The sequence below is a fragment of the Citrus sinensis genome, chromosome 4 (genome assembly GCF_022201045.2).
Source record: "Citrus sinensis cultivar Valencia sweet orange chromosome 4, DVS_A1.0, whole genome shotgun sequence".
In the NCBI taxonomy this organism is placed as follows: domain Eukaryota; kingdom Viridiplantae; phylum Streptophyta; class Magnoliopsida; order Sapindales; family Rutaceae; genus Citrus; species Citrus sinensis.
In genome coordinates, this window is record NC_068559.1 from 20,778,047 (window position 1) to 20,895,399 (window position 117,353).

A 117,353-nucleotide genomic window follows, 5' to 3' on the forward strand; every position below is an offset into this window, starting at 1 on the left:
ATGTGATATCATTTCTTTATTATTTTCTCTCAATTACCATTCATTGGAGTAACTATTTTTATTGGGTTTAATTTCTTTGTGAGACTGTCACTACTTCCAAAGAGATTTTGGGGTTTGACATGTCATTCTTGAAAGTAACTATAACAAAGTCTACTAGGCTGATTCATATGGATGGTTGATGTGGGTGTGATGTTCCTTTAGACTGGAGATAATGCTTATACTTTTATTTGATTGCTATAATTAATCTGATTGAATAAACATGAGTGTTTCTAAAATTAAAAAAAAAATCATTTTGGATTTGAATTTTGTTTTCGCTTTATTTGCTAGGGACTAGCAATAAGCTGGTTGGGGGGTGTGTTGAGTGTTAGAACATGTATATTTGTAAAGGAGAAAATCGTCATTTTACACTACAAGTTTTACTAACACCCTTACTTTTATGTATTTAACCTTCTTTTGATTTAATTCCGTGTATTTTATTTTAATTAAGTATTTTATGTATTTTAGGGACATCATAGTCATTTCACAATAAACGAGAGATCAGACGGCAAAACGGACTTCAATTTTGAACTCAGGACAGTCGAAAACCTTAGGAAGAGCATAAAAGGAAAAATGACACTGTTTACATGTACGGTACTATTCACGTGTACGGTACTGTCTACGTTACTGTTCACGACACTGTTCACATAGACAGATCGATGACGTGGCATTGACCGATGATGTGGCATTGACTGATGACTGATGAGGTGTGACAATCTTGTTGGACTAAAATTCTTATGTACTGTTGATGGTGACGTGGCAGCATATCAGTGGACCAAAAATCTTGCGTACGGTACATGCATCACACAGGATTATTTTCAACCAAACCGTGTTATTGTTCAACTCGGGTCAAATCGTGTTACTGTTCATCCGCGTGGTCAAATCGCGTACTGTTGACTGATGACGTGGCGCAATCCTAAGCGTCCAAACTGTTTTTAATCCGATGGCCATGATTTACTCCATGTATCTATAAAAAGGGGGCCTCTCCCTCCCCTAATTTGATATCTCTGAATCCATTTTTGGGATCCATTTTCTGTAATTCCTTCTCTATCTTGTATTTTCTACATATTTTAATAAATTTTTATTTTGCCCCTAGTTCAATTATGAGTAGCTAATTTTCTTTCAAGCTTGGGTTGAAGGTGAAGTCTCAACAAGTGTCATGGGCTTAATTTGGTAAATTTATTTTCTCTTCCCGTCTAGTTTTTGTGGATGTTTTAACTTCTCGTCGACAAATAATAATAATCTTGTCTAGATACCGCCTTGGTTACACCGGCTCTCTAGTATAAGGTTATTATTATTTGACACGATAAGCCCTTAGGACCATATTGATTAGAGTGTGGTTCATGAGGTGTGGATTCCCCCCTCATAATTTAATTGGTATTAATAAGGAATATTTAGCCCATAGTGCATGTTGATACGGATCTAGATACCCAAGTACGTCATTTCAATAGATTTTTCTTCAAGTTATTCTCGCCATCTCAATTCTAATTTTAGAATTTATTCTCTAAAATGTTGGAATATTTTATAGTGGCCCACGTGCCACATTATTAAATTAGTAATAATAAAATAAATTATGGGTTGAAATCCTTTTGGTAAATTGAGAAAAACTAACAGCCCACTTTGATGGAAAGTGAGAATTATGGTTTTATTAAAATTAGTTTTCTCTCCACCCAAAATATAAAATGATATCACATTAATTTTTTCTCCATCAGAAAGTAAGTCAATTGAGAAAAACTAACTGCCCACTTTAATGGAAAGTGAGAATTATGGTTTTATTAAAATTGGTTTTCTCTCCACCCAAAATATAAAATGATATCACATTAATTTTTTCTCCATCAAAAAGCGAGTCATTATAAAAGGGTCAAAAGAGATAAATCAACTTTGCTAATCTTTAACTCTTGGTAGTGAGATTTAATTAAGAAAAATTATTATGGATCAAGATATATTTTCTCTCAATTATAATGATGTGAAAATCATAATATTTTATGATTTTATGAACTAAAGTTTATTCAAATTAAGATTTATTTACTTTATGGAAATTGTAAAAATTCCAACACCATGCAGTTCTCTAATGAGTGCTGCTATTGAGACTCAGGAACGACAAAAGGAAGACAGAAACGGCAGCACATGCTGTCGTTTTCTATCCTCTCTCTTTCGAAAATGAGCATGCGTGAATTTTAAGTTAGACCCACAATCAATTTAAAAAATTAAATTAAACATAATGTGTGAGCCAATAAAGCATTAACAAGAATTTTTTTTCCTCTCTCATCTCTCTTTTAGCTGGAATAGAAACCACAAACTCACTCACGCACGCACTTTTTACTTCCCTTTTGACAAACAACAGAATCACACCCACAATCAACAATCAACCACGCACTCTTACTTTCCGTTTGACAAACCACATACGACGGACGAGCCCACAGACGACGGACCACCACCATCACGTGATCGAGGGAGTAGAACTCACGCGGTGGTGCGTTGGAGCCGCGGTTCTTTCGAGCTAAAAGGTCGGCGTTCCTGTTGGTTTTCGTCGGCGAGGATGGTAGGGAAACGACAGTCGGCTTCCAAGCTTCAGATCAATACCTTGGTCGGCCGGTGGAGTTGCCGGGATCGTGAAATCCAATCGGGTCACGTTCGTGGGTCGGGTCGAGTTCGCGGTTTTTGAGCTAAATCGACGGCGTTCTTGTTGGTTTTCGGCGGCAAGGATGGCAGGGAAACGAGGGCCGACTTCCAAGCTTCAGATCAATACCTTGATTGGCCGGAGGAGTGGCCGGGATCGTGAAATCCAACCGGGTCACGTTCGCAGGTCGGGTTCGTGGGTCAAACTAGGTCAACCTCTCTCCCTTCTCATCTCCTCATCCACTCACAAAGTGCCACACCACGGCTCCCCTTAGGCAGGTTGTTGCTGCTTGAATTTTTTTTGCTAGAAGTGTTACTGGGATTTTTTTTGCTGAAAGTGTTACTGGTGCTGGAATTGATGCTGGAGTTGTTGCAGTTGGAAATTTTTTTTTTTTTTTGTGTTTGTGTGTTTTTGTTTGTCTCTGTTTCTATTCCTGTCTCAACTACAAGCTTCTATAATAAGTGTTTGGCCTCGACACAAAATCAATGTTTGTAATAGAGATAATCAATAAAAGTCAGTTCAGTTTTCCAATTTTGTCAGTTTGGCCTAGGCACAAAATTTTTTATGTTCTGATTTATTTTCGAAACAGAGCAGAGCTCACAACGTGCTGCCCAGCTGAAATGAATTGAAGCAAAGCAGAGTGACATCGTTTGATGAAAAGGGAATGCTCACACGGTGCTAAGCTGAAATTAAGAGGAAAAAGAATTAAAATTAGTTTCTTATCCTCTCTATCTCTCTGGGGAGATTTGCTGAATAAAGTATAAGGAAAAAGATAAAATGAAAAAATTTGAGCTGCTTTTTCATTTTATTATTTTTTATTTTATTATTTATTATAGTCCCACGCATTTTTTAATTAGTATAAGACAACACGTGAAACCACGCTAATTTTTATCGTCCTTTAATTTTCCTTTAGTTTGTTTACCATTGTCCTTTAATTTTCCTTTAGTTTGTTTACCATTTTCCTTCTCTAATAATTGACAAATCAGCATAAAAAGAATACACCGAATAGAGTACAACTTGAGCGTTTGTTTTCGATATGCATTTCTTTCAATGACGAGTGCTAGCAACAGTCGCCGTTATGGGCGACTGTTTCAGTCGCTTGTTTCTTGTGTTGACACGTGTTTTTCTTTTCAGTTCATTTATAGCTATTTAATTTTACCATAATATCCTTATTAAATCTTCTTCCACGAAGCGCTTTTTTTTATTTAAACCAATCATCCATAATCCATTTATGACCATCACTCAATTCATTTTCTCTCTGCAGGCCAAACCAAACCCAACACCATAACAGAACCGCTTTCCCAAGCGTGAAAGAGAAAGAGAGAATAATGGAGGATGCGGCTCTCCATTTTATGGTGGTAGCAGAGGAATCCCATGCATCCATCCGCCTTTTTCTATGAAGCTTTAATTTAATAAGTTCTTATGAAAATTTTTCTTTTTAGAAAAAGTTAAACAAAAACCCAGCTTAAGAGATGACTATCCTGAAATTTGCAAGACTTCTGATTTTTTTTTTTTTGGTGTTATACTGAAGATTTTATTTATAAGCAGATCTAAGCCCTTTTTGAATGGTTGAAAAAATTGGAGCAACTTTTTGTTGGGTGGGTATTTTTGTTGGGGAAGAATGAAAGTGGTTCGAAGAGTTATTGATGAGTAATGGGTGAGAGTGAATTTGAGAGTGAGGATAATGGCCATTGATGATGTTGATGCAGGATTCTGGTTCTCCTCGTTCTACGACCAGGATCTCTGCTCGATCAACTTCACCGCGACCAGGAGGTCTCCTCGTAAGGCTTCTTCTCCAGAGGTTCCTGCGCACAAAGACAAGTCAGAGTGCGCCGGTTATTTTCCCGGCGCAAACCCTCCGACGCTCAAGTCAGATATGAAGGTTCGGGGAACGTTTGCCACAGATCTTATGGCTTTTTCCCGGTTTTCCCTTCTTTTGAATTTCTTTTCTAATCTCAAAAATACCAACCCCTTTACCTTCGTTGGCTACCTTTTTATAGGCTTCCTCTGAATCCCAGTTTTCCACTTTTTTCGAGACGGTATGGGACTCTGACTGCTGCGTTGTGGGAAAACGTGGGATCTTGCGTGTTACGCCACGGTTCTGGGGAAAGCGTGGCTGTCGTGGTTCCGTGAGATCTTGTTTCCGCTTTTTGGGGGACGGTATGGGGCTCCGACTGCTGCGTTATGCTGCGTTATGGGTAAACGTGGGATCTTGCGTGTTCCGCCGTGGTTCTGGGGAAAGCGTGGCTGTCGTGCCTAGATTCTCGGGCTGGAGAGCGTGTCTTGCCAACTGCCGTCGACCGGGTCTCCTCGCCTCTCGACCTATAGCCGGAATGGCCTTATGCCTCTTACAGGAAATTGGCCTCGCGGATGACGTGCTCGTGGACGAGCAGGATATTTCTGCTCCTGTTCCCCCACGCACCAGGCTTTTACGGAACACACCGGTTCGCAGAGCCCTGCCATCAGACATCTGCTCACCATGCCTGGTCTCGTTGACGTATTTCTCCCAAACACCGGTCCCCCAGTTTCTGGTGTTGGGTAATGTAGTGGACCAGCAGTAGAAACTCGTTAGTACTCGCTCGCGTGGGATTGGAAAAGGCTGCCAAAAGTCGTGTCGCATTTAATTGCGGACGAAGTGACGTGGCGGGAATCAGCCCCTCCATTTGAATTTCAGATCTGCGGTTGCAAGATTCTCGGGATATGTGTCATTAAATACTGGCAGCCCAAGAGTTTGCTTCTCAGTAAGAAAAACCCAAAATCCTCAAACACGAACTCGCCTTTTTCTCTCTTCTTGTCTCCCCGGCGAACGAAACTCGGCACTACAGCTTTCACCGATCTCTCTCTCTGACCGAGTCCCGGCTTCAGGTATTTCTTCTATTTTCTCGGTATTGGTTAGTTGTAGATAATTTCCTTTCTCTCTGCTTTGCTTGAGGTTGTAGTTGGCGGTGGTGTTTTGGTTAGAACTTAGGATATGTCGAAGGGTAAGGAGAAAGTCGTTGAGGTTGGTGACGACGAACTAGGTTTCTTGCCTAGTCTGCTCGCTGATTCTGCTTTTGACCCCGGGGCCCCCTTAGAACCCACTAGGTCTAGTGTCGGGACTAGCGCTAGGAGGATGTCCCCCCTAAACGACCTCCACGAGCGGAAGTAGTGGTGAAGAGGGACCTTCTGGCTCGGAAGACACCCTAAGTGAGGATCAAGGAGGTGATTCTGGTGAGGAATCTTCACCAAGAGCGCCGCGACCAGAGAGGCGCAGCACAGTAGGAGGTAGAGCCTCGTTGCGGGATTATGCTATTGATTACATGACCTGCACAACCACATTCAACAAGCTGGATGACCTCCGGCTCAGGTATAGCATTCCTGGTGAAATTCCTCTCAAGATCCCAGGAAAGAAGGATACACCTAGCCGGCCTCCTAGGGGATACGTTACCCTGTTTCTGGAAAGCTTTAAGTTTGGGCTAAGGTGTCCCTTACAACCCTACTTTGCCCGTATACTTAACGGGCTGAATCTGGCTCCTGGTCAGCTGAACCCCAATGGGTGGAGAGTGCTCTCTGGTCTGTTCATATTGTGGGACAGATGTTGCCAGAGCGAGCCCACGATTGATGAGGTGAAGCACCTATACCAGCTAAAGAGCAGCCCTAAAGATGCCGGTTGGTACTACTTCCAATCTAGTACCAAGAGCAGGAAACCCATAACTGATCTTCCAACTGGTGGTGGTGGGACTTGGAAGAGGAAATTCTTTTTTGCTGGGGGTCATTGGGGTCAAGTTGCACGGATTGACGGGAACGATTATCGCGTCCCACCCCGTTTCGTGGTCCCAGGTTGCCTGCTCGCTTTAGATGTCTTGTATCCATAATTGTTCTTGCTTTATTGGCTTGTCTCTAACCAAGTGTCCATTTCCAATCTGCTCGTTTGTGTTGTAGTTTCCTGGGGTGTTCATTTCCCGCTCCAACCTGGTCAGCTTAAACGGGTCGAGGCTGTACTGGCCAATTCCTGCTCGAGCCGAGAACTGCTATCTACATACAACTTCCTCGAGTCTCGGTTGATACTTCCTGGCCATAAGATGGAGGACGCAGTGATTGGAGCTCTGACCAGGAAACGCTCTCGGCCTCCAACAACCAAGAGGGACCAGAACAAAGATGCTCCTGCTGCGAAGTGAAAGAACATCGTGCAGCAGGTTCCTCCCTTGCAGGCTCTTCCTCCTGCTCCTGCTAAAGTCGGGGAATCTAGTGGAGCAGCCACTGATCATGTTTCCTCTTCTCCACCTGTTGTGCCTCGGTCTCGCTTACCCGACAGCCGACCAGAACACTTGGTTCCCTATCTCAATGAGTTGTCTAAACTCGTGAGCAAGAAGGACCTGGAGGACTTTGATGGTTGTACCCTGGGCGAGCTGGTGGGAGCCATGCAGTATAGCGCTTTCCATCTCAGCTGCATGACCACCTACTATAAGGCCAAGGTTGGCCGTTACGACAGGAAGATGAAGGAGGACATTCAATCGGCGACGACCAGAGCTGACGTTGCCGAGAAAAAAGCGGGGGAGCTAAACGTTGAGAACCTCAAGCTGATAGAGCAAGAGTCTCTTGCTCAAGCAAAAGCCATTACCCTCGAGGAGGAGTTGACCAAGGTTAAGGAGGATCTGCAAAGGCAGAGGGCTATGTATGAGGCTCAGCTCGAATCTCTCCGCGATTCTCACCGAGCTCAGGTCGAGAGCTTGGAGGGGGAGGCCGACAACCAGTACGACCAGGGACTTCGGCATTCCTATCGTTGCATCATGGCCGTCCTCGGGAAGCAACACCCTGATCTGAAGATGGATGACCTTGCAGCTGGTGTTGCTCAACATATGGACGAAGAGGCGGCCAACGAAGATGCCGAAGGGGTAGAGCCGATCGTGACTGAGGAGGAAAACTCTCCTCCTCGTGCAATCCCTGCTGATGTTGGCGAGGCGAGCACCCCCCCAAATGCAACTGGTGATACCCCTCCTGCACCTGAGGAGGTCCAGCCAACCGACGCTGCTGGGCTTACTGATCCACGATCTTCTTGATATATTTCTTGTATTGTAATGAACAATGTTTGTGAAGATTATCTGCTTTGTTAATTATTAACAAATTAATAAAAATGTTTTTGATTACTCTTTTGTGTTTTAATTACGAGAGTCTGCTCATCTTCGTCTGGTCGAGCTGGCTACGGCTTGGTATATGGTTTTGCCACCTGCCTTAGAAAATTTTCTGATGTTTGGGATTCTGCTCGCCTCCGCGCGGTCGAGCAGATCTTGCCATGTTTGGTTTTTGTTTCGCCATAAACAGGCTGTGAGACTTGACGAGCCTTTGCACGTCTTAAAAAATTTTTTTTTTTTTTTAAATGCTTCGGAGTCTGCTCGCCTTCACGTGGTCGAGCAGATCCTGGCATGCTTGGCTTCTGTCTCGCCATAAACAGGCTTTGAGACTTGGGGAGCCTTTGCATGCCTTAGTGTCTTGTTCGACGCTTGGGGATTCTGCTCGCCTTCGCGTGGTCGAGCAGATCCTGGCATGCTTGGCTTCTGTCTCGCCATAAAACAGGCTTCGAGACTTGGCGAGCCTTTGCATGCCTTAGGTAATTTCTGCAAGGATTGGGATTCTGCTCGCCTTCTCGTGGTCGAGCAGATCCTGGCACGCTTGGCTTCTGTCTCGCCATAAGACAGGCTTTGAGACTTTGGTGAGCCTTTGCATGCCTTTGATTCTTCAAGGATTGGGATTCTGCTCGCCTTTTCGTGGTCGAGCAGATCCTGGCACGCTTGGCTTCTATCTCGCCATAAGACAGGCTTTGAGACTTTGGTGAGCCTTTGCATGCCTTTGATTCTTCAAGGATTGGGATTCTGCTCGCCTTCTCGTGGTCGAGCAGATCCTGGCACGCTTGGCTTCTGTCTCGCCATAAGACAGGCTTTGAGACTTTGGTGAGCCTTTGCATGCCTTTGATTCTTCAAGGATTGAGATTCTGCTCGCCTTCTCGTGGTCGAGCAGATCCTGGCACGCTTGGCTTCTGTCTCGCCATAAGACAGGCTTTGAGACTTTGGTGAGCCTTTGCATGCCTTTGTGGATTTATCACAGTTTCAAGTGAATGACATTCCTCGACGTTCCATTAATGGCAGGATTCGACTTACATGAAATTGTTTGGACAATAAGCGTGAAAGATAAACGGTAATGAACATGAGCAAAAATAGCTTTCACATGTGAACAAATGTTACTGGAAGTATTTTCGGAGGTGTGCTGCGTTCCATGGGCGTTTCACCTCATGGCCGTCCGTGCGAACCAGCTTGTAAGCTCCGGGTCCCGCTATCTGCTTGACTCTATATGGCCCCTCCCAATTCGATCCCAGCACTCCTTGAGTCGAATCTTTGGTGCTCTGATTCACTCTTCTCAGTACCCAGTCTCCGACCCTGAATTGCCGTATGTTCACCTTCTGGTTATAATACCGAGCAACCCTCTGTTGGTAAATGACTGATCGCTCGGCTGCTTGCTCCCTCCTTTCCGTTAGCAGATCAAGATTCAAACATATCTGCTCGTCGTTCTCCTGCTCATTGAAATGATTTTTCCAGTGTGTGGTCGTTCCTATCTCAGCCGGCACGACCGCTTCATGTCCGAAAGCCAAAGCGAACGGTGTCTCCCCAGTTGCGGTTTTGTGGGTTGTTCTGTATGCCCATAGCACACCTGACAGCTCGTCAACCCACGCACCCTTTTTTGCTCCAAGCCTGGTTTTCAAAAGCCTCTTGATGGTCTTGTTGGCTGCTTCTACTTGTCCATTCGATTGAGGGTGAGCAGGCGAGCAATACTTCAGCTCTATCCCGAGGTTCTGGCAGAAATCCCTGAAGCTGTGATTATCGAACTGCCTGCCATTATCCGTTACCAAGGCATAAGGGATCCCGTATCGGCAGACCAGGTTTCTCCACACGAAGTCTGTTGTTTTCTTCTCTGTGATCCTGCTAAGGGCTTCTACCTTTATCCACTTCGTGAAGTAATCTATAGCAACTATTGCATGTGTTGCTGCTCCTCGTGCCTTTGGCAATGGGCCGATCAGATCAATTCCCCATTGAGCAAATGGCCAGGGGGAGGTCATGGAGGTGAGCTTCTCTGGTGGTTGGTTAGAGAAATTTACAAAATTCTGGCAGCTTACACAACTCCTGGTCTTCTCCTGCGCATCCTGGTGCATTGTCGGCCCGAAATATCCCTGCCTTAGAACCTTGTGGGCCAGGGACCTCCCGCCAGAATGATTTCCGTAAATTCCTTCATGTACTTCTCTCAGTACGTAATCCGCGTCGTCCTCATCCAAACACCGAAGGAACAGTAGTGTATATCCTCGCCGGTACAGTACCCCATCAATCATCGTGTATCTCGAGGCCTAGGCTCTAATCTTGCGGGCTCGCCCCTTATCTGGTGGTAATACCCCGTCTCTAAGGTATGAAACTATCGGGTCCCTCCACGAGCACTTTTGTTCTATCCGCAACACCCCCAAATTCTTATCGATACTTGGGCTGGACTTCACCTCCAGAGGAACCGACTTTGGCATTTTTGGGTCGGCTACTGCTGCCATCCTCGCCAAAATGTCTGCTCGACTATTCTGCTCCCTGGGGATTTGTATCACCTCCACTGCTTCGAACTTTCCCATCATCTCCCTGACTATCTTCAGGTACTGCTCCATCTTCTCCTCTCTTGGTTGGAATCTTTCACTGATATGACTCGCAACCAGCTGGGAATCAGTTCTGATCTTAACTCTGTCTGCTTTCACGGCCTTAGCCAATTCCAGACCTGCTATCAAGGCTTCATACTCTGCCTGGTTATTCGTGGCTGCAAATTCCAACTTTACAGCATATGAGATCTCTTCCCCCTCTGGGCCTTCCAAGACAATCCCCGCTCCTGAGCCCCGCTCACCTGATGACCCATCCACAGACATCTGCCATACTTGAGTTTCGTCATTGCCTATATCTGCATCTTGTTGATCTAAGCATACTTCGGGCTCTGTGAATTCAGCCACGAAATCGGCCATTGCCTGGGCTTTCATCGTTGCGCGGGGTTTATAGTCTATGTCGAACTCGCTCAGCTCTACAGCCCACTTGACGAGCCTACCAGAGGCATCTGGCTTGTGCAGAGTTTGACGTAGTGGCTGGTTTGTTATTACCGAGACTGGGAATGCTTGAAAATATGGCCTCAACTTCCGAACAGCAACCACAAGGGCAAGTGCCCATTTCTCCAACGGTGGGTATCTGGTCTCAGCGTCGAACAGGGCCTTGCTGGTGTAGTATATCGGATACTGAACTCCTTCTTCCTCTCTCACCAGAACAGAACTAGCGGCCCGATCCGATACCGCCAAATACAGATACAACTTGTCCCCATCCCTCGGTGTGGACAGCAGCGGAGCTTGCTGCAAGTATTGCTTCAAGTTCCGGAAGGCTTCCTCGCATTCTAGGGTCCATTCCGTTTTCTTTCCCCTCCTTATCACTTGAAAGAATGTCTGACACTTATCTGTAGCCTTGGATATGAATCTGCTCAACGCCGCCAACCTCCCCGTGAGGCTCTGCAACTCCTTCAGGTTACGAGGAGACGTCATTTGCACAATCGCCTGGATTTTCTCGGGATTCGCTTCAATCCCCCTATGGCTCACCATGAATCCAAGGAATTTCCCTGACTCGACCCCAAAAGCACACTTCTCCGGGTTGAGCTTCATCTTATACTTCATCAAAAGCTCAAACGTCTCCTCGAGGTGTCTGACATGTTCCTTCGGGATCTTGGACTTGGTGATCATGTCATCCACGTACACCTCCATGGTTTTCCCAATCAACGGCTTAAAGACTTTGTTCACCAGCCTTTGATAGGTGGCCCCAGCATTTTTGAGACCGAATGGCATCACCCTGTAACAGAACAAACCTTGGTTAGTGATGAAAGCCGTGCTCTCCTCATCCTGCTCGTACATGGGGATCTGGTTGTATCCCGAGAATGCGTCCATGAAGCTGAGCAGACCATGTCCAGCCGTTGAATCTACTAGCTGATCGATCTTTGGTAAAGGGAAGCTGTCTTTTGGGCACGCCTTATTGAGGTCTGTGAAATCCACACACATCCTCCACTTGCCGTTTGCCTTCTTTACCAACACCACATTCGATATCCACTCAGGGTAACTGACTTCCCGAATTAACCCTGCTCTCAAGAGCTTCTCCACCTCGCCATTTATAGCCTCATATCTCTTCTGGTTGAAGCACCTCCTCTTCTGCCTTACTGCCCAAGCACCTTTCTTTATTGCCAGCTTATGACATGCTACCTCAGGGTCAATCCCTGGCATGTCTTCATGTGTCCAAGCAAATACATCAGCATGAGCCTGTAAGCATTCCACCAACTCCTGCTTTTGCTCTCCCTTAAGTTTCGACCCGATTCTGATCGTCTTCCCCGGGTTCTCTGGTCCCAGGCTTATTGTTTCCAGATCCTCTACAGGTTCTTGTCTGCCCTTCTTGTTTTCCACTCGGGTATCGAGGGATGTTATTTGCATTGCTTCCCTTGCTGCCGAGGAGTAGCAGCTTCTTGTGATCCTCTGGTCTCCTCGTACCACTCCTACTACCCCATTCACCCGGTACTTCAGAGCCAGATAATGGTTGGACAACACCGCTTTGCTCATCCTTAAAAATGGCCGACCTAGGATCATCTGGTAAGGACCTTCCTCATCCACTACGACAAAGTCCAGTATCATTGTTCTTTCTGTCGAGGAGCTCCCAATTGTGATAGGCAGCTCGACTACGCCCAGAGGGACCAGCTTCCCTCCTCCGAACCCCTTCAATGAGGTATTGGTGTATTCCAACTTCCGGTCGGCTATTCCCATCTCTTCCATGGTTGACTTAAATAACACATCAACTGAGCTCCCTGTATCAATCAGTATCCGGTCAAACTTCTTGCTAGCGACAGTGGCCTTGATGACTAAAGCATCCTCGTGGGGGTATAGAATCCCTTCCTCATCCTCATCCGTCCACATGATTGGCACTTGCCTGACCCTTGCTCGTTTGGCTGTTGGGGTGTTGAGGAGTACCTCTTTACTGGTCATGGCGTACCTAGCATAATTTTTTCTTGATCTGTTGGAATCTCCGGCCAACGTCGGGCCCCCAGCTATCACCGTTACTGCGGGCTGCTCGCGCCTCACGTTTCCGCCACTCTGCTCCCCTTCACCTGTTGTGACCACCATCGGGAAAGTCCCATCCATAAACTCGTCCAGGTACCGATTTCTCACCAAATTTTCGACCTGGGTCTTGAGATCTCTACACTCTACTGTGGTATGGCCATGGGTGCCATGGAACTTACAATAACGTCCTCTATCCCTCCTGTTGGGTAGCTTTGTTATTGGTGTAGGGAGGTGCAGCAGCCCTCGATCCTTTATGGCCTCGTACACCTCATTCAAGGACATCTTCAAGGAAGTGTACCGCCCATAGTCCGGGTTCTGGTCGATCAGGTGCACTGCTCTTTCTCTGTTTGCCCCGCTCTGAGTTGGGGGCGGTGGAAGTACTTCTGGTCTGCTCGCTCTGCTACCGTGGGGATGTTGATGAAGATCACCAGATGCCGACTCATGCCTTCTCCAAGGCTCCCTAGCTGGGGAACGAGGAGGTTGCGCCCTGCTGCGCTGATACTGTGGTGGCCTTTGATGAGGCTGGTAAGCGGCTACCCGACCTCCTGCTCCACTACCGGAGGCCTGGTGGTCCCTCCTCCTGATCGGCCCATTCCCCGGTAATGCTTTCTTCTCTTTCCTCCCCAACCCTTCTAACTGGTCTGTCTTAATCCGTGCAGCCTTCTCCTCTTCAATCTCGATGTCTCTCTTAGCCTGTTCGTATGCGGCTGCATACGTTTGAATAGCTGGGCTTCTCAAATTGTACCACAGCCTTCCTATCTTCACCCCTTCTTTCAATCCCCTTAACGCCTGAGGGTGGTTGAAGGCTCCCAAGTCGAGGACAGCCCGATGAAACCTCTTGATGAATTCCCGAAGGGTTTCTTGCTCCCCCTGTTTCATGCTTTTCAGCTCCATCATGTCATCTTCCGGCGCCATTGCCCCACTAAACTGCTCCGCGAATTCCTGGCACATCTGCTCGAAGGTTTTAATGCTGCCCCGAAGAAGTTTCCTGTACCATTCTCGTGCACGTCCCTCAAGGGATAGTGGGAACACCCTGCACCTTTGAGATTGAGATAATTCTTGTACCTCAGTTATGTCATTAAAGCGCTCTATGTGCACCAACGGATCAGTTCTTCCCGAGTATCTGAGGTCTGGGAGGCGGAAATCTCTCGGAATAACTGCCCTCATGATCTCTGCTGCGACCGGTGATTCTCCGTCCAGCATTATCCTCCAACCAGGGGCTCTGTTCCTTCCTTGCATGTCGTCAATTATTTGCGCTAGTCTGCGCACTTCCTCCTCCAGCTGCACCGCACGACCAGGGTCACGTGCTGCAACTTGATCCCGCTCTTGCTCTACATCATGCAAGTGTTGCCTCTATTCTGTTTCCTCTGCATTCACCACCCCGTCGTCCTCGTCGCTAGCCTGTCTTGTCGGGGACTGCTCTCTTTCTCTATGAAATTCTCCCCGCAGAGGTACGTTACCTCTCTCACCATCAAATCTCCCGGTGGTTTGACTTCTCCCCGCATTATCGGGACCTGGTGCCACTCCACCGCCTCTCACCCTTCCCTCTTGGGTTATATTTCGCTCGCTCCGCAGCTCATGTAGGATGGTTGTCAAGGTCTCCATCTGCCTTTCCATCCGTTCCATCCGGTCGAACATGACTTTTTCCCGTGCTTCACTGACTATCTCCCTCAGCGTCACGGAATCGTTAAGCCTCCTATCACCCCCTTGTGCACTACTTCCTCCTGTCTCCATTGCTTTTCACTTGCTTCACCCCTCTTCTTGCTATCAACAGAAGCTTTTTGCTCTGGTTCCCCACAGACGGCGCCAAAATGTTGATGCAGGATTCTGGTTCTCCTCGTTCTACGACCAGGATCTCTGCTCGATCAACTTCACCGCGACCAGGAGGTCTCCTCGTAAGGCTTCTTCTCCAGAGGTTCCTGCGCACAAAGACAAGTCAGAGTGCGCCGGTTATTTTCCCGGCGCAAACCCTCCGACGCTCAAGTCAGATATGAAGGTTCGGGGAACGTTTGTCACAGATCTTATGGCTTTTTCCCAGTTTTCCCTTCTTTTGAATTTCTTTTCTAATCTCAAAAATACCAACCCCTTTACCTTCGTTGGCTACCTTTTTATAGGCTTCCTCTGAATCCCAGTTTTCTGCTTTTTTCGAGACGGTATGGGACTCTGACTGCTGCGTTGTGGGCAAATGTGGGATCTTGCGTGTTACGCCACGGTTCTGGGGAAAGCGTGGCTGTCGTGGTTCCGTGAGATCTTGTTTCCGCTTTTTGGGGGACGGTATGGGGCTCCGACTGCTGCGTTATGCTGCGTTATGGGTAAACGTGGGATCTTGCGTGTTCCGCCATGGTTCTGGGGAAAGCGTGGCTGTCGTGCCTAGATTCTCGGGCTGGAGAGCGTGTCTTGCCAACTGCCGTCGACCGGGTCTCCTCGCCTCTCGACCTATAGCCGGAATGGCCTTATGCCTCTTACAGGAAATTGGCCTCGCGGATGACGTGCTCGTGGACGAGCAGGATATTTCTGCTCCTGTTCCCCCACGCACCAGGCTTTTACGGAACACACCGGTTCGCAGAGCCCTGCCATCAGACATCTGCTCACCATGCCTGGTCTCGTCGACGTATTTCTCCCAAACAGATGAAATGGCGAAATCGAGTGAGTTTAGTGAGACAAAGAGGGAGAAGGCGTGAGGGCCCGAAACGGATGGAGGAAAAATCGAGGAAGAGAAGAATGAAAAATGGATTGAAGGATAAATCTGTAATTTAAAAATGATGTTTTTTTATAATGAATAAAAGTTTGGAGTCTTACGTAACTTAGTGGTGGTGAAACTTTTAAAATAATAAAACTGACACGTGTCTATTTATAGAGCAGCGACTGAGACACTCGCGAGTAGGGATGGCAAATTGCGGGCTTGGGCCGGACTTTTCAAAGCCCAAGCCCAAGCCCAAGCCCACATTAGTTAAACGATGTCCAGGCCCTTCAAAAGACTGTTCAAGTTGGACGGGCCGAACTCGGGCTTAGACGGGCCTGGGCCTGGGCCAGGCTCGGGCTTTTTAAATTAATTATAAAATATTTTTTAAATTAAGAAAAATATTTAAATTAACGATAATAATATAATATATAAATAGAATAATAGTCAAATACATTAAATATTAGCAATACAACCTAATAAAATAACAAATACTAATATAAAAAATTAAACTAATTTAATATTTTGATTTTTTTCTTTTTATTTAAATTAAATTTATTTTTTATTCATAAATTTAGAAAGCCTGGGCCAAGTCCGGGCTTTTTTGCTAAGCCCTTGTCCAGGCCCAACATATGCCGGCTTTATAATTTTTAGCCCCATATCCAGGCCCACCCCCTGCGGGCCGGGCTTTAGGCCCGCGGGCCTGGACTGGGCTTGGCCGGGCCTGGGCCGGCCCAGGCTTTTTTGCCACCCCTACTCGCGAGTGTCCGTAGCACTCCTCAATTTCTTAAATTTTATGGATGACAGCAATTAGGGTAATTTTTAAAAACCTCCCCTGAGGTTTGGGCTTGTTGCAAGTAGATAGAGAGAATTTATTTATTTGTAAAAAATCTCCTACCGTTAGTTAACTTTAATATTGACCGTTAGTTGACTGTGCAAAGATAATATTACCCTTAATAACGATTTGTAGACGGAAATAACTAAAAAAAATTTAAAATTGTTGGCTATTTTACCCTCTTTAAATTATTGATATTTTCTTAAAATTCCTATAAGAAAGAAAAAATTAAAAAATTATCTTTAAATTATTAATATTTTCTTAAAGTTCCTATAAAAAAGATAAAATTAAAAACTTGAAAATGAAATAGTTATAATCTTTACCTATGATATTGTAAATCTTTGGAATTGACAAGGATAAAATTGTCAAAAAATAGGGTTTATACTTTTCCCGCCAATAATTTTAATTTTTTTTTAGTTATTTTCATCTACAAACTGTTGTTAAGGGTAATATTGTCTTTGCATAGTCAACTAACGGTTAATATTAAAGTTAATTGACAGTAGGAAATTTTTTACAAATAAATAAATTTTCGCCATCTATTTACAACAAATCCAAACCTCAGGGGAGGTTTTTAAAAATTATCCCAGCAATTATTATCTGACATTTGACTGACTGACTAAGCAGGGTGACGGGGCATCAAAGCTCCCCGATGGTTGATGGAGATCCAAAATTAATGGGCAAACTTTAGTTATAATGTTTGGGGCAAAACTATCTTACCCTCGTTGTACCAAACACTATTTTGATATTTTCTTTAACAGCTCCTATAGTTTTCTGTAAATAATAAAAACTATAAGTTTTAAAAATTTTATACATAAGCCCCAATTAAAATATAATGATTTCAAAATTCTAAAAAATTTATTTGGCTTTTTCTTCAACAATCCCTATTGTTTTCTGTAAATAATAAAAACTATAAGTTTTAATAATTTTATGTAATAAACCCAATTAAAATATAGTAATTTTAAAATGCTAAAAAATTTATTCTCTCTCTCCTTCTCAACCAATTTTACATTTAAGTTTCAGTTTTTATAATTTTAAATTTAAGTAATAGAATAAATATTATGCAATTTATTTATTTTATATTAAATAAATAATTGATCAGCTTCATACGTGTGATAAAGTATAAGTAATTTTACACAATCTCAAATTTACATACAGAAATTTATTATTTTGAAAATATTATTTATAAACTCTATAATGAATTTAAATGACTATCCAAGCATTTATTTAATATTTATCTATTTTTATTTTAATATTGTCAAAATTTATATAAAACCTTGTCCAATTTTGTGTTACACTAAATACAAAATAGTATTATTAATATCTAATTGGTATTTTACGTAAATGGAAGTGGAGAGTATTTTACTAAGTTAAAATAATCCATCCATATTTTTAATATATAAATATGTTCATTTACTAAATTACCTTTGATAATAAAAGATTTTAACGAACCAATGTATCAAAATTTTGAAACTTAATCTTTTCTTATTCTTTTAGTAAACATAAGGGACCACATCATTAATAATCAAATAATATCATTCAAGCCGTTGGAGTAGCCTTTGCAACTCTTCGGTTTGATCCAATGGTTGGATCACAAAAAAAAATTTAAAAAAAAAAGATATAAAATCACAGTTACATTATAGCTGGACCCTAATATTTGTAATTCGAATCCTCTTACAGTAACATGGTTAGCCACTTTTTATATGCTTCTTGCTGTGATTAACAATACTTGAATAATTTTTTATTGAAAAAAAAAACACAGTAATAGAATAGAATTAGATACCTCTTTTGGCCTTTGGCGGATTTTGGAATTTTTGAAAATGACATGAAAAAGAAGCAAAACGTTCCCCACAGAACCACCACTTTAGGGAGAATAAAATAACAGAAAAAGGTACAACGAGAATAATTTTCTCTCTTATTTTTTCAACTTTAAAGGTTTGGGAAAAAATAAAACGGTGAAAGTTTGTTTGATCATTATATTTTAAGATTAGTAAATATTTAATTTTTATATTTTTAAAAATATTTTAAAATATTTTTATCGTTAAATTATTAATATTTTTATCGTTACTTTTATTCTTTCTAACTTATTTTTACAGTATTATTCTCTTGCAATAATGTTTATTTTTTTGGCATTAATAAAAAAATTAAATTATCAATTTAATTTCAAAAAAATAGAAACAAAAGTAATATATATTAATTTTTTTAGAATACTCTACAGATGAGTTAATCTATTAATTTTTTTATTAATATCCCCAAAAATTAGGCATTGATGTAAAAAAAAAACATTGTTGTTGGAGAATAATATTGTAAAAACATGTTAAAATGAACAAAAAGTAACAACAAGAATATCAATAATCTAACGACATAAATGTTTTGAAATATTTCAAAAAATACAAAGAGTAGACGAGCACTTATTGTAAAACATAGAAACTAAATGAGTCTTTACCTAAAAAAAATTATTTTTTTAATAATTTATTGTTTCTAAGAAAGGTTTTATTTGAATGTTCAATTTTTTAGAAGAAAGTTTGTACAAAAAAATCCTTAATTATTAAGAATTTTGAGAATTTAACCAACTAGAGACTTCCCCACCGTCTAATCAAAGGAAAAATTTAGGTGACAGAATAGACTGCACAGACAGAGAGAGAGAGAGAGAGAGAGAGAGAGAGAATCTGTTAGTGTGAGGCCCCCTTGACATAAAGTCATGAACCATCTGTTAGTTCGTTCATTTGTTTGATGTTTAGCCCGTTAGCACCAATTGCGCCGAAAATTGACAGCTAATATCAAAACTACAAGACACAGATTTGTAGCAAATTATTGTAATTGTCCCACTCCCCATTCTTTCACACAGACCATCACCGTCCAAAAATTTAAAAAAAAAATAATTGTAATATATGAAGCACAAAATCTATAAAAAAAAAAGAAGAAAAAAACACAACCATGTGCAACACACAATAAAAAAAAAATTATAATTAGATTTTCTTGGTGTTAAAAGAATTGGATTTTTATATCTTCATACGTCATCTTTTAACATGAAATTTGGGAAAGATTGAATTTGTAAGTAACTGATAATAATTTAGTAGACATGCAATCCCTAAGTTATGTTTATTTTAGTAGACAATAACAGAGGAGTTGGCATGCCTGTCTTCACCAGCAGCAAAGACATTATTATTGTTATTCTGACAAAAGACTTTATTAGTTATTTATTTATCACACTGCTTAGTGCTTACCCTCCATACACGACACAACCCTTTGATTTTTTAAAAGGAAAGAACAAGTTTATTAATAATATCTTGACTCGATTAAAGACAAACAATTGTAAGACTTTAGTTGAATTTGATGGACATAAATTCATCAAGAGTAACAGCAGCCATTCACGGGAAAAGAAAACAGACAGACAGATAAAACAGAGAGAGACGGAGAAAATACGGGGGGAAAAAACAGAGGAAAACAGAGTGAGAGTGTGTGCTTGATCAATGTTGTGTCTGTAAATCTTACTTCTTGTTGCCTTGAAAATCTCATTTGATCAATTCGATGGGGGAGGGTGGTGAAGGAGTAACGTTGGAGTACACACCAACATGGGTAGTCGCGGCTGTGTGTACGGTCATCGTCGCCATTTCTTTGGGTGCTGAAAGATTGCTTCACTATCTCGGACGCTATCTCAAAAATAAAAAACAGAAATCACTCTTTGAAGCCCTTCAAAAAGTTAAAGAAGGTCTCTCCCCTTTTAACCCCTTTTCAGTTTTTTTCTTATTATTATTCCATGATATAGTATTTGAAGTTCGAAGTATGTCACCATCTTTGTCCCGTCTGCATTTTTTGTTTTTTTACATTTCCTCAGGATGATTTATTATGGTCAATGTTGTTTGCTTCTTTGTATGTTTTTAATTTAATTTAAGTTTTTTTTTTCTTTTGGGGGGGGGGGGGGGGGGGTTATCTGGTTTTTGAGTTTAGTAGTTATTCCACTAAAAAAAAAAAGAGCAAATAAAAAACACTTCCCATCATGATACTGTGTTATGTATATAGGCAGGTATGCGTTTATGTGAATAAGAAGATGTGTAAATTAAAAAAGGGATTTGTTTTTGGTTCACAGATTTTGATGTGTATTTGTGAGTGTGAAAAAAAAAAAGAATCCGTTTTTTCTTATATTTTTTTGTGAAAATGTTTGTGTGTGGGAATTCTTTCGAAATTTGATTTATTGGAAGTTTGGAATTGTGATGGCAGAGTTGATGCTGTTGGGGTTCATTTCACTGTTGCTGACGGTATTTCAAAACACAATCTCCAAAATCTGCGTTCATCAGGATGTTCTTGATAATATGCTTCCTTGTAAACGCAATAAAACTGCAGAATCTGAAGGGCAGAACTCTCATGTTACCACGACTTCACATTTTCAAACCTTTTTTTCTTCTTCCATTTCCGGCACTGCTAAGCGTCTTCTAGCTGAAGAAGAATCTGCAGCTTCTGAGCGTGGCTATTGTGCTCAAAAGGTAAGTATAATTATCTGTTGACCCATAGGTGCTTATGACACATGTATGGAGCTTGTTATGCAGTAACCGTGTTGTTTTCCTTTATCCACACCAACTAATTTCCAGTTATTATTTATAGCTGCACATGAATTACAACTAAATGATCTGATTGGTTTTTGCTCTATCCTTTTCAGAATAAGGTGCCGTTGTTGTCAACTGAAGCCTTGCATCATCTTCATATCTTCATCTTTGTCCTAGCCATTGTCCATGTGACTTTTTGCGTTTTAACTATTCTTTTTGCTGGAGCAAGGGTGAGTCAGCAATAGATTTCTCTAACTTGTTCTTCAATTGTATAAAGTTATAGGTGTATTGAGTCTTCTTTCTTGAATAACTATCTTTTCATGATATAGATTCGTCAATGGAAAAACTGGGAGGATTCGATTGCAAAACAAGATTTCGATCCTGAGCAAGGTGGGAGCTACTACCAATTTAAGATTTGATGTCTGTCTTTTGTAATTATCTATTACTTAGTAATTGAGTGAAATATCTGCTTTATGCATGTTTGTTGAAAACTTTTTTGTTTATGACATGTAAAAGTTGTTTTATAACTACTCTAATAAAAAAAATGGTTATTCTATAGAAGTGTCAAAATGGATTACCAATGGGATATAATTGCATTGCTCTGCACATGTTTTTCTTTCACAATTTCAGCTGTAATGTCATTTAACATATGACCATATTTACAAGTCAACTTTCGGCTGCCTTATTTTATATCAGTTTCCTCATGCAAAGAAGTATTGAAGATCAATCTGTCGTTCATATTTATTACATTTGTTAATTATAAGCTGCCTTACTGCAGTTTTGAAGACAAAAGTCACCCATGTTCACCAGCATGCTTTTATCAAAGAGCACTTTCTGGGTTATGGGAAAGATTCAGCTCTGCTGGGATGGATGGTGAGTTACTTCTTCTAATAGAATCATATTTTGATTGGACACTAGAACTTGCAGAAAAATAAAATCTTGTTTGGGGTGCATGTTTGCCTGGAGCCCTGTCCCGATGGATTAATGGGTAAGCCACTGTTGGATGTAGGGTCCTTCCGGAAATTGTTTCCTTTGTTGTTTTGGTGTAGGGTTGTCCTAAAGAATCACACATATAGTTATATAAATATAGAAATGTTCACATATCACTTATTGCTCTTTTGTTGGAGAGCTACACTGTGTATTTCCACACTATTGGAAAAGTCGTGTGGCTTTGCCTTTGGTTGGATTTCGTGAACAAACTGTTTTATCTCTAAAACTAAACATACATGCATAGGCACATTATTTATTTATTTATTTTTTTCCCTGACATATATATTGGCATTCTCTGTTTAGGCAGCTGATGGTCCACTCTTACTGTACTTACCCTTTGTTTATTATGTTCTTTGACATAGTGGTAAAAAAAAGGGGAAAAAATTATATTGTTTGATTTGACACTGTCTATTATATTTCAGAAGAAGAAAAGTAATTTTTGATACATCTATATGGGACTCTGATAGTCTGATTTTCTTTTTCTTCTTCTTCTTATTCTTCTGTCCTACAGCTATCTTTTTTCAAGCAATTCTATGCTTCTATTACAAAAGCAGATTATGTGACATTGCGACTCGGTTTTATCATGGTAAGGAATCTAATGCAAGGATGTTGTTGTCTTGTATATATTCAGTATGTCCTTTAGTCAATCCTAATCCTTATTTCTATGTTAGACCCATTGCAGAGGAAGTCCGAAGTTTAATTTTCACAAATACATGATACGTGCCCTTGAAGATGATTTCAAGCGAGTTGTTGGTATTAGGCAAGTGTTTTTTTAACCATCTTTGACTATTGTTTGCAGTGCATATCTACCGGATATATTGCATTGAACATTAATACTGATTTTCTTTTGCTTACTGATCTTCTAAATTCACCTTTGCAGCTGGTATCTTTGGATCTTTGTGGTCATATTCTTGTTGCTGAATATTAATGGTATGCTACTCCTTGGACTAGCACTGGTAGCAGTTAGAATGCTGATGCCAAGTATAATTACATCAACAGAGATTTACACTTTAAGAGTAAAAAAAGTATCTTAAGTCCAAGTACAGTCGGTAATTTGAATGTTTTAATGGCTACAATAAAAGGCATTCTGAAAATTAAATATTTTCTGTTATTTGGCTAAACATAAGTCCTTTGAGAGACATTGACTGCTTGGATTTGGTCCTTCTTTTCAAGTTTGTCTACTAGTATCTGACTCTCTTAGTTCTGATGGTGTGGAGGTAGGTGGTGATCAGATTATAAGAAATGACATATCTTCATCTTATCTACCATATTCTTCATCAACGGCTTTTCATCCTATTATTTTTCGTCCTGTGTATGAATGACATTGATATTTTAAGTCAATAGGAGACACTACTCTTATTTTACGTCAAATTTTATCAGTATTTTCCAATATTTTGAATAATTAAGTTTGTACTGAGCATGTGAATAAGGAAAAACTTGATCTCTGGTGGAAATATTGTAGTCTTAATAGATGCAAGAAGACAATTATAAAAAATAAAGTTTTCTTTTATATCTGATAAAATTCAAAAAAGTTTTAGTTTCCTTAAATTTACTATAAAGAGGCACTGTCTCGGTTTGTTGGCTTTGATTGTATCAATCATTTTTGCTTATCACTTTCTTGTGGAGCCACATATTTAGCAAACCATTGGCTGAAAGGTCAAGTTGCTCTCAATGTCTGAACCTACCAGAGTTTTTCCTTCCCCTTTCTCGTGTTTGTGCCATCAGCCTATTTCTTGCTCCTTCTTATCGGTCCATTTACTGCATTTATTCACATTTCTCACAAATGATTCAACTACGTCAACATTGTTCCTTTTTCCCAATTCTTCCTGTTCCTTGTTGAAGTTATGTCCACATTTTTGCAAACACATTTAGGCGAGGCCTGATATTCTTTTTGCTTTACCACTCATATATACGAAATCATCATTAATGTAACAATTTTGCCAACATGTTTCTTTTCCAGATTGGTTACTTTTGTATGGCCATTTGATTTACTTCAAGTTGATTGAAATATGCTGGTCATGATACTATTGAAAACACATCTTGCTTGATACATACAGTTGTAACTTTGTTTAGATTTTGTATTCTTTCATAGATCACTGAATGAATGCACTAATGGAAGTTCTACATAATGTTAGAACTTTTGGTCATGAGGCGGATCCACTCATGACCAGTAGGGGTTTAAGTCCCCTCTGGAGAAAATAATTTTGAAAAAATAGAAGAGAAAATTACTTGAGTTACTAATAAGCCCCCAAATTTATAAAAATGGCCCCATAAACTCATAATCCCTAAAATTTAAAATTTAACTTTGAGAATTATAAAAGTCCATACGTTAATTGGAAAAATAAAATCTAACCCATATGGGCGGTTATACTATTATTTAATTTTGCACCCATTAAATCTATTGAAATAAACTTTATAAACGCATTAACCCATAAACATTTTGTCGTTATGTAATTCAGCCCCTGGTAAGTCATTTTTCTATATCCGCCACACTCACACTTTAATTTGCTAATAGCGTCATAGGTTGTGTTTAAAGTCCCCTTTCTTTTTCCCATCTTTAAATGGAATGTAGTAGCATCATATTGTTCATATCATGATAATTTGCCATTTTCTTGTGCAGAGTGGCATACGTACTTCTGGATAGCATTCATTCCTTTCATTGTGAGTAGTTTTAAATCTTTATATGGTTTACCTCTAGTTTTTAGCTTGTGTTGATGTGCATCAAATTGCATCTAAGTTGCTATTTTTATAAAAGCATTGTTTGATTCACCATCCAGTTTTATGCTCTTGCAACTTTACAATTTTATTGATGAGTGATTTAACTCGTTTGACTTCTTTTTAATTACATTTGTTGGATGGTTACCGGGTATGAGAAAAAGAGATGCCCAATTTGCTGTTATTAACTTGTCTCCTGACTCCCCCTCTTTTCTGTCCTCAACCACTCCATTTTTGTTTTTTAGTGCACATGATAGTGAATTGGTTATTATTATAATCTGTTGGTCCACGTACACTTTAGCCTTCTTTTTTCCTTAATTTTGGTCAATTTATTAAATGTGTGTATGTTTATTGTGTGTCTTGCGCTTTTGCAGCTTCTACTTGCTGTGGGAGCTAAGCTGGAGCATGTCATTAGTCAGTTGGCCCATGAGGTTGCTGAGAAACATATAGCCATTGAAGGGGAATTAGTAGTTCAACCATCAGATCAGCACTTCTGGTTTAACCGGCCTCAAATTGTCCTCTTCTTGATTCATTTTATCCTATTCCAAAACTCTTTTGAGATTGCATTTTTCTTTTGGATATTGGTAAGCTAAAATTTTGAAGCCCGTAATCATTTTGTATAACTGATTGGACAGATATAACTAGTGTCTTTGTATTTATGTAGATTCAATATGGCTTTGACTCCTGTATCATGGGACAAGTTTGTTATATTGTACCAAGGCTCATCATTGGGTAGAAGTCAATGACCTTTTCTGTTTCACCTTTTTATTTAATTTTGGTTCAACATTAACAAATAATTCAAGTTTCTGATACTTACTGTGCAATCTTTTTGTTCCTTGGTTCCATGTAGGGTGTTTATTCAAGTTCTCTGTAGCTACAGCACCCTTCCACTTTATGCCATTGTCACGCAGGTGAGTTGATTTGCTGTCATTTATGAATTCTTCACCTTCTTCCTTCAAAACATTTATGAACTCGTCTATTTTTCTCTTTTTTCCAATGAAATAAAGATGGGAAGCTCCTTCAAGAAGGCGATATTTGAAGAGAATGTGCAAGTAGGCATTGTTGGTTGGGCCGAAAAGGTGAGGAGAAAGAAAGATCCAAAAGCAGCTAAAGATGGGTCTACCCAATCAAGTTCCCACCAAGGAGTTCAGCTGGGAAGAGCTTTCCGCAAGTCATCTACTCCGGAGGAAATTCAGCCTTCCACACATGGATCCGAGGGTTCCAAATGAGCTGCTGTACCAACCCGACGAAAGCAGCAGGCTTAAGGCTTCTGGAAATTTTAGTTTTGTAGAAGTATATAAACTGGTTGGTTATAGCCACAGTTATACGTATATTGATGTAGGGCATATTTTAAACCCAAGAGAGCACGCAACTTAGGAATATCTTTTGGAGTTTGTAACTGACATTGTAGTTGAGCAGGCGCGCTACCTGCTGTTGATGGATATATATTTCAAAAGGAAAATACTTGGGTTTTATATCACCATTTTAAATGAAAGTTACTTTAAATTTTTATGTTGTTACTTCTTGAGTTGTACATTACAAGTGGAGATTTTTCTCCGAACTCAATTGATTTTCTTCGGTTTTTAGGTTTGCTATCGTGTGGTTTGACTTGTGAGTTCAATACTGACACCATAGATGGGTAATGGTATTTGGGTCCCTGAAGTTTGATGAACTACAAAGAAGGATATACCTAGCATTTTTTTTTTTTCCCCACATTCAACTCCTTATATTAATATATTTTGTTGAAAAATCTTTCAATGGAATCAATGGTTTTACAGTTTACAGTTATGTCACGGTTTTACTTCTGTTTTGGTGTTAAAATTTTTTTTTTAAAAAAAATTCCATTTTAAGAAATTAAAAAAAATGATAATATAATAACATTCAAATTCTCAACCAAATTGGATGCTCGTTATTTAAAAAAAAAAAAAAAAATTGGAATTGGGTATGTGCCCCCAAATGAATTCAAGACGGCGGTTTGATCCCCTTCCCTGGCCCAACCCAATTACAGGGCCTGCAAGTTTTTTTAAAAAAAATTGGTTTCATAAAATATGAAAAATATTTTCAATATATCAAAATAAGTTTTTTTACTATTTTATAAAATCTAAAATTTCAAGAAATGTACATGGTGTAGTATTTCAGAATTCAGAACAGCTTTTTTTTTAATCAAATGTTTACTATTCATTTAGATACGATAATTTTATTCCATATAAAGTTGTGGTAATGCATATTTTTAACGTGAAATATATATATATATATTAACAGTCATTAAAAAAATCCATTAACTCGCAAAAAAATTAATTTTTCAATAAGTATACGAGTATTAATAAATTAATAAAAGGGGTTTTATTTTTCCATTTCACAGTATCGTAATCCCTTTGTCAGCCACTTTTATAAATAATAAATAAGGATAAGAAAGAAAGAGAGACTTCATTTTGTAAACTCTGAAGCTCAGACTCTCATTGTCTCATTCATTCATTCTTCTCCTCATTCTTCTTCTTGAAAGTTGAGACAGTCACTCAATCAAATGCCAATCTCTTCACTTTCACCAATTGGGCACTGTCCTCCATCTCTATCTCTGAAATACAACTTCCCATTTTGCCCCACAAGAAAGGCCTCAATTCTTGCCCCGCCCAAGAAGCCTCTCATTTTTACCACCAAAAGAACCACAACCCACATAGTTTCAATGAGCTACGAGGCGGGAATTGGCGTAATGGGCACCAAGCTAGGCATGATGTCGTACTTCGAGCCCGACGGAACTGTTGTTCCGGTGACTGTAGTTGGGTTCAGAGAAGGGAACATTGTGACCCAGGTTAAGACTGAAGCCACTGACGGGTACGACGCCGTTCAGATTGGTTATAGGAGAGTGAGGGACAAGAAGCTGACGAAACCTGAGCTGGGTCACTTGCAAAAGTCTGGGTTAATACCCATGAGGCATTTGCAGGAGTTTAGGTTACAGTCTGTTGATGGGTTTGAGGCTGGCCAAAAGTTGGCTTTTGAAGAGATTTTTAATGAAGGGGATCTTGTCGATGTTTCTGGGACTACTATCGGCAAGGGTTTTCAAGGTATCTTCTTTCACGCACACTCTTTCAGCTTAGTTTGAATGCATGGTTTTGGTTTGGTTTGGGCTAAGGTATGTTTATGATTGAGGTTTGGTGTAGTCGTTAAGTAGAGCATTAGCTGTCAAGTACAAGTGAATAAAATCTCTTGGATAGTACAAGAAGTTTTGTGTTCGAATTCTCCTTACATGGGTGGGGAGGTGGTTTATTGACTTAACACGTCAGTTACCGTGCTTTCAGAGTTCAGTTGAAGCACAATTGTTTCAATCATATGCCTGAGGGGTATGTTGGGATGTGAAGGAAATATTTTGTTTTGTTTGAGGTATTGGAATCTATTGGAGAGTTGATTTTGAGAGATTCACTTTTGAATTTGGATGAGATGGTTGAATTTTAATGTATGTAACTGTTACTATATTGATGCGGGATGTTTGATGCTATTGTGGGATGGGAGTGTTTTATGTGTCAGATGGTGTGATTTGCGTGGCTTTCTTGACTGGGATCACGGTTATAACCCTGGCAGCTCTAAACGATATCAAAGAAAACCGATTCTTGGATAGGAACAAAGTTGAGAAATCATTATGTTTACTTTACCAACATTCTTAAGCTAAAAGACAGAGATGCTGATGCATGGCTTTTATATTTTTATAAGTTATGTTGAACAGCAGCCATTAGGTATCAAGTTACCATAAGATGTCTCCGCAACGTTATGAGGATTGAACTTTGGAGAAACTCTTCTTTTCCTAATTTATTGAGTGTATTATAATCAATCGTGTTGAGTCCGGCAGTAGAACGTCACTGTGTCAGTGAATCAGCATCAGTTTTAACTTACTGTTCTTTTCTAATATGAAATTTTAATCCTATTCGTGTAGAGAATGTATTTTCTGCTGTCTCAATAACTTTGAATTCCTTAATACTTGACCCTGATTTGTTCTCTCTCTTTTTCTATATCCCACAGGTGGCATTAAGCGGCACAATTTCAGAAGGGGTGCGATGACCCATGGTTCTAAGAGTCATAGACAATTGGGTTCCATTGGTGCTGGAACAACTCCAGGCCGTGTATACAAGGGGAAGAAGATGCCTGGAAGAATGGGAGGGACAACAAGGAAGATCAGAAAGCTCAAGATTGTAAAAATTGATAATGACCTTCGTGTTGTAATGATAAAGGGTGCTGTCCCTGGTAAGCCCGGAAATCTTCTGCGTGTAGCACCAGCTAAGATTGTTGGGAAGAACATACCAAAGAACTAGGTTGGTGCATTATTCTGATTACTTCGCTTTGTTCGGTTCTACATTGTCAAAGAGATTAGTCTTTGTAACCCTTCGTTTTGTGAGTGGCAATTTAGACTTTCAGTTAACATTTTGTGATGTATCATTGGCTCCTTTGCCGAGATACATTTCTATCTCTCTTTGGAATTTGTATTTAGGATTGCTTTCAGTTGAGAAAAGCCCATAGTAGATCAGTACAAAGGGCATACAACTTTGCCACAAAAACCTTTCTTGAGATGATCTTCGGTAATTGGGATATTGGTTTAATAGTAGATCATTACTGATATTGATTATGTATTATACAACGTGCACTCATTTTTCTTAACCAAGATACAAGTCTTCGAAATGGTATAAGTTTGCTTTGTACTTATGTGCTCTACCTCTACCTATGATATTAGTTCTTATAGTGTTTATAGCTGCTATCTGTTGGCAAGCGAGAGGATTGAGGTAAGCTTACACAAGATCATGCAGAACTAAATAGAGCACAACTAAGAAGTAATGTTCCCAAGCCAAGCCTTGGCATCATGGCCAATGCTTTGATCATGAATTACAGTTGACGATGATGAAAATTAAAATGCAATTGTACAAACAGTAGTACCAGAAGCAGAAGCATCACAACGAAGATGCTAGGACCAAAGATAATCAATCCAAAAACTCCCACTATAAGAGAGGGTACCAATGGTGAGGACCCTGCCCTTCTGCCCGCCATTGCCCTTGCAAGTGGGGATTTGGAGTACCATGCACAATTCACAAATCACTTGTACCGGTTCAAGAGATCAATGAACCAAGTAACTAACTAGTACCCCCTCTAGTATATATAGAAGAGATGTTTGATATAATTCTCTTCTTTGTCTGGATATAATACTATTGTTTTGTGCGGAATCCATCTAGATATTTAATTAGTTTTGATTAAATAAAACTGATAGAAGTTAGCTTGAAGGTCAATCATGACCAGCTATTATTTAAAATAGGCAAGTGAGCAAATTAAAGCAACTCGGGGGTATCTTGCATTGAACTTTATGGTGGAGGATGAAGAGACCAATTCAGGATGATTGATTTAGCTGAGAAAAATTACTAGAGATTAATTAATTTGTGATGAAGTTTGATTTCCTTTTTCTGCATGAATGGAAAGGATATAGAGAAAATAAATAAATGCACATTCGTTAGGATCGAGTTTTGTCATCTCAACTTCAAATTTAACGCTGTATAATAAGACTAGAAAATAAGCAAACAAGCTTTCATCTCCTGAAACTAGAAAAAAAGTAAAAGCAAACAAATTCACTTTTTTTTTAAAAGAAAAAATTGGACAAAGAAAACAAAATCAAACAACACACCACAACATGAAAGTATAAAACTGCAACTCTTCAAAGGGATTGTTGTTGAGCAGTGCAGCCTGCAGCATGGAAAGAAGACGCATGTAGTTCTGGCGATTGCGTTGTTCAAGGACCTACAAAAAGCATATTTAACATTTTAATACCATATAATATCGTTATTTTTACTACTATTAGTGGTCAAAATTCAATACCTGAGTAACCCAATCAAATATCAATTCTGAATTTTCCTAATAATTGATGCCATTAGCTTCGCTATGCAAAATGTAGTAAGAGTATTGAGTACTTACTGCATCCTGCTAAGCCAGAAGGTTCCCCTTGTTCCATTTGCTTTCTCCCTTTTAGCCCTGAAAACATTTTGAAGCTTGGATTACATTCACGCAACGCAGGCACGTACACACACGCACACACATATAGTCATTCAAAGGTGAGGAAGCCCTCATAGTCAATTTGCATATATAGCTATGAAGTTGTACTAACCTCCACGGCCAACCAATGGACGATACCAAGATGCTTTCTTCTTCTCGGGCATAATTGGACTTCTATTGCAAATGAAATCAATCTCCAAGTCAGGAATGTCCTTGATTTTTGGCCATTCTGGTCCTTCAGCTTCCCCATCTCGACACTGTTGCGTTAGCAAGGGACAATTTTGAATGACCAAATGTTGAAGATTTTCAGGAAGACCATCCTCTGGAAAGGACTGGAGCAAGGGGCAATCTTCAATGTAAAAGTCCTTGAGTGAATTGAGGCTCTTCAGTGTCCCTCTTGGCCCAAGAGACTTCAGACTGGAGCATGATACAATAATCAAACACTTGAGTGACGTTGGTAGCCCTTCATCTGGTAAAGTTTCAAGCTTTGGACAGCCTCGTATGGACAACAGATTGAGCGAGGTCAAGCTTTGCAATGCTCCTTCTCCGGATAAGGACACAAGGTCTTTGCAGTCTCTGATGTACAAAGCCTTCAGCCCCAGAAGATTAGGCCATCTTGGAAATGAATCTAGGTTTGAGATTTTGGAAAGGATCATGAAGTTCAGAGACCTGGTCTCGGGTATTGCCCTCACTAATGTTCCATCGGGACATCCTTCCAAAGCCAAAAGCTGAAGACGCTGGCTGAATTCTGAATTCGGGAGGGCGCTCAATAAGTCACACCCGCTTATTTCCAGTTTCTGAGGAGCAAAGATCTGTGGCAGGCCCCGCAGCTTGGGACAGTTGATAGCTCTCATTTCCAGAAGTGTCTGAAATGAATGGAGCAGCAGGTGTTGACCCTGGCCATTGTCACTTGTGGGAATCACCCGCAGACATCTCTCGTTCCAATTTTCCAGTTCCAGATTGTCAACAAGTATTAGGAACTGCAGAAATGGAGTCACGGGAAGAGCCTTTAATGAGCAACACTTCTTGATCTTCATAACTCTTAGGTTTGGCATGCATTCTGGCAACTCATTCAGCCTGGGACAGTTACTAATCTTTAGCCTTCCAAGGAACCGGCAATCCTCATCATTTGGCCATTTCTCCAACTGCAGCATTCCTTTAATGTTGAGTACGCGAAGACTGGAAAGCTGACCAAGTGAGAGGATTCTGCAATTAGTGCAACCTTTTAAAGTCAAACTCACTAGATTCTGAAGCCGCCCATCTCTCATCCATTGTGGTAAGCTATTGCCGAAGTAGTTAAAGATTTGGAGCTCTTCCAGATTCGGATGAGGTTGCAGGTCCTCGAGCAGTCTCTCTTCATCACCTGATACATCTTGAGATTGAGGACTGCTATCTCTGTTATTGCTCCATTCAAATACCAGCTTGTGAAGACTCTCTTTCTCACTCAATTTTGCTTCCCCTCCGTTTACAGCATTTTCCAGCTTCGATATGTGAAGTTTTCCCGTAAGGTAAGGCAATTCCTTCAGTTCTTCAATTCGATATCCACTCTTGCTGCCAACCCGAAACACATGTAAGTTATGCAGATTGGTTAACTTTCCTATTCCAGCTGGCAATGTGGAACACTTGAACCAGAACATTTCCTCTAGCTCAAGATTACGAAGTTTAACTAGGTTGGCAAGATCCTTAGGCAGTTCCATTATCCAAATGCACCCTATGAGTTTCAAAGTTTGCAGATTGTAGAGGTTACATATTGAGTTGGGAAGTACCTTAATCTCAGTTCTCGAGAGGTCAAGGTAGCGCAACAGCTTCAACTCCTCAACAGAATCTGGCAGCACTGTCAGCGTACTCGAGCTCAAATCCAACAGGCGAAGATATTTGAGTTGATGAAAAATCTTATCAAGGGCACGCCCAAAATCCTTGAGGTGCTCGCCGAAGCTGGGGACTAGAAATGTCCGCAGCTTCTTAGAGTTTTCGACGACGCTCAAAGCAGGCTTCTCTACATGTTTACAAAGCAACGACACATGGCGTGTCTCCGGAGAGCAACAGCTACTGCAAGATGACCTGTCATCCTTAACTTGGCAGACATGGCCGTAGGGGCTTGAAACAAATTGTGCCAAGTCATGGAAAAGATCATGCATCTGGTATTTCACCTTGTCATCGATATTCGAAGACTGGAAGAATGACCTCCCCAACAATTCATCAAAATATTCGATTCCAATCTCTTCTTCCCTTTCTTGGCGTCCTCCTCCTCTTGATTGAATCAGTGCTTCCGCCATCCAAAACTTGACCATCTCGGCCTTATCAAAAGCATAGGACTTGGGGAATATCGAACAAAGTGAAAAACAATGTTTCAGAAAAGGAGGGAGATGGTCGTAACTTAATTTCAGAGGGGGCAGGATATGAGGCCCGTTTGAACTCCCTTCTTCGAGCTCCCATATGTCGCTGCTCAAGATTTTCCGCCACTTGTTTACATCATCATATTTGCGCAAGAAACCAGCAATTGCCTTTACTGCCAAAGGCAAACCTTTGCACTTGCCCACAATCTCTCTGCCGATGGCCTCCAAGTTCTGCTGCTGCATTCTGCTTGAAAAATTGCCTTGATTAAAGGCGATTTTCTTGAAAATTGACCAACATTGATCTTCAGGCAAATACTCAAGAAGATAAGGAGATCGTATGCCCATAATCTGCGAGACCCGAGCGGTACGACTGGTAACCAAAACTCTACTCCCCTTGTGTCCTTGTTTCAAGAGCTGTTGAAGCGGCTCCCATTTTCTGTAGTCCTCGTTCCAGACATCATCGAGAACGAGTAAGAATCGTTGGCCGGTCAAAAACTCAAGAAGACGGGTCTCCAACAGGCTTATTGACGAAGTGCTCTGCTCCATCTTTGAATGAAATTCTATCATCCCTTTAAGAATCCTTGGCAAGTCGTAGTCAACAGTCACACAGACCCACATCCTGGATTCAAAGTGTTCTCTAACTCTCTCTTCATTGAAGAGTAGTTGAGCAAGTGTTGTCTTGCCAAGCCCCGGCATCCCAATGATTGGAATGACAAAGGCGTCATCTTCCTTGTCAAATTCATCCGATAGCAGCATATGCAAAATTCTTTCTTTGTCATCATCCCTGCCAAAAACATTTGCTGTGTCAATGAACGAACCTGTCAGTGGCAGCTCCTGGTCCTGGTTATGATTCCGAGAGTTGCCACTGTTGTTGTTAACACCGCTGCTGAGATGAAACTTTTCTTTTTCCTCAGTAATAACATCAAGTCTATCTAAAATTTTCTTAATCCTCTGGGCGGCATCATATTGATAGGAAATTTTATTACCGCTGATGGGAGTCCGAACTCTACGCAGCTTTTGCTTTCTCTTATGCATAGCAACTTGAGTTGCAAAAGTCTCCAGTATGTCTTCGGCGTCATAAGCTGCATTTCTGAGCTTGCCAAGCCAATCTTTCAACTGGGGTACCTTCAGCTGTCTCTCCTCTGCATCTTCAAGGACAGCTTTGATACTTGTTAGTTTGCTCAACAACTTTTCAACTTCACTCTTTACGCCAAGCACCGAACCAACCTCTTCTTTGATCAAAGACACAGCAGCTTCAATTGCTTTTTCAACGATAGGCTGCACCACAAGCGACACTACCAGTTCGGCCATCAATTCTGCTTCTGTTTCTAGCTGATCTTCTAATCTGCGGACCCTCAAGTTAATCAATTTGTGTGGAGGAATCTGAGAGAGAAATTTCAAGTGGGTTTGTTTGTCTATGTATGAGCACTGGGGGAAGCTGATAGGATATTTAAGCAAGACTTGGGGAGTCAGGAGAGGTCGGTAGCAATCGCTTCCATGGAAAGAGTCAGCAGAGGTAAGTAGCAATTGCTTCCGCGGAAATTGCGCGTGAGTTAATATGTAATTAAATTTAGACCGTACACTACTGTAAATGCAAGTATGATAGAAAGTTGTAAAATGATCGGTACAACTTAGTTCTTTTTCATTGGATTCAAATTTAAAGTTATTTTTGCCTTTATTAATAAATTAAACAGGAATTTACTTAAAACAGGAATTTTTTCTTTATATGCCAACGCGGCTACGCCCATAAAAATTATACAAGTATATATATATATATCCAACTAAATGTATTATCAAAATACAATAATTCTCAGGTGCCACGTCTGTAGTTTTATGAAAGTGCCAAAGGTCAAAAACCAAGAGGACTCCTATCAGATAAATACTCGGTCACCTATGACAAAGTCCTGCTTAAGCAAAACGCGCCGTGTGTAACGTACGCGGACGAGAAGGATCAGAGGATAGACGCCAAGAAGCATACTTTCTCAGCATTTAATTTCTATGTCGGGGAACAGTGTTCTAGAAGTGAGGGATTAGGCCCCTTTGAGTCAATGCAGATGTTGACTTCTTCTCGAAACTTGTAATCATGTACGTCAATTACAACAAAAGTCTTGATTAAGTAAACACGCGGTGCCGTATCGATGAAAGAGGAAGATAGCAGGATAAAAAATATATCCCCTACTTACATAATAATTTTTTAAAATAAATATATAAATATCATAATATTATTTATTTATTATATATTTAATATAACCTTTTATGTATTTTAAAATTTTTAACTGATGAGTAGTCGTGCGAGGATTATAAAATTATAATTATAATTATAAAAAAAGTGATGGTATATTTATAAATTTATCTTATATAAATTGATTTGACATTAATTAATTAATTGAATAAAAATATAAAATAATAAAAATAAATCATATGAATAAAGAGATATTTAATTCAACTAATTTAATCATGCCACGTCTGTTTGTATAAAATAAATATATATAAAAATTTATAATTATATTATTACAAATATAATAAAAGTAACTTTTAGTTGAGTCATTACTATTTATAGGGCCAAAAAAAATGACACGACAATCCGTTTTTGTAAACTTTACAGGTCCGCATTCAAAATTTTCATTCGTACATATATCACTCTTGGCTTAAATATAGGAGCTGGCTAAGTTACAGATCCAACTGTAGCCAACTCTCATTTGCACGGTTTTTCTCTCTCCTCATGACACGTGTGTTACTTCCCATTGGGTGTGTACGTTACGAATAGAAGGGTACATTTTTCATAAGAGTAAAGTTATAATTAGTTGATTGATGATAAAGTCAATCAATACATTACACATGGTAAATAATAATTGGTGATACATTACTTGCCATATAAACAGTGTATTTGAACTAAATAAGTATTAACAAATTGTATCATGCTGCTCACAGCCTCACAATATAATAGGCGAAGTTTTATTCATTAATTTTTCATTTTTCAACTTTAAAAAAAAAAAAAAAAAAAAAAGATGACAGAACAATCCATTGGAAATGATTGGAATAAATTTGGAGTAAATTTAATCTAAAGAAATGAATCAAAACGTAAATATTTCATACATCTATCACTAACTTTCGTAGTTTACATTCAGATGGTACGGATGAAAAACAGATATATATATATATATAAGGATTCTATTAGAACTAGATTGCGTAGGAGGAAAAAAAAAAAATGAAAACTTAAACATGGGCGGCGGCCGGCCACAAGCAAGTGCACGAGTAGAAAGAAGCGCGATGAAAGTTGTCAGTTAATTTTTGGCCTAAGAACGGCAGCTTTAATAATGAGTCCAGATTTCCAGTGGCCTCCATGCTCAAAAAAATCAAAGAAAACTTCAGCCGTACTTTCGGATCCATCATTATTAGTCTCCGTTAAGAAGTTGCCGACGCAGAGCTCAAACCATTCTCCTCTGGGCTTCTCCAAGAGGCTCACTTGGCGATTCTGCACTTTCCCATCGGCAGGCAGTGAGAGCTTGAGGCTGACCGGTGCTTCCCATCCAAATGCTGCATTTGTCAACTTCACCACGTACACGATCTCATACATAACCCCCGGGGACAGTTCCGATATCTTGAACTTGCCTCTTACATCCATCCAGCATACGTGGCTTAGTTTCACCACTTCTATGTTTTCATCACTGCATACATACATATATATATATATATATATGTACGTTTGTTAATTTATTCATGTATTTATTTTAAATAAAATGTCTTTATACATAATCGATAACGAGATTTGGATTGGATTCAGTGCTGATCTGACCTCGTTTCTTTGAAGCAATTCCAAGTCCAGTGATCGCGGTTGCCCCAAGTAACAAAAAGTGACCTGGGATACAGCACGAAGCACTTATACCCCGTCTTGTTATCGATCCATGTTTTCTGTATATATATATATATATATATATATATATATAGGATTGCATAAATCATTAGTTTATAAGCTTAAGTAATAATTAATTGTTTAATAAAACAATTATCAGCACAGCATAAACAATCCAACCATTTAATGTGCAAATTAAGAGAAATAAAGAAAGAGATGAGGGAGACAAGATTGGACCTTCCTCTTGTATTCGAGGAATTCTTCATGAGTCTTGTTCGTTTCTGTTGCAGCCTTCTTCTTGAAATTCATTGATTTAATCTGAAGCGAACCGTCGGTGAAGCTGTTTTATATACATATATATATTTCTCTTTAAAACTCTGTGTATTATTATATGTATATCTTCTTCTTATATATAGATAGTTCTTATTATTTTGTTTTATCAATTTATATCGATTATCGAATTGATGATGAAGTTTCTTTCTTATCTATTAATGGCAGAAGAAATTTGGAAGGCGCAATGAAAAGTGAATACTGTTCCCAAGCGCGGGTGTGGGTCACCTAATACAGAGTATGGTGCACCGCGTGGACCCCACACTGCCTGCCTTAGATGACTTTTTCTTTTATTTAGAAAAAAAATGTTTTCTTTTTGAAAAATTTAAAAAATATATATTGAAATTATGCAAGCTGACTATCATGCGAACTTTAATTATTAAAATGGTGACTATCATGCAAGTATTTTATGCGAGATTCCGGTTCTCCTCGTTATACGACCAGGATCTCTGCTCGATCAACTTCCCCACGACCAGGAGGTCTCCTAGTAATGCTTCTTCTCCAGATATCCCTGCACACACAGACAAGTCAGAGTACGCCGGTTGTTCTCCCGGCGCAAACCCTCCGACGCTCAAGTCAGATATCAAGGTTCGGGGAACGCTTGCCACGGGTCTTATGGCTTTTTCGTGGTTTTTTTCTTTTATCTCAAAAATGCCAACCCTTTTACCTTCGTTGGCTACCTTTTTATAGGCTTCCTCTGAATCCCCGTTTTCCGCTTTTCTCGAGACGGTCTGGGGCTCTGACTGCTGCGTTATGGGCAAACGTGGGATCTTGCGTGTTACGCCATGGTTCAGGGGAAAGCGTGGCTGTCGTGGTTCTGTGAGATCTCGCGTGTTACGCCACGGTTCAGGGGAAAGCGCGGCTGTCGTGGTTCTGTGAGATCTCGCGTGTTACGCCACGGTTCAGGGGAAAGCGTGGTTGTCGTGGTTCTGTGAGACCTGGCGTGTTACGCCACGGTTCAGGGGAAAGCGTGGCTGTTGTGGTTCTGTGAGACCTTGCGTGTTACGCCACGGCTCAGGGGAAAGCGTGGCTGTCGTGCCTAGATTCTCGGGCTGGAGAGCATGTCTTGCCAACTGCCGTCGACCGGGTCTCCTCGCCTATCGACCTCTAGCCGGAATAGCCGTATGCCTCTTATAGGAAATTGGCCTCGCGGATGACAACATCGTGGACGAGCAGGATATTTCTGCTCCTGTTCTTCCGTGCACCAGGCTTTTACGGAACACACCGGTTCGCAGAACTCTGCCATCCGATATCTGCTCGTCATTCCTGGTCTCATCGACATATTTATCCCAAACAGTACCTCTCCCAAACACCGGTCCCCCAGTTTCTGGTGTTGGGTAATGTAGTGGACCAGCAGTGGAAACTCGACAGTACTCGCTCGCGTGGGATTGGAAAAGGCTGCCAAGAGTCATGTCGCATTTAATTGCGGACGAGGTGACGTGGCAGAAATCCCCCCCTCCATTTGAATTTCAAACCGACGGTTATGAGGTCATCGGGATTCGGCGCAGTTATATGCTGGCAGCCCAAAAGTCCGTCCTCATTTGGAAAGCCAAATCCTCTCGAACGGCATATTCACCATTCACTCCGTCTCCGTCTCCGTCTCTGTTTCTCCGGCAAAGAAGTTCCGGCACGAAGTCCCCATCCTTGCCTTTCTCCGATTGAAGCAGTACTTCAGGTATTACTTCTCTCTCCTCGGTCTCGGATAGTTTGTAGATAACTTCTTTTTTCTTTCGTTTGGGTAGTAGTTGGTGGTGTTGTGGTTAGAGTTTAGGGAATGTCGAAAAGTAAAGAGAAGGTCATTGAGGTTGATGACGACGAGTTGGACTTCCTGCCTAGTCTGCTCACCGATCCTGCCTTTGACCCCGAGATCCCCTTAGAGCCTATTAGGTCTAGTGTCAGGACTAGTGCTAGGAGCATGTCTCCCCAAACGACCTCTACGAGCGGGAGTAATGGTGAGGATGGATCTTCTGGCTCCGAGGATACTCTGAGTGAGGGTCGAGGAGATGATTCTGGTGAGGCGTCCCCATCAGGAGCGCCGCGACCAGAGGGGAGGAGTACAATAGGAGGTAGAGCCCTATCGCGGGATTACGCTATTGATTACATGACGTGCATGACCACGTTTGATGAGCTCGAGGACCTCCAGCTGAGGTATAGCATTCCTGGCGAGATACCTCTCAAGGTCCCGGGAAAGAAGGATGCTCCCAGCCGGCCTCCTAGGGGATATGTTACCCTGTATCTGGACAGCTTTAAGTACGGGCTGAGGTGTCCCTTGCAACCTTACTTTGCCCGGATACTTAACGGGCTAAATCTAGCTCCTGGTCGGCTGAATCCCAATGGGTGGAGAGTGCTCTCTGGTCTGTTCATATTGTGGGACAGATGTTGCCAAAGCGAGCCCACGGTTGATGAGGTGAAGCACCTGTACCAGCTAAAGAGCAGCCCCAAAGATGCAGGCTGGTACTACTTCCAATCTAGCGCCAAGACAAGGAAACCTATAACCGACCTCCCTACTGGTGGTGGTGGGAATTGGAAGAGAAAGTTCTTTTTTGCTGGGGGTCCTTGGGGTCAGGTCGCACAAATGGACGGGAAGGATTATCGGGTCCCACCCGGTTTCACGGTCCCAGGTTGCCTGCTCGCTCCAGATGCCTTGTATCCATAGTTGTTCTTGTTTTATTGGCTTGTTTCTAACCAAGTGTCTGTTTGTGTTGTAGTTTCTTGGGGCGTTCATTTCCCACTCCGACCTGGCCAGCTCAAACGGGTTGAGGCTGTGCTAGTCAATTCCTGCTCGAGCCGGGAACTGTTAACCACATACAACTTGCTCGAGTCTCGCTTGATACTTCCTGGCCATAGGATGGAGGACGCTGTGATTGGGGCTCTGACTCGAAAACGTTCTCGACCTCCAACCACGAAGAGGGACGAGAGTAAGGATGCCCCTACCGCAAAGCGGGCCAACATCGTGCAGCAGGCCCCACCCTTGAAGATTTTATCTCCGGCTCCTGTAAAAGTCGGGGAAGCTAGTGGAGTAGCCACAGATCCTGCTACCTCTTCTCCTCCTGTCGGGCCTCGATCTCGCTTACCTGACAGCCGAGCAGAACATCTGGTCCCTTACCTCAATGAATTAACTAAATCCGTGAGCAAGAAGGACCTAGAGGACTTTGACGGCCGCACCTTGGGTGAGCTGGTGGGGGCCATGCAGCATAGCGCTTTCCACCTCAGCTGCATGACCACCTATTACAAGGCTAAGGTTGGCCGCTACGACCGGAAGATGAAGGAGGATATTCAATCGGCGACGAGCAGAGCTGACGTTGCCGAGAAGAAAGCAGCGGAGCTGAATCTCGAGAATCTGAAGCTGATAGAGCAAGAATCACTTGCTCAAGCAAAAGCCATTACCCTCGAGGAGGAGCTTACCAAGGTCAAGGAGGATCTGCAAAGGCAGAAGGCCATGTATGAGGCTCAGCTCGAATCTCTCCGTGACTCCCACCGAGTTCAGGTCGAGAACTTGGAGAGGGAGGCCGACAACCAGTACGACCAGGGACTTCGGCATTCCTATCGTTGCATCATGGCCGTCCTCGGGAAGCAACACCCTGACCTGAAGATGGATGACCTTGCAGCTGGTGTCGCTCGGCATATGGATGAGGAGGCGGCCAAGGAAGATGCCGAGGGGGTAGAGCCGATCGTGATTGAGGAGGAAAACTCTCCTCCTCGTGCAGTCCCTGCTGAAGTTGGCGAGGCGAGCACCCCCCCGGACGCAACTGGCGATACCCCCCCGCACCTGAGGAGGTTCAGCCAACCGATGCTGCTCGGCTCACTGATCCGCCGTCTTTTTGATATATTTCTTTTATTGTAATGGACAATGTTCATGAAGATTATCCCCTCTGTTAATCATTAACAAATTAATAAAAATATTTTTTGATTACTTTCTTGTGTTGTAATTATAAATTAATTTTCGTTTGAGAATCTGCTTGTCTTCGTCTAGACGAGCAGGTTCCGGCTCGGCTCATGGTTTGGCCGCATGCCTTTGAAGATTTTTCAATGCCTGGGATTCGGTTTGCCTTTGCACGGTCGAGCAGATCCTGGCACGCTTGGCTTCGGTCTCGCCATAAGACAGGCTTTGAGACTTGGCGAGCCTTTGCATGCCTTGGGAATTTCTTCGAATGTTTTGGAGTCTGCTCGCCTTCTCGTGGTCGAGCAGATCCTGGCATGCTTGGCTTCTGTCTCGCCATAAGACAGGCTTTGAGACTTGGCGAGCCTTTGCATGCCTTGGGAATTTCTTCGAATGTTTTGGGAGTCTGCTCGCCATCTCGTGGTCGAGCAGATCCTGGTATGCTTGGCTTCTGTCTCGCCATAAGACAGGCTTTGAGACTTGGCGAGCCTTTGCATGCCTTGGGAATTTCTTCGAATGTTTTGGGAGTCTGCTCGCCTTCTCGTGGTCGAGCAGATCCTGGCATGCTTGGCTTCTGTCTCGCCATAAGACAGGCTTTGAGACTTGGCGAGCCTTTGCATGCCTTGGGAATTTCTTCGAATGTTTTGGGAGTCTGCTCGCCTTCTCGTGGTCGAGCAGATCCTGGCATGCTTGGCTTCTGTCTCGCCATAAGACAGGCTTTGAGACTTGGCGAGCCTTTGCATGCCTTGGGAATTTCTTCGAATGTTTTGGGAGTCTGCTCGCCATCTCGTGGTCGAGCAGATCCTGGCATGCTTGGCTTCTGTCTCGCCATAAGACAGGCTTTGAGACTTGGCGAGCCTTTGCATGCCTTGGGGATTTCTTCGAATGTTTTGGGAGTCCGCTCGCCATCTCGTGGTCGAGCAGATCCTGGCATGCTTGGCTTCTGTCTCGCCATAAGACAGGCTTTGAGACTTGGCGAGCCTTTGCGTGCCTTGGGGTTTTCTTCGAATGTTTTGGGAGTCCGCTCGCCATCTCGTGGTCGAGCAAATCCTGGCATGCTTGGCTTCTGTCTCGCCATAAGATAGGCTTTGAGACTTGGCGAGCCTTTGCGTGCCTTGGATTTTTCTCGGTTTCGAGCGAATGAAATTCCGCGACGTTCTATTAATGGCAGGATTTGACTTACATGAAATTGTTCGGACATAAAGCGTGAAAGATAAACGATAATGAACATGAGCGAAAATAGCTTTCAAATGTGAACAAGTCTTACTGGAAGTATTTCCGGAGGTGTGCTGCGTTCCATGGGCGTTTCACCTCGTGGCCGTCCGCGCGGACCAGCTTGTAAGCTCCGGGTCCCGCTATCTGCTTGACTCTATATGGCCCTTCCCAATTCGGTCCCAGCACTCCTTGAGTTGAATCTTTGGTGCTCTGATTCACTCTTCTCAGTACCCAGTCTCCGACCCTGAATTGCCGTATGTTCACCTTCTGGTTATAATACCGAGCAACCCTTTGTTGGTAAGTGACTGATCGCTCGGCTGCTTGCTCCCTCCTTTCCGTTAGCAGATCAAGATTCAAACATATCTGCTCGTCGTTCTCCTGCTCATTGAAATGACATGTCCGGTGTGTGATCATTCCTATCTCAGCCGGCACGACTGCTTCATGTCCGAAAGCCAAAGCGAACGGTGTCTCCCCAGTTGCGGTTTTGTGGGTTGTTCTGTATGCCCATAGCACACCTGACAGCTCGTCAACCCAAGCACCCTTTTTTGCTCCGAGCCTGGTTTTCAGAAGCCTCTTGATGGTCTTGTTGGCTGCTTCTACTTGTCCATTCGATTGAGGGTGAGCAGGCGAGCAATACTTCAGCTCTATCCCGAGGTTCTGGCAGAAATCCCTGAAGCTGTGATTATCGAACTGCCTGCCATTATCCGTTACCAAGGCATAAGGGATCCCGTATCGACAGACCAGGTTTCTCCACACGAAGTCTGTTGTTTTCTTCTCTGTGATCCTGCTAAGGGCTTCCACCTCTATCCACTTCGTGAAGTAATCTATAGCAACTATTGTATGTGTTGCTGCTCCTCGTCCTTTTGGCAATGGGCCGATCAGATTAATTCCCCATTGAGCAAATGGCCAAAGGGAGGCCATGGAGGTGAGCTTCTCTGGTGGTTGGTTGGAGAAATTTGCAAAACTCTGGCAGCTTGCACAACCCCTGGTCTTCTTTTGCGCATCCTGGTGTATTGTCGGCCAGAAATATCCCTGCCTTAGAACCTTGTGGGCCAGGGACCTCCCGCCAGAATGATTTCCGCAAATTCCTTCATGTACTTCTCTCAGCACGTAATCCGCGTCGTCCTCATCCAAACACCGAAGGAACGGTAGTGTATATCCTCGCCGATACAGTACCCCATCGATCATCGTGTATCTCGAGGCCTGGGCTCTAATCTTCCGAGCTCGCAGCTTATCTGATGGTAATACCCCGTCTCTAAGGTATGAAACTATCGGGTCCCTCCACGAGCATTTTTGTTCTATCCGTAACACCCCCAAATTCTGCTCGATACTTGGGCTGGACTTCACCTCCAGAGGGACCGACTTTGGCATTTTTGGGTCGGCTACTGCTGCCATCCTCGCCAAAATGTCTGCTCGACTATTCTGCTCCCTGGAGATTTGTATCACCTCCACTACCTCGAACTTCCCCATCATCCGTCTGACTATCTTCAGGTACTGTTCCATCTTCTCCTCTCTTGGTTGGAATCTTTCACTGACATGATTCGCAACCAGCTGGGAATCGGTTCTGATCTTAACTCTGTCTGCTTTCACGGCCTTAGCCAATTCCAGACCTGCTATCAAGGCTTCATACTCCGCCTGGTTATTTGTGGCTGCAAATTCCAACTTTACAGCATAAGAGATCTCCTCCCCCTCTGGGCCTTCTAAGACAATCCCTGCTTCTGAACCCCGCTCCCCTGATGACCCATCCACAGACATCTGCCATACTTGAGTTTCGTCATCGCCTGTAGCTGCATCTTGTTGATCTAAGCATACTTCGGGCTCTGTGAATTCAGCTACGAAATCGGCCATTGCCTGGGCCTTTATCGCTGCGCGGGGTTTATAGTCTATGTCGAACTCGCTCAGCTCCACAGCCCACTTGACGAGCCGACCAGAGACATCTGGCTTGTGCAGAGTTTGACGCAATGGCTGGTTTGTTATTACCGAGACCGGGAAGGCTTGAAAATATGGCCTCAACTTCCGAGCAGCAACCACAAGGGCAAGTGCCCATTTCTCCAACGGTGGGTATCTGGCCTCAGCGTCGAGCAGGGCCTTGCTGGTGTAGTATATCGGATACTGAACTCCTTCTTCCTCTCTCACCAGAACAGAACTGGCGGCCCGATCCGATACCGCCAGATACAGATACAACTTGTCCCCATCCCTCGGTGTGGACAGCAGCGGAGCTTGCTGTAAGTATTGCTTCAAGTTTCGGAAGGCTTCCTCGCATTCCGGGGTCCATTCTGTTTTCTTTCCCCTCCTTATCACTTGAAAGAATGGCTGACATTTATCTGTAGCCTTGGATATGAATCTGCTCAACGCCGCCAATCTCCCCGTGAGGCTCTGCATCTCCTTCAGGTTACGAGGAGACGTCATTTGCACAATCGCCTGGATTTTCTCGGGATATGCTTCAATCCCCCTATGGCTCACCATGAATCCCAGGAATTTCCCTGACTCGACCCCAAAAGCACACTTCTCCGGGTTGAACTTCATCTTATACTTCCTCAGAAGCTCGAATGTCTCCTCGAGGTGTCTGACGTGTTCCTTCGGGATTTTGGACTTGGTAATCATGTCATCCACGTACACCTCCATGGTTTTCCCGATCAACGGCTTAAAGACTTTGTTCACCAGCCTTTGATAGGCGGCCCCAGCATTCTTGAGACCGAAGGGCATCACCCTGTAACAGAACAAACCTTGGTTAGTGATGAAAGCCGTGCTCTCCTCATCCTGCTCGTACATGGGGATCTGGTTGTATCCCGAGAATGCGTCCATGAAGCTAAGCAGACCATGTCCAGCCGTTGAATCTACTAGCTGATCGATCCTTGGTAAAGGGAAGCTGTCTTTTGGGCACGCCTTGTTGAGGTCTGTGAAATCCACACACATCCTCCACTTGCCGTTTGCCTTCTTTACCAGCACCACATTTGATATCCATTCTGGGTAACTGACTTCCCGAATGAACCCTGCTCTCAAGAGCTTCTCCACCTCGTCATTTACAGCCTCATATCTCTCCTGGTTGAAGCACCTCCTCTTCTGCCTTACTGCCCGAGCATCTTTCTTTATTGCCAGCTTATGACACGCTACCTCAGGGTCAATCCCCGGCATGTCTTCATGTGTCCAGGCAAACACATCAGCATGAGCCTGTAAGCATTTCACCAACTCCTGCTTTTGCTCTCTCTTAAGTTTGGACCCGATTCTGATCGTCTTTCCCGGGTTCTCTGGTCCCATGCTCACTATTTCCAGATCCTCTACAGGTTCTTGTCTGCCAGTCTTGTTTTCCACTCGGGTATCGAGGGACGTTATCTGCATTGCCTCCCTTGCTGCCGAGGAGTAGCAGCTTCTTGTGATCCTCTGGTCTCCTCGTACCACTCCTACTACCCCATTCACCCGGTACTTCAGAGCCAGATAATGGTTGGACAACACCGCTTTGCTCATCCTTAAAAATGGCCGACCTAAGATCATCTGGTAAGGACCTTCCTCATCCACTACGACAAAGTCCAGTATCACTGTTCTTTCTGTCGGGGGGCTCCCAATTGTGATGGGCAGTTCGACCACGCCCAGAGGAATCAGCTTCCCTCCTCCGAACCCCTTCAAGGAGGTGTTGGTGTATTCCAACTTTCGGTCGGCTATTCCCATCTCTTCCAGGGTTGACTTAAATAACACATCAACTGAGCTCCCTGTATCAACCAGTATCCGGTCAAACTTCTTGCTAGCGACCGTAGCCCTGATGACTAAGGCATCCTCGTGGGGGTATAGAATCCCTTCCTCATCCTCATCCGTCCACATGATTGGCACTTGCCTGACCCTTGCTCGTTTGGCTGCTGGGGTGTTGAGGAGTACCTCTTTACTGGTCATGGCGTACCTAGCATAATTTTTTCTCGATCTGTTTGAATCTCCGGCCAACGTTGGGCCCCCAACTATCACCCTTACTGCGGGCTGCTCGCGCCTCAAGATTCTATCACTCTGCTCCCCTTCATCTGTCGTGGCCACCATCAGAAAAGTCCCATCCATAAACTCGTCCAGGTACCGATTTCTCACCAAATCTTCGACCTGGGTCTTGAGATCTCTACACTCTGTTGTGGTATGGCCATGGGTGCCATGGAACTTACAATAACGTCCTCTATCCCTCCTGTTGGGTAGCTTTGTTATTGGTGTAGGGAGGTGCAGCAGCCCTCGATCCTTTATGGCCTCGTATACCTCATCTAGGGACATCTTCAAGGGAGTGTACCGCCCATAGTCCTGGTTCTGGTCGATCAGATGCACCGCTCTTTCTCTGTTTGCCCCGCTCTGAGTTGGGGGCGGTGGAAGTACTTCTGGCCTGCTCGTCCTGCCACCGTGGGAATGTTGATGAAGACCACCAGATGCCGGATCATTTCTTATCCAAGGTTCCCTAGCTGGGGAACGGGCAGGTTGCGCCTTGCTGTGCTGATACTGTGGTGGCCTCTGATGAGGCTGGTAAGCGGTGACCCTACCTCCTGCTCCACTACCGGAGGCCTGGTGGTCCCTTCTCCTGATCGGCCCATTCCCTGGTAATGCTTTCTTCTCTTTCCTCCCCAACCCTTCTAACTGGTCTGTCTTGATCCGCGCAGCCTTCTCCTCTTCAATCTCGATGTCTCTTTTAGCCTGCTCGTATGCGGCCGCATACGTTTGAATAGCTGGGCTTCTCAAATTGTACCACAGCCTACCTATCTTCACCCCTTCTTTCAATCCCCTTAACGCCTGAGGGTGGTTGAAGGCTCCCAAGTCTAGGACAGCCCGATGAAACCTCTTGATGAATTCCCGAAGGGTTTCTTGCTCCCCATGTTTCATGCTTTTCAGCTCCATCATGTCATCTTCCGGTGACATCGCCCCACTGAACTGCTCTGCGAATTCCTGGCACATCTGCTCGAAGGTTTTAATGCTGCCCCGAGGAAGTTTCCTGTACCATTCTCGTGCATGTCCCTCGAGGGATAGTGGGAACACCCTGCACCTTTGGGGTTGAGATAGTCCTTGTACCCCAGTTATGTCGTTGAAGCGCTCTATGTGCATCAGCGGATCAGTTCTTCCCGAGTATCTGAGGTCGGGGAGGCGGAAATCTCTCGGAATAACTGCCCTCATGATCTCCGCTCCGAGCGGCGATTCTCCGTCCAGCATTATCCTCCAACCAGGGGCTCTGTTCCTCCCTTGCATGTCGTCAATTATCTGCGCTAGTCTGCGCACTTCCTCCTCCAGCTGCCCTGCACGACCAGGGTCACGTGCTGCAACTTGATCCCGCTCTTGCTCTACATCTTGCAAGTGTTGCCTCAACTCTGTTTCCTCTGCATTCACCACCCCGTCGTCCGCGTTACAAGTCTGTCTTGCCGGGGACCGCTCTCTTTCTCTATGAAATTCTCCCCGTAGAGGTACGTTACCCCTCTCACCACCAAGTCTCCCTGTGGTTTGACTTCTCCCCGCACTATCGGGACCTGGTGCCACTCCACCACCTCTCACCCTTCCCTCTTGGGTTACCCTTCGCTCGCTCCGCAGCTCATGCAGGATGGTTGTCAAGGTCTCCATCTGCTTTTCCATCCGTTCCATCCGGTCGAACATGACTTTTTCCCGTGCTTCGCTGACTATTTCCCTCAGCGTCACGGAATCGTTAAGCCTCATATCACCCCCTTGTGCACTACTTCCTCCTGTCTCCATTGCTTTTCGCTTACTTCACCCCTCTTCTTGCTATCAACAGAAGCTTTTTGCTCTGGATCCCCACAGACGGCGCCAAAATGTTGATGCGAGATTCCGGTTCTCCTCGTTATACGACCAGGATCTCTGCTCGATCAACTTCCCCACGACCAGGAGGTCTCCTAGTAATGCTTCTTCTCCAGATATCCCTGCACACAAAGACAAGTCAGAGTACGCCGGTTGTTCTCCCGGCGCAAACCCTCCGACGCTCAAGTCAGATATCAAGGTTCGGGGAACGCTTGCCACGGGTCTTATGGCTTTTTCGTGGTTTTTTTCTTTTATCTCAAAAATGCCAACCCTTTTACCTTCGTTGGCTACCTTTTTATAGGCTTCCTCTGAATCCCCGTTTTCCGCTTTTCTCGAGACGGTCTGGGGCTCTGACTGCTGCGTTATGGGCAAACGTGGGATCTTGCGTGTTACGCCATGGTTCAGGGGAAAGCGTGGCTGTCGTGGTTCTGTGAGATCTTGCGTGTTACGCCACGGTTCAGGGGAAAGCGCGGCTGTCGTGGTTCTGTGAGATCTCGCGTGTTACGCCACGGTTCAGGGGAAAGCGTGGCTGTCGTGGTTCTGTGAGACCTTGCGTGTTACGCCACGGCTCAGGGGAAAGCGTGGCTGTCGTGCCTAGATTCTCGGGCTGGAGAGCATGTCTTGCCAACTGCCGTCGACCGGGTCTCCTCGCCTATCGACCTCTAGCCGGAATAGCCGTATGCCTCTTATAGGAAATTGGCCTCGCGGATGACAACATCGTGGACGAGCAGGATATTTCTGCTCCTGTTCTTCCGCGCACCAGGCTTTTACGGAACACACCGGTTCGCAGAACTCTGCCATCCGATATCTGCTCGTCATTCCTGGTCTCGTCGACATATTTATCCCAAACAGTACCTCTCCCAAACACAAGTATTTTATGTAAGTTGGCTTTTTAAAATAGTTTTTAAAAAATATGAGGTATGCCAAAATTTAAATTAATTTTTCAACCCATAATATTTTAAAATTTAAATTATCGTGGCTGATTAATCTCGGCCGAAAGTATTTTCTAAATGGAAAAATGACTAACACACCTCTAACGTTTAGATAAATGGATAAAAACTCTCTTAATATTTTAAAAAAGACATCTACATTCATATTCATTAACGAGAATCGTTTCACTAAATAATTAAAAGGTTAATATCGTAGTTGCATATTAATAACAAATGAATTGACAAAAAAACCAAACACTTGACTCACACAAGCAGAACACGCGCACGCACACTTAACACACACGAACAAAACACACACACTCGCGCTGGTAGCTGTTGGAACTGCTCACGATGCTGGAAGATGCTGGAACTGCTCGCGATCGAGGAAGCCACTGGTGCTGCTGCTCGTGCGTCGATCGAGATCGTGTCTGGCTGCTGCTCGTGCGTTGCTACTGCTCATGCGTCTGGTTGCTGCTCTCCATGTGGCCGCTGCTCGTGCATCTCCAATCCACGGTTCAATTCCCTTAAATTAGTTTTTCTCTCTTTAATTTTCATTTTTTATTTTTTTTTACTAAATCAACTTTATTTAGTTATTTCATCTAAGTTAAACAGTGTTCATATGGAATTACTTATCTCATCTAAGTTAAACATGTGTGCTCTGAGTTAATTTGATGCATATGTGATGAATGGAGTTCTTAACTTGTCTGGGTTATTGGAGATTTATTGCTAATTACTTTCGTTACTTTTATTTTATTTTATCAATTTTTAGATGTGCACGGAATAAATGAATCAATTTTATTTTGTTAGATGTAATCAGTTTGGTTATGGTGTCTATCAAACTTGTGATTGTGGTGTCTATTAAATTTGTGGGATACCAAAGATTAATATTTATAATGTGTATGTATGTGTATATATCAAACAAAATATATCACGTAATTGAGCATCCATATATTTATGTATATATATATATATCACACAAAATATATCATATAATTGAGTATCCATTTCCTTCGCCGTCGTCATAATCATGATCATCACTGAGATTATGTATAGGATCATACGGTGGACCTAATATATATGTATCTGCCTGGTTAGTGATGCATAGGAATTAAAACACATATCACGAATTAAGCTAAAACAATTCAACACTTTATAAGAAGTCGCCATGGAGGCAATTACATTAATTTTTTTTTTCATTTAATTTGGGCACAACGTACTCATTTAAGTTGACTTTGGTGGTTAGAATATAATTTTTAAACCACATTTTTTTGTACTTTATTCAGACCTAATGGAAACAAATCACAAATTTATTTGGGAGTAAATGAAAATTTCAAAAATACAGTATAAATTGACTTTATTCCCTAATGTATATAGAGACTTTATCTATTCATTTGTAAGAGTATGATATATCAAATTACTGTTTTTTAAAAAATAAACATATTACGTAAATTTATACATAATTATTTGGAATATAACTCACGCACCCATAGAAATTCGAATCTAGTACGTGAGCCTTAGAAAGACCACTCCTCACCTAATCAAAAGCTAGACCTCAGCTTCAAATCCAAGTTTATACATTCGCCATATCTAGGTATCCAATAAATATTAATAACCCATAGAAAAGACAACTGATGAGTGGCGGCCAGGTGCGGGAACAAGATGGTGATGGGATCTGGAGTCAGTTTTATTTCGGCCTAAGAATAGCACCTTTAATTATAAGACCAGATTTCCAGTGGCCTGCAATCTGGGTAAAGACTAAAGCTTACTGCAGCAGTTTCGGATGAAGATGAAGAAGATCCATAAATATTCTGATCTGTTAAAAAGATGCCAACACTGAGTTCAATCCATTGTCCCCTGGGCTTCTCCAAAAGGCTAACTTGGCGATTTTGCACTTTCCCAGTAGGGAGTGTGAGTTTGAGAATGACTGGAGCTTCCCATCCATATGGTGCATTTGTCAACTTTACCACATAAACTAGTTCATACAAAACCCCCGGCGAAAGATCTGATATTTTGAATGTACCACTTACGTCCAGCCAGCACACGCAAATTAGTTTCACCACTTCTATGTTTTCGTCGCTGCATGCATGTATCATGTTTCATGTATCATGGATCACGTATCATGTTTCATGCTTGCATACTGTTGTTAATTTGAGAATATTGTGATGTTTTAACTTCAAAATTTCTTTAAATGGAAAATTCAGAGGTTGATTAGTTACCTTGTTTCTTTGAAGCACCTCCAATCCCAGTATTGCCTGTTACTCCAGTGACATCCATAAAGTGACCTGGGATACAGCATAAAGCAATTGTACCCGGACTTGTTATCGATCCATCTCTTCTGCATTCAAGCATAATCATTAATAACAAAAATGAGGATTTAAACTTCGTTTAATAATATTAATCTAATTAAGCTGATTAATATATGCAATGCAAGAGAATTAAAGAAAAAGAGATCAAATATATCGACCTTTCTCTTGTGTTCGAGGAATTCTTCAGTACTCTCGTGTTTTGCTGCCGCCGCCGCCGCCTTGAAATTCATTTATTTAATCTGAATTCTGATTACACCTTTAAGCTACGTCTCTTTGAATTAACTTGTCTTCTTTGTTTGTTCTTTAAACTCAATGAAGTTTCTTAAATTTCTACTACATTGTAAAGCAAAATGGAAACCTGGGAAAGTGATATTGAATTTGATCATCATGCTTTTCAAAATACTTTTCGGATTGAGGAATCATCGGCATAATTGCACACATGGAACAAGTACACTCCATATGTTATCACTTTCTTCTTTTCTTTTCTTTTTCTTTTAGGAAAATGGCACAACACAAGGTTTAGTAACCACATAGAGACTTCGATAATTTAAAAATGGTCACACAAACTCATTTTCTTTTCTTAACATTTACACCCTTTGATTATAAATTTATAATGACTCCAGCTTGGATTTTTCTATGTTGTTGTAATAAATTCTTACGGCATTGACATGCAGTAGTGTCATTATGGATCTTTGGACTTAGATGTTTTAATCTTTACCGTTGATTTAATTTTGTAGATCATAACTAATTGCTTAATAATTAATAGATAATACTCAAGTTCATGGATACACTTTTATTTTTTATAATTTAATCAATATTTTCTAAATCTTCAAACAGAATTAAAAATTAAACATGCTAATACACACACACTAATTTAGATGTGCAAATAACAATTATGGATTATTCAATCTTCAACAACACATGCTAATGCAGAACCTTTTTGTTATTTATAATTGTAACAAGATAATTCTGAATTCTTAGTTTTATTCATTGTCTAACTTCTTCTTCTTTTTTTTGGTGAAATTATTCATTGGCTAAGATTGGGTTGAATTATTTATTGCAATATTTATTAATCTAACAAATTTTTTGGTCAATATTTCCCATAAAAGTCCAAATCCAATGTCGGCAAAGAAGAAAGCATATTATTCAGCAGCAGCTTGCCGTCGTCAATTGTTTTGCAATGGAGGTTAGTATAACTAACTGTTCGTCTACTCACGCATGCATGTTTATTCATTTCAAGATCTCATTGTACATTTCTTATATATATATATATTTAAACCTTAAAAGTTTTAGTAAATCTCTTATATATCCTAAACTCAATAAGGTTTATAAGAATACAAAGTGAGAGAAATGAAAACCACAAAACGAGAAACCTTAGAACAAGTTAAATTTGTGAGTTTTAAAACATGTTAAGTTTGTTAGAAAGCTAAAGATTAGGCTAAGCATAAAACTTTGTAATTCTAATGCATTTGGATTAAGTGCTGATAGGTACTTATAATGTTGTAATTAGTAGTTATTCAATAAGAACAACTTGCAGTTAGATAGTAATTATATATTGTTATAGTAGGTGCATATAGATTATAAAATCATAATAATCTAATCGGAAATGACAAAAAAAAAAAAAAGGAACTTGTCATTAATCATAAGTTAGCTAAATAATAAAAAAACAATACTTGATAAATATCAATTCTAAACAAAATGCAGTAATCAAGGTAATAGATGGAATATTAATATAGAAATGTTTTTCAGAACAATTACAAAGCTGTGTTTGATTAAGTATTTTTTAACGATATTTTTCAAACATAAATGCCCATTGTTAAGGTGTGCGCTTGAGAGGATGGGTTGTTGACATTGATTTAAATTTTAGAGACAAAAAAGATTTATGTTGAGTTTAGAAAGATGATTAAATTCTCTGCTATCGATGCTACTTGGGTTTTAGTCCAGTGGTGAATCATTGCCCTTAAAGTTAAGTATGACTTTGAGGGTAATGGTTCGAGATCTCATGGACTCAAAAACCTCTCTCAATTAAGTTTAATTGTGTGGAGATTATTTATAAAAAAATTTCTCCCTTGTGGAATGCGAGTGGAGTAGAGACACCATTCTTCAGTGAGGATTATTTATCTGGGTATGTACTTCATATAATTAAATTTAATAATGTGTACTTTATCTAATTAAATGTGTTTTAGATAGATTTTTGGGGTAGAAAAAGGTAAACCTATCTAGAACAATGAATTTTTATTTGTAGGGGAAACGGGGTACCTCACTGGTTTGTTGTGTGCGGTGTATCTGAATTTCGGGGAGGTGAGAAGGGAAGAGGGAGTGGTAACAATGGTGAAAGGTTTAAACCAAGAAAGATGTCCTTCAAAGCGAGCTTCACGCCTGCAAAACAGTGAAATAGAGGTTAGAGGTGAAGCCGGGGTACCCCGACGTTCACACTCCGACACTCAAATTAGCAAACTCAAGCTTTTTTTATGGCAAAGAGAACCTGCCACCCCTCTGTAAGTCAAGGTTTGAGGTTGAAGAAAACTTATTTTGTGGAGTGTGAGTGTTCATGAGTGAATGAGAACATGATGGAGACTAACACCTAGGCACCTTTAGATATAGAGTACCTAAGCTGCCACGTGACGTATCCTTTTTGGTTAACGTCTTTTTATCGCTTTATGATTTTTGGGCCGTTATGTGCATGTTCGTGGCGTATCTCATCCTTTGGAAATGTGGCGCACGCTGGAGAGTGGTCCAGGGTACTTCTGCAGTGGTTGTCGGGTAGGCGGCTGAGGACCACTGTCCTTGGGACAATGTCCTTCACTTTTGGCAAAGGTGGCAAGCAGTTGTCCCCCCCTTTTTAGTACGACGTTTAAATATTTAATTCTAGCAAACTCAAATATTATCCTTCAAGATATGGAGATATTTCCCATAACAGACTTTTTTAGAGGATTCTCCTGAGTCGGATCTGTCGGGTACCTCAAATTATATGGGGTACCCTAATCTATGCGGGGTACCTCGTGTTACTCTGGAGTTATGCGGGGTATCTCTAATTATGCCGGGTACCTCTAATCATGTAGGGTTTCTCAATTCGTGCGGGGTATCTCGAATCATGCCGGGTACCTCGGATTATATTGGAGTTATTCCGTACATCGACACGTGTCATTCTGCTATCATATTTTTTCCCCAAACAAAATGTAATAATGAAAGTTCTAGTTATATATTTGGAGTAGAGACACCCTTCCTCAGTGAGGATTATTTATCTGGGTATGTACTTCATATAATTAAATGTAATAATATAAGTTCTAGTTATATATTTGGTTGTAAATATCAGTGTAATCCTATAATGCTATGACAGATGTAATAATGTAAGTTCTAGTTATATATTTAGTTGTAAATATCAGTGTAATGATCTACTGTCATACTAATTATAAATATCTATATAATACAATAATATAATACAGTAATCTGATACTTAATCAATAAAAAAAAAATCTCTACTATCAATACAGTCTTAAAATTTTAAATATGCCTATTTACTTTCTCAGGTCCCTGAACATGCTACATCGCTTTACGACAATCCCCTTGAAGCGTTGCAGTTATACGTTGTGATATTGTTTTCTTTGTCAAAAATAAAAAATAAAAAGAGCTAATTTTGGATTATTCCTGGTAACTTGCCTATCTTTAAATTATTTTTTTAATTTTTGAAAGCTTTAATTTATCTTCACGAGGAAAAAAAAAAGAAAATCATGAACCCACCTCATTTTTTTTTCTTTATCTTTTGTTTGAATGAAAATAGAGTTAACTCGAGATTTTTTAAAAGTGAGAGAAATTTAAAGATAGTTAATTCCAGAGGTAATACGAAATTGACCCGAACAAAAAACAGTTCAATGGAGTGATTTTGTAATTTTTTTTTTCTATTTTGCTATTTTCAAAGGGGTAGAAACTTGTTTGTTTGTCTCCCCTCGGTGTGTTAATGTGCGTGTTTTCGATCTGTATTTGGGGAGGATAGCTATTAGCTCATCCTTTCATAATATAACCCTTTGCCCTTTGGGATGTTTCTTGCTTTTCTTTGGTAATTATAATAGAAGGAGTTCATAGTACCTGCTTTGGATATTATCCATCTCTTTTTTTCGTCTTTAAATTTAGATGGGGATGAGAAATTTCACACACAAGACTTGTTATATCTAGTCAATTAATCAGTTAGTATCTAAATTAGAACTGTACCCATGACAACATATTCTGCTGTTGTTAATATGCTACTAGTTTACACAGAAATAAGTAGAGCACAATTACAAGGAATGCTCCCAAGCTAAACCCTTCAGCGTCATGGCCTGAGCTACTGCTTTGATCATTGACTGCAGGAGAAAACGGCGGCGGCGGAGCGGGGGAAGTGGAAGAGAGAGTTGAGAACAACTGCACAAGTAGTAGTATCAGAAGAAGAAGAGCTATGACGAGGGAAATGTTAGGACCAATGATCACCATCCCAAGTATGATCATTATGACAGAGGGCACCAACGGTGATGGCCCTGCCTCTCTGCTTGCCATTCCTCTCACTGATCTCTTTCTCTTTTATCTTGCTCTATGTAGTTAACGAAAAGATTGCCTGCTACAGCTATAAATATAAGAGTGTCCTTTGGTTTGTCTTCTTTGGCCAGATATAGTATAATGTTTTTTTTTGTGCCCAAAACCTATTTGGAGCTCTAATCAGTTTGTTTCTGGATACTCCAGGTTTTTTTTTTTTTTTTTTTTTTTAATTCTTACACTGATTGATTGAGAGGTACATACAGCAAGAACCTATGTACACTAGTAGGAGTACTAAGACCTTGTCAAATAAATATGGTGGAAGTTAGCTTCAGGGTCAATCACGACCAACTATTATTTATTTATTATGAGGGAGTGATGAGCAAATGAAAGAGATGAAGAGACTAACTGGGAACCATAGATTTTGTCAAATTAATGAAAACGACTGTGTTTGATCATCTAGCATGCAACAGGATCATGATCTTCAAATTCAATAATTCGGTACTGGATTTTTTAATAGCTGATGGTGGTGGAATTTCTGCATGAAAAAAGGTATGATATAAACCAGAAAAATCAATAAAGCATGTCATGCATGTTACATTGCTACTCCAAGCGAGTAAATTTTTCTATATCGGATATGACTTGTTACGATCAAGTTGTTTTCTTTAATAAAAGTTCAAATCAAGAGAGAAATCTCGACGTCTAGACTATGTCATGGACAGCGGGACACGTATGATGAATTAGATGCTGATTACTCTTCACATAGTTCCTGTACAACATAATGATTCATTATACTATGGAAATACGTCTAACTGCGTAGCCAGTGCCGCAATTAAATTCGTGCTACTTTTCAGTTCAGTGAACATATTATCTCCTTTTTGAAATGTCAGTTTCCATCTAATTATTTACACATTCTTCACGACATCCCACATAATAAGGAAATCAAATTTTTTTTTTTTTTTTTTGCAAATAACCATGAAACTTACTGCAGAAACACCACAAGTTTCTTCTTGATCAGGCAGCAACATTCTGACGACCACGAGATCTCACATAAGATGATATAGAACTAAGAAGAGCAAAATAAGAAGCAATGATCCAAAACCAAACCCATCAGAATCAAATCCAGAACTGCTGCTCTGCTGAAATGTCGGAGAAGACGAAAATCGAAGAGTTGGAAAGGAACTAGAAAGCAAGTGTACAAGCACCAGCATTGAAAGCAGTAGTAGCAACACCATAAAGGTGCCACTGCCTTCTTCCCATGTTTGAAATGGTAGCAAAACATATTCCAAGAGGGATAGTAGGGTAGGACCAAAGATCACAAACCCTAAAACCCCCACCATTACAGACGGCACCACTGGTGATGGCCCTCGGCTTCTCATCTCTATCTATTCTCCTCTCTAGCCCTCACTGATGCACCACCTCAGGAGTTAATAAAGAGAATACTGTTGCAGGCTGAGATGACTTTCAAAAACATTGTGATTCTTTAGTCTTTGGATTTATAATTTTATATGGTTAGTTAACCTATGGCAACTTCCTTACCTAATCTTATTTAATCATCTGTATTTTTCACGTCATAGAGGTTGGCTTGAAGTCCAACTACAAAGAACTTTCATTATAAAAAGCAATGAAAAAAACCTCAATGATTATCTAGAAAAACCCGCAATGAAGCATGAAAACTTAGCACCTATTTGTTTACTTAAGAGTTAATTACTTGAATATTAATGAAAATGACATCTCTTGTCTTGGATGCCATCAATAAACATAGAATATTCATACATGATAATGATGATGGCAATAAATAAATAATGAGGATGAGGTCAAGATTAGGAATATCAACCATGGGCAGACATATGTGGAGATGAATTAGTTTGGCAGAAACAGCCATACAGAATCCCCAAGAACAAGAAAATGAACATCATCATCATCAAAGGGCTCAGATAACTCATGAAGAATCCTAAAAGCGGTTGATGGCTAATCAATAAAAGGTCCAATAATCATACCGAAAGTTCATAGAAGTCAGTGTGTAAAATAGCTATAAAAAGTAACAGAGTGCAATGAAGAACAGGTTAATGCCTTAGGGAAAGAAAGGAGACCTACAATGAAGGTAAGTATCATTGAAAATGGAAAGTTTGTAAACTAGGTATACTACTAGAGTTACTGAAGGTTTTCTAACCATATCAATTTTAAATATTCAAATAAGCATTTTACTCTTAGGCAGAGAAATTAGATACTAATCATACAAAAAGACAAGAGGGAGAGGTAATATTACAATCACTAAGTTTTTTGTCATCTGAACAAGAAAAACTGTGATTCTAACCTAACCGGCCTCTTACCACTACAGAATTACAGCACTGTATACAACCAAAGCGACAAAAGATGACTGAATTCTCCTATGAAACTCCCTTCTAATCACTGTGTACTGTACTTGAGATGTTGCTCGTAGAAGTTGATTAACTGGCATTGAAAAGAAAAAGATAGTTATCAACGACGGTTCAAAATTGACAACTTACAGTAAGCATCAGATCTTGAACCCATTACAATGTAGACAAGTAAGAAAGGAACAAATCACATAATAAGATAATTACCAGAAGTGGATTATTAGCCTTGAGATACTTGTTATCCACCATTACTTCTTTTCCATCAGACCTATGAACGAGGCAACCAAATAAGAACAAATAAGAACAATATCTTTCATCTGGATGAAACTTCAAGAAACATGCAATCATGCACTAAATATTGCTGTTTTGAAAGCTCAATCATTCCTCTCTTGAAACAAGTTTCCTGGTAGACAAGATTTTAACACCCTTCAAATGACAAAGATTGACCAAAAACTGTCAAAACCATATCCAACTGATAACATTTACTAACCATAATGGAAATAACTCAATAGTAGTACCACAATGAGAAAAACATACCACAAACCTTTCTAACAAGCAAAAAATATAAATAAAAGATAAATACAATCGCCAATTCGTTTTGTTCATATAATAGTAGCTATATTGTTATTTCCTAGACCAATTAATTTATCTAAGATACTACAAAACTACTCTCAAATGAGCACACCTAGTACTTTGTGAATGATATAACCTCAAAATATATTCAAAGTTAACATGTCTCAACCGTAACCACCAACTTGTGCTTTCTAAAGGCAGCAAATAAAAGCAGCCACCAAGTCTCCAGTGGACTCAATCTTGTATAGCTTAAATAAATAACTGATTTAAAGATTTAGTGCCACCCATCAACTTCATATATAGATAGCCAAGCTTCCAATTTTATCACTGGAAATAGAAAAGAAATCAATGAAAACTTCCTATTTACCCTACACACTATCCTCCAAAAATTGTCCTTCCCGCCACCAATTAACCACAATCCCTCACACAACAGAACTATAACGTCTGAATACTCATGTCATCAACCAACCCACCTAAATAATATAAACACTTTCTTCTAATAAAATAGACGCTCTTCACTTTCGGAAAAAACAATAAAATAAATAGGCACTCTTCAAGATCCACACCAATTCCCTTCCAGCAAAGGCCTCTGCAGTTTCTTTCTCAGCCACTAAAACAAGAAACAAAATAAGGGCATAGAAAAGGAGCATTGCACAACAAGGTTCTTTAGCACATGAAAGGGAGTTCAACATTACAATTTGTGGCACTTTCTAGCTAAAGCACTCAAAAGAAAACCCTTGAAGACTGGTGAAAATTTTGGTTACTATTAACCCAACAACTTTAACTTAAAAGCATAAGCCAAAAGGAAAAATTATTTTGAACACACAAAAGGAAAAAGAATTTGGAGCCTGACGACACACCTGACCGCCATAAAGGTCACCACCACATCCTGCATGTTATCTGATACAGAAGCTGAGAAGTCTATTGGTTTGAGTATTTTAACAATAGCAGATGCATTTATGGGTCCTTCATGCTTACTCTTGTGACTTGAATTTCCTATTCCAAGTTGTTCATCCGCACTATCACAGCCGACAGCAATGCCTGGTGTTGAATCTTGCGTGACAATTACCTTAGTGGAGGCTAAATCTTGTTTAAATCTCTTCACAGAACTGGGCTTCCTTCTCCTAGCTCCTGTGCGTCGGTTACTATGAAGTGGTTCCACTTGATCAGCCTTAGAGAGTCCATTTGTAAGACCATTCCCTTCTGAAACCCTAGCTTCTTGGAAATGTAATGCAAGCTTATCTGCATTGGCCTCATTGTTAGATATCATTCCTTTCAGCTCACTAAGCTTAGGATCATACTCAGCTTCCTCGTTCCTTCCGTCAATTTGTTTTGAACCATTTGCAAGCCTGTTATCATTTGTTTGCTTGGCTGTTCTGAGATTGTTCACATTTCCAACATTCCCTCCTACGTGACCTGAGCCTATAGACTGTGTTGAGGGAGAAAGATCAATAAGGCCTGCGTTAATGAGAGGGTCAGCGGGAAGAGACTGACCAACACCACCAGTTACATAATATGGAGCACTAAAGGTGCGCGCCTGTTTCTTCTTTGGCAGGCTACTAGAACCACCCCCCTTGCGTTTGCGCTTCCTAGAAGATTTACCCGACCGCAAGCTTCAAATCCAGAAGATAAACTATATAAGTGAAAAAAGCATACTCTTTTAAAAAGAAAACTCCAACAACTGATTGACACCCTACACCTCTACTTGATTGCTAAGAAATTTGAGGAACCAAAAGAATGATGAACTTCAAGGTTTTCACATTTATATTTTCCTTCTCTTAGCTCAGAAACAAATGACTGACCATCTAACCCTCAGTTTCGTTGCAGAGAAAAGCCAAGGAAATTTAAGAACAATGACTCTTCAGGTTTGACATCCATTTCCTGTCATTTTTATTAAAAGAACAAAGCAACTGAATTCAGCTCAACCAAGGAAGTAGTTCAAGACTAAAATGATTTAACAACCTGTTAGTTTGAGCAAACTGAGGATATGTTTGAAATTGAGGTGCTGTGACGGTAGAACTGTGACGGTAGAACATAATCACCACTGGTTGAGTATAAATAGGTTGGTACTTGAAAAACATTAACTGCTACATAAGAGTGAGGATTTACCACTTTAGGTGCCCTAAGACTAAAAGAAAAGCACAATAACTTTTCTCAGCAAACGAAAAGAGAAAAAAAGAAGAACTTTTACCTCTCCTCAAATGCATCAATAACATCTGAACATGACTGCAGATTCTCCAATGGCTCCCAGGTGTTGGCATTTTCTGGCCAGCCACGCCTTCAATTAAAAACAAATTACATTAAAGAAAATCTCAACATTAGTCTTGTCATATCAAAAAATTAACAAAAAGAAATCATATAATCTAAATTACTCCACTCACCACTTGATAAGATACTGAAGCTGGCCCTGTTTGTTCATAATTAGATAATTTAAATCAGAAACTGACAAACAAATAAACCACAAAAAAAAAAAGTTAAACTTGAAAAGTCCGTTTGGTTCCTAAGAAAAACTAGCAAAGAAAAACAGCGAGAAATTTAAAATTAAAATTAAAGTGACCTTGCGAACCCTTTTCCGACGAATGGCTTCGATTTCGAAGAATCCTTCATCAAGCTTCGGCCGCTCTTCTTGAGGCACCGCATCTTCGTCTTCCTCTTCCCCTTCCTCTTCTTCCTCCTCCTCCTCCTCCTCCTCTTCATTATTTTTCTCCTCTCCGACTTTCTCCTTTCCTTTTTCTTTTTCTTTTTCATTTTCTTTTTCTTGCTCTTGATTTTCTTGATACTCGACGTCGATCAAATCAATTGAATCGTAATTGATATTTTCTTGATTTTCAATATCGTCATTCGCCTCCTCGGCATCGTTTAGTGCCGGATTCACCACCTTCCTCTTCCCTCCGCCCTTCACTTTCATTTTCTTTTTTTAATTTTTTTTCTGCTAATTCCTTGCGAATGGAAAAAATAAAAATAAAAAACTTTCGAGTTTCTGTTGGCGAAAAATTATTCGGTGAGTTACACACACCGAGTTAGTGAGTGGAAACGGAGGTAGCCTCGCCCTTGCCCTCGCCCTCGTCAGATATGAGGAGCTGAGCTGACAGCTACGCTTGTTTTTTTTTTTAAAAAAAAAAAAAATTCAAGTCTCTTTCCAGGTTCTTTTTTTTGCTTTGAAAGGAGGAGGAATTCGGTTTCTGGGTCAGAAATTGACCCGGATCCGGATAAATTGGGTAATTTATTTTGCCTTAAATTTTATTTTTATTTTTTTTTTTATATAATTTCGTTTGGACATGAGGTTTTGATGTGTGAATCCCGCCACTGTTTCCCTCCAAATCATGCTCGGCTTTTTGATTCTTTTTGGTGGGAATTTTATGAATTTATTAAGAGCGCATGCGAAAGTAGTTTTTTTTATGTTGTTAAAATATTTTTAAAATGATTAAAGGCGTATTATTTATTTGCAAAAATTACTTGAAATATTTTTTTTTTTTGGGGAAATGACGAGTTTTTTTGATACCATCAAATGTTCAAATAATCAAAAACAAAATCAATAAAACCTTATCGTGTGACGTTGCTTTCAACCCAAAAATTCATAAACAACAATATCAAAAGAAACAATAATTCTTAGTTCTTATAAATAACTGATGCTACAATATCTCAAAGCACTTTTTTTTTTTTTTAATTTTTCTCCAGTAACATGTAATAAAATTCTCAATTTTATTATGCCAGAAACAAGTCAAGAACTTCAAAATTCACGGCCTCGGACCATGAAATATTGATTACAAGTTGGGTAACAAAATTTTCGAAAGACCATGAATCAGGGTGGTTCCATAAAATTTATCTATAAAGGAAATATATCAATTAATTAATATTTCATACGGCACATCATTTATTGATAGATGATTCTGCCAACTACATTAATGCTGAATAATTAAGTTAATTTTACTAAATACATAGCAGTAACTCTTTGGTGATGCATCAATTGAGATATAAACAGATATCCAACTCTTAATAATGCAAGTGCATTCAACAATGCTTCAATTTCTATTCTGTTTCATTCTCTGTCGAATGCAATTGCAAAAACATAAACAGCAGAAACATCACCAAATTTTGAGAATTGAATCAATTTTCAGGAAATTGACGGAACAATTTTTGGAAAAGAATCAAGTTTCAATATGCAAATCAAACCTTAGCAGCGACAAGTTGAATCTTTCAATAGTTAGTCTTTTTAAGCATCTTTTGGTACATCAAAATAATGAGAAGGTGTTAATTGATTAATTCAAAAAAAAAAAATTCTGTTTCTATTCACAACCATTCTATAGTACTTGAACAAAGGTACATTTTGGTCGCTAGAAAAAGAAAAAGAAAGAAATGAACTATAGATGAATAGCAAGGCAAACCTTCTTAATCCTCAAAAGAGCTTAGCTAACTCATTAGAAATTAAATCCCGGATCTCAAGAGGTTATCGCATATTGCATCAAATGTTTTGTTCTCTTCTTGTTCTTTAGCTTACGGAATGCAGAGGACTCAATTTGCCGAATTCTCTCTCTACTCACACCCATCAACTCTCCAATCTCTTGCAACGTCTTCATCCTTCCATCTTCCAGCCCAAACCTCCATCGGACAACCTGCCTTTCCCTTGGATTCAGTGTGTCCAAGACCTTCTCAAGGTCCTCCTTCATAAATTTCTTGATCAGCAGATCCTCTGCAGTTTCTGCTTCTGGATCCGCAATTACTTCCTGTCAAAAGACATAAACCATATGATAAACAGAGGGGGAAAAAAAATTATAAGTGAATCAGACAGATTGAGAATAAAACAGACCGATGGTTTAAGATTTTGGTTAATTCCAAATTTCTGGTCAAGAGATCTCGGAGCTTTAGGGGTGAGTAATACAGCATGGAGCCTCTTCATTGAGAGCCCTGTCGCCTCTGCAACTTCTTCGTTATTAGGATGTCTTCCATTCTCACTATACAACTGTTTTCTAGCTTCCTTCACTCTGTAAGTTGCCTCTACCATGTGAAACTGTGAACCCAAAATAATTTACAAATGAGAGGTGCAAAACATGAAGTATTCAGCATCACAGATGTGTTTCTCAATAAGAATTTTAGAAGACGGTTACAAAGCACTCGGTCAGAGAACAAGAAACTAGAACATTAAAGCAAAACTCACTGGTAATCTAATTGTTCTGGATTGGTCGGAAAGTGACTTGCGAACTGCCTGTTTGATCCACCAATGAGCATAGGTTGAGAACTTGAAACCTTTGGAGGCGTCGAACTTTTCTGCACCTCTAACAAGGCCTCGACATCCTTCCTATAAGTTAATGAGCCATATTTAGATACCGCAAGGCTTGAAGCTAAGAAATTTAGAAAAAATTGCAATCAATTTTTCTTACCAAAGAAAATTACCCCAAAAAAAAAAGGTCATTTGTTTATTTGTAAAGGAAACCCTTTATTCTTTTAGCTACACATAATAATGAAGTATATACCTGAACAAGATCTTGGAGATTCATACCAGCCCCTTGATAATTCTTTGCAATTGATATAACAAGTCGTATGTTGCTTGTGATCATCTTGTCTTTGCAAAGAATACCATAGTTCAAGCGCCTCCTTAATTCTCTTTGATCAACTCCAGCTGCAGCAGCCCACTGGGCGAAGGTTGGTGAACCTCCACATCGCTCTGAAAGCACCTCACGTAGCCCTTCCAGTTTCAATAAATCCTGAATCACATCAATCATAGTAGACACATTAGAAATTGAATCAGGAACAAAAACATACATACATAATTTAATCGCAAGATCTTGTTGCTTTTCTTTCCTAGTAAAGTTGGGAGGAAAATAAGCAAGTTTCTTGCTGGCCTCAAATCTCACTCCAATTTGGGCATAAAGTTGCCAAAGAAATGAGTCAAACAGGGGGCCACATAGGAATTGCATGTTTCTGTGATCATAGCCTTCTGTTCGAGCAATCTCGTTAATTGAAATACCAGACAATATGTTTTCACTTCAATGTCATTAGTTACCAGTAACTGTCAAGTATAAATATGACAAAACTGGTACTAGTAGCTCTTATATGCCATACACATACAGATCCAGACGCATCATGACATCTCTTTCATTTTTTTACTTACCTAATGTCAGCTAGTATCTATCTGGAATGCAATCAACTCTAAAGCATTGAAACAATACCAATCAGCTATGATTAGAGTGTACCAAACAGTGCAATCTCAGGATGGACCAGCTTCATTTTCAAAGGCTCATAAAGTCATTTGTTATATCTAATGGCTTTCATCTGGATAGATTCTTATCACAATAAGGTAAATAACAATTTCTACTAATTAGTAACTCCAAAGGACTTGCTTCCTTCAAAAACATCAAAATAACTAGTATGTATGTCACACCTGTATTCCTGCTGACAACTGCATTTCTTCATTGGCAGTCAGAAGCCTGGAACTACTGGTAGTTGCTCTTAAGTACCTCAAAGGATCAGAGTAGTCTACCTCCTGTACAGAAGGACGCTTTCTCCGGCTAGTAGAACCTGACTTCACAGACATGACATTGGCAGCTGCCTTCTCTGCGGCCCTTGTTCTTCTGGCTTTTCGTTCAGTTTGGCGTCTTGATCTCACAGCTATACTCTGGGAAACCTGTTCCTCCAAAAGCTTAAGTTCTTCATGGGTTGGTTCCAAATCAGCAGATTTATTTAAGGGTTGTTGCTCGGAATATTCTTCTTCAGGTGCAGCTTCAACTATCACGGAATCTCCTATTATACTAGCTCTTTCTCTTTCTGTAAGCTGAGCCCACATGGATGTGTTAGTATCAGCTGACAATGAGATAGCAGGTTTACTCTTCGGTTTTGCAGAGTTGTGATGATTAACCATCAAGGCTGCATCCTTAGCAACCTTCACAGCAGCTCTTGCAAGAGCAACTGCTTCAGCAGAAGCTGCAGCAATTACAGCTTCATCGCTAGTAAGAGTTTCTGTAGCTAAACTTGTTCCTAAGTTTTCCTGCAGACGGATAACAAAGATGATATAAATAAAAAACTTGCATACATCAAATCAACAAAACTTATAGCAAGCATCAATGTCTGCAGCTTTTTATGACTGTTCACGTCCACACAATATTTTCTACCTCAGATTACAGGATAACCTCAAAAAGGAAATTTTATCCTTCATTTATACAAGACAGAAAATACGTGATAAAAAACAAAGAAAATTCAAGAGCACAGACGATGTCAAGAGAAGAAAAAGAAATCAAACCAGAAGGGAGTATCTTAAGCTATGCATCATCAGTATGTACACTAGTGCATGCACTTTAAGAAAAAAACACCCTTGATCTCACAACAAAAGCAACCCAAAATATACAAACTAATTAAAAAAGAGAGCAAGTTAACAGTTAATTATCACTTGAGACATTAAAATTTTGCAGTATTCCTAACAAAAATAATCAGACCATCTTTTGGTAAATCACAAAAATTTATCTCCTTGAAAATGTAGCAACATGCTTATAAGAATGGTTTCCAGAAAAATCACCACATAAGACAAAATTTCATGAGTAAGTTTATTGACAAATGGCACAAGTCTCACCTCTGTGGATGGACCAACTGCTCCAAAATATGTCCATTGTCTGTTTGCAGCAACTGCATTTGAATGAGCTTCTAAAGAAGGTAATCTGAGCTTCTCCACATCAAGCACTGTGGTCATTGCTGTTGATGTTGATGGTGATGTAGTGGATAAAACACAATGTGTACGGAAACAGATAGGCTCTTTACTTTTTGCTACAAAATTCGATAAAAGATCCAGAAAAAGAAATTAATTTATATAAAACTCGTGATTCCATACAAAACATCAGTAAAAATAAATCTTGGTTTATTTTCCCTTGAACAAATTTGATCCCTTTGCCACTAATTTTGGGACATTTCCTAAGAAAAAGCATTATATTTAAAATTTGAAAAACAAATTGAATTTCAGGTAATGAATTCCGTTATGCAATAACAGAGATGTAGACATTGAGAGAACAACACAGCTTGCGGGCATGTGGAAAAAAAAAAAAATCACAGAACAAACAAACCCAATTGAATTCTAATTGAAGACAGGGCACTACTGAGTAAATGCTCTTCTATTTGCACAAAAACAAACACACCCATTTCAGTTCTGATTCAAATGAAGTCATATGTAACTGAATGTCACTCAAAATCCACAAAATAAAAACACAACACAATCCTTAGAAATCCCAATAGAAACAAACCCATTCGAGCGGCATTCATAATGCACATAACCAAATAAAAGAATTACCACGGGGCCAAAAACAGAGAGAGACTCACAGGGGTGAGAAGAATGATGCTGGTGATTGTGGAGAGTTCTGAAATGGATAGAAAAAGTGTCTGGTTGACACTTGAACTGTGGTAGCAGACACGACATGTTCTTATTAAAACTACTAGTACTAATTTGAGTCTCTTTTCCTAAACCAGCTGCCGCCACATCGATCATCTAGAAAAATTAATACAAAAAAATGAATTGAGAGAAAGGCATTTCTTTCTTTCTTTCTTTCTTTCTTTATCTCGGTGTTACAAGGAGTTCAAAGCATCTGAGAGCAGCCATGAATGAGAGAAGGCCGTGTTCACAGGGAGAGAGAGGAATGGTTTACTGATTGAATGGCGCTGTTGTTGCGATAAAATAAGAGGATAAGGGAGAGAGGTGGCTGCCTGAGAGAACGAGAGACTGATAAGCATTCCTCTTAAGGCCTTTCCCATTTTAACGTTTTATTGTTACTTTATATACAGTCATTAATCCTTTTATTTATTTAAATTATACCCAAAAAAAATAAATGAGAGTTTAATTTTATTTACTCCCCAAAAAATAAATTTATATAGGTTATTTTAGTTTGTGGTTCCCCGCTCCCCCCTTCCCCCAAAATAAAGAAATGTCTTGGTTTAGTTTTTATGAAAGTAATATGCATATTTTTCAAAATTAGTCAGTGAGGGTGAAGACAAAATTCAAATTTTTATTTTAAATTTAATACCAGGCTTTGCTGGAATAGAGAAAGTTCACCCACTTGGGATTGAGATAAAAAATTCAATTCACTAAGCATAAAGACTTAATCATTTATTCTTAATTGAACTCAGGTAACTACGAACGTAAAGCTCGTTCACAACAAAACAAATTATGTTTATGAATAATTTTAAATTTCAAATATTAAATCATATATGATTTCATTAAAAAAAATTAGTATAATGGAATTCGTGCCCTAATTTAAGTTAAAAAACATATAAAAAATTTTGAATTGTATATACTTATAAGCAAAAAAAAAAAAAAAAATTGTATCCTAGCATATTGGTTTAGTTCAGTTTGGGTTTGATTGGAGCAAAATGCCCACTCGCAGTATCAACCAAGTGATTGCTTATTGTACCACCATATTTATAAAATTATCCTAATATATCATAGCGGAGTAGATGTGCTATTGTAATATTGTCTTGGTTGGTGTGAAATTGTTTCCATTTCAGAAAAATTAAAAAAAAAAATTAACCATGTTGAAAACTTTTATTCCCTCCCTTTTAATATGGCAAATCCACCATTTTTCAATTTTAAACAATGAAGATAGTAGTAATTAATAGCAAAAAAATATGAGTTAAATAGCTTATTATAGAGTTGATAACGTATATTAAGTAGTCATATTAGTATGTATACAAACTTTTAAGATAAAGTTTTTTTTCCCCTCCGTCCTAGGCAAAGCCAAGGGATTTGTTTCGATTCACGTCTTTTATTGAATATCATCCATCTTAAAAATGTGTCACAAATAAATTTTAAAATATCAATTTGCAGAATAATTAAATTTTATAAAAATTTGAAATTCAAATCCTTTCAAAAATAAAATAAAATAAAGATTGAATTCAAAATAGCGCCACCCTCTTAATAAATTCGCCGGGCACCTGCTTGGAGAGTCCGCTCCTTTTCTCACTCGCTCAGTCGGCAGTTCACTCTCAAGCAAACTAACAAATACTTGGTGATCGCAATGTCTTCAGCTGCCGCTAGGGTTTTCAACGGCTGCCGGGCCCTCCTGGCTCCGGCCAAGTCCTCTGCCGCTGCCTCCTCAGCGGCTTCCACTAAAGCGAAATCAAAAACAACGAAGAAACCCAGAGCCAAATCGCCAGTAAAGCGCGGTGCACCTACTCGACCTACTGGAATTTCCAAGGTGAGCCCTGTCTCTCCTGCGCTTGCGAAATTTCTCGGCGCCCCTGAAGCCTCCCGCTCCGACGCCGTCCGTCAGATCTGGGCCCACGTCAAGACCCACAACCTCCAGGTTTGAACCCTAATTTTTGAATTCCATTTTCGCGTAAAATTTCTTGTTACTTTGTTGAGCTTTACGAATGAATTGTATTTTTACGTTTCTTTTGTATTTTGTATGTGGGTTTTGTTCTTTGTTTGTTTAACAGTGAGATTGTATGTGGGGTGGGTGTGTTCCAGAGTGCGTTTGTAGAAAAGTAATTTTGACTCTAAGAACCGCTGGAAACAAAATCACTTTCTATAAAAGTAAACATGATGTGTGTTTGACTGTTTGGTGCTTTTCTTACTCGAGAATGGCTGTTTGGTATAGTTTTAATCAACTGCTTCTTTAGAAATCACACTTGGTGCTTTTAGATCTCTAAAAATGAAACTTTATTTGAAAGCACGCTGGAATGGCGCACTATAGCCGTGGACACTTGTAATTGCCCAACAAGGGATGTCTGGAGAAAGAGATTAATGGTTTCATTTCTACGTTGTGTAGCTGTTTTTCGTCTTCTGGTTTGGCAAATCTCAATTTATTATATTTGAATTTTGCTGTTCTGTGTTCTGCATGCTTCCAGAAAGAGCATATTAATGTGCCTATAAAAACATATTTCAGCTTGTGATTGTGCTGGTGTTATCTCTTGAATAAGAAGTGAACTCGTGGATCATATGGGAACTTTTCACAAACATAACTTGTATTGATTTTTTTTTTCTTTTATGGGTAATATCATACTCATAAGTATGGATTTCTGTTATACATTTTCTCATTGTCAAAGCTGCATGCATAGTGACTCATCTCTCTTATAAGGTGAGATAGAACTTTGTTGGCATTTGATATGAACTATTTAAGGGTCTCCCCCAATTCTCTCTCTCTCTCTCTCAATGGTAGTGTGTTAATTAGGTAAATTTAGTTATAAATTTACTGATACGTAGTAATGACATCCTTACAAGGTGCATCTGCATCATAGGTAGAGAGAACAATGTAAATTTAGGGGTTGCTAGAGATATTGATGCTTGAGTTGTAATTGTAAAAATATATGAAAGAGATGATTGCATTATAGGTATAAACCAACCTGGATGTGTTTTTGTTCGCTTCCTCATTTTTTTTTGGGCTAAGAAACAAAAGATTATATAAGAACTACACGAATTTGTAAATTTAGGGATTTCTTCCTCTAGCAATCCTTCATTGCTATTAAAATACATGTTTTAATGAATATATTATATACCCAATGCTTTCGGATTTTGTAACGAATGCATGATTTTGAGGACGGAAACGTGTTTCTCTTTAGTTTAGCCCATGATGAAGTGTTGTTTGTTCTTCCCCCACCACCAGTTTTCTTAAGAACTCTGTCATTCTCTCTCTTGAAGCAGATTCACTTTTGAGAATATTGTTTCTAAATATCCTGCTTCTTTGGGATGTTATGGAGAGAGCTAACGGCTTATTGTTCTTTTGCTTCCAATGTTGTGGTCATACTTATTATTCGATTATACTTTGGATATCATAATGCAATTGAAGCTTCATATTGAGGAGAATTTGCTTTACCATAATTTGGCTAATTGTGTGTATGATGGATACTTTTGGCTGCAGAATCCTGAGAACAAGCGGGAAATCCTCTGTGATGAGAAGCTGAAAGCCATCTTCGAAGGGAAAAATGCTGTTGGATTCCTGGAGATTGGGAAACTGTTGAGCCCCCATTTCGTGAAGACTGCTTGAGGTCCTTGACTGCTGATTCTGATAACAAGTACAGGTGTTTGGCTTCAAATTGCTCTCCCAACTCCATGAGGGAGCTCTTGTCACTTTTCATAACCTTTTGTTGATGTAATTGCGTTCTTATGTTGATACATGGTTGGTCTCATGGTTGAGTTTGTGACTCTTTTCAAATTGTTTAGGTGGACATGCTGTAAAAATTAGTGAGGGGAAGAAGTTCATACCCTGTCTTGGTTTCCCTAATGTCTGTCTGCATTCTCTGTAGTTGTGGGTGTACTTGTCTAGTAATTGCCTAACCGTGTTGTTTCTCATCGCACCTTATTATTATTAGCAGATCATAAACGACAATTGTTGATATGTGCTTTTGGGGGAACTTTTGGAATCTGGAGGTAATTATATGTATATATTTACCCACCGTCTCTTTGTGCAAATGCCAAAAACAGAATGTGGGGAAAAAACTGCTAGCAGATTCTCATTTCACGAATGTGGTTGAAGTTGATGTGATTATTGTTAGTGTCGATGGCAACATCAATATTTGAAGAGTTCTGAAAGAAGCGGGTGTCCTGAAGATATGCATATAGCACCCGTAAACAGTTCCAGACTTCCAGATGTTATTTACCAAAAAAAAAAAAATATTCCACCTCTCTGAAGGCAGTTGCAGACTTCAACCTATTGCATTAAATTGAGGTCAAACCTAAGTTTGTTGTGGGCCTATGTTTGATTTGGGCTTAAAATCCTGGGCTCGACCCTCCCGTTTGGGCCAAGTTTCTATCCAACACTATTGTTATATAATCCTGTATTCCTATTCCGCACCAAACTCTTCCCTCTCGGTTATGGATCCTGTTTTTCGCCCTCCATGATGGACAGAAATTGCCACAGTGGTTTCTTCAGCATGAGGTCTTCTGAATCTGATTTGAGTGTTAATATTTGGCTGCCCAAAAATTATAATTTGCTCATTGATTCATTGAAGTATAATTAATATTGCTCATTTTACAATATAAATTGCATACTATTTAAATTTTAAAAAACTTGAAATAAAAATCATTTTCAATCTTTAATTTCTTGGACCATCATGTGTAGGGATGGCAATTGTACCCGCAAACCCGCAAACCCGCCCAAACCCACCCGCCAAAACCCGCCCGTTGCGGGTAATTTTACCCGTTGCGGGCGGGTTTAGTATTATAAATTAAAACCCGCACATGGATGCGGGTGGGTTTGGTATTAACCTTATATCCGGTGGATACCCGCATGGATATCCACCAAACCCGCAATATTTTTTTCAAATATTTTTAATTTAATTTTAATCTAAAAATGTATAAAGAAAATAATGTCATTAATTAAATTACCAAATAGCCAAAGACTCAAAGTTGTGTATGTGTGTATGTGGCCTATATCCTATTCTAAAGTCATAATCTAAAGAAAACTAAAGGCATTTTCCTTCGAATTAGTATTTGAAAATATTAATCTTAATTATTATTATAAGCATTGTGTTGGATGGGTGCTTATGGTGGTGAATGAAATGAATATCTTCTCTTGGAGCTTGTTTTAAATGATAATATGAAATGTAATTATTATTTTTAGATACTAGTTTGTGTTTTTTAAATGGATTTGTGTAATTTATACTTAAATTTGAGAATTTGTGTTGAATTGATGTGGAAATTTTAATTTTTCATTTACATTATTTAAATATAAAATTGAGTATGTTATATGGAATTTAAGGTTATTATTATAAATTTATATATTAAACATTTATGATTTTAAATACGGAAACCCGCAAAAAATCCGCCGGATACCATTGCGGGTTTGGTAATTGTTAAAACCCGCTGCGGGTGGGTTTTTGTAAAAAAATTAAAACCTGCTGCGGGTTGCGGGTGGGTTTGGTAATTTAAATTTTATGCGGGTTTGGGTTTGGTAATGGCAAACCCGTTGCGGGCGGTGCCCATTGCCATCCCTAATCATGTGGCTTATTCATGTTTCTTCCATCTTTTGTTTTTCGAGAAGGATTTCAAAAGCACAAAATTTTTGTGAATGCAATGTTGGTGTTAAGGACCGTGGCCACCACCATCAACTTCAATTGATATTACCTTAAATTAAACTCATGTTTAAAATAATTAATTAAGTAATTAATAATAATGTTAGTGAGCTGAATAAGCTAGCTGCCAGCTTCGCCATTCTTTACGTTATTGCAAAAAAATTTCGAGTATTCCTTTATTGATACATATAGTTTGATTCCATAGTTATAACAATAAAATTCAGCTAAACAGCCCCTTTTTAAATATGAGAACAAGGGAAGAACTTCACCATCCATGTAAAATAATACAGCTACAACCTAAATTACTGCTTCAATTATATCCAAAAGAAGAAAGAGCTTGCTAAATGCAGAGTTAGAGTGCTGCTTTCTTTAAAGTTTTGCTCTAAAAAAATTTAATACTAATTAAAAAAAATCTTATTGTTTTTAAATATTTGATTCAGATATACGCGTTTTAGAGTTTTTATAGTAAACGTTAAAAAAAAAAAAAATCCAATTAGATTATCTTTTCATTGTCCTTTTTTATATTCGTTTCTCATCTTACCTTATTCGCATCAGCAGAACATATGATCAGATTCATCTCGACAATTGTTGATATGCTAGAAGAGTAAAGAAAAAAGAAGGTTTAATGGAATCAAAAGATTGTTAAGTGGAACATTTTGCAGTGCATGAATGAATAGCTTTTATGCACTAATATATAAGAAATGACTAGTCGAGGAGGTGGTGTATCCATTTTTCTACAACGGCAGGAGAACCATACCATGGTCTCAATGCATCATCCGAACCAACCGGAGAATGATAAACGCCATCCAGGCTTATGTTGAGTGCCCCCTCCAAATGTGCTGATACTTCCGGCACAACTCCATCACCCCATACATCTGCCAGCCCGCAAACCTGCTACGGTTGAACAGTCATTGGTCTTTCTTTACCCAAGGGGAATGAACACAATGGAACGTTTTTTTAATTTATAGTTGAGGTGCATTGACGACTGAGTTTACCTGCTTGTATCCCTGTCCAACTATTCGAGCGCGGAATGTGGTTGAAGTTGCTGTTGAGATGGTCTTATTATCAACTGTAGCAACCTCTGAAATTGGTTGGTCGGTGTCAATGGCAACAGTAGAATCAACATCAACATTTGAGTTCCCAAAGAAGCGAGCTCCCTGAATATACCTGTAATTTATAGCAACTATTTTGATTAATAGGTTACAGTTATAATGTTCCAGTTATGAGCAATATCTTTTATCCCTAACAGCTGTCAAACTACAGCACCAAACGCGCCTTTAATCCAAAAGGAAATAGCAATTCATATAGGATCATGAAAATAAATCTAGGACATTGCTTTATTACAGCATGCTTTTGTAATATGTTTAAATTCCAGTCTTTTGAAAGTCAACCTCTTATGCAGATCGCTTTACATGAGTTGTTTCTTTCTTCCCCACTTTCATTCTATTCTCTTCTATCAAGGATGCATCTACAAGCACATCTTCAGCCACATTTTACTATTTTTGACATACTGTGCTTCCCTAAAGGACTCCATTTCAGGGTAACATATGCCTCATAAGCATCCCTTCATGCTATAAAAATGTAGGAAAAAGAGAAGCCAAGCTTCAAGTTCTAAATAGCTGATGGTATATTACAGCTCAGACTAGAATTAATGAACTCTAAGTCCCTCCTGTCAATACATTGACCAGTTATTGGCAACATATAATTCAGCCACACTGAAGGAAAACTGAAAGAAAAGAAAAGAAGGGAAAGAAACAAGAACTATTTAATTTCAGTAAGTAAGGCAGCTACAGTCCCATTTAGAGCTAATCTGACAAGCTTTATTTTGTGTGCATACCAGCTGTGAGTTCATAATATGCAATTTCCACAACAAAAACTATTACTGAAAATTCAACATAAATCAGTCACAATAACATAATTTCTTTGGTACGAATTTATGGTGGACAACAGTGCATTGAAGGAATGTGGAAAACTTTAAAAGAGAATGCATTGTAGAAGCAAGAACGATATGTAACAGGGTCTGATTTTTTGAGTTTACCTCCCTGCGATACATACGTATTTCAAGTCAGGTGTGTAAACGGCTTTCGAGCATTGTTTCTCAACGTAATTCAGGAGACCCCTTGTTTGATCAATAACCCAGGGCAAACCTTTTGGAGGTGGCCTGGAAAAATTTTTCAGGGAAAAAAAAAAAGAAAAGAAAAGAAAATGCTGGTGGTTATAGTCATGATGAATAAATTCAATTTAGGTGAGTAAAATTCACATTACTAAAAGCTGTGAATAAATTTGAATGAACTTCTTGCTAGTAGAATAACCCACCAATGTATACTAAAAGTATAAGAGCCGAGCCTAATAACCAAGTAGATATGATCCGTTTTGAACTCATGCATGCATGATGGGATGTGACAAAAAATATGAGTGAAAAATTTATCATGCTTAGGCTCATTTTGATGTTTCATAAATAACAAAAATCATTTACAGGAGCATGATTCTAACAATGAAGTTGATAACCTACAGGTGGGGAGTACCAAGGGTCAATAGCAAAGATATATCAGAGGACCCAAATTCTTCCATGTAGACGCGTGCAAGCCATCCTCCTGCGGAGTGACCAATCAGGGATAATTTTCCTCCTATAATAAGAATAAGATCAAACAATACAGGTCTTTAGAAACCAGAATGAAGTAAGCAAAACAAAGCTCAATCTCACGTCACCATCATGATTCTTGAATCTTGATACCTTTCTCTTTCATTTCTCTCAATTTCCAAAATGGGCATACCATTTAGGCAATTACTGCCAGAAAAATGAAACAGAACTATTAATACCTGGAGTGAATTCCTTGGCTTTCTGGATGGCGTCATTCATCCTAGAGAAGTACCAGTCAAGAACAGGGCGAGGGCGAAGAGTGGCGCGCCAGTAGTTAGAGTCGACCAAGCCGGCGGCATTTCTCAGCCAATCAAACCTCGACACCTCAGCAACGACAGTGGGAACCCCGTAATCTTTGAGTGTCAGCTGCAGCCTCTGGTAGTCTCCAGAATTGTTACCCAGCCCCTGAAAACAGAACAACCTTCATTAAATCATTATCACAGCTAATCATCCGTTTGACTTGAGAGAAAGAGAGGAAGTGGGAGGCTGCGAGCTGAGTAAATACCACCACTTACCGGTAGAATGACGGCGGGGCGGCATTGGAAATGGGAGGTGGCGGGAGAGGAAGAGCAGCAGATGGGCTTCAACTTGAACTTCAACGGTGGCAGAACCAGAGCCATTGTTAGCTGCTGCCTGCTGCCACCAATGCCATTCAACTTCCCTCCATATCTTTGACATAGTAACTAACTTCATATGGACCATCAGTTTTTTTTCAGTTTAATTTTTATTTAAAAAAAGAAATAATAATAATTTTAAATTTTTGTTTAAGACGCCGGGCCAAACCAGTGGGCTCGTAGCAGCCCAATGTCATCCATACGGGTCAGTTTCCATTTTAACCTGCAAGTAGGTTCCAGTAGTGTCTCTGCACGGTTGCACCACGGTGCAAAATCAGCGAAAATGGGTGCTTCTCACCTTTGCTTACACTACTGCTACTACCAGTCAGCCGCTGGTTTCGCTGCTTTTCACAGAACTGCAAAAGCTCTTATATCAAAACCGTCTTCTACATTCCTTTGTCGTCGTCGTCATCATCACCGTTGCTTATACAGAAACACAGCATCAGCTGCTTCTGCTTCTTGTAATACCAGCAAAGAAATCAGAAGCACCGACCTCGTTGCTTTGGAATTTGCTGAGCTTAACCTCCCTGTCTCTAACAAAATTACTGGGGTATTATTTTATTTTTTTCATTACTTTCCAAATTTTACCCTGCTTTCCTTTATTGGGTTTTAATTGTTGTTGTTGCAGGAGCTGGGTCATGCGAGAATCAGGCAGCATGTCAATCCTCTAAGTTCGTCTTTCACTGTATGCATTCTAGTCTATTGAGTTCACTTAATTATGATGAAATTTCTTTTAAAAAAAATTATGATGAAATTTTTATGTTATGTTTTCAATTAAGTTCAATTTTAAATTACTCCTGATAAAATGAAAACCTTGAATGCACCCTCAAATTTTATTGAAACGTCGCCCTAACCCCATTTACCGTCCAAAAGACTTAAGAATTTCATCAACGCGACCAGTTTACCCTAATCTTTTGAACGGTGATTGGGGGGCTGGTTCCATTTTATCAGGGATAAATTAAAATTAACCATTTCAATTACTACCACCTGTATTGTTAATAGAGCTTGTGACTGAGCAATATTTTTCTAAATTAAATCTTAATTTGGGGCAGGTGCCCGCGCCAATACCTGATTGGAGTGAAGTCTACAAGAACCCAACATTACCACTCATGGTGGATATTGGAAGTGGTAACTCCTCAGAATAATTATTCTCTTGCATAATTGCTTATTATCTTAATGATCATCGTTTCTTAATTGCAATTCTTCAGCTACATTGAACATGCCAATATTCAAGCAGAAGTTACGTCCTCTTTGTTTCTTTGTATAAATACTAATAGTTTTGCTTATGAAATCATCAATATATACACCAAATAATAAAGGATGTTATATAGGCAATAATTTTGATAGAAATGAAAACTTTTAAATTGGCGAGGCTTTGTTGGGTTGAGCTATGGCATGTTGGTTTGAATTAACCGATGTGCATGGGTGAAATACTTATTCTCTTGCTAACTTGTCAACATTTAATTTTCCTTCCTCCAAAAATTGTTTAATTGCCGAATCTTGATTGTTATTGTGTCTTTCTCTATACTTTTCTTGGCTGAATGGCTAAAGCCACTGAGAGTGCCTTTTCAACTTAACCTCAGGCACTTCTGCGCCCTTCCACTTGGCAGATGGCAGTCCTAAATTATTAACCCTTTCAACGAACAATGTGAGGGAAAATTTTGTAGATACATATGGTTATTTTGCTCAGTTGATGAGATTTGTCCTTAAACTTTCCTTTAAATGTTAGTCCTGATTACTGAATGTGCTTCAGCGGGTTGGATGTTTGGTTGTCATATAAATTTTATTCCTCTGGTAGTTGTATTATCATGTACATTGTCACCAGTGTTATTGGAGATAGGAATGTATATCTCATGTTGACCTACATATCTAATTTTGAAAAGCCCCCAGGTAGTGGCAGATTTCTCATATGGCTTGCGAGACGAAATCCTGATTCAGGAAATTATTTGGGACTAGAAATCCGGCAGAAAGTATGAGAAAGTACTCCTTGGATTACTTCTAGTTCACTCGAGAATTTTTTGAGTGAATTAATGTATATGTACTTGGTCCTCTTTTCCTCCCTCAACTTCAAATAAAGATGCATTTTTCTCATGTTGTAATAATAGTTTCCCTCTTGCAGCTGGTTAAACGTGCTGAGTTCTGGGTACAAGAGCTGGCTCTTAGTAACATGTAAGGAATGTGCTTCATTTAAGTAGAGACGGATAACGATTAGCAATATTGTATTAGTGATTTAATAAGCAGCTATTTGGAAATTTCTGCAGACATTTCTTGTTTGCAAATGCCTCAGTTTCTTTCAAGCAATTGGTATCTAGTTACCCTGGACCATTAATGCTAGTTTCAATTTTGGTGTGTGCCACCCCGGACTTTGAATATTCAATATGAAAGTAGTACACAATGGTTTAATGCTTAAAGTATTTCTTTGCTTTTATCTGTCTTTGCAGTGCCCTGACCCTCATTTCAAGAAAAGACATCATAAGAGAAGGGTCGTGCAGAAGCCTTTAGTAGATTCTATCATAGATTATTTGATGCCTGGAGGAAAGGTATATTTTTAAGATATTTGATGATTTGACTGAGGCTGATTTCTGTGGCATCGATGCTTCTTCAGATTTCTTCTTAGTTGTGTGATAAGAAGTCCTTGTCTTTCAAGGATGTTATAACAGGAAAATGAAAACTAAAGTTTCTGGACTGAGATACTGGACTCCCAAGCATTTGAGAATGCAATTGTCTAACACCTGTATATCACGTGTTGTGCATTTGTTGGACTCATTTGTGTCATGTTGGTTGGATTGTGATCAGAAGTCAAAACTGAAGTTTGCATTTTGTCTAGTTCTACAAATTGCTTGATGCTATTTCTCTTCATTCGCTATAATGAAATTGTTGGTTATCTTTGGGTGTGCTGTTATTGAGTTTGACTTGATATGCGGATGTGATGGCTGTAGCAGAGTAGGATTATTTTGGGTACATGTTTGTTGTTGTTACATGATAATTGAGTACATCTATTGTCACAGAGCATTTTAATGGTACTAATTGGTCATTCCAAATTGTATTACTATAAAATCATTTGCAGCTGACAGCATTTCATCAGCTTTAGCATTTACTATGGTTTTAAGATTACCATGGAACATGGGTTAATCTTATGCAATTTTCTTTTTCTTCCTATATTTCTTCTTATACTACTTACTACTATAGTTATTAGAAAAATGATTCATTAAGCATCATACCTCAGCTGATTCAACCACCGTTACTGTCATATCTGATATCCACCTCTCGAAAATATGCAATAAAAATGATGTTATTGTGGTGAAATTTTTAAATTTGTTGAAATGTGAGTTTTGGTCTTCAGGTTATATTAGACAAAGAATTGTTGTTGTGTTTGAGCAGGTTTTTGTACAGTCTGACGTGCTTGAAGTGGCTCTTGACATGAGAAATCAGTTTGATGCAGAGTCAAAAGTGCTACAACATATTGACACAATAGATCCAACTGTTCCTTGTGACAGTGAGGGATGGTTATTGAACAATCCTATGGGGATAAGGACCGAAAGAGAAATCCACGCCGAATTTGAAGGTGCCAATATTTACAGAAGGATGTACCAGAAGCGGATATGATCAAAGCATGAATTTCGTCTTTGGTTAGTGTTGTGGAAGAAGCCTCATTTCCATCAATATTTAAGTTCACCAAGTTAGAAGAAAATTTTGGTGCAATTACCCTTCTCCCTCATTTTGAGGAAGATTCCCTAAAAGCAAATATCACCAAGTTAGAAGAAAGTTTTGGTGCAATTACCCTTCTCTCTCATTTTGAGGAAGATTCCCTAAAAGCTCTCTGCCCAATGGATATCTTCTTCTTAGATCTAGTTAGAGAGGTACAAATCGTAAATTGATCTGTATGTGAAAGATCTATCAGTGTAGCTTATTTTACTGGTGGATGATGAGTGGAAAGAGCTGAAGGGCTCATCTTTAGAAGTGTATCTTTTGGTGTCCTGTGTAGCCTTAGCTATACATGCATCTTGATGTCTGACATGGATCTTTATTGGAATATTATTGAATTGTTATTTAGTGGAATAAAATCTATGTTTAGCTTGTTTCAAAGAAAAAGAAAAAGTGTTCCACCACTCTCTGGCTTAGTGGTTGTTATCTCTGCATTGCATTATTGAACTCGCGGATGATTAGTGAGATTAGAATTAATGTCTCTAACTTGGAAGAAAGTCTGTCCGCACTTCATCATTGAGGTTGAGTGTGATTAGTTGTAACTTTCGGCAAGCAATAGTCATGCTTGTTAATAAAGTAAGCAGGAATTAAGAAACAGGTGTTGGTTAAGTACATAAATAGATAATCTTATCTTATTAAAAATCGTAGTGTAAGTGATGAACTAATTAGTGACGATAAAGATAAAAATATTCACAGTTCAAGTTCAGGGTGATAGTTAGTGACTCTAAACAAACAGCGGATCATCTAGTGGATGCGGTGGCGCATACTATTTACGTTTTATCATTTTCCTAAATGCATTAAATGACATGTCGGTTTATTATTTCATACATGAATGATGAGTCCTTTAGTACATTAATTGACAAGAGCCATTCATTTAGGATCTGCTCGCCCATTAAAATTTAAAATATTGCATGTAACGTCGTTAAAAAATAGATAATTTGTCATGTCTAAGATAAAATTTTACAATAATTTTTTTTCGAAATAAAAAAAATAAAAAAGCTCAATTAATGATTTTTTTTTCATCTTTTTGCAAAGTAATTTTTTTAAATAAAATAAAAGGAGAATTTCAAGACAAATAGGCCACCGTTGATTTCTTTTAGTTTAGATAATGGTTTTCTGATCATCTATATAATCATGAGTGAAATTTCACAAGTGTCACTCATCTTTTATGATTCATACCTCAGATCAATCGATTATCATAGGTGGAGATGAAGAAAATTTAGTGCTAAGATATTATATAGTAAACTTCCACACCTAATAATAATAATAGACAACCCGAAAAAATAATAATAATAATAATAATAATAATAATAAGAGACAACCCAAAATAATAATAATAATAAGAGACAACCCAAAATAATAATAATAATAATAATAGAGAACCCAAAAATTTATCCTAAACTATATCGCAAATGATGTGTCATTTATTGAATGGTTAATAATTTTTTGACAATTTTAAACAATAATTTTTTAAAAAAATTAAATAAATTAATTGTATTATTCCACCATTCAATTGACGAATACTAATATACCACATCATTTGAAATATAAACTTACTGAAATTAACTTCTCTTGACACACACACACACACACACATTGAAAGAAATGTCATTGGAATTAGAATTACATTAATTTTCATAATGTCACAATCGAAGTTGTTAGAGTATAACCTCTTCTCTTCAAATGAGATTTTACTACTCATATGAAGAGTTATATTACCAATAAAGATTCCAAAAAACTCTCCCAATGAGATTCTTTAAATAAAATTATTCTTATGTCTCTTTAATATTAAAAAGATAGAAGAACAATCTCATTTAGAAAGTCTCTTAGAGCCTTTACTTTAGTATTATATTATTTTTTATACCATCATTGTTAAAAAGAAAGAAGTATTATGATTGCTATTATTTTGGTGGAGTAAAAATTTTATTTGAAATAATATAAACTTATTTTTTATTTAAAGAATTTTTTGGGAAAAAACTTAATTTTTTTTAATTTTCTATTTGTTATAGATATATGCAAATAAACATTTAAATATTTAAATTAGTTGATTTTTTTTTTTTTTTGGTCTGAACCACAAGGTGGTTCTAAACGGGCCCTAACTGTGGGAGATAACTTTAATATCGTATTACAACCCAGACTAATTCTCACTCGTATCGGGTCGGCTCGTAAAGGGTAAAGTGCTAGCCAAAGTGGTGACTCCATACGAGAGCGGGGCTTGAACCCCTGACCTCTCTTAAAGAGTGAGAATACCAAACCATTCACATCAACCAACTTTGGTTAAATTAGTTGAGTTTTTTTAGACGCTCTTTAGACATTTATTAAGCATTATTAGGAATCTCTAGGTAATTAAACTCCCTTAGATTCATCCAATGACTAAATTATGATGTAAAAAATTGTAAAATTTACAAGGCATGCACTATCTATCACTAATTCATTATTAAATGGATCATATTAAATTATTTAAAAGGTTCAGTTATGTTGGAACTACTCCAAGGTAGAGCACACATTTATAATCACATGATTAAAGTTATAATATATTTTTTAATATTTATCACTTTATATGTGTAAATGTAATTTATACTCTATTTTAGAACAGCTCCAAGATAATCATTTCCTTATTTATTTGAAACATATAATCTGCACTTTGCTTGGTCTCCTAAACATAGAATCATATTTCCCGTAAAGATCACTCCAACTAGGAGGACACATGTCAACAAAGGGTCAATCCTTTATCCCTTCCTATCCTTATATATATATATCGAGAGAACTAGACGTTGTGAAAATCAAATTAAAACGCATAAATAGTGGACGAATCATTTAAAGTTTTGAAATATTGTTGACCCGATTGGTGGATTTGATTCAATCTTTTTCCACCAAGATTAAATAAAATAAAACAATTTGCACCAAATCTAGGGTCCACCTACATAAATAAATTAATTAATTAATTAATTTTCAGATTAGGAAAAAGTGGAAGCGGCGCGTCGGTATCGCGTACCAAGGAAGCGATAAGCACGTAACGTAACACTCGTTTAACACTTTAACTTTCCGTTGTGTGTCCGTGTAATATATACGAAGGTCTCAGAAGCGACTCTCAGAAGCATTGAAATTTTTTTTTTCCCAGAAATTGACTACAAAGATTCAATTGTGAATTCTATTCGTATTTCGGTGAGCAGTTTCAATCCTTTTTCTGCTTTTATTTTATTTTATTTTTAATTTTTTCTGTTTGTTATGAAAATTATTATCGTTTTGCATGGTAGTTTCAGTTGTAATTTACCCCGATATTTTTCGTTTTTATCTTTTATGGGTTATTTCTGTTTTTGCTTTGTTGTCATAAGAGTATTTTAGATTCTTGGTATGATTGATGCTCATGATGTTTTGTGTTTTAATTTTCTTTTATGATCTTCGCTTTTGAAAGATAAAATAAGATTGTTAAAAAATATGCGCTTAATTACTATATTGTAAGAAGTTATGATCAAGGAATCAAGAGAACATTATGGCATCATTAGGGTGTTTCTTGTTAATTGAATCGACAATGTTATGAATCTATTAACAAAGTGAAGTAAACGTCAAGGATGATTGAATCGGAATCTCCCTTCTAATCAGACGATCAAACCGACAGTTATTTCTGTGATTTTTTAACTTCTGTCAGTTGATGCATCTCTTTCTGCAGTCAGCTTGAATTTGTTTCCTTGGTATTAAACCAAATGCTGTAGAAAATACGGGGAATTAAGTTTAATGTGAATGACCGTAGAACAGGTCGTTTAAAACATATGTTCTTTTCATTGCTTCTATTATTCTTTCTAGGATATGTCCTCATGGAATTCTCTGTTTCTTTCATGCTAATTTTACGAGGTTTGTAGTTGAGGAAATTTGTTTTAACATTTTAATCCATTGATTCGGCAATAGAATGTTAGGTTTCACCCCAATGTATTTGAGAATGATAGAATGCCTTGCTCTGTGAAGCAGAGGACGCATCCATTACAACTTCGCATGTGATATATTTTTGTGGCAGTGTATGTTGAATAAATTCTTAGGTTTGGTTGCCTGTGATTCTGAAGATCCATTGTTTATGAATTTTGTAGCATTAACTTGAAGGAAAAATGGGAGATAGTGACAAGCAAGATAAAGGGCTGTTTTCAAATATTGTTGGATATGCTGCCGGATATGCTGCTGGGCACCATCGCCCTCCTTATGGAGCATATCCCCCTCAACCATATCCTCCTCAGGGGTATCCCCCATCTGGCTATCCACCTCAAGGTGGATACCCACCATCTGGTTACCCTCCTCCAGGTGGATACCCACCGGCTGGATATCCTCCTGCAACAGGATACCCACCATCAGCTTATCCTCCTCCAGGTGCGTATCCTCCTCCTCATGGTGGTTACCCTCCAGCTGGTTATCCTGGTCCGTCAGCTCATCATCATTCTGGTAAGATTGCTAACTTTGCCAAATGACTTTGATATCTGTTAGTAGAATGTAATTTTCAATCGACAGTCATTAGACACATCACTTAATCACATAACAAATGCATGCCTAATTCTTTAAGATCTCCTGATAATTCATTTTTACATTTTAAGATCTCCTGATTTTTATGATGAACATAAGCAATGCCCGAGAAAGTGTCAGCTAACTTTTGTTTCTGTTTGCTGTCTTTGTGAAGAATAAATCAATGCCTGAAATCTGTTGTCATTATGGTTCAAGGGAGTGTAATATTTAATTGACTAGTTTTCTTGTGCTTCTATGATTTTGTCTCTCAGTCTAAAAATGTGAATTTCCACTCCTTTCCACTGACATGCACTCATAAAAATAAGATATTGATTTAAATCTCTCTTCTTGAGCCCCAGACTCATTGAAGACATGAGATGCTGTCTTATAATTAATGCCTGTTGTGCATCACGATTTTGGCTGACTTATAGGGCATGGATCTGGTGTTGGAGGACTGTTAGCTGGTGGTGCAGCTGCTGCCGCTGCTGCATATGGTGCTCATCATCTCGCACATGGGGGTTTCCATCACTACGGTCACGGTAAGTTCAAACATGGCAAGTTTAAGCACGGCAAGTTTGGCAAGCGCTTTAAGCATGGCATGTTTGGGAGGCACAAAGGCAAATCCTTTGGAAGATGGAAATGATTTCTTTCCCCTGCCAGTTCACAAGTGTTGGATTTGTTCTTTACTCTTCATGTACTTGTGTCCTAATGAACTGAGATTTAACTCGGATGTTATATTAGCTTTAGCCCTGTTGTACATAAATTCTCGAGGCTGTGTTATTTATGGTTTCAGTTTCTTACATATGGATAAGTTTATCTCATGGAAATTGGAAACGGCGTTGAATTTTGTTGTCCCTTCAGCATTTGCATTAAAATTTCGTTTCCAATAGTTTTAGGAGGCTGGTGATTGAATCTTTTGGTTAATGGGCTAGATGTAATTCATTGGGTTGTGTCAAAAATTGGGGAGTTGGGACTATTGGCATCCCTCTAAGGCTCTAATCTTCTGCTGAATTTTTTTTTTCAGTTATATTTATTTTATTTTAAAAAATATCCTTTCTTTTCGAATGCTCTCTTCTAATTTTTTATTTAATATTTTTTCATTGTTAAAACTCTAAGTAGTAGGGATGAATTTTTTAATGTTAATCATTAGTTTAAATTATACATATTTCAAATTATAATTTGAAAGTAATCTCAAGTATAAAAATATTTATACTTAATCAGAAATAGAAAAATAACAATAGATTATTTCAAATTTTTGTAATTTATTTTAGTTAAATAGGAAGTAACATGCTAAAAAAAAAGGAGTAATGATACAACCACAAACTCTTGTACAAACTTATTTTGTATAAACTGACGTGACATTAATTTATTAGTTGAATGAAAATATAAAATAATAAAAATAAGGGTCTGCCTACCGTGCAACAGTTACACGGTACCACTGAATTTTGTCTTTTTCCAACAATTACACTACACTACCCTATATTTATAAGAAAACTGAATAGATACTATAAGTTATAAATTTTTATATATAGGTCCTTTTCTCTGGATAAAATTATAAAATGACTTTTGAAAAAAATTTTAACTGTTATTATTATTATTTATTAATGTCATTATTATTATAATATTATTATTATTAAAATTTATTATTTTAATTGTTATGATTGCTTTAATCAGTTATCATTATTATTATTATTTATTAATTTTATTACCGTCACTATTTTTAAAATATATTAAATTTATTACTGAATTATTATTGAATTATTATTTTATTAATATTTTATTAATATTAATAAATTTATTAATCTTATTATTCTAATTATTATATTTATATTAATGTTGTCGTCATCGTCGTCATCATCATTAAACTTTATAAATTTTTTTTTGACTATTAAATAATACCACTGTCATTATTATTATTTTGCCTTAATTAAGCATGACATATATTTTAATTATTTTTTATTTTTATTATAATAAATAAAAAATATAAAAATAAATTATACTATAATATTATTTTATTATATCATATTATATTTATTTAAAAATAATTATGAAAATAATAATTTAATATAATTAATAATAAATTTAAATAATTTTAGTTTAATATTAGTACAAAATTAATGCAGTACATGATAATACCAATTACCAAATGTTGTATAATTTTATTATAATTATTATAATATACTGCTAATGTAATATAATATAATATAATACATGTGCATTACATAATATAATATAATATAATATAATATAATATAATATAATATAGTGTGCCAAACAGACCTTTAACTTTTTGAGTGATGATGGTCTAGAGGGATGTAGAGAAAGTAAAAATAATCGTGGCAGATCTTTTACAATGGTTGATTAGCTATAATCACAAAGTTTAGGCTAATACAATAAAAATTAACCAACTACCCTATATTTGAAAGAGCATTTGGAAATCAATAAATTTACTATTCAACTATTTTTAATCAAGAATAAATAATAAATTATCATTACAACAAGATTCACAAGCTCAAATATCTTTAAAAAATGATAATTCTCAAGAAATATGAAGCTCAAATGCTTTTGAAATATTCTTAAAAAAATAAACTAACTTCCTTTTATGTTATTCTTTATTTATCTTTCTATAACTTTGTTGGGCTATATATATATTGATATTTTATAGGTAAATTAACTTATTGTATGTATAAATAAACTAACATGTCAACTAATGCTAAAAACAAAAATGTAATAAAAGAGTAAAGTTTTGTAATATTAAAATAATAAAATTTTACAACCTAAGACTTTTTACATGTTTCTTATTTTGAAATTTCACCTTTTTATTTTATAATTTTCTAAAGTATCAAGGTTAATAACCTATATTCTTAAAACATATTCAATTTATTTATTTTACATTAAATATATATTATATAACAAAAAATATTATTTACATTTATCAAATTTTCATATGTTTAAAAATTGTATGTGATATTACATTATTATATTTACACCATCAATTATTTTTATGATCAAATTAAGTCAATGGGTCAAACTTTAAAAAATTTAAAACAACAGAAATTATGTAAGTAAATATTTAAAAACTTTTAACTTTTATAATTTTGTAATAAACAGTAGGGACTTAAGTGTTAATAACTAATTGAACATATCATGGCCGTTGAACACTTTAACCATTGATCCATTGGCTGAGTTAAAAAAAGACAAAAAATGGGATACGGTGCAACTGTTGCACGGTAGGCGGACCCTAAAAATAAATCATGTGAGCTAAGTGATATTTAATTTAACCAATCTTATCATGCAACATCAGTTTGTACAAAATAAGTTTATACAAGAATTTGTAGCTGTATCATTACTAAAAAAAAAGATTGATTACGAATATAAGTAATTTGTTGGGGGAAAAAAATCTGTATATTTAATTCTTATTTGTCTTTTAACTGTAACTTTGCTTGAAGTGGGGTTTTATAAGAATAACTGAGGTTGCCAGCAGCTTCACTAAAAAAATGGGCCATCTTTATCTTGGTAGCCCATTTGAGAGATGGGAGTGTATTGGACTTGGGCTGGCATCCTTTCTTTCTTTTTGTATTCTATTTTTCAGTCACTTTTATTATACTCAGTTTACTAAAATATTATCGCATATACTTTTTTTTATTAAAAATTATCAATTACGGAAACTATTAGGATTGATGAAAGAAAAGCCTAAAACGTTGGAACTTGATTTTTTGTTTTCAGTTTGAGTATTTCAACATTTTTTAATATTTTGTACATGGTTTTTTTTTTCTTTCTTGGGTTCAATTTCTTAATGGGTAAGCAAGCAATGCGAGTCCAGACAAAAAAGTGCCAGCTTACTAGTGATGCTGAAAGGGCCTTTGAACAAAGACTTGACCGAAAACACTTGTGATTTTATAATTCTCCTTTTTATTATTTATTTGTTTTTTTTTTTGTCCAATAAATAAACATATCTCTGGATATTGGTTTCCAACTGAGATTCATTTTTTTTTGGTATTTGAAGCATAATATTATTTCTATATGATATTTGTTTGTTGTTCAAAAAAATAGGATTTTGGGAGTTAGTAACAACAACTTCTACACTCTCATCCAAAACACTTCTTTGCATGTTCTTGTGAGCTGAGTGGTTCAAATGTTGGCCCCATTTCTTCATGCCTGCACATGCATTGGGAGCTGTCCATATCCCTTCACTTTTTGGGAGGTCCTTTTTTGACCTTCTTGTTCAAGATTTTGTTCAATTTTGTTTGTTTTGTTTTTGTTTACAATTTCTTTCTTAAAGCCATGGTTAGGGTTCATTCATTGTGGTGTCTTGGGGATTGTGATATCATAGGGGTAATCATACTCTAGCAGTCAAGACATTGTTGGATAATTAAAAAAATTAATAAAATTTACAATCTAACGGTGTTCATATTTACTATACCCCAAAGTTTTAAAATTTATTGGATTATGTACAGCAATGATGCTAATAAGTTTTGGGTTACAAGGGTTGTGATTCAAATTGTAAAGCCTTAGTCATGATCACTTAAAAAGTATGAATTAGAAGCATATTTTTAAGTTAACACTGATTTTTAAAATAATGTTTGGTGTTTTGACCTACAATTTCAAAACATTTTTTGGGCCTATTTTTTATATTTATTAACAGAATAAGGAAATGCGGATTTTAAAATGATTATCAAACGTATGGTAACCTACCAAATCCTTTGAATCAGGGCTTCTTTTGGAGTCCCAACCATTAACTATAGAAATGTTATTATGAAGCTGCTATAATAAAATATTAGGGTCCAGTTACCTTGCAACAGTTGCAAGGTAACCCCAAACTTTGTTCTTTCTGATTCAGTCAATAGATTTAATGGTTAAATTATTTTGGTTAACACTGCGGTACTTACTCTTTATTATAAAATCATCATAAGTGATTTTTTTTTAAATATTTACTTATATAACTCATATTGTTTTAAATTTTAGAATTTGATCCATCGACCTTGTTTGACTATTGAAATGAGTGACGGTGTGAGAACAATAATGTAATATTACATAAAAATTTTTAAACACATGAAAAATCGATAAATGTAAACAATATTTTTTGTTATATAATATATATTTGATATAGAATAAATAAATTGAATACATGTTAAAGATATGGGTTATTAGCCTTTCAATACTTCAAAAAATTATTTAAAAAAAAGTGAAATTTCAAAATACGAAACATGTAAAAAGTATTAGGTTGTAACACTTTATTATTTTAGTATCACAAAACTTTACTTTTCTGCTATATTTCAGTTTTTGCTATTAGTTGACATGTTAATATGTTTGTACATACAATATGTTAATTTATCTATAAAATACCAATATTACTATTGAAATTTAAGAGAGCCATTTTAATTTTTTAAATTTCTAAATGTGGCCCAACAAAGTCATAGAAAGATAAACAAAGAATAATATAAAAGGAAGTTAGTTTATTTATTATCTTTTTAAGAATATTTCAAAAGCTTTTGAGCATTATGTTTCTTGAGAATTATCCCTTTTTTTTTTAGATATTTGAGCTTGTGAATCTTGTTGTAATTCTAATTTATAATTTATTCTTGATAAAAAATAATTAAATAGTTAATTTATTAGTTTCTAGATGCTCTTTCTAAATGTAGGGTGGTTACTTAGTTTTTATTGTGATAGCCTAAACTTGTTGATGATGGCTAATCAACCGTCGTAAAAGATCTTGCCACGATTATTTTTGCTTTCTCTACATCTCTCTCGGCCATCATCACTCAAAGAGTTAAGGGTTCATTTGACACACTGTATTGTATTATACTATATTGCATTATTTTATTTAGGTGTATTGTATTATGTTATAGTGGATTAGTAGTATATTATAATAATATTATATATTAAATTATTATTTTTATATTAATTATTAATATATGAATATAAGATGATAATAAAATAATAAATTTTTATTTATTATAATAAAAATAAAAATATAATTAAAATATAGTTAATGTTCAATTAAGGAAAAATAATAATAGTGACAATAGTATTAATTAAAACAACAAAATTAATAAAGTTTAATAATAATGATGACGGCGACGACATTAATAATAATATAATAATTAAAATAATAAAATTAGTAAATTTTAATAATAATAATTAAAATAATAACTTTGGTGATAATAATAAGACTAATATTAAATAATAACGACATTAATAACAGTAGTAATAATAATAATAATAATTAAGATAATTAAAATTAATAAATTGTAATAATAGTAATATTAATAATGGTGATATTAATGATAGTAATAATAAAAAATTTTAATTATAATATTAATATAATAATAATAACATTAATAATAATAATAACAACCACGACAACGACAATAGTTAAATTTTTTTTCAAATGCCATTTTATTCCGAAAAGGACTTGAATATAAAAATTTGTAGATTCTAGTGCCTATTTAATTTTTCGTAAAATATAAGGTAGTTAGGTGTAATTAAACCAAAAGGACAAAAGCGACTTGTACGTTGCAACATGGTTTCATTCTATTATTTTTTAATAATAAAATAAAAAAATTTGTTGGGGGTGATTACATGATAGCAATGTCTTCAATAATGTAGTCAATTGCCCAACTACAAACATAAATTTTTTTGTTTTGATTTTTTAATTGTGGGCTTGAAAGTCAAGCCCTTTGGGATTTGACTAAATTAACAAGGACTGCAAGCTGGCTAGAACTTGTCAAATTTTTGGTACTATACCAATGAACCCAAGTATTGCAAATTAATACTATTAGTTCTCTGATTTGGTTGATGGGAAATTTTAGAATTGTTGAAATTAATAAAGTTTAATAATAATCAGGAAACAATGCTATTTCCTATACCATCCGAAATAACAATGAATGTTAACTTTATATACGTGATATTTAACAATTATTATGATATAGCATTGCAAATTATAAAAATAATGATTAACATAATTTAAAATTGATTTCGTAATATTATTTGTATAAAATCTTATACATAATTAGAAATTTAACAAAAATTTATAAAATCTGATCATTCGATAATACCCAGGTTGTGAGTTACACAGTAATTTATAAAGTATCAATGTATCATAGTCGCAGGCATAGAAAGGAAGGGTCTATAAGATGCCAAAAATCAAGTAATTGACACATAGTGTCATTTTCAAAGAATCGCACCAATTGGAAAAAGAGAAGGCCTTAACATTTGGGGAGTTTTGTGTGTTGTTTGAGAATTTCTATCCAATAGGGTGGAGTGGAAAGGCAACAAAATAGACAAATAATAATATAAAGTGGGCTTTTTCCCATCCCGCTTTCCACGCTTGTGGTTCTTTTCTTTCTCTAAAAGACAAAAGTCTTTTGTCCTCAAATTAAATTAAAGTTAAGATTCTTTTACTTTTGCTAATTGCTTTTGCTTTGTCATCGCAAATTCTTAAACATAGAATAGAAATGGGTTCCCATTTCTGTCCCTTCACTTTGGATTTTTAACTCTTTTTTTTTTTTAAGAAAAATGTTTTCATTTCAACAAGAATTTTCTTCTTTTCTTTGTAAATTTGAAAAGTGTAATTTAAAGTTATTTAGGGTGGAGGTAGGTTAGGACAATTTATTGCTATTCTAAGAAGGGACGTAGCAAGAAATTGATAATATGATGGGCTAATTTGTTTTTCTTCATACTACCATGGATTGATTCACAAATTGGGAATTGAATATCTATCTTCTATTGAATTGAAAAAACAAAAAAAATTGATCAAACTCTAGCTACTTTGGTCAAGCCATTTGATAAATAATCCCCTAATTATTTCTTTAATAAGAAAAGAATAATCAATAGGCAGCTGCTAACTTAGATCAACTCTAAGTTAGAGCAGCCTCTAAAATCATTGGATGCTTGTACCTGAACCTCAAATAATTGTAACAATATGCATCCAACGGTTTTGAGGGCTACACTATCTTAGAACTGCTCCAAGGTAGCGGAACCCTAATCAATACGTACATAAATATTATAATGATTTCATTAACAATATTTCGTGTTTTAGTTGATTGAATTAGTTCGATGGCAATAAGCACAACGTGGTGCATTTTTTCTGGAAGGACACATGGCATGATACGACAACTTTCATAGTTTTTAATTTTTATTTTTTTTATCCTTTATTTTTTCCACATAAATAATTATTTTATTTCTCATATAAATAAAAAACATAAAACTAAAAAAGAGATTTGGGTTTAACGGAGATTTTATGATGACCACCATATTTTGATTGCATTTTACTCTCGTTCATTCTTTTGTTGTAAGACAAGTTTTAGAGTTCCAATAGAATCCACATTGAGCAAATTCATTTATGTTGACATGAAAAATTCATTATATTTAGAAAAAAAAATTAACTTCAATTATGCGTACGAGAGGACTCAAATAATCAAATTCTTAACATCAAGAATGAAGCAAAAAATTACTTATAATTCGACGGCCAAGGAGTATTTTGTTAGTATTACAAACTTAGAATTTATTTTTTTAAATATTCAATTCAATTCAAAATAAGCGGAGAATATTATATGTAAAAATGATAATTATAAGAAGAGAGAAAAAAAAAAAGAAAAAAGAAAAAAGATGAGAGTGAGGAGAGGATGAAGTGAGGCATATGTGTGTTGAAAGCGATATCTTCTCTTAATATCAACCAACCCACCGTTGTTTCCAGCTGTCTTCACGTACTCTCTCTCCTCTTTCTTCAATTCTTCCTTCATTATTTTATTATTATTATTATTATTATGTATTCATAGGCGAAAAACAAATAAAATTATTATTATAAAACAACAAACTCTTGTATTGTTTGTTGCATAATAAAATAGATTTTTAATAATAAAATAATAATAATAGTAGGAAATCTCGTGATCCGTGCACAGTCTACGTGAAATCCCAGATATGTTTTTTATTCTCACAACTCTCACTTAACATTCTTTTTTAATTAATTCATCTTCTTCAAGCTCTCGGCTTTCTCCTTCTTCTTCTTCTTCCACAAACACACAAACAAATGCGTAGATAAATTAATCTAGATTAAGAAAAATGATGTCTTTGCTTTCTGGGTATTTCGTTTTTGCGGGAATATTTAACAATTTAGGACGATTTCGGCTTTAGCAAAGCTCGGAAACTTCCATTGACAATTGACATAGTTCTGTTTTTCTTTTGTTTTCTTACTCAGGTGGGTTTTGTTTCTTTTCTTTGCTTTTCATACTCTTGTTTGTGCTTTTGGTTTTCTGAATTTTTAATTTTTGTTGAAGAATTATGTACGTGTGTGTATGTTTATTCTAGCTGGGGTAAATTTAGAATTGTTGAAATTAATTCTATGTGGGTTTTGTTCTTACTTTTGAGTTACTTGATGGGTTCAGAGGACATTAGTTTTCTGATTTGGTTGATGGGAAATTTTAAGAAGGAAAGCAAAATTGGAATTGTTTTGAGTTTTGTGACTTTTGTGTAATGAATGAATTTTGGTGGTTGGCGTTTTGAGTTAACTAGATTATTTCACTCTATAATGGTTTCTTATTTAGTTGAGGTCAAATATTGTACTTGAGAAGAACTTGAGGAGAGCAAATTTGAATCGTAATCATCCCTTATATTTACTTTCTTGGCATCAAAATTGAGCTCCTGAATCCTGAGGTTTTTGTTAAGATGTCATGCAAGAAATAATATTGTAGCGAAATGGCTTGTTAGAATCAGTTATTCTTCTGATAGCCCTAATTGAGAAGGAAGTTATATGTAAGTGTAGTTTATCCATCTCAAAAGATGCATCAAAGATTTTTTAGCTATTTTCTAGAATCTTGTTGGTTCATTTTGCTCAGAAATAATGACAGCACAATAGCTTCTTGTGTTGGACATTTTAAATTGCATCTTGTCTCCTCTCATCGATGGAAAAATGGAGAGAATAACTTTGGAATAAGAAATATGGTTCTGAATTTGTTTGGTTAGACATAAAGTTCTATGTAGATTGTTGCTGTAAAATTTGTAGTCACGAACTCAGAAGTCTGTATAATTTTAATTTATTTCATGTGCGATTCGCTTTGAATATGAGCATTTTAATAGTTAAAATTTAATAATTTTGTTTAAAAACAATTCATGAAATCTAAGGTTTTAGTCTTCCTTGCTTGTTGTTTAAGCAATATCGTTAAACGCCTTCTGGGGGGGTTCTTCTGTTATCGTTATGCTCTGATTGGTGACACTCTAAACTAAAAAGGTGACCCCTCCTTTCTGTCTCACTAGTACTAAAGCTGAACATCATGCTGTGAAAATTCGGATTCATTTCTATTAGTCTGCACATTTGTTCCGCCTGAGCTTATTACTTCCGTAGAGAACCTGAAAATAGAATACTCTGCAGAGGCCAATAGCCATGGAGAGCCGTATATTTCTCATGTGCGATTAATTCCATAGGTCTATTTATTAACTCTTCAGCGTATTTTTTATTTTTTTGGTAATATGTACATTTTTCTTTCAAGAAATCAAGATATTGGCAGCTATAGTGAGAGAAATAGGACAATCGGATGAGAGGCGGTACTGATCGTCTCACCCACTGGCATCTGTGGAGAACCTGGATATAGAATACCCTTCATAAGCCTACAGCCAGTGAAAGCCACATTGTTTGAGTGTGATCAATTCCTTAGATCAGTTTATTGCCTCTTCAGTATACCTTTTTGTTTTCCAAATTGTATTTCTAATATCTACCTTTTTTTTTGGGGGGGGGGGGGGGGGGTGGAGAAATATTGGCAGCTATAGTTAGAGAAATAAAACCATCGAATGAGAAGTAGTGTTGATCCTTTCACCTATTGATATCCATGTTACTGGTTTGCTTCTCATCTCGTTCTTGACCTAATTATCTTATTTTTTTCTGACTTTCAAGGTTCTTCAGGTCCAAGCATAGATATTTTGATCCAATGGGGAAAAATTTCTGACAGGAATGGATCCTCAGGCTTTCATCAGGTTGTCAATAGGCTCACTTGGGCTTAGGATTCCTGGATCAGCTTTGAATTCTGCAGAATCTGGAATTCATGCATTCTCTTCTCCATGTTTGTGTGAGATACGTCTTCGAGGTTTCCCAGTGCAAACCACGCAAGTTCCTTTAGTATCCTCACCCGAGGCTCTGCCTGATATTCATAGCATTGCCTCAAGCTTTTATCTTGAAGAATCCGATCTGAAAGCCTTATTGACACCTGGCTGTTTCTATAGCCCTCATGCATATTTGGAGGTGGTTGTTTTCACAGGGAGGAAAGGATTCCACTGTGGTGTCGGCATCAAAAGACATCAGATTGGGACATTTAAGTTAGAGGTGGGTCCTGAATGGGGTGAAGGGAAGCCAATAATTCTTTTTAATGGGTGGATAGGCATTGGAAAAAACAAACAGGAGACCGGAAAACCAGGAGCAGAGCTTCATTTGAAAGTGAAACTGGATCCTGATCCAAGATATGTCTTCCAGTTTGAAGATGTGACAATGCTGAGCCCACAGATAGTTCAGCTCCAAGGCTCCATCAAGCAGCCAATATTTAGCTGCAAATTTAGTCGAGACAGGTGATGTGAACTGTGTCAATTTTTTCCCCCCTCTTATAACCTTGAAATAGCTTTGAAGTAGGCTCATTCCCTCTGATTGTTTCTACCCTTTTGTTGTCCCATAAAGCTTTATTAAAACTACATTAGTAGCACTAACAACAATAGGAAGTGCTTTATCAGAAATTTTTTGTTAATTATTCTTTGTGGGCTGTGGAACTTAAGTAGAATACCTGTTATTTTTCCAGGCATTAGTTCGTTGTTAATGAAACTTTTGGTAGTTATAATGAATGGCAGGGGGCCACAGGTGGACCTATTGAGCAGTTACTGGTCTGGTTCTGTCGACTGTAACGCTTTGGAGACAGAAAGAAGAGAGAGGAAGGGATGGAAGGTGAAGATACATGATCTCTCTGGCTCGGCTGTTGCAGCAGCCTTCATAACAACTCCATTTGTGCCTTCAACAGGTTGTGATTGGGTTGCTAGGTCCAACCCAGGAGCTTGGTTGATTGTTCGCCCCGATGCATGTAGGGCTGAGAGCTGGCAGCCATGGGGAAAGCTTGAGGCCTGGCGTGAGCGTGGCATCAGAGATTCCGTTTGCTGCCGATTTCACCTCCTGTCTGAAGGCCAGGAAGCTGGCGAGGTTCTCATGTCTGAGATATTGATTAGCGCTGAGAAAGGCGGAGAATTTTTTATCGACACTGACAAACAGTTGAGAACAGCTACTTCTCCAATACCAAGTCCACAAAGCAGTGGAGATTTTTCTGGATTGGGTCCAGTTATAGGTGGTTTTGTGATGTGCTGCAGAGTGCAAGGCGAGGGGAAGAGAAGCAAACCTATGGTGCAACTAGCTATGCGACATGTGACATGCGTGGAGGATGCTGCCATCTTCATGGCTCTTGCAGCCGCTGTTGATCTCAGCATTGAGGCATGCAGACCTTTCCGGAGAAAGCTCCGGAGACGGTCCCACCATTCTTTATGAAAGTAGAGATGAGGTGGTTAATTTCCTTGAAGAAAAGGTGGCTCTAATCTATTTTACCTTGTGATTGTTGTAACATTTGGAATTGTGTGCAACATCTTCTGGATTGCGTCTTTTCTTCTAAATTTGCCCCACTCATTATGATAACAGTACAGCTCACTTGATACAAATCACTTTTTTTATTAAAAAAAAAAATCAAGCTCGGTTCTATTTCAATCCATGTCCGTTTCAAGAATACTTCCAATCATTTCTTGGCATCGAAAACAAAAAAAAAAAAATAAGTCAGGTAAAAATTGGAGATGAAATTTTCTTAGGGAATGCACTAATAATCAGCAAATGTCGACTGCCATTCCAAACCCTTGTAGCAGTTAATGTCAAGGAGCCAAATAGCAATGATATCTCCGAAAATAATTCAAGTTCATGTCCTCAGATTGTGACAGGGTTCATAAAGCAATAGAAATAAGCATATCTCTCAAGCACTTTACATTACAACCATTAATAAAAGCCAGGATACTAAGCCTCAGTTGTTTGAAACAACTTTTCGACGTCTGCAATAGTGCTTCGAGCATCCTCAATCTCCTGGCCTTCTTGGTTTTCCTCCTCCAACTCAGTCTGAAAAGGGGAAAAAATTGATAATGCACTTCATGAAAGTTGAAACTCAGATGACCTAATTCAATTGACACAAATCCACACAGATTGGGAAAACCTTCATGTAAGTAGACAGCATAATTTGCAAACCAAATGTCTATATAAACTAAGGGCACGGCATGAGTGGGCAGGATGAGAATAAAAACATGCGGTCTGCTCCCTTAGAACTTGTGAGAAGTGGTAAATTGCTAGCTAATCAATAAGAGTTTGGTCTACTTGGTCGTTGGCTCAAGGTGGATGCCACTCAATCTAGACATCCGAAGTTTGATCCTCCTTGCTCCCCCCTAGTGATGTAGGATAACTATTGGAATGGGATAATTCTAGAACAAAATGGGGATGCTGAAATAAAGTGGTTTCGTTCTGATTGTTGAACGGTCCAAAGAAGTTAAGAACAGTAACCAGGGCCCAGTGATATAAGATAATTGTCAAATGCTGCAGACTCTCCTAAAGGAAATCTGTACTAGGGATGGTGGTAGGATTGGTTTCAGAGACAAAGGAGCTACTCCTATCCCAAACCTCTAATGTTATTCTACCAAAATATTTAGTCTTGATCTCACCGTGGCACATATAATATGAATAAATAACCCTGCTAGCGGAGAGGACCACAAGTGTATGTATTTGCTAATTGGAAGTACATTAATGATCTAGATAAAAGCAGTAAATATATCAGGCTGCAGAACATTGCTAGCCCCAAAGCAAGGTGCAAGTGATGCATGCTGCATCCCTAAACAATAGTGGTATGTATTTCATTGTTCAATTATTCATTACTACAGCAATGCCTAGATCATACTCAAAAGAAATTACAACATGGGAATGGTAGTTGAATTCAATTCTCATGTTTGTCTTTGACCCACCAAAAAAAAAAGAAAAAAAAACATGGGTTCTGCTTATGCCAGGGTTTCATAGTACGAGCATCTAATGAGGTAACTTAACAGACCATGATGAAATTATTATGATTGTAAGCACATAAAACACTTGGTGAAAAAATACCAGAGTTGCTTTTAGCTCAGCTAATGCAGACTCTAGGCGCTTCCGGCAATCAGGAATCATCATTCTTGACTCGGCTAGCACATTTTCCTGCCCAGGCACATCAAGAAAAGGAAATGTTCGTATAACTCCACAGGAAAATTCCAATAACCAAGACACCCACACAAACCATAAATCTGAACTCCACAGATCCTAACAACTAAATGTATAACAAAAACAAAGATACAGAAATCCATAAACTCAATTCTTCTCAACAGCTTATCTCACAGCAAACTATGTGTTTCCCTTGCTTAAAATCCCAAAAGAATAACATTAATTGAACACAAAGACGCTACAAAGTACTCCAACCTGACAAACCCCCCCCCAAAAAAAAAAAAAAAAAGAAGATACCTTTGCAATCATTAACAAAAACCAAGGACCAATTAAACTCTGTCAACTTTAACTCAAAGGAAAAAGGCATTTGCTGCAGTACACGCCCTGAAACAGTCACGATAACACGACTGATGACATCGAACATCAAACAGAACGTGCAACCAAATTATTATTTTCCATGTTAGAAAATCTGCATTCCATGTCACAACTCATGTTTTATAAATAGTTGGCACTCAACAAACAAATGTCACTACGGTTCCAGCAACATAAATAACACAGTACCTGTTGCTTGAGGTCATAAGGGTCAGCTCCTTTCTCCTTCATATCAGCAGTTTTAGCAGCTTCTCTCTCAACTTCTTTCTCATATGAATGCAATTCCTTCACTACGCGTTTGCATGTGCTCGTTTTTATTTTCAAGTTTCTAACTGTTGCCATTTTAACCTATCAAACAAAACCCAAAAAACAAAGAAAAAAAATTAACACCCATAAAAATTTTCAACTTATACAGTTAGATTCTCGTAGGGTTTTATATATAAAAGCAATCGATTTGGGGAATCAAGATCTTGTCCAAAATGGATCTAAATAAATGCCAGTAAATCAATAACACACAGTTAAAGATAAAAAAAAAAAAAAAAGAAGGGAAATGACAAAGCGAGAAAAAGAGTATGCCTTTTGATCCGGTAAAGGAGAAGTTTTGCGTATCAACAACACTTCACAGTTCACAGTGCCCACTCTGTGCGGTCGTTGAAATGAAACTATGAAAGTGCCAACCGATGAACCGATGGGGAATTGAAAATTAGGTCACGTGCGTCACGTGATTTACCTACGAGATCTCCCAACCAAACTATTACTTTTTCTTTTTAATAGAAATTCAAAAGAACTTTTATGATAAAAAAATTAAATATAATTATTATCTAGAAAATAAAATAATTCTTAAATTAACTACACTTATTATTTAGAAAATGAATATGAATTTGTTTTTATCTCTGTTAGAAAATAATTTTTTAAAATATATGATAAAATTTTGTAAAAGATTATGATTGCTCATTTTAAAGATCGAGTTATTTATGAAATCATTAAGCATTCAGGTGGTCATTGAACTTGGTAGTCTATTAAAAACTATACCTAAGGGTATAATAAGTTCTAGTCTCTTCCGATGTTAATAAAAGCACATTACCAGACCAGCCATTGTTAGTAGAATTCAAATTGTAGTGGGTATATTTTTTTCGAATTTATTATACAAAAAGCCACTTCTAAAAAACTGTAGCGTTACACATTTGTTGTGTAAATAGGAAAAAGGCTACTCTTCGATTTACAAAAATATTTGTTTCAAAAGTCTTCACTACCCATTAAGCTGTACTTTGTATTTGCATTCAACTCTGCCCTTTGTGATTTTCCAATTTAAATGCATCACGAATTGGAAAACCAGTACAAGTTTCTGTGAACATTGCCCTTCATATATGAAATAGTCAGATTTGAACCATCAAATTAAATTCTGTTTCCATTACTTTACAATACATAACTGTAATAAATGTTACAACAACAGACAATAGACAAGAAAACATCTGCCGCGAAAGCGCAGATGAAGAAATTTCTTCACTGTGGTAGCTCTCCATTTGAACTAACTTAAAAATTGACTGTAAATCTTCTCAAAGGCGTCCCAAAAGCTTTAGCAGATTTCTGCATTCCCATTAAATTACAAACATTTCATCCATACACAATCATGCTATTAGATTACTGTAATTCATTTTGACAATCACATCAATGTTTTCTTTCCCACTTCCCTTCACGCCTCCCATCCCTTTCTCTTCGTTCCATTACTTGCCTAGACTTGCTTCCCCTAGAACCATGCCTTTGAGAAGAAACAAACACACCAGACTGTCCGTCAAAAGCAGACACTGATTCTGGATCCCCAATGCTACCTGTGTCACCTGAATCTCTGCTTCCATCAAAATTTTCTTCGTAACTGCTACCACAATCATCTGACCGGTCACGAGGTTGTAGAATCGTTGGTGTTTGGCCTGAAAATGACCGTGACCCAGAGAGAACAATGGTTGGCATGCCTGCCATGGATGAACTAGAAGTAGAAATTTCAGGCTGCAGGCTGCCAGTACTTGGCCTTGCAGTTCCTTCAGCACTTGATCTTCCATTTTCCCTTTCACGATACCTTTCACGAGGCCGACTGCAAATGAAGATGCCAAAAACACACTCCCAGCCATTAAAATGTGCAGGAAAAAATGTATATAAAACAGAATTTATGTCCCATACATATATTGTACTAAAGAGCAAGCTCAAGCAATCTGGAGATGTTATGCCCTTGATCTAAGAAAAAATCACAAAATATATAAGAACTTTGAGAGGAGTTGTCAAAAGACTTACCCACTATGAGATGAGGAAGAAAAATCACGTCTTGAGGGTCGTAGTCCAGATTCAGCCTGTTCAAGTTCACGCTGAAGTTCTCTCTGCAAGCAAAATTGCATCTTATTTTTATAAGCATTCATGAAACTATTGCTAAGGCTCATTCTCTACGTAAGCAAACATCTCCGGAAAAACAGAAAAGCAGAAAAACCGGGCAGCATCAAGATGGTCATCCAACAATCCACATGATATGTAGTACATTATGTGCTATTTTACAGTTATGAATGGCAACAATAATGGAAACAAAATGAAATTTTTAGAAAATGAATAAATGTTAATGTCAAGCCACACCTCTTCATGCAATAAAAAGAGAAAATAAAACAGTGTCCGAACAAGCAACTAACAGAAGATTTGAGAATATGAAATCCTAAGAGTTGAGAAGGGTATTGCCTGGGTTTGTCGCTCCTTCTCCATATCAAGATTGTGTCGCAGCTCCCTTGATTTTACACATTCAAGCTCCAGCATCCGCTGTCTCTCAATCTCCTTTTCCATCTCAGCAGTCCTTTCCCTGATTACATAAGAAAACAAATAATAGCAACAAATATCTCTTAATCAGCTCTCATGATGTTCCACATCCAAGTTATAAAGATCACAACTAATAGTACAGTACAAACCTATCAAGTTCTTGGAGAAGCTGTTCTTCTCGCAAAGCCGCCTCTTCTAGATATTTTTGACGAGCGTGCCTGATTAGAAGTTTCTTTTGCCTGCGGGCCACTATTTCTTCCCGGAGCTTAGACTTCTCTCTGATCACAGCAGAAGATCATTAATTAAGCATTCAGCAGTCTTCGTAACAATCAAGTTTGCCATTTAAGATGAAACAATAGCAGAAATAATATGGTTTAAGTTCACTTTTATACTTGTAAATCAGAAACTCCCTAGAATTTGGTGCTAGTCATGAAGAGAAATAAGAACAAATACAAGTACCTGTTACTGCTATTTTAGTGAATCTAGAAAGGTACCTTTCCTTTTGTGAACAAATAGGAAGGTGAAAATATGCTCAAGGTACAACTAGTTTAAATTTGATGGTGTCTTACTTTTTGTGACCTATAAAGTGTACTTGACTGGCTGGTCTCATACACCATCTGGTGCGTTTATCATCCAGTATGAACCTTTATCTTCAGCAAAGAAAAGCTAGAAGATCATTATCAGTTTTCTTTTCCTAGTTCATACTTCATGCCTTCGGTTGGGCTAATCATCAATTAGATTACTAGATTGTTCAGCAATCCTGACTAGCTTAAAGTTGAAAATGCTGCTAAAAAACACATCTCCATTGCTGAATGAACAGCATGTTACTATAATGTTACTTTGAAATTATTTCACAAGTACAGCAAGCAAAGTTTCCAAGCTACCCATGCTTCAAGTAAGATATCAATACAAGGATGCCAGCTCAAACAAGAACAAATATCATATAACTAGAAATATATCACAAACAACATATTGATTGATTGGAAATATGAAGAGCCAACAGCTACAGTTACAGGCTTAAAGGTATTTATCTTATGACAAATTCTTCATTTTATTATTGAAGCACAGCAGAAATCTAAAGAAAAGATATATAGTATATACATACAGGGAAAGAATGCTATCCTTGATTTGCTGAAGACGATTACGATCTTCCACAAATGCTGGACAGGTGAAAGTAGCACAACAGTTAACAAATTTAAATAAAAAAGGATAAGAATACAAGTTTCAGGTTTTTTTGTGCGTCAATTGAGATGACTGTGAGACGTCCGTATTGTTGAAAGATATTATTACCATCTACAGTAGGAATCTGGTCTCCTGTGGAAACTTTTGATGATTCCTGTGTTGCATGTTCCTTTCGGATGATGTCAAGCTCTATTTCTGCTTCCTCTAGTTCCTACAGCATTAAGAGGAAACAAATTATTTAATTGCAGAGCAGCAACAGCATCATAATGGCTGCTCATGCTTACCATAGCGTCTTGATCAATTTTGCTTGAGAAAAGATCAAAGTAGGACTGAACAGAAGTAAGATTAGCGATGACCTGTAACAGATAATTTTCCCATTTAACAGAAGATGGAAAGAATTTGAAGTGAAAAATAAAAAAAACAAAATCCTATTACCCATGAAAACAAAACTCACTTACGGAAACAGAAAGCATTAGAGTCTATAAACCAAAAATTCAATAATTTGTTCCAAATCTCTCATTTCTTTTAAGTTCCCATAAAATATCATCTATAACTGCAGATATTTCTCCTTTTTTTACCCTTATTTCTCCCTCTTGCAAATGCGTATGCTCTCCACCAAAGTTCAAAAATTCCAAGACTTTTCTACAGTGGTTACAATTACTTGGTGCATCGTTCTATGCCAAAACCAGATTTCAGATTTAGTTACATCTTAGTGGGACAATTGCAGGTACAATATTTTGTTGTCATAGCTAGGCCTAAGGTAGATTAGAGCATTTTGGAGTGTTCAATTCATAGTATCCAGTCTTAAGAAAATAACAATGCAAGTGCAAAATTGAAAAGACTAGAGACAGGATGAGACTAAAAAAAGCGAAGGCACAGAGACAGAGCATGGACGTTGAAGGAAAGAAGACAGTTACATCCTTCAATCAACTTCAGAAAAATTTTGGCCGGGGGGCGGGGGGAAAGCCTAAGCAGTCAGGCCCCAAAATTAAAAAGGAAAAAAATAAAAACCGAGAGAACACAAAAACTAATTAAGTCTCCCAGAGCAAGACTCAAGATAGTAAAAAACTAAAAATTCACATCTCCAGAAATTACTCTTAAGTTCATCCTAAAGTAAGCATAATTATGATTATTACTGATCTTGAGAACCCAAATTCCTTTTAGATAAATGAAAACCAAACCCCTTCCCACCTGATGTTAGAGAGATTTGAACCAAATGTACCATCTCAAGAGTTATATAAGCGGTAGAACTCACCCAGCACCCACACACTTTAAGCATTTATATTTGCTGCAGAATGTAAAATGATATCCACAGCAATTTCATGAGATGGCCCTTGTAACATTTCTTACCTGAAGAATTGACTCACGTGTGGTACCAAAATCTGGATCTACTTGTTTTGAGGAATTTGAAGAAAGCACCTCTTTGAGGACCTTACAGACAAAACAGTGGTTCAATACAGAAACATAAAAATACTAAAGATCATTTCACCTCCTAGCAAGGAGAAAACAAAGATCAAGGAACAAATCTTAGCCAGGATGCTTAATTCTTTCAAGAGCATCCGGCCAAACATGTCTTTAGCACCTGCTATGACAATATACCTCTTTGGCTTCATCTCCTTCATTTCTCAATCTACACAACACTTGGCATGCCTTTCTCTCAAGATCCCCAAGCCTGCCTCCTATAAAAGGACAAACAAGAAATTGAAAGGAAAAAAGGAAGTGAATGCATGCACTCAGAATTTTACCTTGACATTCAAAGTTATTAACAATAAAACACCATACCAGATTTGGACAACCCCAAGGTTTCTATGTCATTCCAAACACTTTGAGGAATCAATGAAATATCTTCAGCTGGAGAGTATAAACAAGCACCAGCAATGAGTGCCAATGAAAGTTGTAGTAATGGACTATCACACACTGGATGTGCAAGTTTCCCAAAACCATGAAGAACACTATCTGCGGCCGCAAGAAAAGATTGCAGGTGGTTCCTATCACAAAAGGGGATATAATCGACAAGAAGCGCCATAGCACGAGTCCTTAACGGTAAAGATGCATCAGATGATGCCAGCACGACTACCCGATCCCATGTACTTGAAACCAAAAAAGACAAAATCGCCTCAGGGATAGAAGATGAAACTAAGCTTGGGGAGACTAACTTATTGGAAAATGAAGAATAATGAGTGGCTGATGCTTCATTTATATCTTGACCAACAAATTTACCCAAGTGCTGAAGCGCAATAAACCGTTGCTCAGGTTCAGGATGACCAAGCATAGTACAGAAAAGATCAACCAGAGGAATCTCACACTCTTTATGTCTTTGAATCCCTCTTATATATAATATTGACAACCATTTATCTATCTGTAGGCGCCAAGCAATTTTCGGTGCATTGGCAGAAAAGCTTTTGATTGCAGAACAAACAGTACCAATGACATTATCGAGCTCAAAACAATGGGGCACTCCAAGTAGACAGTCAAGAAGCACAGATGCAACCTCCCAGCAATGGTTTTCTTGAGATTGTATGATTAATTTGGCAAGTCCTTCGAAGCCAGTTCTCCAATGAACCAGGGACAGATCAGCTGAATTAAATGGCAAAGGATTTTTGCTGTCATTTTCTTCTTCAATATTTGAAGCTATTGAAGATAAGCATCTAGAGTACATAAAACACTCTGCTGATATAACAGTAAGCTTCTTCGCTAGTTGATGATGAAGACTCCCACAGAGCTCAATAGTTGAAAAAAGTTTACCAATGAGAGCCTCCAAGTCTTTAGTAAAGTATTCTATTTCATCTGCAGCTAAACAATAGTTCTTCTGATTCAAGAAGACATTATCAAAGTTGTTATTGTCCAGCTTTTCAGAATCATTAGTAAGGGAAGTGCTGTAAAAGGCATCACTAAGAAACCGTGAACATAAACCTGAGCTACTGTGCCGGGATGTCCCAATGCTAACATAAAACTGAGGCAACTGAAGAGCGATAAAGCCAAAGACTCTTGAAGTCTGAATTAACAAATCTTTGCAACTTTCCATAAATCTCTGAAATGCACAGAGGTAATCATGGAAAGAAGCTGTTGGCTCAAAACCAGTGAAATCAGCCCATAGTATTAGAGATTCCAACATTTCTTTTCTACGTTGAAAAGATAAATCAAGAAAGACAGAAGCCAGAATAAAAATTATAAGAGCCCGGCTGTATGCCTTATCCGCATAAGTATCTTGGTTCTCATTTTCCTGTCTAATTTTCATTAGCAGCTCATCAAAGCATAGTGACTCAAAATTAAGACAAGATTCATCAGCTAATACTATTTCTTCATCAGAAGCCTTACGCAATGAATATGAGATGATTGGCTTTAACAGATCCAATATAGATTCAAGAAATGGCACATCACAATATGGGGCCTGACAGAGAGACACCAGCACTTGCACCACTCTTGGTATCTCGGGCACCATTGCTTCCATGTGCTCAATGACAATGGCTTCAAGTACATAAAGAATGACTGCTTTGGCATTCCTAGCAACAAAACCCTTCAAATAATCAGAACTATTTCGAGTGGTGACTTGGTCTTTCTGAACAAACGGCCATAAGCACAAATCAGAAAACCAGCATAAAATATCAGGCACGACACTAGAAGGAAGTGATCTCAACTGCAATCCAACAGCCTCCAAAATTGTCTCCCCAAATAAATCAAATTGCCTTTTCATATTTGGGAAGAACCTACTGAGTTCAGGGTAGATGACGTGAAAAGACTGATCTTCATGTTTCTGATGAGCCAATTCAAACACTCTAACGCTCGGAGATTGTTTGATTCCTGATCGTTCAATCTTTATATCTTCATGCTTTCGATCAATAACATTATCAACTAGAGAAAGCTCATCAGCAAATATAGAGAGCGAATATGTCAGCTGAGAAATATCTGAAACAAGGAAAAGACAATCCTTTATAAATTGTTTTGCAATACGAGATATAGCCATCCAACCAAGAAACCGCACAAGAGCAGAAGCACAGTTAGAGAATGTAGGTATTTTCTGCATCCAGACAGAAGGAGCGATCAAGTTTCCATGTCGAAAACCTTTTTTGTCATTGACAGGAAACTCTGACTCATCATCACCACCACTTGAAGCATTTACCAATCTCTGCAGCAGTATCCACCGTCTTCGTGCCCCGTGTATTTTTTCTGGATTCAACTGCATATTTCCTTCTTTTAACTGGCAATATAAGGATGACAGCATCCCATTAAGGTAATCAGCAGATCCTAATATGATATCAATCACAAGTTCAGGAGCACAATACAGCTTAGTAGCCGAGTGCAAGAAGAACACAAGACAATGCATAAGAATTTCATGCATAGAATGCTGCTCTTTTTGTAACCTCCGGATCAGAAAATTGCACAACAGAGCCTGATTTTGACGAACTAAAGTGACAGCATCCGCAGATTGTATATCAAAGGGAGACAACTTTATGACCTGTTCATCGAAATCTTCTGAAGTGCTTGGATAATGTTCGCCATCTGAAAACTTTTCATGATACTTCTTGTCTAATTCAGCAGCATCAAGAAGCAATTGAAGCACAATTTTGTCTCTCTTCTTTTCAAGATCAGCTACTGTTTCCAAATTACAATTTTTCTTTCCAGAACGTCTCAGCTCCGGAAGTTCAAAACTTCTTGGAACTTTAGGGCCACTAATTTTCATCTGGTCCAAAATATTTGTACCGGCTCTGAATGAGATTACGAAAAATGGATTGACATAGCATTCAGCAGCCAAGAGTAAAGCATCTATAGCAGCATCATGACCTTCAGCGGAAAGCTCATGCTTTAAGTGTAAGTCTGAAGCCAAGCGCCGAAATTCAGATGCCCTAAGCTCACAGTCTCTAAAGTTTATCAGTTGAAAATAATCTGCTTGCAAATTGAAGTAGTCAGCAGCAAAACCAGTGTCTAATGCTACACCATTCTGTAAATTGGCGAGAGTTTTATCCAAGACATTCTTCTGTTCTGAGCTGTAATCCTTATTGTCATAATCTGATACGTGTTTGTCAGGATTGAGAGAAAATTCTGTCAGTCCAATACTCCGCAGCTCTTGTGGAGCAAAAAAAAGGCTGGCATCTTCATTAAGATCATTTTTCACAGCTACATCATGTGTATCATTTTTCATAGCTACATCATGTGTATCTGTCTTTCCATCAAAAGCATCATGAATACCAGGCTTTGTAGAAGATTCATGTTCAATGGTAGTAGTTATTGATGATTTGCAAAGATCAATTTCAGGAGGTAACTGCAAGTGAGGTTCCAATATGGAGAGAAGTACACTGCATCGAGAATTGAATAAAATCATTACAAATAAATACAATAGAACCTTATGTTAATTGATGCTCTCAGCATGCCATCAGACCAACCGAATTTCAAAACATCATATTAAAGGATAGGAAAATTCTAATTTATCCCGTTATTGATTTATTAATTTTTTGTGCAAGTGAAATACAAATTCTTCATAGTCTCAGAAGCAAGGGTATATAGATAACTTAATAATTATTTCCATAAATTTTATTTTATTATTCACCTCTTTATTCTTTGACGAGATGTGAAAATATCCTCAGAGTATCGCCTGAACAAAATGCTACAATAGGACTTTAGTGATGATATGAAAGAGTTATATGATACCTTGGAGCAACTGATCCAAGCCTCCACTCAGATTCCAGCGAAGGAAGAACGGCTGACTTTTGTACTGCTGTCCGGATAACATTGAGAGCAATGTCACAAGATTCCTTCTGCTTCTCTGTGAAAGTGAAAGATGCGTCACCAATTTCTATTGTACTCTTCATCGCAAATATGACAGGATCAAGAAAAGGCTCCAGCATCTCTAAAAGAAAGAGAATTTTGTGCTTCACTTCCTGAAAGTGTCCAATGATTAAATTAATAGCTGTACTTTATACAGTTATGAGCTAAGTGGTAATATGGTTGTAACCAAACTCTCGATAAGATAGTAAGGGCATTTCAATGTGATTCTGAGTTAGTATTTAACATTATCTTCCATAAGTATCACGAAAAAAGGGTGACATTTGCAACATCAGGCTCCTAGATAGTTTTCAATGCTACTCATGAGCAATAAAACCTGAGCTTATAAAACAGTACACCCAAAGCATTCTAGAGCACCTTATACTTTCCGAGTAGATCATCCATGTGCCCAGATAAAGCCAGCATAATGTATTTGAGGGCAGCACGAGCGCGAGTTAAAGAATGACAGGCACCCTGATATGTTCACAGAACAACAAAACCTTCAATATATTCCATATTCAGATAAATGAGATGAAAAGGGCACTGTTAGAAATATAAGAAATGTTTGTACATGGTGAACATTTTAACCATTTTACAAATACATTAAAATTCTTAATCATTCTAAAGTATCTTCTTCATAAAACTGATATTTAAAAAATTATAAAAAGTAAATAACAAAGGGGTCACCATAACCAAGATTAAGTATAAAATTTCCAGATTCAGTGATCCTACCCATCCTCCCAGCAGGCACTGAGATCCAGCAAGTAATTTTAAGTGAGGAATCTCAACGCAGTTTGAAAATACAAATTAAGTTTCTAAGGCCCATTCCAAAGTAACCTCAAAACTGTTGTATAGCTTCTGACTTTCATTTTTTTCCTTTTTTTTCGAAAAATTTCTGGAGCTCTTCAGAATATCTTCACAAGAGACAAAAACAACAAGCAATGAATGATCCATGTATATAGTTCCAGATGAAACTGGTTCGAAGCTAAAATATATACTCCATTAGTCCCGACCACTAATCAATGATGAAACCAGAAATAAGAACATTCCAAGGTGTTATCATATATATATATTTTTTTAAAAAAGGGATTTTATGCAAAAACTACCAACTAATTCCATTTTCAAACATGCGATTCAGTACGAAATGCTTTTGTATTTTAGAAATAACCCACAAGAAAAGAAAAAGTGTCATGACTTGAGCATGAAAAATCAAGGCAGAAAAGAACCATTGGAGTCTCCAATTGAAATTCAAAATGATTTATCCCTTGAAATAAAATATTACGCTTGGCTGAAGAATATATAACAAAGCAGGAAGTATGATCTTCATAACAGTGACCATATCTTATTATCCTTGTTTTGCCCCTCAATTTGCTATTGACAATTTTTGGATACAAAAGAAGGTTGAACAGTAGAGAATCCTTTTACTTTAATGGAACAATAAAGAACTTGCATACATATAAATGTTGACACACCTGGATAGTGCCCAAAAGATCCTCCACAAGCTCCACAATCAGATCAACCTGTACATAATCAGCGGCATAACTGAGAAATCAGAAAAGAAATAAATTAATAAAAAGTAAAAGCAAACTGAGTACACACTAGTATTCCACCTCCAAACCACACTACATAAAACTTTAATAAGATCTGCCCCATACCAACCTTTGCTACCACATGAGAGATCCAAGAAGCTAATGCACCTGAACACAGATCAATTAGAACACATGCAGCCTTAGCCTGCACAAACATAAAATGAAGCTGTTGGCATCCGCATTAAGGAATATTATTTTATGAGGTCAAAATTCGTAGTAAGATATGTTGCTTTTTCTGTAAAGAAAACTTAAAGGATTATACCCTCTAGTCAGTTACAGCTTACTATATTGCCTTTTTTCTATGCCTTCCCTAACATTGGATGCAAGTTTTAGGCAACCAAATGACTATCAGAAGAAGAATTCATCTGAAGAGAGGAAACTTTCATTTTGAGATAGCATGAAACTTCACATAAAAGTATCACATCAATTTACATCAGTGGACAACGAACCAACATATGCAATAGGATAATATCCCTCCCTGTATGTCTGTACATTGTGTGTGAGCTTGTGTGAACATGCATGCATGTGGGTACTTGTATGAACAGAAATCAGGAGAGATGTGAATATTCTATCCCCAGAGACACAGACACACACACGCACAGAGAGAGAGAGGTGGCATACACCTCTTGAAAACAAAAGATGGGAAGTTACTACAACTAAGATCAAGGGAGAGGGACAAACATGTGATGGTGAAAACGATGACAAATAGCCAGCACAAGCATGAAGAAGAGGTTGGTACAGTGATGAAGACGATGTCACAACAATCTGCAATTAGAAAACACACCAATGAGCAGAATGATGATATAACAAAAAAAGTAAAACAAAAATCATATAAAACCAAGAAAGTTGAAGGACAAAAGAAAGCATTAAAAATCAAATGCAACCTGAGATAGGGCTTGCTGCACAAAAGGTTGTTTCCATTGAGAAAAACTGTCATCAACATTATCAAGACTGCTCATAGAAGGCCGAAGTGCTAAAACATATGAAGAAGTTAAAAAAAAAATGTCAGACATATTCAATCAACGAAGCTCAAAGGAATTCAATTTTGACCATGATATTCCAACAAAACATTTAAATGCTATCAGCCACAACAACATTCTGGCATAACTTCTACGCCACAAACGAATAACACTTTAAACGGAAATTTATCTCCTGATCAGCATCGAGGAGCTATGTTAGTAAAAGATATGTGATTCATCACCATTCTGAAAAGGATGGCTAGCACTAGACACTCAACCTGGAAGCAATGCTTGTACTAGTGGTAGTGCAGACCAGAAGTCAACAGAACTCCCTGCTAATTTGCTGCAAAGAAGGGGCTGTAAGAAACACAAAGTTCCTATGTAAATGGATCGAGAAATGCACAGGAATAGACATCACAAAAAGCACAATGTTTAAGGAATATTATATTTCTAATACTGATGAAATCAACCTGTGATGCACAAGCGTAAAGAACATGTAAAATCCCTTCTTCCACAGCCCCTACATCCAAGATGCTAAGAATGCTATAGTCCCAGATATCATCAGGTAGTTGAAATTCTTCTCCAAACAAGTTTGAATAATCGACTAAAGGAACTGGGTTGGAAACTTCATATTTTGCTGTCTCATCAAGGTCAGATGGAGCAACACTGGAAGGCATTGATGCTTCTTGCACTAGCACAGGATCTATAAGCTTCTGCAAAACTCTAGAAGCCTGAAGTAATGGGACATTACATAACCACGTTCAGAATTTAAAGGCTAAAAGCTGAAAATCATCCTGCAAAGCACAGTAGAGAAGATAGATGCATTACCTTTCTGCAAATAGTTCCTAGGTCAGGATCTTTATATGCCTTTCTAAGCAGCACAAAAATTGCATCAGGACGAAATGCCATTGAACTGGACGTGGATGACATAAAAGGCAACATCCCACGTGATCTCCTTGGCTGCCATGACAAAGCAAAATTAAAGCAAACGTTGAGTTGCTAACATCTCCAAACTTATACAGTTTATGTATGTAAATCCAAAAGCCACTCAGATATTGAATTCTTTGAAACTGTAGAATCAGTAGTGAAATAAGACAAAATAATATTGAAATCAATCAGATGTTCCATCCAGCCCCAACAATCAATGTGTCATAAGATTATCACTCACTTTGTCACCAAGTCACCTTTTCCCTTAAGTTGAAATTGCAACTTTAAATTTCTTAAATTACCATATGGCTAATAAAGAAGACTACTAGAAAAGATCAACAAATTTTGGGAAACAAATAAATGAAAAAAATGATATTTATATTATTGAGCATAGACATGAAAAGCAATCTGTTATAGCAAGTTTTAGAAAGTTACAGATGATTCATTTAAAAAAGAAAGAGAATAATAACATTCTTTTAAGAAACTATTAAAGTTTATTAACAAAAGCAAAGTTTAAGAATTACTAACGTTAACAACTTTTACACAAGTATGGAGGCACCAAAATCGAAAACCAATGACAAAAATTCAAGTAATCCGGAATGAAAAGAAACACAGGAATTCTATTCATTTTCAAAGAAAAAACAAAAATTTAACCATCCAAGTCACCAGGCATCTGCACATGCAGAACATGGTGGAGGAGGTAGTCATGAAGGAAATGCAAAAGAAGAGATCCATTCCAAATCGAAAGCAAAAATAGTCTGGATGACAAGTACGACAATACCTCAAAGTTAGAGGAAACAGTTAAGGCTGATGACGCCTGACTGCTCTTAGAAACTTCAGAATCAGAGACATTGCTGGAAGATCTAGCTGTTTCTCTGTAGTATCAATACAATGTTAAGCATCAAGATAAGTACATTACATTAATATGGTGTATATATGCAGAAAAAAAATTAACAAAATTACCTCTAGATAAACAAGACAGACAAATCTACTCAAGGACAAAAAAACAACAATATCACTGATGACAGGAAATTAAAGTATGCAAGTATGAAGCTGTCCCTATTGTCCTTGAGGGATGGGATAATGACTAGTTAAATCTAGAGATTGACATGCCATGCAACTGCAAAGAGATGATGGCCTACTGTGCAATAGTAACTTCTTGGGGAAAAAATGGAAATAAAGAAAATAGCTGATCCAATGGCTTGCTAAAAAGCGGAGAATGTCATAGTGAAGTTCAATAAAAGGCAGAAAGGTATGGAAAGCTTTTGAAAAAAAAAAAAAAATAGTCCTTCATCCAGAACATTTCTTGATGCGATTTCAAAACATTAAGCAAGTATGGCAATCTTTACAACTGGCAGTCAAAAAATAAAAAAATCCACAGACGCTAATACTGGGAAAGAGCCTGCACGAAAAAAAAATATAGAAATGGAGTAAACTAACCTTTCCTTCACAACATGAAGTAGCGGGTAAAATGGACCAGAAAGCATAGCTAGAAAACGCAAATTAGATTCAGCAGCATCTAAGAAGCTGGAAAGATCCACCTACACCGTGACAAAACATGAAGCTCACAATGATGATACTAAAGCAGAGAGAGAAAAGAAGGGGAAAAAATGGAAACTAAAAGGAAAATTACCAAAAAAGAAAGAAAAGGTTTCACCAAAATGCGAAAACAAGTATACCTCAAGTTGAGGAAGAAACACATGCAACCGATTTGTCATGTCTTGAAGCAACTACAAACTAAAAAGCATCAGACGGCAAAGAAATATAAAAAATCAAAGTAGCAAAAACAGCAATGGATTAAAATGTCAGTATTAGTGATAAGCTCAACCTGAAGATGCATATCCTGAGCATCTTGTTTGTGCGACATAATGTGTGGTAATAAGTGATTAACAACTGACTGGAACTCTGGTTCAAGACCAGTCACAGTTACCCCGATCAACTGTAAAGAAGATTGTGTTTAGTTTACAATTAAAACAAAGAAGAAGAAAAAAAGGGTACAAACAGAAGCATCCTAAAGTTTGAAAGCACATGTAAAGGGTTTGTACATTACAAATCATACACACAAAGGTAACAAATTTCAATTCTGAAAAATTAAGGTGCAGACATCTTATTTAATAAGGAAAATAAAATAAGAGTGGTGTTCTAGCCTCTACGAAAGTAAAACAAAAGTAGGAAAAATCCTTTTGCCCAGACCCACCAACAATTGAATTTGTCAAACCAAGCACTTAAACAAACAGGCATCCTTATCATATTGCAACCAACAGAATATGGTAAACCAGAAGTATCTTAGGAGAAAATATAGAAACTAGAAAAACTGCTTAATGTTTACAATTCAACGTGGATGAACAAGTACAATCCAAAATATTCATATTCCATGTAACTGCAAGGAAGAAAGTAATATGACCTCCGAAATCAGTTTCACAAGAAAAAACTTGCTAACCTAATGGCAGGCGACAGTCACAAATGAATTGTTTCTCTACAAGTGACGACAAGAACTTTACTTAAAATGCCAACAACACTATGGAGTAGGACTCCTGCCAGAATGAATACCTAGATTGTCAAACTTGGGGTGTTTTAGATACAAAATCAAGGAATCAACACAAAGTAATCAATTTGACCTTCCTACATCTTCAATGACAGCAGAACAGCAAAATAGCTAGAATAGAAGTTGAGAAACTATTAGTTCGCCTAGAGGATAAAACATTGTTGTCCAATAAAATGGGAAGTACGTAGAATGCAGCCAATGGTAATAATAAGCAAGTGGTGAGTTTAAGTTACAAATCTTCGTCATACATAAACAACAAGAAATATATCAGTTTATATTGGCAGAGGGAGATCTAAAGTCCGGAAACAGAAGCCTGCTGCAGAGGTGTCAGCTCATAAAATTCTTAGATTGAGGGAGATCTAAAGTCCAGACACAGAAGCCTGCTGCAGAGGTGTCAGCTCATAAAATTCTTAGATTGAACATTCATTAAAGTAGTGCTTTAATAATATAATTATGCATGGGTCCTCAACACGAATCTTGATTACGCCGAACTACATTGCAATCAATACATTACCATACTTTTGAAGAACTTGGGGTGCTACCCATCTTCTCAAAAGAGACAATGAAAGCAATCATCATTGCTGCAATTATAAAAGCACCTAGGTTCCTAAATGACTAAAGGCCTATGAGTTTGCTAGAAATAAGTATACTATCACTGCCAACACCCACTTCCTGGATGCTGACCATCATCAGAAGAGAAACAGGACCTCGGTCATCGACGTGTAATAGGAGATTATAAATTCTGTATAAAATTAGATCATTATGACTTGCAAAGTGCATCAAACATAAACGGAAACGTGACAAATAAACCGGAAGAAGGGAAGAAGGATATGCATACACAAGTATACAGGATCTGCATGTATCTAGTTTCTTTAATGGAAGCTGTAATTTAGGCAGACACAATTTGTCTTACAATAATGGTACTCAAGCATATAAGAATTGTAAAGGATTTCCATGTAAATGTTACTTGCTTTCTGACCTTATAAAGCATTTGATTTGGTATAACTTAGTCATGAAAAACATAACTTAGAAAGAGTTGGCACGCCAATCCTGCACCACGGATTTTTCTACAAATGTCTACAAATAATCAACAAAACTTTACAATAGAAACTTTATCCTAGTGTACAATTCACTACATCAGTTGAAGTTTGCCACATCAGTAGACCACATATATTTGTTAGACCTATGCACAATAAAGCTATAGTGCAGAACACCCAAGTCTGGATCAGAAAAGACATAAACGTCATCATATATTACCTGAATGAAAAAAACAGCTATAGGATTTCCACGTAAACAAGATATCCGCACGTAACGACATGGAGTGTAGTTCATAGGGTATATCATATCGCGACGAGGTGCTTCACAGCGTGGGCGAACCTTTACAAATGTCTCTGGCTGGTAAAAAAAGATATAAGATATACTTTGCGAACAAAAAATACATACATTTTAAGTAATATCAAATCCGTAAATTTACTGCTAATCATGGTTAGGCACATCTAATGTTAAAAGCTATTGTCTCAACTAACAATAAAAAGTTCAAGGATTGTAAAAAGAGAAAAGTCTTTAGTTCAATCAGAACCTTGTAACGTAAGCCAACAGAAATTTCCCATTCAAGAACAGACTTGTTATAGATGCGTATATGTGATAATAAACATGGTTCCTGCAAACAAGAAAAAAGTAATGAGGTACAAAATCACAATCTAATATAATGAACCTGAAACACCAATGCCATTTATTTGGTCCCACTTTTGTAGCTGTTGTATTACTGCTTAATTTAGAGAGCATTGCCGCTTACGGAAAATTTACAGATTTTTAGGTTTCTCCAATTTCCAAGCACATCCAAAGTCTAAGACAACCTGTAAGTTGCTTAACACATAGTTCCTCAAAATTTCCCCAACTTGTTAAAAATTATTAGATGAAAAAGAATCAAAATTCTAAAATTGGTAATTTTTTTTTCTTAGGCCGTCATCACAGGCACAAATCACTATAGCAATTATGCACATATATATAAGTGTATATAGAGAGAGTGAGAGAGTTACGTCGAGTTCCAGTAAGATCCACTCTTTGGTGTTGGTAGCGGTCGACCAGTGTGTGCGGAGGTCGGTGTCGAGCACGAAAGTGGCCTTTTGCGACGGCGATTCTCTCGACATTCCTTTAACTTTGTAAGGCAAAGGTTTCACTCGAGGCTCCAATTCTATCTCCATCTCTCTCTTATCTTATCTTCTACTTCTTCTTATTTAATTCAATTTCTAGGGTTGATTTCGAATGAGGAATTGCAAGGGCTCTGATTGAATCTCTGAAGTTCCTTGAGCTCTTAAGCTCCAAGAACTGAGAAATCTGTCTGTGAAATTGAAGAAGAAGAACATAGAAACGAAATGGAGTTGGTCTGGATATTGGGCTCCATTTTGGGCTCATTTTAGGCCCAATTCTGAGATTCGGTTAATAAGTAGCGTTTTTGTTTGGTTGCTAAGGGTAATTTTCAGCGCCCTCCCTTGAAGTTTGGGGTCGTTTCATTTTGATAAAAACTATTCGTGTATTTCCAATGTCCTCCGTTGCCATTTGGATGCTATTTCATATAGTGAATATTCGAAGGCAATCCAGTAATTTTATGTTAAATACATTTAAAATTTAAACAAACTTAACCATTTTCAATCCATAGTGCGAGATATGTATGTCTAATATTCAATGTCTAATGAAGAAAGCAATATATTATTCATTAGTTATTCAATGGCTTTTCTTCTCACTAAACAAAGCCAAAGACAACAAAGAAAATTGAAGACCTCATCGTAAATCCCTAGCAATGCGATGAACAAGTTTCACATCGACCGTGAGAAGAAAATGATGAGCTCGACAAAATCTACTTTTAGGAATGGATGATGCAAGATTGCGAGCTAAGAGAATTCTTCTCTAGCAACAGACGAACCACCCCTTTAGAAAGGAGCTCCAG

General features: G+C 38.0%; 17 protein-coding genes across 24 annotated transcripts; 8 read left to right on the forward strand and 9 right to left on the reverse strand.

Annotated features, from left to right (window-relative positions):
• The first annotated feature begins 5,627 nt into the window (after positions 1-5,627).
• Positions 5,628-7,695, forward strand: LOC127901877 (uncharacterized). Its single transcript, XM_052439909.1, has 5 exons — positions 5,628-5,740; positions 5,805-6,304; positions 6,578-6,729; positions 6,832-7,356; positions 7,462-7,695. The coding sequence occupies exons 1-5, from the start codon at positions 5,628-5,630 to the stop codon at positions 7,693-7,695; spliced, it is 1,524 nt and encodes a 507-aa protein (XP_052295869.1).
• Positions 7,696-19,514: 11,819 nt separating this feature from the next.
• Positions 19,515-26,063, forward strand: LOC102625747 (MLO-like protein 1). The gene is made up of 13 exons (XM_006484698.4): positions 19,515-20,006; positions 20,516-20,778; positions 20,952-21,068; positions 21,168-21,228; positions 21,617-21,711; positions 22,340-22,414; positions 22,500-22,588; positions 22,709-22,758; positions 24,449-24,489; positions 24,918-25,127; positions 25,208-25,275; positions 25,394-25,454; positions 25,551-26,063. Exons 1-13 carry the CDS (start codon positions 19,826-19,828, stop codon positions 25,770-25,772), a joined length of 1,533 nt encoding a protein of 510 aa, XP_006484761.1. The 5' UTR covers positions 19,515-19,825; the 3' UTR covers positions 25,773-26,063.
• Positions 26,064-26,941: 878 nt separating this feature from the next.
• Positions 26,942-29,148, forward strand: LOC102625471 (50S ribosomal protein L3, chloroplastic). Its single transcript, XM_006484697.4, has 2 exons — positions 26,942-27,605; positions 28,555-29,148. The coding sequence occupies exons 1-2, from the start codon at positions 27,068-27,070 to the stop codon at positions 28,842-28,844; spliced, it is 828 nt and encodes a 275-aa protein (XP_006484760.1). The 5' UTR covers positions 26,942-27,067; the 3' UTR covers positions 28,845-29,148.
• An 859-nt stretch (positions 29,149-30,007) lies between these two features.
• LOC102624905 (putative disease resistance protein RGA3) lies at positions 30,008-34,422 on the reverse strand. 2 transcript variants are annotated; one of them, XR_371253.4, is made up of 3 exons: positions 30,674-34,422; positions 30,388-30,540; positions 30,008-30,309 (listed from the first exon to the last, which is right to left on the reverse strand). XR_371253.4 is itself a non-coding variant. In XM_006484696.4 (3 exons), exons 1-3 carry the CDS (start codon positions 34,206-34,208, stop codon positions 30,302-30,304), a joined length of 3,600 nt encoding a protein of 1,199 aa, XP_006484759.1. In that variant the 5' UTR covers positions 34,209-34,421; the 3' UTR covers positions 30,008-30,301. The 2 variants fall into 2 exon arrangements, 1 of the variants encoding a protein (XP_006484759.1); XM_006484696.4 differs by having other exon boundaries at positions 30,484-30,540; positions 30,674-34,421.
• Positions 34,423-35,967: 1,545 nt separating this feature from the next.
• Positions 35,968-37,250, reverse strand: LOC102624624 (protein PHLOEM PROTEIN 2-LIKE A1-like). The gene is made up of 3 exons (XM_006484694.4): positions 36,988-37,250; positions 36,694-36,809; positions 35,968-36,565 (listed from the first exon to the last, which is right to left on the reverse strand). The coding sequence occupies exons 1-3, from the start codon at positions 37,057-37,059 to the stop codon at positions 36,178-36,180; spliced, it is 576 nt and encodes a 191-aa protein (XP_006484757.1). The 5' UTR covers positions 37,060-37,250; the 3' UTR covers positions 35,968-36,177.
• A 1,604-nt stretch (positions 37,251-38,854) lies between these two features.
• On the forward strand, positions 38,855-40,924 carry LOC127901878 (uncharacterized). The gene is made up of 3 exons (XM_052439910.1): positions 38,855-39,434; positions 39,789-40,567; positions 40,673-40,924. Exons 1-3 carry the CDS (start codon positions 38,855-38,857, stop codon positions 40,922-40,924), a joined length of 1,611 nt encoding a protein of 536 aa, XP_052295870.1.
• A 1,690-nt stretch (positions 40,925-42,614) lies between these two features.
• On the reverse strand, positions 42,615-44,800 carry LOC127901879 (uncharacterized). Its single transcript, XM_052439911.1, has 4 exons — positions 44,529-44,800; positions 43,844-44,267; positions 43,274-43,768; positions 42,615-42,671 (listed from the first exon to the last, which is right to left on the reverse strand). Exons 1-4 carry the CDS (start codon positions 44,798-44,800, stop codon positions 42,615-42,617), a joined length of 1,248 nt encoding a protein of 415 aa, XP_052295871.1.
• A 5,416-nt stretch (positions 44,801-50,216) lies between these two features.
• Positions 50,217-51,371, reverse strand: LOC102630065 (protein PHLOEM PROTEIN 2-LIKE A1-like). Its single transcript, XM_025100475.2, has 3 exons — positions 51,078-51,371; positions 50,659-50,937; positions 50,217-50,609 (listed from the first exon to the last, which is right to left on the reverse strand). The coding sequence occupies exons 1-3, from the start codon at positions 51,200-51,202 to the stop codon at positions 50,546-50,548; spliced, it is 468 nt and encodes a 155-aa protein (XP_024956243.1). The 5' UTR covers positions 51,203-51,371; the 3' UTR covers positions 50,217-50,545.
• A 6,456-nt stretch (positions 51,372-57,827) lies between these two features.
• LOC102624337 (chromo domain-containing protein LHP1) lies at positions 57,828-61,745 on the reverse strand. Of its 2 annotated transcripts, none has more exons than XM_025101277.1 (6): positions 61,191-61,745; positions 61,006-61,031; positions 60,816-60,902; positions 59,485-60,237; positions 58,259-58,319; positions 57,828-58,127 (listed from the first exon to the last, which is right to left on the reverse strand). In XM_025101277.1, exons 1-6 carry the CDS (start codon positions 61,530-61,532, stop codon positions 58,083-58,085), a joined length of 1,314 nt encoding a protein of 437 aa, XP_024957045.1. In that variant the 5' UTR covers positions 61,533-61,745; the 3' UTR covers positions 57,828-58,082. The 2 variants fall into 2 exon arrangements, with proteins under 2 accessions (XP_024957045.1, XP_006484756.1); XM_006484693.3 differs by having other exon boundaries at positions 61,182-61,745.
• A 1,117-nt stretch (positions 61,746-62,862) lies between these two features.
• LOC102623860 (RNA polymerase sigma factor sigB) lies at positions 62,863-67,344 on the reverse strand. Of its 2 annotated transcripts, none has more exons than XM_006484691.4 (7): positions 66,923-67,344; positions 66,186-66,376; positions 65,004-65,606; positions 64,096-64,326; positions 63,780-63,920; positions 63,432-63,632; positions 62,863-63,348 (listed from the first exon to the last, which is right to left on the reverse strand). In XM_006484691.4, the coding sequence occupies exons 1-7, from the start codon at positions 67,086-67,088 to the stop codon at positions 63,064-63,066; spliced, it is 1,818 nt and encodes a 605-aa protein (XP_006484754.1). In that variant the 5' UTR covers positions 67,089-67,344; the 3' UTR covers positions 62,863-63,063. The 2 variants fall into 2 exon arrangements, with proteins under 2 accessions (XP_006484754.1, XP_006484755.1); XM_006484692.4 differs by having other exon boundaries at positions 66,894-67,344.
• A 1,020-nt stretch (positions 67,345-68,364) lies between these two features.
• On the forward strand, positions 68,365-70,927 carry LOC102623572 (upstream activation factor subunit UAF30). Its single transcript, XM_006484690.4, has 2 exons — positions 68,365-68,898; positions 70,453-70,927. The coding sequence occupies exons 1-2, from the start codon at positions 68,611-68,613 to the stop codon at positions 70,576-70,578; spliced, it is 414 nt and encodes a 137-aa protein (XP_006484753.1). The 5' UTR covers positions 68,365-68,610; the 3' UTR covers positions 70,579-70,927.
• A 2,282-nt stretch (positions 70,928-73,209) lies between these two features.
• On the reverse strand, positions 73,210-75,902 carry LOC102622982 (uncharacterized). The gene is made up of 6 exons (XM_006484688.4): positions 75,761-75,902; positions 75,425-75,650; positions 75,117-75,231; positions 74,643-74,765; positions 73,600-73,771; positions 73,210-73,495 (listed from the first exon to the last, which is right to left on the reverse strand). Exons 1-6 carry the CDS (start codon positions 75,863-75,865, stop codon positions 73,310-73,312), a joined length of 927 nt encoding a protein of 308 aa, XP_006484751.1. The 5' UTR covers positions 75,866-75,902; the 3' UTR covers positions 73,210-73,309.
• A 147-nt stretch (positions 75,903-76,049) lies between these two features.
• Positions 76,050-79,908, forward strand: LOC102623271 (uncharacterized). The gene is made up of 8 exons (XM_025101314.2): positions 76,050-76,409; positions 76,488-76,544; positions 76,912-76,987; positions 77,750-77,829; positions 77,979-78,028; positions 78,121-78,205; positions 78,301-78,399; positions 79,241-79,908. Exons 1-8 carry the CDS (start codon positions 76,050-76,052, stop codon positions 79,463-79,465), a joined length of 1,032 nt encoding a protein of 343 aa, XP_024957082.1. The 3' UTR covers positions 79,466-79,908.
• Positions 79,909-82,562: 2,654 nt separating this feature from the next.
• On the forward strand, positions 82,563-84,909 carry LOC102622686 (glycine-rich protein A3). Its single transcript, XM_006484687.4, has 3 exons — positions 82,563-82,729; positions 83,647-83,992; positions 84,481-84,909. The coding sequence occupies exons 2-3, from the start codon at positions 83,665-83,667 to the stop codon at positions 84,690-84,692; spliced, it is 540 nt and encodes a 179-aa protein (XP_006484750.1). The 5' UTR covers positions 82,563-82,729; positions 83,647-83,664; the 3' UTR covers positions 84,693-84,909.
• An 8,000-nt stretch (positions 84,910-92,909) lies between these two features.
• On the forward strand, positions 92,910-96,724 carry LOC102622177 (hypothetical protein). 2 transcript variants are annotated; one of them, XM_006484686.4, is made up of 3 exons: positions 92,910-93,248; positions 94,947-95,602; positions 95,876-96,724. In XM_006484686.4, exons 2-3 carry the CDS (start codon positions 94,995-94,997, stop codon positions 96,555-96,557), a joined length of 1,290 nt encoding a protein of 429 aa, XP_006484749.1. In that variant the 5' UTR covers positions 92,910-93,248; positions 94,947-94,994; the 3' UTR covers positions 96,558-96,724. The 2 variants fall into 2 exon arrangements, with proteins under 2 accessions (XP_006484749.1, XP_006484748.1); XM_006484685.4 differs by having other exon boundaries at positions 92,911-93,248; positions 94,938-95,602.
• A 156-nt stretch (positions 96,725-96,880) lies between these two features.
• LOC102621889 (tubulin-folding cofactor A) lies at positions 96,881-99,397 on the reverse strand. The gene is made up of 4 exons (XM_006484684.3): positions 99,231-99,397; positions 98,844-99,002; positions 98,193-98,279; positions 96,881-97,166 (listed from the first exon to the last, which is right to left on the reverse strand). The coding sequence occupies exons 2-4, from the start codon at positions 98,994-98,996 to the stop codon at positions 97,068-97,070; spliced, it is 339 nt and encodes a 112-aa protein (XP_006484747.1). The 5' UTR covers positions 98,997-99,002; positions 99,231-99,397; the 3' UTR covers positions 96,881-97,067.
• A 599-nt stretch (positions 99,398-99,996) lies between these two features.
• On the reverse strand, positions 99,997-116,760 carry LOC102621032 (uncharacterized). 4 transcript variants are annotated; one of them, XM_006484680.4, is made up of 26 exons: positions 116,446-116,760; positions 115,986-116,066; positions 115,664-115,801; positions 113,690-113,800; positions 113,541-113,591; positions 113,302-113,402; positions 112,643-112,736; positions 111,763-111,894; positions 111,405-111,665; positions 111,213-111,291; positions 110,860-110,948; positions 110,657-110,740; positions 110,046-110,120; positions 109,859-109,906; positions 108,765-108,860; positions 108,273-108,502; positions 104,409-107,920; positions 104,226-104,305; positions 103,977-104,057; positions 102,911-102,982; positions 102,735-102,837; positions 102,550-102,604; positions 101,594-101,722; positions 101,370-101,487; positions 100,941-101,023; positions 99,997-100,743 (listed from the first exon to the last, which is right to left on the reverse strand). In XM_006484680.4, the coding sequence occupies exons 1-26, from the start codon at positions 116,608-116,610 to the stop codon at positions 100,323-100,325; spliced, it is 6,489 nt and encodes a 2,162-aa protein (XP_006484743.1). In that variant the 5' UTR covers positions 116,611-116,760; the 3' UTR covers positions 99,997-100,322. The 4 variants fall into 4 exon arrangements, with proteins under 4 accessions (XP_006484743.1, XP_006484744.1, XP_006484745.1 ...); XM_006484681.2 differs by lacking the exons at positions 115,664-115,801; positions 115,986-116,066; positions 116,446-116,760 and having other exon boundaries at positions 113,541-113,598; XM_006484682.3 differs by lacking the exons at positions 111,763-111,894; positions 112,643-112,736; positions 113,302-113,402; ... (3 more) ...; positions 115,986-116,066; positions 116,446-116,760 and having other exon boundaries at positions 111,213-111,277; positions 111,405-111,579.
• Positions 116,761-117,353: the final 593 nt, after the last annotated feature.

What these genes read in the sequence shown, in the direction of transcription:
- LOC127901877 (XM_052439909.1), top strand. Translation starts at nt 5,628, where the DNA reads ATGTCGAAGGGTAAGGAGAAAGTCGTTGAGGTTGGTGACGACGAACTA. An exon ending in GCCCCCTTAGAACCCACTAG is followed by an intron (nt 5,741 to 5,804) that starts GTCTAGTGTCGG and finishes GAGCGGAAGTAG; the next exon opens with TGGTGAAGAGGGACCTTCTG. An exon ending in GCGATTCTCACCGAGCTCAG is followed by an intron (nt 7,357 to 7,461) that starts GTCGAGAGCTTG and finishes CCTGATCTGAAG; the next exon opens with ATGGATGACCTTGCAGCTGG.
- LOC102625747 (XM_006484698.4), top strand. Translation starts at nt 19,826, where the DNA reads ATGGGGGAGGGTGGTGAAGGAGTAACGTTGGAGTACACACCAACATGG. An exon ending in AAGCGAGTTGTTGGTATTAG is followed by an intron (nt 22,589 to 22,708) that starts GCAAGTGTTTTT and finishes TCACCTTTGCAG; the next exon opens with CTGGTATCTTTGGATCTTTG. An exon ending in GTACCAAGGCTCATCATTGG is followed by an intron (nt 25,276 to 25,393) that starts GTAGAAGTCAAT and finishes GGTTCCATGTAG; the next exon opens with GGTGTTTATTCAAGTTCTCT.
- LOC102625471 (XM_006484697.4), top strand. Translation starts at nt 27,068, where the DNA reads ATGCCAATCTCTTCACTTTCACCAATTGGGCACTGTCCTCCATCTCTA. An exon ending in TATCGGCAAGGGTTTTCAAG is followed by an intron (nt 27,606 to 28,554) that starts GTATCTTCTTTC and finishes TATATCCCACAG; the next exon opens with GTGGCATTAAGCGGCACAAT.
- LOC102624905 (XM_006484696.4), bottom strand. Translation starts at nt 34,208, where the DNA reads ATGGCCGAACTGGTAGTGTCGCTTGTGGTGCAGCCTATCGTTGAAAAA. An exon ending in TCCATTGGTTGGCCGTGGAG is followed by an intron (nt 30,541 to 30,673) that starts GTTAGTACAACT and finishes AAATGTTTTCAG; the next exon opens with GGCTAAAAGGGAGAAAGCAA.
- LOC102624624 (XM_006484694.4), bottom strand. Translation starts at nt 37,059, where the DNA reads ATGAATTTCAAGAAGAAGGCTGCAACAGAAACGAACAAGACTCATGAA. An exon ending in TCCTCGAATACAAGAGGAAG is followed by an intron (nt 36,810 to 36,987) that starts GTCCAATCTTGT and finishes ATATATATACAG; the next exon opens with AAAACATGGATCGATAACAA. An exon ending in AATTGCTTCAAAGAAACGAG is followed by an intron (nt 36,566 to 36,693) that starts GTCAGATCAGCA and finishes GTATGTATGCAG; the next exon opens with TGATGAAAACATAGAAGTGG.
- LOC127901878 (XM_052439910.1), top strand. Translation starts at nt 38,855, where the DNA reads ATGTCGAAAAGTAAAGAGAAGGTCATTGAGGTTGATGACGACGAGTTG. An exon ending in TGGGTGGAGAGTGCTCTCTG is followed by an intron (nt 39,435 to 39,788) that starts GTCTGTTCATAT and finishes TTTGTGTTGTAG; the next exon opens with TTTCTTGGGGCGTTCATTTC. An exon ending in GTGACTCCCACCGAGTTCAG is followed by an intron (nt 40,568 to 40,672) that starts GTCGAGAACTTG and finishes CCTGACCTGAAG; the next exon opens with ATGGATGACCTTGCAGCTGG.
- LOC127901879 (XM_052439911.1), bottom strand. Translation starts at nt 44,800, where the DNA reads ATGGAGGTGTACGTGGATGACATGATTACCAAGTCCAAAATCCCGAAG. An exon ending in CTCACGGGGAGATTGGCGGC is followed by an intron (nt 44,268 to 44,528) that starts GTTGAGCAGATT and finishes ATACTACACCAG; the next exon opens with CAAGGCCCTGCTCGACGCTG. An exon ending in GGGAGGAGATCTCTTATGCT is followed by an intron (nt 43,769 to 43,843) that starts GTAAAGTTGGAA and finishes GAATTGGCTAAG; the next exon opens with GCCGTGAAAGCAGACAGAGT.
- LOC102630065 (XM_025100475.2), bottom strand. Translation starts at nt 51,202, where the DNA reads ATGCAGAAGAGATGGATCGATAACAAGTCCGGGTACAATTGCTTTATG. An exon ending in AGGTGCTTCAAAGAAACAAG is followed by an intron (nt 50,938 to 51,077) that starts GTAACTAATCAA and finishes ACATGCATGCAG; the next exon opens with CGACGAAAACATAGAAGTGG. An exon ending in ACAGATCAGAATATTTATGG is followed by an intron (nt 50,610 to 50,658) that starts ATCTTCTTCATC and finishes TTTAGTCTTTAC; the next exon opens with CCAGATTGCAGGCCACTGGA.
- LOC102624337 (XM_006484693.3), bottom strand. Translation starts at nt 61,532, where the DNA reads ATGAAAGTGAAGGGCGGAGGGAAGAGGAAGGTGGTGAATCCGGCACTA. An exon ending in CTTCAGTATCTTATCAAGTG is followed by an intron (nt 60,903 to 61,005) that starts GTGAGTGGAGTA and finishes TTTTAATTGAAG; the next exon opens with GCGTGGCTGGCCAGAAAATG. An exon ending in ATTGATGCATTTGAGGAGAG is followed by an intron (nt 60,238 to 60,815) that starts GTAAAAGTTCTT and finishes CTGGATTTGAAG; the next exon opens with CTTGCGGTCGGGTAAATCTT.
- LOC102623860 (XM_006484691.4), bottom strand. Translation starts at nt 67,088, where the DNA reads ATGATCGATGTGGCGGCAGCTGGTTTAGGAAAAGAGACTCAAATTAGT. An exon ending in AGTTGTCAGCAGGAATACAG is followed by an intron (nt 64,327 to 65,003) that starts GTGTGACATACA and finishes GATGTGATTCAG; the next exon opens with GATTTATTGAAACTGGAAGG. An exon ending in ATCTCCAAGATCTTGTTCAG is followed by an intron (nt 63,921 to 64,095) that starts GTATATACTTCA and finishes ATTAACTTATAG; the next exon opens with GAAGGATGTCGAGGCCTTGT.
- LOC102623572 (XM_006484690.4), top strand. Translation starts at nt 68,611, where the DNA reads ATGTCTTCAGCTGCCGCTAGGGTTTTCAACGGCTGCCGGGCCCTCCTG. An exon ending in TCAAGACCCACAACCTCCAG is followed by an intron (nt 68,899 to 70,452) that starts GTTTGAACCCTA and finishes TTTTGGCTGCAG; the next exon opens with AATCCTGAGAACAAGCGGGA.
- LOC102622982 (XM_006484688.4), bottom strand. Translation starts at nt 75,865, where the DNA reads ATGGCTCTGGTTCTGCCACCGTTGAAGTTCAAGTTGAAGCCCATCTGC. An exon ending in GCCCCGCCGTCATTCTACCG is followed by an intron (nt 75,651 to 75,760) that starts GTAAGTGGTGGT and finishes TTCTGTTTTCAG; the next exon opens with GGGCTGGGTAACAATTCTGG. An exon ending in ACCCTTGGTACTCCCCACCT is followed by an intron (nt 74,766 to 75,116) that starts GTAGGTTATCAA and finishes AAATTTTTCCAG; the next exon opens with GCCACCTCCAAAAGGTTTGC.
- LOC102623271 (XM_025101314.2), top strand. Translation starts at nt 76,050, where the DNA reads ATGTCATCCATACGGGTCAGTTTCCATTTTAACCTGCAAGTAGGTTCC. An exon ending in GACTAGAAATCCGGCAGAAA is followed by an intron (nt 77,830 to 77,978) that starts GTATGAGAAAGT and finishes TCCCTCTTGCAG; the next exon opens with CTGGTTAAACGTGCTGAGTT. An exon ending in ATTTGATGCCTGGAGGAAAG is followed by an intron (nt 78,400 to 79,240) that starts GTATATTTTTAA and finishes GTGTTTGAGCAG; the next exon opens with GTTTTTGTACAGTCTGACGT.
- LOC102622686 (XM_006484687.4), top strand. Translation starts at nt 83,665, where the DNA reads ATGGGAGATAGTGACAAGCAAGATAAAGGGCTGTTTTCAAATATTGTT. An exon ending in GTCAGCTCATCATCATTCTG is followed by an intron (nt 83,993 to 84,480) that starts GTAAGATTGCTA and finishes GCTGACTTATAG; the next exon opens with GGCATGGATCTGGTGTTGGA.
- LOC102622177 (XM_006484686.4), top strand. Translation starts at nt 94,995, where the DNA reads ATGGATCCTCAGGCTTTCATCAGGTTGTCAATAGGCTCACTTGGGCTT. An exon ending in TGCAAATTTAGTCGAGACAG is followed by an intron (nt 95,603 to 95,875) that starts GTGATGTGAACT and finishes AATGAATGGCAG; the next exon opens with GGGGCCACAGGTGGACCTAT.
- LOC102621889 (XM_006484684.3), bottom strand. Translation starts at nt 98,996, where the DNA reads ATGGCAACAGTTAGAAACTTGAAAATAAAAACGAGCACATGCAAACGC. An exon ending in CTTATGACCTCAAGCAACAG is followed by an intron (nt 98,280 to 98,843) that starts GTACTGTGTTAT and finishes GTGCCTGGGCAG; the next exon opens with GAAAATGTGCTAGCCGAGTC. An exon ending in CTGAGCTAAAAGCAACTCTG is followed by an intron (nt 97,167 to 98,192) that starts GTATTTTTTCAC and finishes TCCCCTTTTCAG; the next exon opens with ACTGAGTTGGAGGAGGAAAA.
- LOC102621032 (XM_006484680.4), bottom strand. Translation starts at nt 116,610, where the DNA reads ATGGAGATAGAATTGGAGCCTCGAGTGAAACCTTTGCCTTACAAAGTT. An exon ending in AGAAGGAGCGACAAACCCAG is followed by an intron (nt 101,024 to 101,369) that starts GCAATACCCTTC and finishes TTTTGCTTGCAG; the next exon opens with AGAGAACTTCAGCGTGAACT. An exon ending in TCTTCCTCATCTCATAGTGG is followed by an intron (nt 100,744 to 100,940) that starts GTAAGTCTTTTG and finishes CTTCATTTGCAG; the next exon opens with TCGGCCTCGTGAAAGGTATC.